We start from the raw sequence: 121,896 nt of genomic DNA on the forward strand, positions 1-121,896 counted from the left end.
CGATTAGCATTCTGCATCAGTAGAGATAACAACTGTGTTTGCATCTGTTCAAAGTTTCCAAATAGGATTCATCGTGTCTATAAAAGGAGAACTTACTCAAAGTTTACATTTACGGTTGCAGTCAATGTGACAGTGAAATTTGTGTCAAACACAAAACTCAATTTGAATAAAATCTTTGGATCTATTCATTTATATGTCAACGAAACAATCAATGCAGGAGCTGAAATATAATGTTTAACATGCCATGGGTTATATTAGCCATAATTATTTACAGTTCCATAGGGAATTATATAAGGCCCTGCAGTATCTCGCCTTGCTTTGTAACGAGGGAATATGTGCCGGAACTGGTGCCTTTTTCGTCTATAAAAAGAGGATGGAAAGGTCAAGTTGTTTCCCTCAAGAGCTAGTGGGTGTTCTTCTGAACTTCTTTCACTCGCATGACGCTTAAAAGCCATCGTATGAGTATGTTGCGGTTCTTTCACGGCAAAAAGCACACATTTTATGTCGCGAACTGTATGTGGCAAAGGTGGCAATTAAGTAAGTGCTAGTCGCAAGTGAGTGTGTTTTTTAGAGAAGAAAAGGTCGATTTTAACCAGAGAAATAAATGATCAACAAAAAGTGGCAATACTACAAGAATAGAATCACACTTTTTTTGCCTAGAAAAAAAGTAATGTTCAATGTTTTTTTTTTTAGATTACAAGGAGGGCTATATATCCACATTAGCATGTTTGTTTACACAGTTCAAAGCTAGCATTTTGAGAAAAAGGTCATATATTGTCAAGAATCATCGTTTCATCAAGAAAAAAAAAAAGCATTTTAGTTTTAAAAATGCATTTTGTGAAGAAAACTGTCACCTTTTTTATTTAGTAAGAATATGAGACGAGAGGTTCCCCCCATCAAAAAGTTGCAGTCTTCCAGAAGCACATTAAACGAGCAGGCTTCATTTGTGCAACTGCACACATTCCAAGTGATGCTGACCAAAGTAGCGGCGTCACACCGCTGCTACTCCCGCCACATTTCGTACGTGTTAAGTTTCTTAGTCGATGCCGAAATTGAGTTTCTCTAAATTGATTGAGTCGTCCGAGTCCGTGCTCATAACTGAATGGAGAGCCCAATTTCCAAAAGTTGCAAGGCAAGCTAGTGTGACAAGAATCAAGCGACATGTCAATAAGACAGCTCTCGCACAAGTAATGGCTGTCTGTGCTCATTTTGAAGGTGACTTTGTTTTACTAATGGCCGTCACACGGCCCTGTATTGAAACTTGAATTGATTTGCAGTCACATTTTCTCCCTCCTGCTCTTAAGAGCCATGCATCAGTTAGTGGCTAGCGTATACGTACGCCCATGCCAAGGTCATTTTCAACATAAGAATGATAGAGTCTGACATTAAACCCTTTGCCTGCAAATGGGCAGATGCTTCGCTCTGGAAAGTGGCTTGCCAAGTGTCTGCTTTTATCACCTTGCGGGGTTCGGCTGAGAGGAGTTGGCAGACTGGTACGGGGGGGAAATTCCCTCCGCATTTAGCCAGTGCGCTCGCACTCTTCTGCATGATCATTAAGGGCACAATGGACACTTAGCTTGCGACAAGTCGTGCTCAAACGTGGACTGCACAATGCACATCTGTATTTTTTTTTTCTTTCTCATGATTAGTATTTCTGAACACAATACTTTTGTAATTTCGATAATTCCGGCCTCAGAACTTTTGAATAGTTCCTCCTGTCTGGTGTTCCAAATTGCTGGAAAAAAAGCAAAAAGAGACATCAATAAAAAGTCAATGGAGGTCAATATGTATAGCTAAGTGATCATCAAGGCTTCAGAGTGTGACCGCTGGCGCACCATTTGCAATCATTACACGATGCAATTGGACATCCAAGCACACCGGAGAGACACGCATACTTGTCGTTAGTTGTTCTTCAATCATCCTTTCATGCATGTCAAACATCAACAGGAAGAGAAATTTTGAATCTGCATCCCCTTTAGAAATGGACCTTCCTGCTTCCCGCCACGTGCAACTCGGGAAACGGGAGTAATTCCCAGCTGTGGTGGCTGCGTGTTGTTGGTGAGCCACAAGCAATTTGCATCCCCGAGCCAGTTATTGCTTTGAGGCTGAACTCTCATTCCAGTCGCCGAGTGCTCTTATGAGTCCCCTGCTACGTTTACCAATCTGGAAAATTGAGCATCGGACATGGAAATGGAAGGAATTGGAGGTGCGGAGTTCGACAAGTGCTGATAAGATCTCTTTCTGTAATGGCTGAAAGTCACAACATAAATGTTGACGTAGTACAGGGACGGGCAATTTGAATCATTACTGTCAAGGGGCCACACTGAACAGCACACCTCCTAACTAGATTCAACATGATAAAAAATGTTTAATTCACACTTTTTTTCCCTCTCATTTTATTTCAACTTTTTGGATAAAAAGAAAGCAAAACTAATAATACTAATGAAATAATAACAAAAAATTAAAGAAAGACAGATAAATAAAATAATAATCCCAAAAATCACTAAAAACATTTTTGACATTTGCGCATTTCAATAATTTTAGTCAGAAATTAATTTAGTTTTCATAAATTAGGACTTTATTCCAATCATGTTTTTTTAATCAAAAATAATAATTCAGGTAACCATTGTAACTATGTTTCAATTGTATTTGATAGAATTTGTCTACATTATTTTTGTACAACTCTTCTCATAGTAATGCCACTTACTCTTGTTCGTTATTTTTTCTTTGCTCGTAACCTAAGAAGTCACTTTTACTTGAAGTGCATTGTGGAATATATGTCGTTAATGATTGAAACTTCTAAATCTCACAACAAACACAAACTTCAATCTTTTGCCAAACAACTTAATCGCAAGAAAAAAAAATCCTATAAATTCTTAATAAAGTAGAAGTGACCTGAGGAGGACTTTTCATATCCACTTGAGATGACCCTACACGTCCTGTCCGGAACAATTTACTATGATTGTGAAGGTTAGAGCAGAGTGGACTGGGGATGGGGAAAAAAAAAAAAAAAAAAACAAGGATGAGGCCGCAAAGACCTGCTCTGCACTCAATAAGTCTCAGGTAAGACTGCTATTTATTAAGGAGGCAGGCCAGTCATACTTGGATTAAGGTGGGCAAAGCCGATCCTAACCAATATCCGCTTCATCCATGTGAGCGTGTGTGTGTGTGTGTGTGTGTGTGTGTTGGGGGGGGCAAAGTGACCGAGGTATTGGTTCCTAACAATGCTCCTTCAAAAATTTTTGAAGTAATTTCTCTAGTTCGAATCATTCATTTATTCTATTTATTTATTATTCCTAAAATTATATTCAAGTTCTCTTTATTTATTGTTCCTAACATTCTGAACATATGACATACAAGGTTGTCATTGACCAGTGGTAATATATTTCCAACAAGTGTCTTTTCTTCGTCAAGTTTAACATAAATCCTTCACCCCTCTGTAGGTGCTTCCTTCAAAGTTGCCCACAAGTCCAATTTGATATTTTACTGCTTGTGGTTGACGGGCAAACGTAAATCTGCTCTTTCTCGCTCACTTTTTCTTTTGTCCCTGAAGCTCTTTTGCCACCTTTTCCGTTTCTCTTCTTCATCTCTCAACACAGCGTTCTGGGCGAGCGAATTTGGCGTGGCTGCTAATTGCCAACTGGGCCCGGAACGATGCAATAATATCAAAGAGACCTTTTTTCCTGGTGTAGAGAATGACAATATAGACTGGTGTAAGAAAGAAAGTCTTTCATATTGTGGTGGTGTGTGTGGAAATGACATTCAAAGCCTTTCTTCCTTTCAAGGCGTAGTAAATTATGGAGAGGTAGTAGCATGTGACGTAGATCCCGCCTTTTGATTGATAAAAAGTGACTTTGACTGTCACCTTGCATGCGGAAGGTGCTGTGGAAACTTCTAAAGGAATTCGTTCAGACATGCCTACATGCAAAAGGAAAGATTTTTTTGGCGTCCATTTTGTTTTCACCAAACAACACTTGCTATTTTTACTGGTAAATCAGACTGCTTATTGGATGGGAGTCGTCACGGTGCGCTGCGCTATACAATTAAACGCATACTTCTTCAACTCCATCAGCCACTCTTGTAAAAAAAATTTTTTTTATCTGTTTTATCTGCTTGTCAATAAAAAGACACTCCTTCAGCAAAAAAAGAACAAAACTGTGTGATTTTCTTTTCACAAAGGTGAAATTGTGGAAGCGAACCACTTACACTAATAAAAATGCACTCATCTGAACTATTAGCTATTTCTTCCAATGAAACCATCACTAATGCATCATCTTGATTTCGCTACTCTCCTGTGTTGAAAGAGGAAACCCACAGCTAAAGAGCAAGCCAGTTCCTCTTCCAATAAACCAGAATTTTAGACATGACTTTGAATTCATGATTTTGATTAATAGAGCTGAGTCACAATGAAAAGATTCTGAGGCCCACTTGTTTTGACTTTGTATGTTCTCCCTGTGGCTTTCTCCCACGTCTATTATTCAAAACAGCATATTTTTCACTGCAAGACAAGTTCACCTCACCTTGTTTCTCCAAATAAAGAAGGACACCTCAACTTTTTGATGGTAATGATATACTACTAGCCACTGATTTTGGGCGGAAGACAAATTGTACCTCTGAGGAAACAAATCGTGGTCTGATGCCGTTATTTCACTCAGGTTACAAAGTTATGAGACTGTTTTTCGTCAGTAGCTAAACAACTTTTGGAATGTAGCTTTCTATGTTTATAGCGGAATGATGACACCCTAACGCCCTCAATTTACTCTTATTCTTGAAGTTGCCGCCCAATTTAATAGAAGCTATGCTTTTCCTCACGGTTGCAATGAAGGCCTATTTGAGCTATTTTACGGGTGAGAAGTGGGTTGCATCCTGAACAACCAATCACAGGGCATATAGACAAAAACTTTCCCACATATGGATTGTTAATACTCATCAATAGGTACCTTGAGCTAGATCAGTTTATCGTCGTGACTTTCTCTTTGCTGACTTTGCATATTTCTATTTATGTCTGAGAGAAAAACAATACACAGCTGTGCACGAGTCTTTTTGGCATCCCACTGACAATATTCTGCAATTCACTCTTAGCACAGTAAGCATTGAAGACTAACGGACCGGACTGGCGGAGGTTCCCTCACTACCTTTCTGACTGGGAATCGGATCCAGGCCACTAAATCCTAACCAGGAGACCACCAGGCTTTGTTGTGGTTCATGCATTAAGAGTTTGAAAAGAATGAATTTCATATAATTTTTTGGAATGTGGGAAGAAACTGAAGTCACCGGAGAAGCATGAGGAGCACATGATCTGAACCCAGATTGTGTAGTATTCTTAGTGCTTGTTTTTTTAGTTACCTTTTAAAAAAGTGCTTCTCAATCTCTCACTTGATCAACGAGTGACTCGTTCTTTCTTCACCTGTCAGTCTCTTTTCCATACACAAAAATCTCCATGTCTCCCTCTCTTTCAATCCCTCACTCCTCCCTTCCTCTGTCGGATTGAGGTTGTCCATCAGTGAGATGAGGGCCAGACACAAAGCTATCCTCGGAGGGTTAGACACTGACAGCTCGGGGCTTGTTATCCAGGCCAGATATAGTGGCGACACGTTCGATTGCAGCTGTGCACCGAGATGGTCAGAGACTCGGCACGGATCATATAAACAGCGTGGGCTCTCATCAGATCTTGGAAGCCTTCATCAGATTGGAACTTTTTGAGACTGGCCTGCTCCTACTCTCTTCTGACGTTTCATCACATTCCCGTACTATTCATTAGTTGAAGGAGTCTATTCAGGATTAATGGAAAAGGTTGCATTTTGTCATAATGTGCTATTTGTTTACTTGGTAACAAACTGAGATTTTAGATTTTAGAATAACAATCATAAATATAGATGGTTTGCATCACAGATGAAAAATAAGACTTATAATAGATGTTGAGTGAAACTGGAGTTTAAACTGAGATGAAGTACTATTATGACTAAATGAATTGGAATTGAGGCAGACGTGGCAGAACTAATAAATCATGTTGTTCCCCAGAGAATAAACACGGATGTGTACACAATATTGTTGAGGAATCGCCTGTCAGAGTCTACCAGAACACTAATCATCTTCAGATCATATTTGATATTGTTGTGGACTCATTTTCAACAATACTCATGACTTTAATTCAACTTAGAGACTCATTTCTAACATTGATAGGTGCTGCTGCTTTGGTTAGCAACAGCCATCTCATATTGCTGGAGCGTTGTAACTGACTTGTGAGCCAAAATTCAAACCCAGAACAACTTAACAGTGATGCAATTTTGGTCAGCTGACTTCAAATATACTCAGCAGTTAATTATGTAATGTATGTGAAGTTGAATGACTACCTATTTAATCTGCTAGAAAAATGGGAAGGATATGTTTATTAACTTGAATCTCTAATTAGTTCATCCCCGGCATCTATATAAATGGATAAAATCCAATAATATTTTGGTTTTATTTTGCCTACTTGGTTGTTATGCTGAGCAAAACTGTTTTGACAGCACGCGCTGCCCTTGAAGGTGCCTTGAAGCAGCTTGGGGAAAAAAAAAGGCTTCTGCTCTCGGAAGGGAGCGGCACGTTGCAACCCAATAAAGAATGGAGAGACTAGAGGAGGGGAAAACAGGACAGAGAGCAATGGCTGCACCATTAAGAAATAGCCTCTAAACTGCATCTGACAATGGCCGGGATTGCATCGGAGCACAATTCAACAAAAGGTAAAGTGGCCATTTGAGAGGATGTGCAGGGGGGAATTTGTGTTCCTCAATTGGGCTGGGGGAATGTCCAGAGATGTAGTCCTGCATACTAGCACCCCGTTTAAGCATGCGAGGGCGAGAAGAGCAGAGAAGAATGGGCTCCAATGCTTAACCTTAGCACTGTGCAGTACTCCATGGAGAGATGTTGTGGTGTAGCTGGAGGGATTTGCTGGGAATATTCAAGTAGGAGCCACGGGTGGATTTCTCCATGTGGAACCATAATCTTGACCCAGTCTGCACATAACTTGATATATAGGATGAAGGAAGGTAAAGGATTTTAGGGTTACTGCATGAGCGTGAGTATAAGTGGGCGGGGCATTTGCATACGGTATGTACCTCTTGCCCAGAGTGCTAAACAAGTGAATGAAAGTTTTTGAGTTTGTGACTAAAGTGCAGTGTAAGGAGAAGTCCCACTAAATGCTTTCATTACTGTTTTTGTGTATTTTAATAAAGAGACTGGGAAATCTTTATTAAAGCAGCATAGTATTACTTAAAAAAACCACACGTAATGGCTTAATATGATTGCACCGTTCCCCCTTTTTTAATCTTTCCACTCAAGCAGTGGTAAAAAAAAAATCACTTGAGTTAAACTAATTTGCACTTGTAATAAACCTTGAAAATGCTTTTACTGATTTGTACGCTCTTCAAGCGCAAATTACTGCCGTGACAAGTGTGCCCGCATTTTGTGCTGTTTTCCCTCCATCCAAGTCCATTGCTCACTCCTACTTTGTAGGCTGCGAGGCATAACAAAGACCAGCGGAGCCGCGATATTGGCAATCACACAAGCGCCTCAATATTTAATGAGCGGAGTAAATTAGCCATACAAAGCAATCTATTGAGCCTTTCCTCTCCACTTTGCTGATACATGCACACGATATTACACACAGAGGTGGGATACACAGCTGAGCCTGAAAATTTTGCAGAATGACTTGCAAGCTGGAACACACGCAGGCACAAATCATAAACTAAAATGACATTTTATCGGAACAAAACTCCTGTTTCCTTCTTTTTACATGGAAAAAAGTCACCAAAGTAAGACAAGCGTCTACCAGGGGAAATTGCTGTTAAATTCTACCTTCACTGTCCAAACAGCAAGACCATTGTAGCCAGCAGTGTAATCCCTGCACTCACTCAACTAAAGCTGATTCACGAGTATCACAAGAGACTTGTCACGCTCCACCAGCCTGCCTTTTTGGGGAAATAATTGGATAAATACGGCCTGTGATTGGCTGACGACCAGTCTAGGGAAGGATAGACTTCAGCTCACCTGTGCCTCAAATGAGGATATGGCCAGATAGATATATAGCTAGCTAGCTAGACAGGTAGATCTACCTAGGTAGGTAGGTAGGTAGGTAGGTAGGTAGGTAGGTAGGTAGGTAGGTAGGTAGGTAGGTAGGTAGGTAGGTAGGTAGATACTAGACTAGTCTCGTCCATTTGTTCCATTTCATTCTCGCAGAACTCTCTTCTCTGCTCGTCTGACAACTTTTCACATCGGGCCGCACACGGTGATTAAATAACGCCAGACAGGAGCCTCTTCAGAGCGCCGCTCGCAGTGATCAACTTCAAGTTGATTTTCAAAAAGCTGCATGTGGCCAAGCTCTACACGCTCTTAGCGGTGTTCCCAAACGATGAGGAACAATTTACATTTAATGTCGCCGCCTCAACGCACGGCACAGATGCTGTATCATAAAACAGATGGTCCTGCTCTATAGACACGTTCTCCTCTAGCATTTTATGGTTTTATTTTCTTCACGGTTGAAACTGTAGGCTCTGAATAGTGCTCATAACCTTTTCTCTGATAACCTTTATGCTTTTGTCAATCGATGAAAGTATTTGTTGATTGAGGCACCGCCAAACCTCCAAAGTGGAACACAACCCATTCCATGATGGACATTCAAGCTTTTGTAAATGTCCAAAACACATTTCAACTTAACAAACAATAGGAATTATACTTCACACAATAAGCAAAATGTGACATTAAAAAAGTAAAAGTAGGAATCTGACATTAAAAAAGTAAAAGTAGGAATCTGCTTTCCTGTAAAGTTTGTTCCAATAACCAATGCACCTTTTTGGGAAGACCCGAGGACATCTGTATTTTTTCCCCCATTTTTCATTAAAGTGTGCAGAACTTTAACCCTGCTGCCTGCAGCAATCCCCCCACGGATGGTCGTGTCTTTTTAGGGACATATCCGTCCCAGCTGAGCAGTGCCACTGTTCCTCATCCTGGAAGGATGTACTGTAATTGGTTGCTCCTGGGAACTGACTATTCTCATACAGTGGCTATAAAGTCTGTACCCCCCTGTTCAAATGTCAAAGGTTTTTTGTTGTATAAAAAGAGATATAATAAATACTTTAAAGTTTCCTTCCATACATGTGACCTATACAACTTGTGAAAATCAATCGAAAAGGGCGAAGCAAATATCTTGTCCACGTGTGCCAAATTTACCAGACTTCTTTTCACTTTCCAGTGATTTTGTGTGTGGATTTTTTTCCGTTGCCTATTTCAAACTTACAAACTGTTGGCCTTGAAGGGGTTAAATGGAAATAAGGCTGTGAATCTAGAAATGACTCCGCTTAGTGATTCTGCAACCAAACTGATAGGCTATTTGAACGCCTCAAAGGCATAACACACCTTGTCTGAAGTGTTCTCTAATAGATAACGACTGATAACATCTGCATTTAATGGACAGGCAAGTCAAGCAACATCTTTGTAGACGTGAGTGTTATTGTGTGTGTTTGCCTGAGATACATATTTATCAGCCCACTCCGATTGCTGAGGCCAATGCAACAGACTGCTCAGAAGGACGCGTGGGGTGTAAGGGCAGCTTGTGACCATGGGGCGATTGTCTGACTTGATTTCTTCATCAGCAGGTGCCAAGGTCCACTGACACATGGGCATGCACATCCACAAACACACACATGCAGCATGCTCATGGAATGAAGCATATGCATAAGCAAAATCGCTGGCCAGTGAGGGTCCGGCACCTTGTGCTCAGGTCACATGCTGGGGTAACACTTGATCCGTCCATATGATCACTTTGGACGGGTATTCCGTCTCATTTTCTGCCCTACTTATTCTGGTGGTAATTAAATACATAAGCCTGCATGTTTCTTCTATTTGCTGCCGATGCTTTTCCTGTTGTGTGATTGATGTCATGGCGTTGGTGAGGACGACATTTGCTTTGACAAGTCAAAAGTAAGATATTTAAAAAAACAATCTAAGCTCCTTAACGGCATCTTGAATCTTTTTTTCTTTACTCCTGTAGCAGAGTACAACATTAAATACTAAATGGTTCAGTGAAGATGTTAATGTTGTGAAGGTAGAGTGTACAGCTAATTCCAGCAAGGCAAGAAATACAAGGCTAAAATTCTTAATCTTTTGGGCAATTCTGATTAAATATGACGACAGAAATGTTACTAAAGGCACATTTTAAGTTCTAAAAAATTTACATGATTGCCTTAGTGTAGAGTGGAATCGATTCTGATCAATGCTCCTACATTGCGATTCATTTCAGGAACCTCCATTTGCCCGCTGCACGACTCGAGCAATAAATAAATGTTAGCAGAGAACGTGAACTAGGCATGAGGTCTGCTTCGTATGCTGCGATTGCACATGCACACGAGTGCGTATTCACAGTTCTTCCCAAGGCGTGTCCTGAGAGTTGGTTATTTTCTCTCTCCTCTGGCCTTGCCGCCACATCATGCCGAGTCAGTTATGAGTGGCAGAGGGAGTCCCTTAAGTAAACGATACAAAGGATGCATTATGGATCCTCACGGAGGTAAACAGGACCCTGTGACCTTTTGGACTACTGGAGCGAGACACAGAGGTAAAAGTCAGCCCCCATTCCTCCAAAAAGCAGACGCCTGGATATATTTTCCATTACAGCAATATGTGGTTGGAGCCCCACGATGAGGGTCTGATCATATTAATGTGCATTGGATATTTTGCTCCCTTTTTTCATGCAGTTTCTCTGCATTTCTATGCAATAGTCAATTTTGTTGACCGAGCATCTCGTGTAGAACCAAGATGTGGTCAGGGGCAAGCAGATTTTCAGGTGTGGTCAGGTAAGCTAGGTTGGCAACAGGAGCCAAAACAGGTCTGAAGCACAACCAGATTACCCAACCAGAAGTGACAGCAATGCAGGGTATAAGTAGCTAGTTAACGAGTTGGGAGCAGGTGTGGAAATGAGCAGCAGGTAGGTAATGAGCAACAGGTAAGTGCTGATCACTATTTAACAGGATGGGAGGGGCAGGAGCAGAGAAAGAACTGTGGAGGTGCTGATGGCGCCTCATAATAAATATAACATTGGTGAAAATAGGTGGACAATACTTTATTTACTTTTATTAATGTGATTATTTAAAAACTTTATAATGTATTCTAAAAGTGCATTAAAAGTCTAGTCTATTTTTAGACTAAATAAAAAAAATTATTTATTTCTAATAGAAAATAAAAATATTATTTCTATATGTATATTGAACTGATTTTTGGTCTTACAAAAATATTATAATGTGACTAAAGTTTCATTCTTATTTGTTTCTCATATTATGAAGAGAGGTGTTAACTGCAGATCTCACAGAAGATTGCCGCTACAATCTTGATTGGATCAAAAGTACAAAAAACAACAAGAAAATGGATTAATGTCACATTTAATCATCTGACACTAGCAGGTTATCTTCCAACCATGTCAGATCACAGATGGTATCCCAGTCAGATTTATTTTCTTTCACACATATTAAACTTAAAAAAAGTCCATTAAGAATTCATTTCACAGTTTATGACCCTGCACCGGCTTCTCCCAACACATTAACTGTCGGCTTTGTGACACAACTTCCTGTGAGGTCTTGGATAAGCTTAATACTACCAAAATAGAAACATAAATTGTGGAAATGCCAATGGTGGTGAGTGAGAAGCAACTGAGTGACGCTCTCCAGACCCAAATTATGTCACTGTCCATATAAACCAAGAGGAAACCTTCATGTGGGAGACCCGGAAGTACCCACAAACCTCATCAAACACTTTTTTCCATCTAACATGACTTAACTGACATCTCTTATATAAGTTCACATGAATGAAGTCCACACGGGCTACTAACCTACTTCCTTAAGAGATATACTTTTCCGAGGTGGCTTTAGAACAATGAGTCCCAGAGTAGAGGCATCAAGAAAAAAATAGCCTGGGGTATTTGTCATTGTCATCTGTGACAAAGTGGGGATTTGTCATTGTTAGGACAGACTCCAGTGGCTACAAATGTTTCTTTCATATGTTGCTAAAAAAAACAAACTACAACCTCTGGAGTAACAGTAAGTGTACATTGGAGGTTTAAGCAACTCTCACTGTGATCCAAGCGCATCTCCCACATATGTTAATGTTATACTGTGACTTTAGAGAATGTTGAAAACTCACAAGAGTTTACTGTGCCTCATTTTCTTCACCACTGCTTTCATTCCAGAAAGACCAGATTGAATGGCGTCTACTTTGGAAGACTAGCTGAGACAAAAAAAAAAATTAAATCAACAGTTTTGATGGAAGTGGGAAAAGAGCCTGCTCATTACCACCGACAGTGTGGCAAGCATATTGTGCCAATGCAAATTTTTTTTTTTTGGTCTAAAGAACCTCATTACAGTTAATCTGTGCTTTTAAATCATGTTACAACAAAAATAACTTGAGAACACGGCTGGCTTTCCCAACACCCGCTTGTCCTATTTAATGGTCTTAGGAAGAAAAACGACCAATATTTTGGAGGGACTAATTAGCAGATTTTTTTTTCAACATAGGAAGATATTTTAGTATGTACAAAGTGCATAATTAATAAGCCAAGAAACTTAAATGGCTTCTGGGGTGTTAAGCATTAATTACATCTGAAAATTAACATATCCGCCCCATCATTTTTTTTCCCCACAGTGAATTGAACACTGCAGAATCGACAGTGAGAAAGAAGGCTTGCTCCAAGGGGGCCTGCCGAGGTCACGAACTCCCAAACTTTACAAGCATGTGTTGTTTTAATGTAATTTATTAACTACTTCAGGCCAGTTTGATCCATGACACAACCTGCCACTGTAACTGTTTTAGAGTCCAAATGATTCTCAATGCTATGCTAACAGCGCTATGCTATTTACTTCTATTTGTTAGGATTTAACCTGACTATGCGGCATAAAACCTAATCCGACCTTTGCCATCATGAAAAGTTTAAATATGATACATGTAATGTTTGAGAACACTATTTCATCATTAATTATGTAAGGGCACATATCTGTAAAGAATTGTACTGTTCTGCCCATTTTTCTTTTCCGTTGCTTCTTGATTAAAGTCGTTGATCATAGCAGCCCATGATCTTCTTGTCTGTGTTTATTACTGTCTGCAGTACACGCCTACACTAAAGCAGAAAATGTTTTAAAGTGATATGAATAGAAATATCCAAAATGATAGAAAAAATTGTCTTGCATCATATTCATTCTCCGGTTTTAAATAAAATATGTTGTTCAAATGTATTCCCAGAATACAAACGGTTCGTAATCCAGCTCATTGTGTGAAACCTCTACCCCCTCATGTCAGGTGACCAGGTTGCGAATCACTGATCTGAGCAAAGCAATCATAGTCCTGTTCATCTTCCAGCAACTTGGGTCTCCATCTGTGTGCTCGCGTGTCTCAGATCCTGTCCGGAGCCCATCGTCGGACCCCAGGTGGCGGCCATCTGGGTCTCGCAGCTTAACACGCAGCATGGCTGCTTGTGTTAGGAAAGCATGCATGTGTTCATATGACGGTGATCGTCGAGGGTGTTCTCATGTGTCAACTCACACATTTCAATGTGGATGATTTTTTTTTTCAGATTTGGCCAACATGCAGAAGAGAGGTGAAGGGGCTTGATGATAGTCAAGTTGGGTCTGGCATGAAAATATTGTGCAGTGGGAGTGAAATGTGCGTGAAATGCATATTAGACTGAGTTTCTCATACTTGCTCACAAGCTTTTCCTCTCTCGTCTCACTCTCAAAGTTATGACACACTGACTGGGTTGACGTTTGCAGTAGTTATTAAATGTTAGGTCAGTTCATAATGTCTTATGGAGAGCCACTTGCTTATCTGGAAGAAGTCTGGAACCTGAGGATGGCTTCCACATCTTCAGCTAAACAGGTTTTGAATTGGTATCGAATCAAATCATCTGGTATTGTCCATGAGTACTATATAATTTGTATTTTAGAAGTAACTTGAGCAACACTGGGTATCATACAAAATAATAAAAGCAAGTTAAATACAGCCAACATTTGTCTTCAGTTCCTCGAGTGTCAGTGTTATGAATGTCCCGTATTCACACGCTTTGGGACACGTGTTGTCAGAGCCCACACAGCTCCTGCTTAGAGTTGATTTACACTCTTGTTGTGGACAAGCCAAGAGCTATTGTTCTCACCTTCTCTGCACAACCTTCTTCACCGCAGCATCAATCACACCATAACGCTAACACACCTCTGCCATTGTGCTCACATATGAGGATCAGCTTTGTGTGCTTGCATGCTTACCTGACTAGCGTCTGTTGTGTCCCCAAAGCCCACCAGAGTACCAGCTATCAAAGTTACACAGGCTGTGCTGTGAAGCAGAAAAGTAAACAAATCGTGAACCGCCCAGAGTCTTTTGGAATAACTCACAGTGGCCATACATCATAGGGAGGTGGCCTGGATAAAAAAAAAACTGACAGATTTGGGTTCATAAACAAGGGTTATTTCACCACTGACTTTGAGAACATGTGGGATTTGGAATGAATTCAGATTAGAATTAAAATTAACATTTTGGAAAGTCGCAGAGACAGCCATGTGTTCCCATTATTCCAAATCGAGAAATGAACCTGGGATTCTAGCAGTGTTATGAAAATGCTGATAGTTTTGTCCAACAATTGCCTGATTTTATTTAAGGCAGCTTGGGTTCAGTGACAGTGTGAATTGTTATCTGTATCTATATTATATGTGCCCGGAGCACCAATACAGGATGTAGACTGCCTTCTGTCCACAATCAACTGGGGTAGGCTCCAGCTCCCCACGGCCAAGAGGAATCAAAAATGGATGGATAGAGGGATACATTCTGAATTCACCTTTAGCTTAACACGGTGGTGCCCATGCATTTTTTTTTGCACTGGATTTTTTTTTTTTTTTTATTTGGGCCAGTTTCAAATGAGTAAAAATCAGCATCAATGGAATAAATCCAGACGTTTTAATTTAACCGTCTCTTTGGTTTGAGTGAATATAAAAAAGGGACACCTGCTCTGCAAAACTGCAGTTCTCCTCATTCCTAAATCTGGATGGAACCCACACGGTCTCCCTATTAAGACACATGCCATCTTCTTATGATGTAAGAAATATCAAATACATTTTGAATATCAAATGCATTTTCATTACTTTCTATTGGAAAAGCACTGAACAAAAGAAAATGAAGTCTCAGAAGTCCAAATCAAAAGGCCTAGCTGTGCTTTGGATGTTTCTGGTTTTCTTCAGTTTGCTAGCTTCTTCTTGGCTAAAAATTAAAAGAAGTCTTTGTTCAGCCACGTGTGTGTGTGTGTGCGTGTGCGTGTGGTGACTAAATGGAGCTCGACCACTGGAAACTTTTGAGTCATCTCTCATGACGGGGTCGTCGTCTATGTCATCTTTCCTCCCTCTTCATTTGTCAAGCTTGGACGGGAAGTCGGCGGATTGGTTCGCCGCGGTTATCGTCGAAGCTCAGCTGTTGCCGCTAAGACGTCCTGTCATCTTTATTGTGCTTGGGATCATTTTAACTTGGCTGCCTGTTTCACGATGTCTGAACGTAACCACGGCAACCTTTCCACAGAGGCTGTAAAAAATGTATAAAATTAAAAGATTATGAGTCACCCGACTCCAAATGGACCTTACCTCATAAACTCAAAATGAGTTTAATCCTTCACCCAAATATTCCAAAAGTTAATCGATAAAATAATGTCAAAATAAGATACATAAAAATCAAACTATGGTAATTATCTCATAATGATTACAATCATTCTAATGTACGCATTGGGCGAAAATCAGCATTTTTATATCATTTCTCTAAATCTGGACTTGCACTTCATCAGTCACAGGTACCGCTGCAGTCTATCATGCTGGAATAGTTGCTAAGCAAAGATCAATGGCTTTTCATTTCATGCCTCATTGATCAGCGCGTGTGTATTCTGCTAATATAAAACTTGGGATGCTGTTTCGTCATCCTCTTTAATTACTCTCCCGATAGCAAGCGTGTTAACTACTTTATCATCCCTTCCACACAAAAAGAAATCTGTTCTTAAAATCATTATTTGGAGTTCATCCAAATTTGAGGCATCTTCCTTCTTCCCAGGACGCTGCATTTGAAATGACTAAACTAATAAAAACAGTTTATGCGTGTTTAGCATGCAATATCAATAGATTCAACTCTGTTTCCAGTGACTGGCTAGATTCAGTCAATTCAGTGAATTTGGTTTATGTATTACAGGCCGGGTACTTCATTTAAGGTTCATTCATTCATGTTTTTAAGGAATTTTCATGAATAGTGATTCACTGTTTTTTTAGAAGTCTGTTGATCTGATATCCATTTTTTGGTCACACATAAAACCACACCGGTAATTTAAATGCTATTAGTTTCCTTAATTACGTGATATTATCAAAAATATATTTCATATTTGTGGTATTCTATTCTACACGTATGCACACCATAACCATTAAAAATCTTTTAGTTGTTGCAGTAACATGATTGAAAAAGTAGAGACAAGCAAAACCACAGTCAGTGGTTATTTTAAGACCTTTCAAGGTACGTCAGTGTCAAATACATCTTGCTTAATCTGACTTCATCACTGTGCCACTGAAGCGAATAGCTAATAGGTCTGAGCCTGAGCTGTACATCATCACAAATCCATACTAACATAAAAAGTAGTTAGGGGCATGAGGGAGAAAGTAAAATATATTTAAATGCATACAAATACAAATCCCTGACACTTTCTCTGCTACTTTCTTTTTTTATATGCAATTTCTCAGCCCTGGACTTTAATGGGAGAGATCTAGGGAAGTAAATATTGCAAGTAAATTAAACTTTTCAAAACACCAGTCTACCATTTATTTTGCTAATAAAACCAGACACGGGTCTTATATTATCGGCAAAAATATCAGTTTCAATGTCAAACAATCACCATCATAAGATTTTTTTGTATCATAAAAACACTATTTTAATTATTTGAGGAAACATGACAATACTTCTCCGACATGGGCAAACAAAAGTGAGATTTTGTTGAAGGATGGCCAATGAGTTTACACGGGGCAGACAAAATCATGACACACGAGATTACGTTGAAGTAAACGATTGCTGCAAACACTAGGAATAAAAAGTGTAAATCATTGTCAAAACAAGCTTTTGATGGTGTTGTCTCCCTGTAGTGCGGCCACTTTGAGATTTCTTGCTGGAAGAAAGCAAGGATTTCACAGAGAGCCGGGCGGAATGGTGATTTTGTGATTTTTAATTAAGGCCGTTGGTTATGTCTTTGGCTTGAACACAGTAGCAGCGTGGCACGCCGCTGTTTGCGATGGAGGAAAGCAGCACGTTGCGTCTCATTAGAGACACTCGCGGGGCCTCATCAAAGATCTTGCCTTCCTTCTCGCTGCCACTTCCCTCCCTCAATTCAAGCCCACCTCCCCTTCCCGTCCTTTTTTCATAATGTACCGTTTTCCCAGTGCACCGCTCCCAAAAGCTCCAGGACATGCTCAACAAAGACTCCAGCAAAACACTCCTCAGGATGCTAAGTTTTGCTATGATACAAAACCACACTGAGTCCACATTTTTTTTCATGCAACTGTGGCGCTACGTGAATTAATGTTCCTTTGGCTCGTGTCTCCCCGTTGATGGCATAGAAAACATGCAGGACACCGGCCTCTGAGGACCGGAGTTGCCTCACCGTGCTTTATATTCTGTTGCGCAATACAAATAAATTACAGGACTGATATAAACAAGCCAAATGTTCGAGTGAATTTTTGGGCAATTATTGTAAAGCAGATTTGGGAACTCTTGTTGAAAACGTGTCCTTGTTTGATGTAGCTACGCAAATAATAGAATTAATTCTCAGGCTATATCTCCAAAGTCATCGTTTTTATTTTGATTTAAAACCTGTTCTAAAACTTTATCTCGACGTATATTCGAGTGTACCAGCAACGTTTCTCATCTTATCCACAGGTTTGACAACAATTTATGGAAAGGTGCCTATTAGAGCGACACGATTGCAAAGCAGCAATTACTCGAAGAAGCAAAGCTGAAGTTGTGTGCAAATAAACGATCTAAAACCAAGTAAAGTGATCTCGCCCTCTCCGTGTCACACTCCGTTTGGTATTCCTCTCGACATTCTTGAGCAAATTGCTGTGAGACTTATAAAGGCAGCTTCCCGCAATAGAGCTATCACCTGGGAACTGCTCCGGGTCTACGATCTATGCCTCGTGCACTTCTAACTTGGAATGTGATTCCATCAGTCCGCCTGGCCAATTAAGCTCTAGCAGCACATATTGGAAATGTAAATACAGCCAAAGGTTTTGCTCTTTGTCTTTCTTGATAGTAGAAGCCGGTATTCTTAAGAACACCAATTGTCTCCAGCTATCACAGGTGGTAATTAAAGCTGCGAGTACTCATGAGTGGGCTTTTGAACCCGAAAGCTGTTGCCGTGTGGAAAGTTCTGGAAGAGTATGAGGGAAAGCAGTTAGTTTCATTGTAGGGATTATGTTTAACAATCCGCTGCAATAGACAAAAAACATGAAATCCTAACCATATTGTTGGGTTTTGTGATGCTCCAACCTTGTCGAAAAGTTTGTTGCAACCACGTTCCAAAATCTCTCGGAGGAGATTGAAGGGTTCTGAAATTACCCTGAAATGTCACTCTCAACATAAAATGGCTGACTTCCTACATCTTTTGAGATTTTTATGTGAGTGACTGCGAGCCTGCAGAACTTCTTGAGTTTGTAAGACATGGGAAGCCCTCAAAGTAATGTTTGATTTGTCCCAAGACTAACGCTAACAAAGACACAAGCCCTAATTATGTTCAAGCCAAGGTCAAGCTTAAAGACAAAAATATTACCCAACCCTGCTGTCAACCTTTGAGCACCCCTCCTCCCTCAAGTAAATCGTAGTCAAGTGCTGTAGGTCCTCTGAGTGCACAGCCAGTATATTAAACCCGGGCATCTTAATGGTCCCTATTTGTCCACAGTGGCCCTTTGCAACTTCAGCTCATTGGAAATATATCTGAAAAAACACAGCAGTGCACGGGCAAATAGAATATGCATCTTTCATTGATCTGTTCGCCTCCAAAGAACTGTTGACTCAGCCAGAGGAGAGCAAGTTGGCGATATTGAAAATCAGCTCCTCTGAGGGTTAAATGTACCGCTTGCCTTTATTCATTGGATGTCTGCCCACACCTGTCTTATTGTTACCTATAGCAGATACGGCTTCTTATACGAGCCGGGAGAACTCAATCGCTCATGTGAAACTCCCATCTAAGTTTTTGCTGCCTGAAGCTTCCGCTTGTCCTCATTTGCCCGTTTTATTCCCATGCACATATATATTTAATGAGCTAATAAAATATGGTGGCAAGATCTCATAAAGTGATTTACGGATACATACGCAGCACTATTGGAAGTAGGTTTAACAACGACTATAAACTGTCATTGAATTAATTGAATTTACCAAGATGAGCCATAATGCATACGAGTGACAGGATTCTTAGTGAGTAGGTGTGGGGATCCCCATCATAACTCAACACCACATTACAGTCATGTGATAATCGATATATTGGCGAGAAGACATCGCAATATCGGTGTAAAGAAGCCAAAAAATAATCGAGTAAAAGTAAAACAACACAAAGCTAGACAATGCCGGGAATGAGTATCAGTGTTAAGATATGAGTTTGTATTTCACGCGCTATCCATTCATTCCCCCAGGGCACGGCCCACCATCCTCCTCCAGCCTCATTTGCGCCCTGTAATTAACTCTGAATATCTTTCTCAATGTGGAAATAAAGCACAATTTAGCTCAGACGGCAATCTAGTGTGCATATGTGCGCGTGCCCTTGTGTGTGTACGCATGTGTGTGGAGGCTAATTGTAAAACAAGCACAAGGTTAATAGCAGCAGAATTAAAACTGAGATTAGATACTGATTAGCTCCAAGCGAATGGATGCGGGAGGCGACGCAGAACAAGGAAAATGGACTGGAGCAAGAGGGAAAGCGGAGACAAAAGGAGCAAAAGAGGAAGATGGAAGTGTCTAGCCATTAAAATCTTTCTTTCTTTCCTTTCAGGGCTAACTTGACCAAGCTTGTGTGGGGGAAAAGAATTCCATTTTTTAAACGATAGGAAAAATAAAAGACGCAGGCCTTCAGCATTTTTTAAAGATATTTTGTTTGGCCGATCCGACGCTCATTCAAAGAGTCGTCTGCAAAACATACAGGAGTCCGAGTCCTCCTCTTTGTCTGCCTCGTCCTAATAGAAAACACTTTCTCCTGCTCATGTCCTCCACTGAGATGCAGACGGAGGTCAAATCCACTCATCGTTTTTCTAACTCAAGGACTGAGATATTTGTCAGCATGAGCTCAAATCTTCATTTGAGGAGACCAGCTCATTCTGCGGAATTGAAAGTGAGTGACAGACTTCACAGCTTGAGGGAAGGTGGACTGTGAAGGTGTTTGATTCTGCTATCATAACTCTAAGTGGAAAGCCGTGAGCTCACAAGAACTCACCAAACTAGTATAGAGGTGTCAAAGCTCACAAATAAAGCAAATAAAGTCACGTGATTGTCCAGAATCAGTGTGGCAAAATCGGCATCATTGGACAATCGACTTTTTGGGTACCACGTAAGTCAAGTTAAAGTTAAGTTAAAGTCCCAATGATCGTCACACACACATCTGGGTGTGGTGAAATTTGTCCTCTGCATTTAACCCATCCCCGTGTGATTTTGATCCATCCCCTGTGGGAGAGGGGAGCAGTGAGCAGCAGCGGTGCCGCGCTCGGGAATCATTTGGTGATCTAACCTCCCAATTCCAACCCTTAATTCTGAGTGCCAAGCAAGGAGGCAATGGGTCCCATTTTTATAGTCTTTGGTATGACCCGGGCGGGGTTTGAACCCACAACCTTCCAGTCTCAGGGCGGACACTCTACCGCTAGGCCACTGAGCTGGAGTACTCAGAATTCAATCGCCTATGAAACAGGTTGACATCAAGAACAAGTACAAGCTAAAAATTCTCATTAACTTATGTGGCGTATATTACCAATTTTTGTATTTTTCTTCTTCTATGCAGAACCATTGGAACATAATTACACCCACACACAGGTTTCCTCATTTTGTTTTTTGTATTCACCCTACTTGTTTGTTTTGCTTGTTATTTGTTGATAGGCGTTCACTTTTGTTTTACCAGAACAAAATTCATTTGAGCTGGAGGAATACAAATCAGTGTTCACCTGACAAATGCTATTTGGTCTCCCATAATGAAGGAGTGTGCGGGAGGAAGGAACGAATTACAAATGTGCTTTCGAGGGTTATATTGGAATTTACTTTAGGAATGGATTCACATTCATTTTGCCAATTAATTCATTTTGCACTCCTGCTTTTAATGATGGTGGGTAAGTCAGTGGCATGATCAAAGAATGCAAAGAATCGCTTTGGTTCAGGTTATTTGTCCGTCCGTCCGTCCGTCCATCCATCCATCCATCATCCATCCATCCATCCATCCAGCCAGCCAGCCAGCCAGCCAGCCAGCCAGCCAGCCATCCATCGTACCTTTGCACAAGACTGATGTACAAAGTGATACAGTATGTACTCAGCATATGTCAAACTTTAAGACAAACTGGAATTACCCTAAATGGAAAATGGATTGGTATTGTCTTGTAAATCCAAATGAAATCAAAGAGCAGCTTCCTGTTCTGTTCTTTTTTTCTTTTGTCCGAGAGTTACTGCATGACCTTGTCTATATGCGGCATGCACCAATCGATATCTGTGATCATTACAGCGATAGGACTTGAATTCCAGCTGCCTGCCAAGGAACGTCGGACCTCAACATTTACTTAAAACTGAAAAGATGCACATTCTTCCATGAGCATAGCCTTAAAATATTCCAAGTCAAGGCACCTTGCCCAATTGCAGGTGTATATGAGTGTGTTTGTTTGTGTGTGAGAATTATTATAAATGTAATAATTAATCTCTACATTTATATTTATATAATCATTTCAAAAGGCAATGAAAGGCAATATGCCACACATTTGATTTGCTTGTGGGCATGGAGAGACTGATAAAGGTCCGTTTTTGTCCAAACGTGTACATGATGGAGATGCCATTTGGCATGCAAGCACAAAAGTACGTCTTGGAAGAGAAAAGATCAGAAAGAGCTGACCTTTACCACACATTCAGGTCATTTGCACTCTTTTAACGCTCTCATGAGAGCGTGAAACATTTATCGGAACAATTCCACCTTTTACCTTTGCGGTGGCCCTCTTTTTTTGAACTGAGGAAACATTTAAAGACAGCAGAGCAGCAGAGCTGTGATTGATGAATAATGTAAAGAGGACAGTCGTAAGGATGTTCAATTGTTCTTCCTGCACACTCGTGGCCAACACATAAGGGATGCGCGTGGCCGAATATCAAACCAATGGAAACAACTCTTCAAATGTAAACGTTATATTATATTATATTATCAGTGTTGTTATAAGTGACGTACGTACATACATACATACATACATACATATGCAAGATCAAACATGAGCCATGCTGGCACACAAACTAGATGATGATTCAATAAATAAATAAGTGAAATAAATGAACAATACATGGTGAGCGATAATGTTTGTGTGACAAGGCAGAGCGCTGCAGTGTAATCGATGGTGTGGTATTTGTTTTGACGGAAAGACCTTGTGGTGACACGGCGAAAGATGATATGTGTGATTCATTAGACGTTACGCACAAATTAGCCTTGCGCATCTTTGGATATAAAACTCGTTAGCAAGCCAATGCTGATTTTTTTTCTCATTGCGGTGGGTGTGTGGGGTGCGTGTGCGTAATTTATTTCCTCCTTAGAAATCTCATTAAATGTCACGTGTGTTGTTCAATCAATCATATCCACAGAGAGAGCCAGAAAGATGATTCACTAAAGAGGCAACATTGATAGTGAACAATATAAAATCTTCACTTCATTTAAAAGTTTAATCATATCCAAGTGAATTGCCATTTCGCATGTATCATTTGTCTACCATATTAGACTGTGAGGTGTTGTTTAAAAACGCTTTGGATTAGAATTGATTCAAATTAAATCAGATTCTTCCGTTACAAATGGATATTCGACCCACAACTGTAAAAAAAAAGTTAGTATTCAATCAGTCATGCCATTTGTTGGCAAACAAGTGACTGCCATATTTCTATTTACTTGAGTTGGATGATCCGCCAAAGCACCTCAAACTCAAAGCAACAGGACCGATATTACACTGTAGTGCTTCTCACATGCCAAATTCAAACTATTCAAGAGAGTACACAAAGTATATAATAGGTGGAATGCTAAGCATCAGCGTTTTGTGGACTTGTGCCCAGTGATGATAATCTGCACTTCACTGACTAGCAACGATGTCGTGAAAAAATATAGTAATGTTATTAAATGGGTTGTTGCTCAAGGAGTCAAAAGTCCGGCAACACCATCTGGACGTGCTGCAGGATTTGTTCAAAAGGGTTCAGATTAATTGCATTACAGATGCCCTCCAGCTACTGTTTTCTAATATGACTTTTCTAGTACATTCTCATGATAAGAGAGCTTCATAATAGTAAAACATGTTTATTTTGTTTTGCTTTGATGTTCGTATTGTGGGTGTTTTTATTTGTGGTGTTGGTGATAAAGGTAATTATGACATTTCATTAATTCTTTTCCTGAGGGTCTCAATTTGAAGCAGGGCATTTATTTGCTCAAATGGACAGCACGCCAGCGATAAAAATGATTGAAGGCCACCGTTTTAAGGAATCTGCGAGATTCACAGAAGGTATACTATGGAATAAAGCTTTATGTTTCTTTGATAAACACAAAGTAGATTAGCAACCGGGTGGTGTTTATGAAAGAAATATTTTGAGCTTGGTTCTTACCCAAACAAAAGTGTTTATAAAATGATATAAAACTGAAGAGTTTTTTCTTCATACAAAAACAGATCAGCACCCTTTCAGCCTTGTAGTGTTCATAAACATGATCCAGTTAGATTCTAGTTAGTTGGTAAAAGGTTGTTTCAATGTGCTGTACCGGAAAATGTTTCTTCTGTCACCGCTGGCAGTTGAAAGAAAATGCGCACAAATGTTTTGCGTACATGTTTTTTTTAAAATAGCTACTACATTAAGGAAATGTAACAAAAGCATCAGTTCACCGTGAGGCACAAAAAAGATCAAAACGGGACACGTTGAAAAGCGCAGGTCTGCTTTGCTTTGCTTGATTTAATTCATCCATCTGTAGCGCTTTGTCCAGCGTGAGCGACATACGTGGGAACCAAAAGTGACATTGACATACACTAGAATGTACACTTCAGCAATAGCATGTGGTCAAGGCAAAATGAGATTAAAAAATAACAAATAAACAATAAAAATGTGAGGTGACACAGGCGAAATACAGAAAACACTGGAAAACACCCCGTAATCGACGTAGAGAATTTTTGTTGAGATACAGAACATAATGAATGATTAAACAGGCTACAGTTGTACTCACAGTTTAGACCTGTAGGAATAAACACATAATTATACATTACAACTCATTATTGATGTCATTTGGACAAGAAGATCAAATGTGATTATAAATGTAATGGTAAACTATGGGTTATAGAGCTATAGATATGAGTATTGCTTGATTTTAACAATCATATCCATACCACGCAATGTAAAGCATGTAACCCCAAAGGTTTGTGACGTATCAAGAAACATCACTCTTATGTCAATAAAAATGAACGGTTATGTGGCGATACACGCTTTCATTGCACAGCGAGAATATTTGTGTGACTGTTCACAAGACAGACATTCAAGCGCTAAACAATGTAGGCAGATTTCCTCCATAATTCACCTTTCGCCAAGACCCGCCCACCTCAGCGAGCAGTCCTTCGAAGGTCACATCCAACTTTCAATGTGATGAAATGAAATCCTGCAAAATAAAAGTGAATTGCTGCATTGCCTAATGACCGAGATGATGGACAATGACATTAAGGCGCGACACGTTGCGGCTAAAGCTAGCAAACGCTCTGTTTACTGATACAATCATTCAGGTGGTTAGCTTAGCTTGCTAGGGCCTCATGTTATTAATGTAACGTTAGCAATTTGGTTACTGTGCTACATTACATTGCCAAACTGAGGTCATGACCTTTGACAGACTGCATTGACAGTCGCATAACTTTATCCAATTGCCTTTTGCAAATTATCTTCATTCGAGTTGTGCGTTCTGTCCTGCACTCTGATAAGATAGTCTGCATTTCTGGGGCGGGATTTAGCGAAAAGGTGAATTGTACACGTAATCTGCTCTCCACAGCAGCTACATACACATCTCCAGCTTCTTCTTCCGGGACATTCAATGACTTGCACTTTTCAGCTCTTAATGTAACACACACACACGCACACACTCACTATGCTCGGTACGGTTACCGCCTGACACCTGTGTCACAACACTCACATCACCCATTGCCCATAGCGGCATAAACAAATCCAAAAATATCAAAAACAGGCAAATCGTAACGTCACATAAGTTCAATAAAACCCAAAGGAACAACAGAGGACGTATAAATGTTGTGCTTCTTTAATTTTGTTACATAGAGTCCTTCAGCATCCCCGCTTATGATTAAACTTTGCTTATATTTAATATATAATGATGAATGTACACGTACATATAATCCACGCTGAGCTTACTTTCCCTATGGTGAGCAAAGAGGCTACCACGAACGGCCTCTTCCTCCACCTTTCTTTCTGTCAGTTCATTCATTCGTTTTTCACTTAGTATAAGCCGTCCCTGTCGCTCAGCAGCTCGGCCGGTGACGAAGGTCAGCAGAAGGAAAAATTCACCCACATTATCTGTCTCGTTCGCCAGCTCGGCGGAATCCCTCGTGCTTTTCCCTCAGGTAATCTTTGGTAAGAGTGTTCGACACTTTGGTGTGTCTCGGGGAGAGAGAAAGGGGATGTGGAGGAGGGAAGAAGGGGGTCATAAATGTAGGCTAACTATAAAGACGAGGAGACACTTGACATGAATATTATGAAATCTAATGGGCTAATAGAGGAGGTGTTTGGCTTAAATACATGATAATATGTTATAGTGTGTCATTGGAGCAAAGTGTTTAAATAAAGTAAAAAGCTGCGTTTGCACGGATCATGGATGCAAGGAGGACAAAAGGCGAGTGGGGGGAAGAAGTCTGGGAGTCGGGTCGAGAGAAGAAGTAAGAGCGCGAGTCAGGGCAGTGTCTGTCAGCACAGACAGAAGGTGGCGCTGTGGTCAACCGCTCATCATCTGCAGAACAGGGCGACGACGCAAGAGAGGATGATGGTCATCCATCTGGCTAATGGAAGCGCCTGTGAGCCGCCGATCAGAACTAAGAAAGAGAAGAGCCATTGAATGAGGTCATATTTACGAACAAAACGATGAACGCAAATCTATTTACTTCTTTGTGGATAAGAAGACCAATGTTCGAGCAAGAAAATGGACCGCTGTGACAAAGTAGTCAGAGTAAGCTAATTCAGTTATACCTTCACCACCTATTTTGTAGGAAAGATATGTTTTAGTGTATAAGTGTACAAAATATTATTTTTAGTCTATGTCATTGCTGGCTCATTTGTGAAAAGATCGGAACCACCAAGATGATTCCAACAAAAAGACGATCAAAAATGATCTTGTTGGACTATACATTACTCCGTTGTCTTGATTAATCCATTCGATAGACACTATGTTATGTACGTCTTGAAGATTACTAAAAAGTTCTTCTCACTTTTCTGAACACTTTGTTATTCCTTGTGTTTAGCTCACGGAGTGCATTACATTGGCAGACAGACGAGTTTTTGTCTTACAGCGAACGCTCAGCCGCCCGCCCGCCTGCCTGATAATTACCCATCTGCCTGCACGGAGTGTTCCCACTCGCGCACAACCTGCAGGACAACCTCATACAAGTCTGAAGTGCTCAAGAGCTTTCCCCTTCCTGTTTACACCATCATCCATTATTCAAAGCATCCGCCAGTGTCTTTACCCACACATATGTGCCACATCTCACATTAGCGAGCAGGCACACATGGCAAGCTGTGGGTTTGAGGAGCTAAATAAAAAGCAGAGTGTTAATAATTCACTTTCTCGGTTTTGTTGCTTTTCCTGGGCTTTCATGTTACGGGCCAAGCTGGCTGTGAACGTGTTCTCGCACATTATATGCTTTCACAATGACCTTGCAGCCAAATAACAAATTGTCATGAGTCACCATTACATTTATCTGTCACTCCATAAATAAAACATGACTCAATATTGGCAGACAATCAATGTGAATAGCCAGGTATGGACTTTTATTATGCTCCATCATTATTATTATTATTATTATTATTATTATTATTATTATTATCATTAATTCATTCATTTACATGGCATGTTAGAAGTTCTCATATATTTTGTTTAGAAAAATTTTTTTTTTTAGTTACTCATGATTGTGTTCTTATTTTAATTATTGTCATTTATGTTCTGTAGTTTGTACATAGTAATGCTATATAAATGACGTTGATTCGAGTTGTTAAGTAATTTTCTTCAAACTGTAACAAGCTGCTCTTGCATGATTTTTCATGTAATTCATGTTTACCTCTGAAAAACAGTCCCAATCTATCTTACCTGTCTTACCTGCGCTGGCCATAGTGTTTTGCTGTTTGCATTTGCCGATTGTGATAGACACGTCATCGATAGCAATGTCACCCTCGAAGCTCTTCCCTCTAATTCCTTCAAAAACAATCTGGAAAAGACAAAATGAGACAAGGAAACACAGTATGAAACGCAACGTTTAAGTAAGTTAACTCTGATCGAATGGCTATGACTGGTGGGGTCCCTCAAGGGTCAGTCCTTAGACCCTAACGACAACAGTTCAATGAAGGTGTGTCACTATCAAAAACAAATTAATTACAGTAGGAACCAACATTTTGGAATTTGGGAATCGAATTATAAATCCAACAATCTCCCAATGTATAGGAGCGATCTTCTTTTATGCAACCACAACAACAAACACAAATACAACAAAGAGACTCATTTACAAACTTTCAGGCGACTTTCCCATTTCAGGCAAAAGCCATCTGGTTTTGACTGACAGTCTAATTACTGTGGCGTGCAGAGGCTCCAAAAGCCCATCGCACCCAGCTAATCAAAAGCGGAGCATATTCTGCCTGGAATATACCGGGGGAGCACAAACAAACAAGGAATCTACTTTGCTGGGGTACAGTAACAATAATGGCACAACTATAGCAGATACTGCCAAATGTTTGCTTGTATAAAACATGACAAGTAATCTTGTCCGGGGAAAAATAGTGATGTAATGGCATGTCATAGGTGTGGATTGGCGCCACATTGAGGTGTGCTGATTTACATTCCTTATTGCAACTAACTCGTGAGCTAAGAACAGAAAAAAAGTTGGCTAAATTAGATAATTAATAATAAAGTTAATACATCAAAAACTGCAGCCAAAATGTTTCACATATAAAGAAAAAAACACGCAGTGAAAATCTTCCTTGTCAAAATATTGCATTTTTTCTACTAATTGCGGGGCATGATAAAGTAAATTACCATGATGGCAGGCTTTTTTTTTTTTATATAATTGGCAGGCTCTAAAATTAAAAGTACTCTATTATGCCTCTTCCGTAACGGCCAATGCTAAGTCTATGCATTATCTATGAACGACCTTCATTTGCTGTGTAAATGCATGTTCTTATGACAACATGGCTGCATGCATCAGTGCACTTGCAAACTTGTTTGCTCAAAACACGTCAAAGTTGAGCTTGTTGCATAATTAAAGGCACAGCAAAAATAATTGGGCGATGCAAATCCAGAGATTAACAAGTGACCTTGACAAACAAGCACAGTTTCTTGAGCCTGTATGGAACACAAATAAGATGCATAGCAAATTGCATAAAAGATAAAAGAACAGTATGAAACATAATTCATGCTGCTTTATCTGAGGAGTCTTTGTCACTTTGTTTGCAAAGTCAATTTTTGAATTCAGGTTTTTGACTCTTCCACAAAGAATTTTGTTTGGTTTTTGAGCAATCCAAAGAATGCAAGATAAATACACAGTAAACTTCTTATTATAAAATGCCACTTTCCATTAAGTTGTAGTCAGGCATCTTCAAAATGTGAGAAGCTTCATTAGTATTTATTTAATTTATATTCCCTTTACACTTCTGTGACAGTTAAGAATGTTATTTCAGCCTGGACCATTAGGTTTTATGATAGTTTGTATTTCCTATTGGGAAATTTGTCACCCAGCAACACAGAATGGATTGTGTTCCACTTCCCCCCCTTTTCTGGAATAATAACGAAGAGTGAAAAAAAGAGAAAATATAGACAGGTAAATGTGAATAGCAATCCTTAATGTAACAATCTATTGACTCTGTTTTTCTTCAAAAGACGACGATTAAAAAGTAAACTTTGTCAGCTATGTCAGGTCAAACTGTAAATAGATCTAAAAATGGGGTTACGGGTCACAGAAGGTTGCCGCTGTCCTTACTATGCCTGATATATAACGCTGACATTCACCAGTAATTACGTACCCTACTTTGTGACACGTGTAAGATGCACTCACTTTTAAGTTCTTGTCGAAGAAGCGTGTCGGCGAGGGACCCGACTGCGTGTTTGAGTGTGTAACTCCGGGATCAAAGCGGCTCCAGTAAAGCTTCCAAGCCGGCACTACCAATGTGTCGCTTTGTAACCTTTACCGCTGCCATTGATGTGCGGTTCGCATACAAGAGAGGACGCGGCCCCAAGGGACGCTACTGCAGGAGAGTGTGACTTGAGATAAAAAAAATAAATAAATAACAACTACCCAGGTAGCAAACTCTGCACGGAACACAAGATGGCCCCTGGGTAGTCTACGCTGGAGCAAGTCGGGACACGCTCTTATTATACAATACAATACAATACAATACAATGGAGATGTGTACGTAGAAGTTCTTGACCTGAATAAACAACTGGCATGAAGGCCAGTAGCTTGAACTAAATCAATTTCAGACAGGATGCTGATTGGCAAGCTTGTAGGCGCGAGACAGATGGCGCTTTGCTGGAACAATAACAAGCCATTGCCGCAGATCTGCTGACTGACAATGCGAGGCAATTTTGAAATGTGCACGCCAAGCTAAAAACAAAATAAGAAAACATTATTTCGGTTACACGCCTCCCCTGAAGGTGCAATAAAGACAAAATTAAGAACAGAAAAAAAAAATGCTCATAAAATGGCTATTTCCATTTTATGAATTTACATCATGTTTCTGTTCGCAGCAGTGAACAATTTGAATATTTTCACAGCAGTTGCGTTTGGCCGAGCTCTTGTTTTGGAGGGACAGGAAGCGAGGCAGGCCCTCAAAGACATTCACTTTTGTTGGCAGTGGCAACAAAGCGAGGGAGAGCTGCTGAGACGAGTGGCAGCACCTCAAAGGCCTCGGGCGTTTGCAGTCAGTACGCTGCACACAGGACGGAAAAAGTTTGCCATCTCTGCGGAGACGCTTTTGACATGAAACAAACATCCATGGGAGGCCGCATGTGCTGACACAGAAAACATTTGCTTAAAACTCACAACTCTTAGGAGGATTCAGAGATAGATTTGACAATTGTTCTGACATTTAAGAAAGGTGATAAAGTGAAAAAAGGTAAAACCAGAAAAAATAGATATTTTTGAGACTTTTCTAAACTCTAAAAAGTTATGATGTCACTACATGGTCTTCCAAGCCATGAGTGACTCAAAATCTGGCGACAAATGCCATTTTCACAGGTAAAGATCATGTGATCACTTCAACAAGAACAGGTTAACACGGGTCACTCGCGGTGCCTGAACTCAACACTACTGACATTTAACATTTACCTGACTTCCCAAAAAGATCAAGCGAGCAGTCGCACACACACGCGTGCGGAAACTTAAAAGGGCAACTTCTCGAAGTTTATATGTTAATGTCAGTGTACTTGTCACGGTGAGCAAGAAAAGCCGGTGTTGTCTTTTCGGTCGTGTCCCCGGGCGTACCTCAACTACACTACAGGCAGGGGCTTGTTATTTTTCAACTTCTCATTCTAATATATGCAAAGTGGCTGGACTGGCATTTGCTAAAAAAAAAAAAACAACAACACAATACAAGCATTTTTTTGAAAGTTGAAAACAAATCCAACATTCAATTAATGAAGTGTATTGTGTCATCGTGAAGCAATAACGGCATTGAGGACCCGATTTTGGAAAACTGCAGAGAATAACTGCAATAAAACCAATTCAGATATGTAGGAAATTACATTTTGAGTCGACAAAGGCAAAAGGGCAAAACAGACTTTACAAAGCAATCCTTTACTATATCAAAACCAAAATGAAACAACAACCAGTTCATTCGTGTATTTCCCTTTGTCAACCTCAGACAGATTAATCATTATCGATTGGAACAGAACAAACGCTCACCGCCAACAGGGTGGGAAGGAGCGACAATGTAGGAGGAAGACACGGAGCTACCGGAGGCGCTCTTAATCAGGGCAAAAAATCCAGAACAGAGCAAGAGAGAGAGAGAGAGAGAGAAAACGATGGAGGAATGAAACGGTCAGAGAGAGAAATGGGATTCGCCCTGCGGCCGCTGATACATAACAAAGTTTTAAGAAGGAGGGAGAAAGTGTGACAGGGAGGGCTAACGTGAAAAAAAGTCATTTATCAGCTCACCTCAGATGGCCTGTGCCACATTCACGGCACTCACCGTACTTTGTGTCCGTATATGTTCAACAGCTTAAAAGTATTTCGATATCTTGGGGCGTTGCTTTAAAAAAATGGCATAAAAAATTCATGACGCTATAAGAAATAACTCGATTAATTCCGCAAGAGTCAAATGTCAAGTGTTATTTGTTTGCGCGTGTAGTTTGGGGCGCATTAATAATTTATCACTCCATATTTGAATATCTTTAAGGAAATATCAATAGAGGGTCATTAGTCTTATAGATGACATTTAGGAGGAAGTTTAGCACATTATCAGCTTCTGGAGTTTTTTTTTTTACATCTTGAGGTGACCATGACTGATTTGTATTCTTCCTTTCAGTTGAGCTCAAACATTGAACGTCACGGACTCTGACAATAAGTGGACGAGTTGCTTGCATGAAGAAGTGAATGTTTTATTGCAGTTCATTAAGAACCACGTTGTGTTTGCTTGCCCCTTGGCCTGCTACCGCTCCACCTTCATTATAAGACAAGCTTTGCACATGAGCCGAATGCCTAATGCAGCCGGTCAGTTGTTCCGCTCAATAAGACATTCCAATTGGGTTTTCCAATTTTGATATTATACAAATGTGAGCAGTGTCGTAACGGCATCAAAGTAAAGATTTTTAGCCCAATAGCATGATTAGGAATGTTATGCTAAGAAATCACCGGGTTACAATAATGATAAATGGTCAGTGCATTTATATCTGGGTTCGTTGTATATTATTCAAGATCCACGTTTACAATGCTCCATTATTGCCATGAGAGCTGGAAATCACGTATCGGTTGCCAAGGCGACAACACTTCTTTCGCACGCATCTCTCTCATCCATCTTACTTTACGAGTCTCGATATGATGAATATTTTAAAATGCAGTAATCACTTTATTGAAGCTGCAAATATATGTGCCACATGTTTTTTTTTCCCCCTTCTTTGTCACACACGCTTTCTCATATTACAGACTGCTGTCAGTTTTACTGTGAGCAGGAAATTGTGTAGTTTGTCCAAACCAGCATGTGCTGCTCTCGTAAATTTTCAACCACTATTTTAAAATTTTACAAGCCGACTCGTGGACATACATGATACCACAATCAACACTACACGGTTTTTACTGCACCTGAGTCCGACTTGGAAGACGCATCCTGTGGGGAAGGTGGAGCGATTTGATATTAAAGCACAGGCATTGCCTTATGAATATTCATCATCAGGTTGGCCATATGTGACAGTAATGATATGATATGAAAAGGCTATCAAAACTGTCTAAAAAAACGTTGAAAAAAATGCATTAGAAATGAACTTGTGTGTGCGCTGTGTTTACTGAAGGTGCTCATTACATTGCTCAATCAATACACCGCCGAGACTGCCTAACATCCCCAAGGAGTGTACCTCTGCCCGTTCACTCTTTTACACGTATCCCAATGTACCCCATCTAAGTGAAAGGAGCACATTGCTGCAGAAACAAAGTTAATGAAGGGCTCACGCACCCCCCAGCGTAGGTCTTCAGTCTACATTCATCATGGTTTCGATTTCCCCCATGCATGCGCACACAGAGAGACTCAGGAATCATTACAGCACAACTTGCAGGCATCCCCGGCACATAAATAAACATGTTAATTGACCTGTCATTGCTAATTGCTGCGGGGGATAGGAGACTGCTGCTGCTATGTGTGTGTGTATGTGTGTGTGTGTGTGTGTGTATGCAAATGTCAATGGATCTAACGTGGTACTTAAGCAGGTGGATGTGTTTTATTCAAAGACAGATGTTTGATTAAACAATGTGTGTGATTATTGTTTTCCTTTTTTAGTAAGGACTAAGTACCCAAACAGTCAGCACTGTGTTGCACCGCAGAACCAGACAGAGGGAAAGACAAAAAAAAAAGTAGACTGATACAAAGAAGGAGAGAAAAAAAAACCCGAATTGGTTTGCTGTCTCTACCTCTCACACCAATGAGTTGGAAACTTACTCGGCCTGACGCAAAGAAGCAAAGAGTGATCTTGCTGGATGGATTCAAAAGGTTTTCTGTCCTGACTTGTTAAAGTCATCACACCAAAATGTGTGGATGTGTTTATGTGTGTTTCAAATTCAGGGGAATATACAGTACTTTATATTCATAAGTTGAATCTTTGTTGTATTATATTATTGAAAAATAATATGATCAGTCAAGCTGTTGTGTACATCCCATTTTGATCTGCGAAACAAGCGTTAAAACCATGTCGTCCGCCCGGAGAACAGCACATCCTCGATGAGGCAACTAATTCTTTGGCAGCCGTGTAGACGAAGCTTGTTGCTGACATTCAGCAGAAAAAGCAGCTGAATGTTCGCTCAAAAGGTCCTCGCTGATCAATACGGACCTCTATCCAAAAATATCAAACTGCTTGAAAACAATTCACTGGCAATATCAAATCTTAAAGTGAATGTAGACGTGTGACATCATTTGAATTGCTCTCATTAGTTCTGATCAAAATTGGTTTAACAAACTTTACGGATTGGGCAAAGAAAATTCATTTCAAAAGCTACACTTCTGGCACAGGCACCAACAGGACAGATGCTTTGAGATTTATTTTTACCACATTGGAATAAACGAATTCAATAACCTTGTCTGCAATTAGCTACTTCCCGACATTTATTTGCATTTACAAGAAAGACTAAACTAGTAGAATTGCGTCAACTGCATGCGCAAGTAGGCTTCCGTGAGCTCATAATTACAGTTTTAAAAATTTTATTCACCCCTTTCTCTGCACCACAATTCCCTATGAAAAATGGATCAAATTCCAAACAAAGTCTGAGGCTCAATTCTTCGCTGGATTCCTTTATTCCAAGCAGCCCCCAGAGTGTCCCCCCCCCGCCTCTTTTCTATCCGACTTCCCTCTTGGGAAATATGCAAATGAGAGGAATCCTTCAGTAGATGAAATCTCCCAAAGATAAGAGAGTTGACAAGAAAAGCAAGAAATACCATGTAATACCATGGAAATAAAAGCCTCATGAACTCTTTATTTTTGTTGTCTTCTTCTTAGACCAGCAAACTCACAGCAGAGTTGAAACATGCCGTGGGCCTGATCCAGTTTCAACAAATAGTATTGAGGTCTCTACTACAGGACTGGGTCACAAATTCAGGTCAAGTCATGGCTTTGCATGCAACATACGTAGGTGTAATAATAACAATAAAAATAATATTAATAATAAATAAACAAAAATATTGTTTTCAGCAAATGATCCATGACCCTGACGTGCATGATTTTTCTTTTGTATATTTCCTCTTCTTCCAACACAGTAATTTTTTTATGATCCTTATAGCTGTGCTGTTGTTGTTTTTTTTGTAACGATAAAACACACACTGTAGGATATTGTTCTCATTGCGCTCTTACCTGAAATGGTCCACTGGGACTGATGTCAAAGTACGCTTTCTTCCAGTCTGGGCCCTGATGACCTGATTTGGTCCACAACATGGAATCCACTGAGGCAATGCTCCTCACTTTCAAAAGAACATTGAGAGTGCCTGTAAAACGGAATTGCAGATTTAGAAAAACTGATTAAATACATTCATTGGACATAGCGCATAATACCATGACATTCAATTCAAGAGCCGTACCTCCAGTTACAATGATCTCAATAGATTGTGATTGTTTATGTTACATATTCTCCCTGTGCTTTTTATTTTTACATTTATTTATTTTTCATATTTATTTATTTATTTATTTACTTACTGGTACTCTGTCTTATATCCACATTCCCAAAAATAAATATAATTGAAAATTCCTTAGTGTTCATAGGTGTGAATATGTTGTTTGTCCCTTCTCTATGTGCCTTGTGATTGGCTATGATGAGTCAAGAGAGCAAAAGCGCCTCTGATCCAAAACTGCCTGTGGGCTCCAGCTCACGCATGACCCAAGTGAGGACAAGGATGGCACATCAGATTGTAATCTTGTGGCTTTGACATCGAACTCCAAAGACTTGGAACCTTTTAAGATTTTGAACCATGGCTGATTTGCGCCCACTTATTGAACCCATCTCATTGTAATGTGTGCTGGCCATTTCACTGAGCCTATTTAAATCATATCGTAAAAGATTCCATCACATAAACAAAACATTAGTAGAACATTAGTGGCTTTCAAGCAACTCTACTGGAGTACAAGTTATCGTACTTTAGCTTTAAACATTTTTTGCCAGACATGAATTTGAGTATACTGCCAACTGTGTTTAATATTATGCCACAAATATTGAGCGATTGACCGGCCATCCCACCTAACTTTCAAAATCGCAAAAGTTATTCACTTGCGATATAAAACAACCTCCCTGAGGTCCTATACACAAGCTCGGAGCACAGCTCCTCGAACTCTCTTAGGTCTCAAAGTTGAAAGAACTATTCATCTTCTTAAGCATTCTCAGACTGCTCTCAAGTGGAATATTAACCAACATCTAGTCTCTTAACACATGCCTAGGCAGCACTGCTAAGGTATTTTATGTGTTTCAATTTGGTAGGAGTTCTTTTTTGTTGCCAGAAAATTCATCACTCCATATGCCCACAAAATGTTCAACTGACTCTCATGGGTGATATTTGTTTTGGAGGTAATGTGACTCGAGACTTGAAATAATTAAGCTAGTAAGTAATTAACATTTTAGTCTGTCGCAGGGGATGAGCGCCAAGGGTAAGTGTACTGTAAATGACATCGAAATCTTTTTGGATTACGACTGGAAGATTTAAAAAAAAAAAAATCTTTTAAAACACACTGGAATGCTTTTAATTAAAAACCTCAACAGAGGATCATTTAAATAACTGTTCATTTGTTTTCCATCGCCGTGCACTCAAAACAATCCAACCGTTCCAAATCAGCTTGCCAGTGGCTTGGTCCAAGAAACAGCCAAACTAAACCTTGAGTACAGAAACATGAGCAAATGGTGTTTACGTGCTGCTAAGAGTGAAGAGTTGCATTAGGTGACCTAAACTATTCATGGCACCCTCACCTAGCCTAATACGGACTTTTATGTTCCACATTTTGCAACGCAAAACACAGAATATACGCTATAAGTGCCTTTTTCAATAACCTCCATGTACTTCCTCTTGAAAACGGGTCGAGTGCGTACGTATCGGTGCTTTTGTGTCGTCTGACTGCGTGCGAACATCAATGTGCTGATGGCCTTTCCGGCAGCTCATTCTACTCAAGCCTTTTTACACCACCTTGCATCTCGAACAAAGCCTTTCATGCTCTTTTGAAAGCTTTGTAACATTTTTCTGAAACACTGCTTCACTCATGCTTCCTCATTTTGCTAACATCCAGCTCTACTCTTTTTGTTGTAGTAGCACCTTGCCTCCTTCTTTATTATGGCCAAGGAAAACACGTTGCGACAAGACGGTTGCAGCGTGAGCTCGGCCGGTGGAAGGCAATTAAAGTTAACAAATTGTAAGCGAATGGGAGAACAACAGCATGGATGAAAGGGGATCTTGTAGAGAAGCTTGGCGTGAACTGCTAACAGATTGTTGTAATTGTAAGCAAGCACCAGGTGACAGATGTTGCCTTGCTGCAAAGCACTACCATCGGGGATGAGAACTTTGAGCCTTAGAGAAAATTGCCCTGTTTCTCGGAGAATTTACTACCTTTGTAAACAGTCCCTTTTTGTGTTTCGGTCATCAATCCTAAAGTATTCCTATATACTCTCGCTCAGCATTCTGTGCTTGGTGGAGGTAAGATCCCATAAAAAAGTGATGAACTTGATTTATTGATATTTTACAGATATATAACTGGAAATGTCAAAAAAAGGTTTCTGAGAAAAGCAAAACAAAAACAAAATGTTAAAAATGTTTTTTTAATGCTAAATATTTCTCATAATTAACATTTACAACTATTGGCTATGACTATTTACCAACTCAAATCATCTAAATAACACAAATAGCAAAAGCAAGCGGTTTTTAAATTAACAAGTGGCGTGTGCGTGTGTGTGTGTGTGTGTGTGTGCGTCTTAGGTTGTTCAGGCTCTGATGCCTTGTAGCTGTGTGACAGAGCATATTATGATGAACAGCTTGGCCAAGTGACTGAGTCTATGGCGCCATTGCCATAAATCACACACCCACTGCCCACTTCAAAAACAAACACAAAGGCACAAGTGGAAACATACAAAGACCTGCCACCCCAGGGTTTGTCTACACGTCAAGCTCCATGGCTCAGGAACAGAAATCAAGAGTCGGACAGAAGCGAGAAGATCTGAGAACCTTCGCTTCTGAACCCTCGCAATGGAAAGAAGTCCAAAAAGTAAAAACTCAAGCGCATGTCAAATGCTGAAATTTGAGTGTGATCTTAGTTGAAAGTGAAAACTGAATGTCCTAACGGAAAAGTATCTACAGACTTCTTAAGAGCTTTTTTAAAGGCCATTTTGATTCAATTTAAGACCTCGCATTCACTAAATGTGACTGTTTGGAACGAGTCTTATGAGAGTGAATTTAAAAACTCTACAGACCCTTTTCAAAAATGTTGGAATATTAAAAAAAACAATAAGAGCAGAGCAAGAGCTGTTTTTTTTTTTTTTTTACCATTAATGCACCTTAATATTATTTGTCGAGAATAAAAAAATCTGCATCACGGACCTTGAGGTGTGCATGTATTATTCTCCTCTCATTCACTCACCAATGTGTTTGCCCTTCATGTGGTAGAAGAAGGAGACACAATAAGGGACTCTGCCGGATCCCTTGGGGCCCCTGACCGTGGTCACGTTAAAAAGTGGAGAGAGCAGACGAGCCTTGTCCCCCAGAACTCGTGGCCGTGATGCTTCGATGTACATGTAGTAGCCTGAAAAAAAAAAAAAAAAAGCGACATTCAGAGATCCGCACAGCTGCGTGGAACTGCAAATTAAATTCATTCCCCTTTCCTCACCCTCTTTGGTTCCGCTGCGATCCGTCTCCGGGCCTGTATTGGCAGACCTCTTGGGATTCTGGGTCAGGTGATTCTGTCGCGTCCAGTCAAAAACGTCGCTTCGGTCTTGTGAAAAACCACAAATCCTCTCATCCTCAAAGCCACACACGTGGTCTGGTGCGTGAAAGTGGAAAAGCAACTGTGTTAGATTGGGGATACATTTCTGATAATCCTACATCTATTTTTTTTTTTACAGATAATGTGGGAAGTCTGAAGTGGTTCAATATGTAAAAATTTCAACAAAATATGATATTATTTCTACAACTATCAAAAGTTCCTTTATCATATAATTTTCTCTGGTGGTTTTTACTTTTAAATAAATAAGTAAACAAACAAACAAACAAACAAACAAACAAACAAACAAACAAATAAATAAATAAATAAATAAATAAATAAATAAATAAATAAATAAATAAATAAATAAATAAATACAAAACAGCCAAGTTGGCATTTTGCAACCTGGCAACTGCCCTGCTTGAATCCGTCTGACATATTGGATGGGTTTATGAAAAGAACTTCAACCTCCAAGTGACTTAACTAGAAGGCGAGTTAAATGAAAAAGCCGACAGTTTTGTATCTTGGGATGTTCATGGGCTAAAAATCAATATTTTCTAGCAGTCAGCCAAGAAAAAGAATCAGTGTCTGACCTGGATTACCATCAAATAATGTTGCCTTTTTTTTTTTTGGTCGCTGTTTCTAATTCAAACCGCTGACCCAACTCCCACCCCGGCTCATGGACATGTGTGCGCTGACACATCCTCCCAAAGAGCACCGTGTGACTTTTCGGGTTTTTCTTTGTGAAGTTGGACTGGAGCCAAGTGCAGTTTATCAACTGATCTGGACAGGGAATGCTCCTAGAATGCCACTACATAGATCACTTCAGGAAATGTTCCTGTGCTTGTTTGCAAGGGGCGTACGGTACTTTAAAAAAAGAAGGCTAACATGTTTGGAACTGAAAGCCTTTGCATACGTCGGACATCATGGAATTTTAACTTTTCAAAAAATTTGGTTCAAAAGCCGAGAATCTACAAAAAAAAAGAGAATTGTTATCCCTCGCTATGCTGATATAAATATTTTTTTGAGGGAGTCCTATAAATATTACTTTGATTTCATAATTGTATTCACAACTGTTTTCAAGATAAGATCTATTGTAAATGACATTACCGGGTAAGATTTACTTAAGTAAACCTGACAACCTCAGTCAAATGCCAAAGAATACTGAAGTGGAAACTTTGCAAAGCTGGAGGATCTCTCTGCACTTGTCTGTAAGGTACGTATTAAAATTCAGAAGTTACAAATTACTTTAAAAAAACAAGAATTCAACAGGCAATTTCAATGACCAAATCCAAAACTGAGCGCCATGAGTGGATCTCCTTCGCAAAGCTAGATGGCATCTTCATTCTTCTAAAATAATTTTCTTTGGCTTTTTTGCGTTGTATATCCATTCGCAAGGTGTCAACGATGATAACCTGAAGACTGTGCTGTCCGAAGAGATCAAATTATTTCACTCGCCCCGGGCGCCGACCGCCCACCCTGTGGCGCTGTGTTTTAGATGTTAACAACCAAGGAATCTCTCTCACTTTCAGCTGTCCATTGACACTCTGGCATAACCTGAAACTCCCCACACACCAGAAATGTAATTTAAATTCTGTATATTTACCCATGTTTAAATAATGACATCACAAAAAGGGAGCTTAACATCTTCACATTCAAATGCGAGCCAAGTGTAATATGATTAATGAATAATGAGTCAGCCCAGCCTATTGATATTTGGCCAATTAATTGTACCCTATATTTGCTAATTAGAGTCTTCGTGTGCATGTGGGATCCGTTGTTGATCACTTTAATCAAATTCTACATAATCAACAATATATTAAATCAATAAAACCACTCATTCATCAGACTCGTGTTTACTATATCTGCTACTCTGCATAAGCGAATGGCATCCGTGTTAGAATTTGTTTCGAGGGGGTAATTTATTACTATTCACACCCTGCTCCGCGACATCCACACGTTTCAATTTGCACCATTGTTCTCACAGTCTGTTTGTTCCAATGTGCAGTTGTATTTTCATTTCATCGTCCTGGCAGAGCTGAGTGACACGAGTGCCAGACAAATGCTGCATGTCGCTTACTGAAGAGGACAGAGAACATTTGGCGGACTGATAAAGACGAATGACTGAAAACTTTTTACAAAAAGAAAGGTTTGAGACGCACAACCTTAAAAGAGATGTAGGTTGAATGCTGCGTTAAAATAAAACGGGGGAGAGGACAGATTGGATGAGTTTATGAGGTTCGACCACAGGAGAAAAGTATGGAACGTAAACAAAAAATATGGCTGACAAATGCAATAAGATTTTGTTTGTTTGTGGAGAGACAATCTGGCTCTCAGCAGTCTGGGAAAACAAACTTTTTCTTTTTTGCCAATTAGTTGAAGGCTGTGGGATTATCTTAAGACAAATAAACACCTCCTTACATTGGTTACTTTCATTTTCATCTGCAATATTCAATACTTGGACCAAATCAAGCTAATGATGCGAACGATACTTTTGTCAGATTTTTCTAAACAGTTGATCCAAATGACAGCCAGCATAATTTTCAAGCAATCGATCATTAGAGTAAAACTAGTTCTCTTTTTCAACCTCTCAATAATAACAGTATTATTTTTTAATTAAAAAAATCGTTCCAAATTATTACGCACAACAGTTTCAACAGTTTATAGATTTATGAAGATCTAAAAATAGCCTTTCATTGAATGTGTTCATGTTTACTGAAATCAAAACCTATTTTAATTTAAAAAAACATCTTAATAGGTCTAGTTACACTTTATCATAGGACCCTTTGGCTATCATCTGTTCCAGACATTTATCAAAAATATAGACAGTGTGTAATTTTCACATGCTTCTCATAACACACACTCTTCCCTAAAGCAACCAAATTTGATCATCACAAGACTTTACAAATCACTGTTGACAGTTCTGGGGGCCATAAAACAAATTGGCTTTTCGGTGTAAAAGTAAAAGAAAAAATCAAAATGCGCTGCTAATTTTACCACCCTGTCATCAATCATTTGGCAGCAACAAGTTTAGAAGATTAGAAGATGGAAGCTGAGTGAGAGAACTCACCTGTGGATCTTGGGTAGGTGTACGCTGTAAGAAAACGAAGCACTGGTTAACATGATCCACAGCAATTAAGGAAGTAAAACCTTTAGTCAAACAATTGTGTTTTTGGTCAAATTATGCACTGATGTTTTGTTAATTGTGAATCCATGAAAAAACCTTGTGTTCAATAATTTCAGTATCCATTGAATCTATTTATAGATCACTCACGTTCTGAGTACTGGATGATGCGACTGACGTATTCCCCCTTGCTCCACATGGTGATGGCGGCCAATCGGACCTCATAGGAAAGAGGTATTCTTAAGTCAGGAATGGCATAGGACAACAGCACCCCATTCTCAGGCTCCTTGTCCTTTAGTTCGATGTGGTCCGACATCAATTTTTGCTTGTTCTGAATCAAACACAAGTGTAGAAAGAGAAAAGTGGAACTCAGATATAATGCACGAGAAATAAGTTACTAGGGAGTACAAATAAATTCCCAAAGTGCACAAATTCAACAAATAGGATCACAAATACAACAAATGTGCTTGGGACGCAGCTATAATGAAAGATACACTCGAAAGATTGCGACTGCACTACAGCCGGAATAACTTCTTTCCCAAACTCAATTCCCTTCTCTGCTACCTTTGGGCATATTTTGCTGTCTTCTCAATTCCTTTCCTTCCAAATATTATAATTTCAAGATTTGTACCAGAGCACCCAGATATGATAACAGACCCATCATCGGTTGTGGTATCTTCCAGCCATGCTGACGGCTCCTTGCGGATAAAACTGATCAGTTAATGAGGATACAAGGTTAAGCAGGACATTTGTTCTGAATCTACACCATTCCGATATAATTAGATTAGAGCAACACTGATTGGAGCACTACAGATATTGTGCAGTGGATAACCGCTAATGGTATCGTATTGATCTGCATATCCTCAAATGATTTCACGAGGGTGCGCGCCCTTCATATTTCCTTTAACGACCAAGTATGATTCAACTCTAAGCGTTTTACCAGCATGCTTAGAGATTTTAATGAGCTCATGTTTAATAATAGGAAACTGACACAATTTGCTGCTACATTTAAAAAAAAAATATATATATATATGAGGTATTTAAAAAGATTAAAATATTTAAGATAAATATTTTATTTATTTTGATGATGAGGAATAAAAAAATAAAGATATGAAATTATTATAATTTATTTGCATTTTGGTACAAAAATGAACTGCTGTAATGGTTGGATATTGTGCTTCATTCATCTCTTGACTTCTCAAACCTCACTCGATACGGCACTAAAACACAGCCAAGTGGAACAAATGCTAATTTAGTGCAGTTGTAATCTTGTAATATTTAACCCAAAAAATTCTGTGTATTTTGTTGACACTATTTTAAATTGACAACGCTTTAGCTGTGTTAGTCCACCCCTGCAGCGAAGGCTCCATTAGCTGTGTATCTGCCGCTGATCCGAGCTACTTAAAGACCTGACAGCACGCTACCTCTAATGTATTAGGTCAGCCACTCGACCATGACACGCTGCTACACCTACAGCATGCAATTATCAGATAATGCATGCAACAGAGGTGCGTGTATGTGCGTCCGTGTGTGTGTCTCAAACATCTGACAGTGACTTAACACAGTGGCCAACAGACACGGACAAATACAGATGGTGCATACTGGTACGCAATAAATGTTTGATCATGTTCGTTTTCTGTCAACAACCTGCTATAATGAAATATACAGAAGAGCCTGTCCTTCACATATATACTGTGCTCACATGCCAGAAACTGCATACGCCCACACTGTCATACAGTATTTATATCAATTTACTACCAGCTAACACTCATTAATCAACATTTAGGTTCCCACATTATTGCAAGAGTTACGCCCCATGTAAACATTCAAGCATCACATAAACACAGTGTGCATAATGATGCGCAACATAAGAGAAAAGCGGAGCTGTGCGCATGTAATATGCATTAAGGATGTGGTAAGTGGGAGAGATGAGTCACTGATGCAATGAGCCTCAGAAATGTGTGTCTGTTTGTATGCATATTGTTTTCAGCCATGAAAACAGACATAAAAGATTGTATATGTCATGAAATGGATGCGGCTTTCTTGAGTCAGCAACTGTTTCCATCCGGAACTCCACTCTCTATTATGGAACTTCTCTGAGCTCTGAAAGCATTTTAATGGCTTCTTCTGCTCCAATTTGAACCATCTACCAGCAAGGATAACGTCAAAGTGTTCTCTACAGACTTCTTGCCTCACTAGATACATACCTGCATATTTCAATAAAAAAAAATCCACAAGAGTATTTTCTTTTGTAAAGATACGCCAAGTGATGAGCAAAAGAGTGTGAGATGGTGGAGGCATTCGCACAATGGAAAAAGTCAATTATGCATGTGAACTAACTACGGATTGAGAACATGAGAGGAGGCGGCCACTTCAAATAATAATGAGTGTGAGGTTAATTATTCTCTTATGCTCTATTCATGGATCTTTTTCAAGACTTGATCCAGCAGTCCGCTGCTATAAGCCGTGTGGACGTAAAGTCATTGTTGGTGTGTGCTGTAGGCTGATTACTTTTAATTCACCAAGATTTATTTTGCTTTTTTGGTCATTTCTCATATATATGATAATGGAAGGTGTCGTGACACAATCTGGGTATGATTTTTGAGCCCGGTGCAAGTCTAGCAAAAAAGTTTTCGAAACTCACTAAAAAAGCGATCAGAGAACGAACATGACCTAAACAAATACACTTTTTGTTCAACTTTTATTAACACTTCAGACAAGAAGAAGCTAACACGTGACGTTCAAAAGTAAATCAATTCTCCAGTAAAGACATCTGCTCCACGTCTGATATGGGCACTTGTGTGTTACCGTCTCAACGTGTCCCCCGGGAGCCCCACATCTTCGGGCATGTGCTAAAAAGATGGAGTGCTGAGGCGTTAAGAGGTTGAGCCGGAGAAAGTGTAGCCGGAATAGATGGCTTGTGAAATGGATATGGTATTACTTTTCAATGTTCTGCCCCTCGAGTTAATAGTTGAAGGGACCGTTGAGATATCATGTTTTTCTTGTCATTTCCATTTTATTTTTCCCCTTTCAATACTCTCCACGTTTTTTCTGTTTTTTGCTTCTGTCTTCATTTGCACTCAACATATCCGCCGTTCATTGTAAAAAAAAAAAAATATTCCGAAGAAAGTGCCATTGAAGCTATTGCATCATAGCAAGTTATTCCAACGTAACAGTATTTTACTCAACTATAGGTTTTGACTACTAATTCAATTCTATGAACATCTGAACACAATATAACAGCTAGAAGAGCTGCAGGCATAGAAGTGGGCAATGAAATGAATAAAAAGGATTCTTGTGTGCGTGGTTTATCATTTTTTTCCTAATCAGAGCACAAAGCGTCGCGATCGAGTGGAAAGGTCTGAGGCATACAATGAAATTGAAATCTCAAGGAAGGACACAGCTAATTCTCCTCCTCTTTAGAGCCGTACTTCATTTGGCTAGCAACCCGGTATAAAAAGAGAAGAACTAACTATTCAGCTGCACAAAAGCAAGCTGGCATTGTCTGCATTCTGGTTTGCACAAACGCATACACACACACACACACATACTCTGAAAAAAGCAGTCTAGCATTGAGGGGCTAAGTTGAGACGAAAAAGAAAATAATTTTTCCAATGTAGCCACTTTTTTTTACATATTATGTCGCAATATTGGTGCTGTTCACTCACTTCTCATGATCTGCTCCGACTTTATTTATATTTAGTCATCCTGTGTTTTGTACTTCACGTAATGTTACATGCTGGACCTTGGTGTGAAATGAGCTGTCAGGTGAAAATAAAGTCACTGACAGTTGAGAGCTTCAGAAGAGAGGCCATCAAAAAGAAGAGGTGCATGGTACCATTATTCATTCAGTCTCAGTCCCCAATTGATTAACTACACATTTACTCACCCTCCCACAGCTCTTCAAGGCTCACGGTTACTTTGCACGAACACCCCGCCACATACAGATGCGTGTTCCCGTGCTTCACAAAACAAGCAGATCTCGGAGTGTGTTTGTGTGTGTGTATTTGGATTACAGTGTATCGCGGGTACCTCCACCCAAAGTCTTTGTATACTGATTTTGGACCAAGACATGGCACATTGGCCAATCACAACTATGGACAAAATTCCAACCCAGAACTGTGAGATAAACCACAAGCTCCAACTTTCAACTCATTCCGCAGGTTCCTTCAGTGCATACTTGGGCTTGACTTTACCTTAAGGACATGAATCGAGTAGCCGATGATACGATCTGTGGCCTCTGGGTTTTTCTGGGTCCACTGCAGGTTGTAAGAGTAGTTGTTCCCTTTCAGAATTTTCACCGGGTTGGGCGTGTCAAAGTAGAATTCAACCTCGTAAGGTTGTGCTGGGGAGCATTGAAAGGAAAGAAACCAACAATTCCATCATTTCTTCATTTTATTTGAGTGTTTGCTGCCACATCATCGTGAATTTGTTTTGTTTACTCACCAGAAACCTGGAATCTACATGTAGATGTTCCTGCACTATTGCTGACTCTACACTCATAAGATCCATTATTGGTCGGCTCCAGTTTGAATCTCAGCTGAGGGGTCTCCTTCAAGTCCGGCATGGGCATCCGGACAAATTCGCCGTTGCGGTACCAGCGGAAGTCCGTGATACGTGGCGGGTTGGCGCGTAGGACCGAACACCTGAGGTTCACCATCTGAGAGTTCTTTGCACGTGTGTCCTGAAACACTGGGTCCAGAATGGGAGGATCTGTGAAGACAATTTTGGTAAATTAACCTTTCCTCATGTATTAAGAGATATAAATTCTTGATAATACCCAATATTACCAAGATATTCAGAATTTCCAGAAAGGGCATACCCGTCTCTCTTGCTAACTTATGCTAACAAGTCACAATTAACCTACCTGCAGCCATGCCTGCCTTTGTGGCTAATGACTGACTAGCCGCTGTTGCCCCGAGGTTAACGAAGACACAACGCAGATAAATTAGTCCACCCCGAATCACCAGGCAGGTCTTTCACCCTCGGTTAATCATGTGCATCGTAGACATGCCTGCTAATGATGGTATTGCCCTATTAACGGCAATGAGATTGCGTGTTCGGGGTCCCAAAGGCGAGGCAGCGTGGCTATAGTACATTATGAGTCGCGTTTATCAGATGCAGGTGTAATTATAGTCTAATCTACGTAATGAGCAGAACAGTCTGATGGGAGATGCAAAGACAGTAAAAACAAAGAAATACAAGACAACTTTTTGCTGTTGGACATTTTATAATGGCCACTTGTTCAAAGCGGCACACATGTACTTAATGTAGTGTGAAGCTGAAGGTTGGCTGAGCGGTGAAGGGTCGTCTTGTAATGCCGTGCGCTGATTAGTGTACGGTCACATAACCTGATGCCGTTTATAGGCACATACAGTATGCATGCTGATGTCTGACTTTGGTAACACGAGTCAAGGACGCAGAGCAGGTAAACTGTGAAGAGAAGACCCTTATGTGATCCATTTTTAGTTCTTAACAGCATAACAAAGGTGTCTATGCCCTTTTGGGCAATTAAGCATGACCCTTTGGTCACAGGTGGCATTTTAAATCACTTCTCTCAGGATATCATTAAATATAGTACCCTAGATACATCCTCTTTTTGAAAACATGGACGATATGTGCTTGGATATTTCTTAGTCTTCCAGTCCACTATAGCTTGTGTTACACTTCGGTCCTTTCTACGTTAAAGGTATTTGAGATCTTTGGAAATTTTGCCATCATCGGACTTTTGCATCTCTTAAAAAGCTAAATATGTCCGTGACATCTCACTAACTCCTTCAAAAGCTCTCAGGCATCTCCATTTTGGTTTGTTTGCCACCCGTCTTTGTGACACACCGCAATGTTTCGTCTCATCAGAAGAACGCAACGAATGTAAACAAAGGTTTCGTTGAATGCAAATAGATTCCTCTGCGGTGACAGCAAAACTGATCAAGCCTAACATTTACAATAAACAAAGTAGAAATCAATTTAGAGAAGGAGGTGGTGTGCAGATACAGCAAGGAGGAATGACAGGTAGGTCGAAAGCAACAATGAGGAAGACGAATGACGTGGAAAGTGCGGCGTGAAAGTGAGCGAGGTCGATGATTGAATAGGAGCGAAAGGATGGGGAGACGGAAAGACCGGACCAGACAGAGGGTGAGAGAGGGAGAGGCTCCTCCCTTCGTCATCTGATTGATGATGATGAGAATGGCAATGAGGAAGAACAGCCAAGTGGGATGGAAAGAAGAAGAATAGCATGCAAAGAAAATAGAGTAGAGGGGGGACGAGTGTGCCAAGACTGCATAGCGTCTGCCGTAAAAATAATGTCATCGTTCCCTCACATCAATTAACAATGCTAAATGGACAAACAAAAAAGCCCGCATTTAATGAAGAACAAATTAAGTATGGTGTGAAATGTAGACCCATCTGTTTTCCAACACGTTCCCGAGTTGTTGCTGTGTTATCTACCCTCCTGTTCCATTGCCATAACCTGACAATAACACTTTTCTTTTTTAAACTTAGCACATCACCATCCATCTCGTCACCTTCCCAAATGCCACTTTTCCATTTCATCCTCGCTCTTGAACCTGTTTTTGGTCCACACACTCTATCCGTGTGTCTCATCTCTGTGTTTCTCTCTGCACCCAGAGTGGGGCGGCCACCTGGTCCATTAATCAGACTTGGCCGGTGTGGACAGCGCGGCTCACACAGTGTTGTTGCCCTTCCGCCCGGCTTGCATTAGCAAGCCCTGTAAATCCTTGCGGAGGAAAGGAGCACAATGGAATCCGGTAATTTAAACTGCTTCATTCTGCTTCGGGTATATCATATAGTAAATTATATCTTGGCCTTTGGGTGCCTCAAAGAGAATAATAATATTTGATCTTTCTTTTTATGCCGGGTACATTTAACTATACTCTAGACTACTTCAGTTACAGCACCTCAAGGATTTAGCCGATTTAAATAATTAAAGGACAATAAAACAGACGGGAGGAATGATAAAGGCAGCCTCAAACCAAAGGGATGGGGATTCTCTTCTTCAGTGGGTGTTAAGTCAAAGGGGTGCCAAATAGATTTGGAAATAATTCTATACTGACAATAAACTGTTGTTTTAATTCTGGCACAAGTTTTATTTCTCCAAGGGAATTTTTGATTGGAAAGTATACTCACTTATAAGGCAATATCACCAAAAATGCCATTACTATATTATGGGACCAAACATTGCCCAGGGCTCAACAAGTTGAACAGGCCCAAGGTGCTCCTGTTATGGAGCTAAAAAACGTATTTCTTGTGTGAAAATATTCACTTTAACACTCACATTGCACATTGAGCTGGACCTGCAGCTCTCGCCTTTTGATGTTGAGACCGTTGTAAGGAGCAGTCTGGCAGCGGTAAGCCCCCATCATGTCGCGGCTTATGTTTCTCAGCCTCAAGCGGCCATCGGGCGTCTCTACCACAGCCTTCCCAGAAGGCATCAGCAGGTCCTTTTCTACGCGGGACCATAAGATTGGTGGTCGTGGTTTGCCATCCACTAAGCACACCAGCTCAGCTGTCCCGCCTTCTCGTGCGCTAACCATCTGACCGCTCGGAAGGACCATCAGAATTGGGGGCGATACTAGAAGGAGAGAAAATGCAAAAGATTGAACATTCATTAATCGACATTTTATAGTGGCTTAGGGCTTAGTATGCAAGGCAGTGGTTAGGTTAGGAGCTGTGAGGCTAAGAGGTGAACGTTGTAAAACCCACAGATGGTGTCTGACAGTTAAACTTGAAAACAGAGGCAGATGGCGAATAAAAAAGGTACAAAAGAAAGTGACGTTAACAAGGCACATTTTATTGAACAATCACACCGCTTTAATGCAACATGGGAACCGTGAAAAGCAACGGCCGCTCAGTGTTCGGCGCTAACATTGTGGCTAACTACGCAAGGAGGAACTAGATACATGTTGGCATGAAATTTTGTCAAACAGAACAGGGGCCAAATTGAAAGGTGTTGAAGTTATTGAACTGTATTAATAAGAGAGAAGAAAAACAAAATGGGAAATGATCTAATGTGCTAAATCAGCACATTTCAAAACCTGCTTGACATTTAGTCTTTTAACTGACACACTTTGGAAGTCATGCCAATATGTCAGATATGTAATAAAAAGACCTTACCACTGTTCTGGGAGATGTTGACATCCACTCGGAGCTCTGGCACGCTGCTGCCCGGGAAGTTTGCCACGCAGCTGTAGGTTGCCAAGTCTCGGAATTTCAAGTCCACAATCTCCAAGCTGCTGGTACCCGGCGCCATATCGGGGTCGCTGCGCAGCAAGATCAGACTGTCCGTGTTGAAGACCAAGGCGCCGTTCTTGTACCAGGTGTAGTTGACCTTGTCCTGAGGGTTGGCATCGACATGACACGACAGCTTGAGGTCTCGACCCATCTGGATGCTTTCGCTGTCCTTGTTGGAGTCTGGAGTAATCTGGAAGGTCAGGTTGCTCATAGCTGGGCCAACAGAAGACGAGAGCTGGTTAACTGCAAGCTGATTAAGCCAGAAACATTTCTCAAAATAAAAAGGAAACTGAAAGTTTCGTTGCGGCAATGTGAAATAAAAATATTTTGTAAGCGATCCTATCTCATTTTAAATTGAGTTCCTGACATTTCCTTTTTTTTGCATTTTTGACAGTGCAAGAATTACGACTGGCACTTATGATATAAATGTGTGGGTCAGCGATTTTTTTATTTTTATTTTTTTAAAAAGACATGAATAATCATCCCTTCCCAACGTGATGCAAAATGTCTCAAAGTTCCAAAAAGAGAAGCAAAAAAGTTGATTAAAGAAGGAAGCGTGAGGGGGTTTGGGGGGGAAGCAAGCGTGTGACATAAAAGGAGCCTTGCACAGAATAAAACTGAACGTCGCTACAAGAGAGGAGCAAAATCAAGGACAGACTAACTCTTGCAGTGTCACATTTCATTTTCACTTTCAAAAGCTACACATTCCCCAGAAGATTTCAACGCTGAATACAAAACAGTTGTGTGTTTCTCTCGTTACAGGCAGCGAGCAGTTTAGGCCGGGGATTTCACTTCAACATCTTCTCAGAGATGCCGGGTAATGTCACGCATGAGGTACTGACCATATGTTTCACATGCATTGTGTGTGTGTGTGTGTGTGTGTTCAGATTGACATTGTCCTTACTCTGTTCACGCTCACACACACAAGCACGCACTGAATGTGTTTCATTTGCTGCCTTGTCACCTGTGTTGGTGCGATGATGCGTTCAGGCCCATTAGGTTTACAGGAAAAAGCCATCCAGCATACATTGTCAACGGTGTTAGCTAACGGGCGAGACTCTCGCTAATTGCTTCCATTCCGCTCCAACTAATTGGAGTGAATAAAGATGATTAAAGGGACTAAAAATAGCTGCAAGGGAGAAGCGATGGAAGGCTTTCTGTATCAACGGTGGGGGGGGGTGAACAAAAGAGGAATACTTAACCCGCACGTTCTGACATGATTCTCACCAGTTTGTCATAATGAGGGATCAACTGCTTACATTAAAAATACACATTCTAATGTAGGTGGGTGTTGCAGCCAATGAGTTCACCTTAGTTCACTGCCACCATACTATGCTTAAATGTCAAAGCGGTAAAAAAAAAAAAGCCCAATGATGGCTCACACCTTGTTTTTTTAAAGCTTTTTTTTTTCGTCAATATATTCTATTTTTTATTCTCTTATCTGCTTGCTGACTGCTCTTTATGTTGATTCTGCACAGCACTTTAACTGAGCTCAATTAGCGTGAGTGGAAATAATTTGGCTACTTACTCCTGACAACAACGTTGATGTTCTTACGAGCGGGGTTGCCCACGTTGTTGACAGCCGTGCAGTTGTAGAAGCCCGCATCTGTTGGTGTGACGCCCCTCAGAATCAGCTGGGGACCGCGAACCTTGGCGTTGAGGGGGAGCGGTCCCGGGTAACGCGACCAGGTGACAGTAGGCGGAGGGAAACCTGCGGTCACTTCGCATGTGATGACAACATCCTGGCCGGGATCCGCCACCACCGTGTCGTTGACGGACAGCCGGATCATCGGCGGAGCTGGGAAGTGATGCGATCATAGATTATTAGTTTGGACTTTTACTCCACGTATAATGAGTTGATGATGCAACCTGAAGAAATTAAAATTCTAATGAGGTTACCTTGAAAACTTCAATATGTTTCTCACTGAGGCTGCAAAAATGACTTTACGTTTTTTCTAGCACATCAGGTTTTTGAGGCATTTTCATTTTTTGTTTTAAATTTGACCTATAAAAGCTTGCTTAATACCCATTTATGGCCATGACATTTCAGGGAAAGAAAATCCACCTGTTGCTGAACCGAACCATGAATTCATAAATATTACTAAATATATTATCGTCTATATATTATTATGAAAACCTGACGTGCTACAGAAAAAAAAACACTGATTACAAAAATAATAAAAATGAGTTGACCAATGTATGTGTATTAATTTAAATATACTTGGGCTTTACAATGATTACAAAGTAATATTTGAGCTGACAGGAGGACACTACAGCAAGGATTTAAAGCAGATTTCGCTCTTTTTTTTTTTATCAAACTGCGATAAATGTAATCCTCCGCATAGTACTGAAGCCTTCCATTCCTCTAATTTTTTTTCAGGACATCCACTCAATCAATAATTTTCAACAGACTGCAATCGCCTAAATTGAAGAGGTGCACATTACACAGAGACCTAAAAAAAATCTGCCCGTCTCTGCTAAAAGCAAGAACACATGCCTCTATGCACACAATGAATGGATACGAATGAACACTACGAGCTACAGAGGATAATAAACATTTGGATGCCGAGTAGGACACAATGTAGTCAACTATAATATAATGATGCATTTTCGGAAGAAAGATTATGAAAGTCAGCACCCAGTGTGGTTCAACTTTTGCAAATTACCAGCCACCCCTGCTGATATGAGTAAAAATATTTTATCGGCAGCTTTGAAGCTCTGACCTTAAAAAGTCCCAGCCAAAAGTAAACAAAAAAACATGGCTGACAGCCCACGATAAGCTACAATTTGCTTTGTTTGTGAATCGATAATTTGACTTTCAGCAGCGGTCCGGACAACAAACAAAATCTATTTGTCGGAAGAACATTTTACCGAATTACTCATCTCCAAACTATTTGTGTATACACACTAATTTCCATACAAAACAGAGTGTCTTTGCTATAAAAAAAAAAGTGCTACGATACTAATAGATTAGATTCTACTGTTTCTTGTCAGAGGTAAAAAAACTCACATCCCTGTTTTTAGTAATTAAGCATATAGCATGTACTAGCTGCTTAGAAACATTGTTTATATTTATTTACAGCGCATTGCAATTTCTCCTAAAGAAGGATACATCTGTGGAAACATACACACACGCCACTCAACACAACACACACGCTGTCGAGCGTGCAGCCCCTTTACAGCTTTTGACGGAATTTGAGCAGTCGCCGCCAGTAAATCCAAAGAGCGGGAGAGTTTATTCAGCCCCTCATTGATTAGCGCAACTCCCTCACCACTATAGCTCCTCGGTAATGTGCCGTTTCGACAAGTGTGCAATAAATATGATTCAATCAATGGCTGGTAAAGTTTATTGTGTGTATGCTGTGAAAACTGAACACCGATGGGCAATTTCGAGTAAGAGCGCGGAAAATGCTCTGGTAGGAAATTGTTTGGCATTAATGGAATTGAGTGAAGTAATTGCTGAACACTGGAACAAATCCTGTCAAGCAATGTTGTCCCTTAGGATACAGTGGGGAGTCCTTGTAAAGGTCATGGCTCAAAATTATATATATTAATTATAACAAAATGATGTTAAGTATCAGGTAATTCTTTCCAGAGCTAGTTCCCTTCCTTTGATCCTGATCAGTTATTTACTATATCTATGTATATATTTAAAGAATTATTTTATTGGTGAAAGGAACTAAGCAATCACAGCATACAAAAATAGAGCAAAACTGCAGCTGTTTGTTGCTGATTTTGATCATTATCCAGCACATCTTGCAGACCAAAACACTGCACTTCAAAAGCATGACTCCAGCACACGATCCTCAATCGAACACATGGGTAATAAAAACAAGGCAGAAAATACTGGATGCAGGTGATATTTGCAAATCAAAGACATGGCGGTTGAGAGACTAATCTGTTTACATACCGCCTGTAGTTTTGTCAACATAATGATTTTAGAGTGACTGTGGTGGAAGCAGATCAATAACTCCGAGCTTTATTCACTTGGTTGATCTGGTTATCGCTATTGGTGTTGCTGTAATCAATTGCATACTAATTTTTGTTTAAAAAATAAGTTGAGAGTCAATCATTAGAATTCTATTTTATTTTATCAGTAGTGTCAGCACTGTCAAAAAATTAATAAATGCTGATCACTGGAACCATTTAATCACTTTACCCTTATTTTGTACTTATCAGTTTGAATTCAGACGCCACAATGTCAGGGGAAACAGTCGCTCCACCAATTTTTGGATGGATCACCACAAATTTAAAGTTAAAGTCAAAAGTTAAAGTCCCAATGATCGTCACACACACATCTGGGCGTGGTGAAATTTGTCCTCTGCATTTAACCCATCCCCATGTGATTTTGATCCATCCCCTGGGGGAGAGGGGAGCAGTGAGCAGCAGCGTTGCCGCGCTCGGGAATCATTTGGTGATCTAACCCCCCAATTCCAACCCTTAATGCTGAGTGCCAAGCAGGGAGGCAATGGGTCCCATTTTTATAGTCTTTGGTATGACCCGGCCGGCCGGGGTTTGAACCCACAACCTTCCAGTCTCAGGGCGGACACTCTACCTCTAGGCCACTGAGCTTAAGGAGGTAAAAGCTCTATATGTTGATGTACAGAAAACAAAAGACCAGTAATTTTTTTATATAAATCTAATTTGGTAGACTACAGATTATTGGATTCCATTGGAGTCACCACATGCTCATTGGCCAAACCTAGCATGGTCATTTCAAAATAGAAAAGATAAAATATAAGGTGTGTTTTGTGAAGAGAAAACCAAATATGTGACTGAGGAGATAAGTGACCCGAGGAGGGGAAGTGAGGATCTGAGAATTATAGCTTCAATTTCCTCGGGATGTGTGGCAACAGCGGGATCAGCCGCCACTCGTCGCCAAACTAATGGGATTTGTGCGCAGCGCCGCGCTTTACAAGCAGCTAACAAATGTTTCCCTCCTTAACACACGTTCTTTTTTACTCCACTCTTCATTTTGCCTTTGTCACGCTGTCAACATTTTACATAGTTGTTCTCTGCGCGACAGGCTCTCCAGTCTCATACTCACTGGCCGTAACATTCGGTACACCTGCACAGCACGATAACGTCCAATACCAGCACAGCACAAAAGTAAGAGTCTGCCTTTAAAGATAACCCCGCTCAGTGTTTATTGACATTATCAGAGTGATATTCATTTAACAGGCCAGATAAAGCACTTACAATGCTCATAAAGAAAAAGGGAATTGCTCATAATGTTGGCACTTAAAACAACTCGGGATGATTTTCGAGACTGCTGTGTAATTGTTTTCTTTTGACACCGACTTTGCGTAAAAAAATAAATAGACGGTAGGTCGTAGGAATGTATCGGCGGCTTTTCTCCACTTCCACTCCACTCCTGTTTCATTTTTAAAGAGTGTCTTAACCCTTCTTCAGCAACTCAGTATTCAAACGGCACCCCAAATCACCTCTGAGAAGTCACATGACCTCTTCGAGCCAATCTGCACAGACATGTCTTGATAATAATGAAACATTTATGGAGGCATCAGTAGCTTGGTCCACAAGGACTTGGCTTTGTGTCAGCAAGGTCTAAGGTCCAAATCCCACAGAGGGTTTTCAAACAGATTGTAGGAACTGGAGAGATTCTTGCCAGCTTCTTTGGTTAGCACTGTTGATGTTACAATTCAATGTGTTTATCTTACTTAATGTTAGTCAAGTCCAAACATTTACACAAGTGCTCTATAAAGTGATATAAGAGCAAGAATTACTCTTCTGCAGTGGTGCCAACCTAATATTTAGTTGTATCACGCAAAATCTTTCCAATCTTGTTCTCAGAACTTCTAATAGCACTTTGCCTACCACAACATGAGCTCACCTCCCTCCACCGTTGTCCCTGTGTTCCTATTAGGCACGAAGAGGATTTGGCAGCTGCCGTCAGTAAGTGGTAGGACTGGGATTATGATCCCAAAAATCAATCAATCCCCTTGTCCCACCGCAGTGAAGCAGCAGTGATGGCGTGACCCAGTTGGGGCAATCCAATCTAAGCGGTGAGTGACGGACGCCACAAGGACACACGGAAGCTCAGCGGAGAATAAATACAACTAAATATCACGGAGGATGGAAAACAACTGTCTTTGTCTTACTTTACTTTACTTACTCTCTCTTGTCGTCATTTTTTCTTTTTTTAACAATGACGATGGGATTTTGCACCAGTCTGATAAGGGACTGCTATAATGTTGCTAGAATTCATGACCCCATTTTACTACATTCGTCACTTTATAGCCCGTTAAAAGTCTCCCGAGTGCTGAGACTCATTTTATCTTAAATATGATGTGCCTATATATAAAATAAGTTTTGGGGGAATGAAGATACTCGTTTAATATAATTTAAAAATGAGTACAGTTTTACAGGCTGTGCACTTTAGTATAATTTTAGGTTGGTGTAAAAATTGAATTGCTTTTCATTCCACTGGATTGCAGTCATTGAAAATAAAGTTGATTACCGTACATTTTATTTAAATTCTTTGCATATTGCAAAACTACAGGCATACAAGACATTTTTATAATACACACACGCGCGCGCACACACACAGAGCAGTGGATTTCGTGTCACTATTAAACTATGAAGTTCAGACACATTGGTTGTTTTGGTAACTCAGTGAGCTTTTATGCCAGCACACGTGTGTGCGTGCGCGCGTGTGTGCGTGCATGCATGCGTGAGTGCGCGCGCGTGCGTGTGTGTGTGCGTGCGTGCATGCGTGTGTGTGTGACTGCCATAAGCACTGTAATCATTTTTTTTTAATAATTAAGTGGAGAAACCTCAAACTTTGAACACAATGTGTTCCACAGGGCTGGTTGACTTCTGAGCAACAGCTCAGTGTTGCCTTTTCCAAAATATTCTCAAATAAAATGTAAAGTTAATTTACCGTTTCCGGGGTCACAGCAGCAAAATTTTGAAAAATTTTAACTGTGTCACAAAATACATTAAAGCAAATAAAACTAGAATAAAGCCAGCCAGACAGACCGCCATAGGCTGTGGATATTATGCAAAGAATTCTCTTGAAAAGTTCCCGTGGATAAACTCGTATAGTTGGTATCAGAAAGAGAGGCATAGAAAAAGCAGAAAACAGCACGCAAAAACAACAAGCCAGCCTCAAGAATAAAAAAACAAACAAAGCCAGTGCATCAGTTTGACCATAACGAGGCTGACAGAGCTGTCAATGGCAATGTTGTTGCTGGGCGGCGGCGGTGTGGAGATGGATCGAGCGCTGCGGACTGAATTGGAGATAACAGGCAACGTGACAACTGAATTGCAGATGACGGCCCTGTGATGCCTTTTCAACAAGACGGCTTGGCAATTGGGCGCTCCGGGAGGCAGGCGAGAGGAGAGACCCAGTAAATTTGAGGGGAAAGTGAAAAGGCGGAAGAACAAACACTGAATGAGGTGGAGTTAGAAGAGGAGGTGGTTGAAAAATAAAGAGGTCAGATGTGATCATCTGGATGGTGAGCAGTAACAAATGTGTTTTTACTTACATGTGCTGTTTGTGAGCCTGAAGGTGACTGACTTGTCTTCAATGTTACACACATTTCGAACAGACACCTGGCAGGTATAATCGGCAAAATCCTTTGTTCTCAGATTTTTCAGCTTCAGGACTTTGGTTTCACCCTGAAGTGCAAAAAAAACAAACACGTTTTAAAGTGAACCACTGTTGCTGTTGACGCTAGACATAATCTGATGACAAACAAATCGGTTGACTTCATTTTAAATGTTTCGCATATTGAAATCTTGTCTGAAAGATCTTTTTCCTTTTTATGAGCCGTACAAACTCAATCACATGCGCCAATCGTGCGATGGCAGATCCGTGTTCCGGACTGTTTCGTTACCCGCTGTGTTTGTTCGATACCATATAGGCGATGACTGGGCTGATCGATTTGTAGCCAGTCTTGACGAGTACCATACTCTGCTGCCGGGACAATTGAACTCCAGGGAATCTGCTTTGTGCGTGACTGATACGCTAAGAAACTGAGTAAAAAGGAACTGTTGTTTTTGTCCTTTCAGACATGCTTGAAAACTTTTGTTTCCCGTAACCTATTGATCAGTAAGTGAGAGTACGGCTTTTCTTAAACAAATAGAAAGTTGGTTGAAATGTCTGGTGAGGAGCAGGTTGTGCTGATAATCACAAATAGATTAGAGATTAGAAGACAGGAGGATACGTTGGCAGGTCAAGGTAAAGGAGGTTGGTCAGATGAGCAGGAGAAAGTTTGGAAGTTGGGTTGCTTGAATGGTCAGTGAATTCTTTGGAGTTCAAAGATGGCGGCCTGCTAATTTTACACTTACACTTTATATTGTTGTATGTCTTGTAAACCCAGTGTGCATTCTTTTCATTGTTTTTGGCCATGACGGTCATTGAAGAAGAATATTGGTACTGGATGGTTGCATCATTTCGGGCCTGCATTATCGTCGTTTCTATAGAGGGGAATGCTGGCGCTATTCGATCGTTGCTGCTTTATACGGCCACGGGGCAGTATTTTTGCAATCGTGTTGTTCAGTCGAAATGTCAGTGCAGGGGGACTAGATGGATGGATGGAATCAGGAGCGTCATTAAGGTGGAGCCCGGAGGAGATGCGGATGGTCGTCGGCATTTGAGATGTAAAATGAAGGAGTCTAATTGATTGCTCATCGCTTCTTGGTTTAGCTACTTTGGTTGACTGAAAGTATTGCGATGTAGAGCAAATCAGGAGAACATTTGGTACCTGAGTGTAAAGTGGCTCGTAGATATCCACACCGTTGTCTTTGCTTTGTTCGATGAGCACGTTTGCACGCTTCCAGATGAAGCGAGCGGGCGGGTTGGAGTTGACGGTGCAGCGAAGGAACACGGTCTTCTCCTGGTAGTAACTGCCGCGCACGTCACTGATGGTCTGGTGAACGGTCAGAACTGGTGTGTCCAGGTCTGAAAAAAATACAATACCAAGTAAGATCTCGCCACTCATCAAGACGTTAAAAATTTCATTCGATTTACTCTCCACAGTTTCTTTTCGCCATGTGCCTCTGTTGCTTTGAATTTCTTCTATTATTATTTTTTGTGGTCATATACATCCAATCTGACACTTTGCACTGCTCCCATGTTCACTTCCTCAATGTTAGTGTCATCTCCTTTTCCCATGGTGGATGCAATTTCACTTGCTGTCACAAGCATGTTGCTCTCCCTCTGTATCTGCCATTTCTCCAAATTTCACTGTCACTTCCAATTCTCATCAGCATCCGTCCTTCCCAATCCCTTTCCCCTTGCTCCATGCAGAAGTTGTGTATTTTATGCGTCCAAAATGAAATAATATGCTCATGATGAAAACACGTCATCATTACTGCATTCCATCTCGAAGGAATGGGCTGACTTGTCCGTGTCACTGCCGTGTTCCTCGATTCCATCATGTGAGTATGGCAAAGTAACAAGGGAAGTGGTGTACATGTACTGATCTGATTGCATTCTTAATCTGACATATTCGGGCGGAACCGTGTGTAGTAGATTAAGCGTGCTAGATCTTGTGCGATGCTGGAAAGGGCAATTTCGTCACGAATGGGTTGCGTTATACATGCAAATCTGGATTCCGTGCCCTTGGTTACTGGAGATGGCCAGAACAGATGGCACGTAAACAAAGCAGCAATTAAAACCAGTGATAAATAATTAGATGTTTCAAAAACAACATCAGGAGCATGTAGGACGAAGGAAGACTACCTCATTTTCATGATTTATTCCTTTTTTTTTATCCGTAAAAAGTGTTTGGGGACAAAACTGAAACTTTGGAAATACATGCTCAACAAATCAGCTAAAAAAAATACAATTTTATTTTTAGGTTAAATACAAAAATATAGCTATATGCTTAACTTTATATATTCATCCCAAAACTTATCTAAAAAAATAAAAAATACTATTTTGCCCAAAAGAGAAAAACTCAAATTTTCCGTCTTCCCTTTGCTCAGCAGGAAAGCTGTGAGCATCTGCTTCATGGTGCAAGATTTCATCATACTTAAATTTCGCTGACAAACTATAAAGTTAGCAAAGATACAGACGCAGCACCTCCAACAATGTCCCAACAGCCAATATTAGCACATAAAAATGTTCAAATATTGTTGCATAGCAGATACTCCTCCACTGAAGTCATCTAAAAAGTTCAAACTCAAGTAAAACCTGAGCACGGCGTACCCTGACTGACCTAGCTAAGCTGCTTACTCTAATACATCTCTCATTTTAACGTTGCTCTCGATCTGTTTGGCTGAGATTTTCCTCAACACTCTCTGAAGTGTTCACCTGTTTTCCCCCAGCTTTCATCTCAGTGCGGACGCCCTGGTTCTGATAACGACAACACGCCGCTCGCGACAAAAGGCCCAGCAGGAGGCGTGACAGCGTAGCAACAGCGAGCGGCGTGAGAGGCGATGCCAGCAACAGGGCCTTCAAAAGCTGGGCGCTTGTCAAAAAATTCTGCATGCCTCGTCTTGGCACTGCCAGCGTGTGCCTGCGTTTGAAGGAGATTGGGTAAAAAGAACACAATCAACTTTGTTTACTTGATTTTGGGGATTGTGTTCAGGCAGATTTGTGTCCTTGCCTGGTAGATTATTTGCAGTGTGGCGGTAGAGCTGAATATGTAATGCAAGGTTGTGTGTGACAGAAGGCAAAAGAGTGCTGTCATTCTGTCTGTACACGATTGACACATACACAAATAAAGAGAGACAGCGGATTGATTCCTTCGGAAATGACTTCATAGTCACTAAGGATTGTGTTATTTGAGCGACTGAGGTGTGAGTGCTATATAAATGTGTGTCTAGCCATGTACAATAAACATGTGACTTATTTTGGATACAAAAGCACATGTTGCCAGAAGGACTTATAGAAGAGAAGAGAATTACGTCTTTAGTCAACATTTTAACTTTTGATTCCAAGGAACTACTTAGAAGTGAGTTGAAGCGCTTCGTTTAGACAAAAGTAGTGCTTGTGGCATCTTGATGCCAAAGAACTACTTAGAAGTGAGTTGCGGTGTTCCATTTCGATAAAAATAATGTTTTTATGCCATCTTGTGGCAGCTACTGGCAAGAATAAATCTTTTTGAGGCAAGTCAATTACCAGCGGATTTTCACTAATGGCGGCAGGGCTTAGTTCCGATACACTGTTCCCCAATTAAAATTTGCATCAAAGGCAACATATTGGCTGGATGAGATACTTTCATTAAGTAGCTTATACAAGAGGAACCATGGCAGTGATCTCCTTAGAAATAATCCATTGTAACAGCCATGGCTGAGCAAGTGTGCCTTTGTAACAAGTCAACTGTGTTTTTATAACAAGTTGACCTCTGCTCGCCAATCACCCCCAACCGCCCCCGTAAGAGGACGGACGGCGCCCGCGAGCTTCCAAATCCTCTTTGATTTCCAATATCATGCTCTATTCCCTAATAGCACTCAGGGAGTAGACACCCATTAAGGCAGCAAAGAGAAGATGACAGGCTCAATTGAGTGAGAGCGTGTCATGGACGAGAATTAGACGTAGTGTGTGCCGAGGTGTGATTATGTGACTGAGATATTTGCTAGCTATCGCCCAACATAGAGCAGCAAATGTACTTGTGTGAGTCAACACATGATTGTGTGGCAATTTCAATGAGTTTACCTCCTAATAAACCAGATTTAAAAATTGCTTTCATGATAGGAAGATGTATTTGTGCTTAACGAGGAGATATTTTCTCTTCAGTTAAGAAAGAATGAGTGCTCATCGGGATCATTTAATGTGCATTACAAGATAAATATTGATTGTGGCCATCTGTTTCTTTTTAGCAGCTCAGTACATACAAAAGTGTGTGTTAAATTATTATGGTTTGTTCGAGGGTTGTGCTTTCGCTGACACTCGATTTAGTTCGTAGTTCAACAAGTTTTATTGTTTTATGAAATTAACAAAATACTAGGTAATTCGCTTCCTCTGCAGGATTTGCTTTCTCAGCAATGGATTAAAAAGCTTTATTGTATTACCGAATTCACGAGTATCCCTAAGACTGACATTCCACTAATGAAATGACAAGAAATAAGAAAGACAGTGATTAGATCTTTAAAAGTTTTATGTTGATTATAGGCATGAGTCAAATTAATGTCATCATAAAAGTTAACACTGCCCAATCCGTTTTCTATAGCGCTTGCTCTCAGCATATCTGACGAGAACTAAATTTAATGAGTACCAATGGAACAACTCTGCATGTGCATGAAGTTTCAGTGTCCGATTTTTTTTTTCTGTCTGTATTAACGGTAGTTCATTCAAAACTCATAACTTGCAAATGAAAAAAATGAAAAAAAAGTCTGAAACTGGGATGAAATTTCCACGGCTACAACCCATATGTGTGATGTTTAAACACACGTGTCTGTGGATTTTTCCAATTCTTACTTTTTTCAATCAAAATACATTAATGAGCATTACTGACCACACACGCACGCACACACAGACACACAAATATCATCATAAATGCACACACACGCAAATGTACATGCAACCAAACGCAAAAAATAAAAAGATGCAAAAGACTGCGCCTGCAGGGAGGCAGACTTGCCATTTGATCCAGCTTCGCGTCTCGTCAATTATTCAGCATCCTTCGCATAGACATAACGCTAAAGAGGCCATGAAACATGCACAAGACCCCCGTTTGGAAATTACAAGAGCCTGTATTTAAAAGGCAAAGGCAAGGAGTCAAGATTGATTTATTGATATGGGATTATTGTCTAGCACACTCTCCTTTTTTCATTAAAAACAAAAGTCTTTGGATCTTTTGTATTCGCTAATGCCATAAATATTAAGGTAGATATTTACATTTACTGGACTCGTCTTTTTAAATAACTTGAAATAACAGGGACCAATCGATCCACAGCATTTCCATGGTGAAACAGATTCTCTATCGTGCTGCAAAGGTGCAATATGAAATTCTAAAAGTGAAGGCTCGACAGCTCTTGAATGTAAATTCCATGCATTATCTTAATAATGCATATCTGCCACGGGGTAACCTGTATATTGCAAAACTGAGCTATGCCGTTTAATAATGACATCATTAATTATGTGAAAAAACAAAATACTGTTTTAGTCAATTGCATCACTATGGCGTGACTGCATAAAAGTCTTGAGTTTACTTCACTCGTAGGCACAAACATTCTTATGCTACTGTGATAATAAGACATTGCATCATGTAGCAGATGGCTTGTGTTCACCAAAAAATATTTCTAAAGGATAGTCAGGGGGGCTACATAAATGGAGGAGCACAGTTGCTCAACTTAAAGGGAGAGCTCGCAGGGTTCTTTAATTGTCGTGCCTGACAAAGAACCACTTATAGGAGTTTGAAAGCAAAACCGTCAAGGTGAACCAGTTTTGCGTGTAGTTAATGGGCAAGCTTATGGTTAGCTTAGCTCCTATTTCATTTCACTCTACTACTCTTTCGTCTTCTCTGTGGACATCTACTTTGCTAGATGTTGAAGCTAAGATAAGATGTTGAAAAGCTGAAAAAGGTGAAACGTACTATATTTAGGGCTTTGTTTACAGGAAACAAATCAAATGTTCATCCCGAACTTACACAATTTACTGAGCCAACGTGTTATGTACAAGACATAATTATGCGGCGAGCCTGCACAATGCCATTAAACATTCATGGCGGGATGACGTCTTATCTCGGGCAATAAGACACTCATTTTGGCTTTGTTGTTTACAGTGCGTGTTGTGGTGTCGGAGCACAGAGTCAGGAGGGTGTTGCCAAATAAGAGTTCACCTTCTGAGCCATCAGGTGCAAGTCATGCAAACTATATGCACGGTGGGGACCGGTATTCAAACATTTGCACTCACGCACATCGTGAATGAATTTTTGATTTTTACTTTTGCATTCATTTATATCTAACTGCAAGTAGCCTATGTTTTGATTTACAAATCAGTTGAAAAAAAAAACATGTTCTTTGCATAAAATACAAACACTTTGGTCGTGCAATGCCTGCATGAAATTAAAAACACTAAAGTCTTTTGTGATCTGCCTGTTTGTCTTTAAATGTGTGTTTGTATGCTAAATTCAAAAAGGCGTGCCGCTACACTTTTTCTCCACACAGATAAAACCACAAATGAATCTCAGTTTTGTGGGTTCAGCCCCCAGGAGTATAAAAGCAGAAAATCCAGGCATGTGCCAATAAATCCTTTCTGAAGTTATCAGGGAGAGGAGCTTAGAAGATAGAAAATACCCTTCTAACGCTGTCTCTGGACGTAATGACTTCTGGGTCAAGGTGTAACATAACAGCCTGCATTGTTACACTGCATCAATATCGTTGTATCTAGTGCGTGCATAGTATTAAAAAAGGGATATGTGCATAATCTGCAACACACACAAAATTTGGAAAAGAAATCTGCTACAAATTTGTCTTTTACAAAAATAATATTAAAAAAAAAATCACGAATTTTAGCTGGTGCGGTTTATAGTCCGGTGCGGCTTATAGCCCGAAATTTACGGTACTCAGTTTTGATTGAATTCCTTTCATTACAGCTGTGAGTGTTTGCTGTAAGTTATGGCGAAAGCCGGAAATATTAGAACTATGTATGGTAGCTCCACACTTGACAAAGAAAAAACAAAGAAGTTCCACGCTTGAAGGAGTTACAGAGCCCCAAGATAGATCTGCTCCAGACCGGAATCCAGGTTATCACACGCCCAACAGAAGTTGCTTATCTCATCATTGTGCTTATCAGGCAGTCTTTTGAAAATAAATAACAACACCTGCAATTGTTAGCCTGTTTCTCCAAACTGATTTATGTGAGGGTGGGGGCAGGCCGCCAAACAGCCACCAGAATCTTTGCTTGCACGATCGAGAAACTGCTGAGCCAAGCTAGACCACACTTAAGAAAATGTAACTCTATGTTACTTCCTAGATTTGTAGTCTTGCAAGCACCCGACACGTTTCACTTTTCTTCGACTATTTTGTGTCTGTGTGTGAAGAAGAGGCTATGAACTAAGATAATTACACTTACTACCTGTTTTTCCTTGACAGGACATATATTAGAGGGAGCCATTTATTTGTCCTAAGTAGATGATACTAACGACTACACGGGGCCATGAGAGGGATGGCTGTGATTTGAATATTTCTCATTAAATATTTGTTTGTATCCTGGGAAGGTTTTATTTCTCTATTTACTTCTTTCAGAGATTATTCTACAGGCTGATTTAAAGTCAGTTGATTATATTTGTTATTGCCTTTGCGCACCATAATATATTTTGCACTAGAACGCAACTAAAGCTTGTTGAATTGTTATACTCTGGAATCAGGAAACATGTTTTTTAAATAAGGAAGAAATTGTGGATTTGTTGTGCCTATATTACCGGTATATGTGTGGCTAGTGGCAAGGAATCATCTTGTTAGCACTAAGGTCTTATGTAACACTGCATAATTATTGTTTCATAATTGGGCTAATAATTTTGATTGGTAAATTCTATTATCAATCCCGTTTAGTTGTCATTTAGTACCATTGGTTCAAATTTAATGACTTACACAGTTGCATATCAGTTCCTGTTTGTATTGTTCGGATTTCATGAGGGTCAGAATAGTTACTTCAAACTTCCGAGCATCGTTTGTCATTGTCCAAGCCAGAATACGACTCATTTTGATTCGTATCGAAGATGACCTGGCAGATCAACCCTTATTGGTCCAAAATCACCACAATGTAAACAATTGCTTTTCATCTTGTATGTATCGTTTGTATCAAAGAAAAAAATGCTAGCAATTTTAAATGACATATGGCTGTAATTACTGAAGATGCTTGAGGTTACTGCAAGGTCAGAGCGGTCGTTATCTTTGTCTCACTGGGAGAACACACTATCACCTCATGGCAAAGTAGGGGAAATCGTTATAAAGAACCAAAAATGGTAGCAGTTTTATTTGACAGGAGTTTAAAACAAACACCACTTTTAAATCTAATTTATTCTATTTCAAGAATATTCTAAAATATTAGTTAAAAGTATATTGCCGCCATTTTTGACATTATCACTATTGTTCGCGGCACAAAATTGGACATGAGACATCAGTATCTCATCCAAGAGATTATAAGCAATATTCATATTTTGCCTCGGCACTATTCTACAACTACACAACATCTCATTGAGAACTGTTTCTAACATTTTGGTGTAACAAAAGCAGGACAAAATATTGGAGTGCGATCTCGCTGTAAACTGACTGAATAGGAATGGCAGACGCATTCCCACCAGGACGACATCATTCATACATCATCCTCGACTTTGTTTCTGGTGTATTCCACTACATTCTCAACATTTTTTGTGCGTCTCATAACTTAATCCTCCGATCTCTGCCCCCCCCCATCTCCATTCTCGTCCTATTTCAATTTTTCTATCTGTGAGAATGCCCCGAGGCACCGTCCATACTTTATAACGCTGCCTTCATTACCCAGCCCCGCTGCAGCTGGCCATAAACGGAACACTGAAGATGTGGTAGGAGGGAAGCTTGCACAAGAGAAAGGATAGAATTAGGGGGAAAGGAGTGGGAAGGGTCAAAATGCATACAATGAGTCAATTGTGGAGGCAATAGTAAGGATTGATATAGAGCTTGAAACTGAGTGTGAGTGTAAGAGATGCGAGGGCAAAGGCATAAAAACCTTAGTTGGAAGTTATTGGCGACAGATGGGATGAAAAATGTCATTGCCGTAAAATAATATTAAGATTGTCTTGGCTTTATGGCACTGATGAATACAGATGCCGTGAGGGGGGGTTGCCCAGTTTGAAGTCGGCTACAAATACTCAAGAAATCAAAGATCCTTTTGCTTAATTTCCATTTCATAAAAGGTGTTGTGTCAGATATTGAAGGATAGATGATTTTAGCACATTGTTACTTTTGGGATGTTTTTTTCTTTTAAATCTTGGGAAAAAATCCAGATCAAAAATCTTTCCCTAATGTTCATTTTCCCAAAAGCAACAGTTTCCGTTGATCGAGCCCTATTCTTCCAATCTTATCATTCTACACACCTCTCTGCGACCAAATGCATTTTGTTCTCTCTTGAATAGAAATGTTTCTCCAACCCTGAATAAAAAATGTTATATGGTCCTGATGCCTGAAGTGGTGCTAAAATAATAGCGGAAAAAAATGACCAATTCCTATTTTTTTTTTTGCAATGACTTCAGAAGAGGTCTCAATTCCACAGAGACCCATTTCAGTCCTTGCGGTATTCATTAATAGCGTTGGCCATTGTTTGAATTTGAATGATTTGATCAAACATCAAAACTACGTACGGAAATGTTTTACATTTTAGGAGAAGCCAAATGTTTCAGTCATTTCTTGATACTCTTTGCCCTACACTAAAAATCTGTCATCTGCGCCTACATGAATGATGACCTCGCCCTTGGCACCCACTTCCAAAAAGTTTTTGCTTCTATCTTTTCAATAACATTTTGATTTATTCTGATACAAAAAAACACAACTTCACTAGCTTTCCATTCTAATAACGTGGTAACTGTAACAAATAGCGAATGACAAGACAAGAATGAAAGCAAAGCTTCACCTTGCCCACTTGAAATTGGAGCTCATTTTGCGCTCATTGCACTCCAACACATCATCATCATCAATAATTGTACCAGTGGGTGCATAAATTTCAGTAAATTGACCTCAAAAGACTGCCCTGAAATGTGATCACGAATACCCACTAAAAGGACGGGGCTGTGTTATTTGCTGCCACGTCATGGGGATGCTAATTTAACAAATTCCTTTAATTAAATGTTAATTCAAATTAAATTCTGCGTAATGCTTCTCAGCAAAGCTGTTCTTATTCACATTGTTAAAAACAACTTTTAATAATTATTTAGAATTCCAAATGCTTTGATGTGACCTCGGAAATGTGCTCAAAATAAAACTGTTTTACATACAAATCTAAAAGTGGCAATTGGAGATGGTATGATTGATGTTATATTTTATAAACGCAGAGCAAAATGTTTTGCCATGTGTTGTCTGTGATGTAATCACCACAGGAAACCAACCAGAAAAAATTGATGTATTTCTTATTTCCTTTACCTCGAATATGGCAGCGTGCGTCAATAATGGGTAAAAATAACAAATAAATGAATAACTGGATTGAACAGGTGGTCTCAACTTCCACTTCTTTGGCTTGCGCAAATTATAGTTCACCGTGTTCAATTACAGTACTCAGCATCGCGCGCTTCCTGGAAAGCTCAAAAGAAAAAAAACATAATATACCTCATATAAAAATATCACAAAAGTAACTTTGCAGCATCTCACAAAGTTTCTTCAACCGTTTTTTTTCTTCACATGTCACATTATGGACTTTGCAGAAAATGGATGTATATATTAGTCTACACAATTATAAACATTGCACTTCAGCATAGTTTTACATAATAGAATAAAATGCTGATTATTCTGGTCAACTGCTATTAATTCAGAACCCATGGCATACATTTTTCACTGAGTGCTGGCCTAATATATTTGTTAAGCACTGTATATCACATACATTTTTTTTCTTTCTAGACATTTGGTGTGAACATCAAGCCTGCATTTAAATATGCATGAGACACAGATAAACTGCCATCTGAAAGAAATCCACATACTGTAACTCTTGGCCATAAAAAATATTGAAAAATTGAGGGGTGGTATAGGTAACCTCACATAAGAACGGTGATCATTTTTCAACCAGCCTTCAAGGTGGTTCTATTCAGGGATCTCGTTTACCTGTCGGTTGAGGAGAAGCGCCTCTGGCTAAAGCCAAACTCTGGCAGGATTTTTACTTTCTTTACCTAGATTTGCCACCTCTGATAATCAATATCATTGCACTGCTTTTCATATTACACGACGTACTGTGAAAATCTTATGTAATTGTTGTTAACGTCTGACCTGGTGATTTTGGGCATCATAATTTGCAGAATTTTGCAGATTTCTATGCAGGACGTTTTTTCTCTTGTCATAGCCCATCATTATGAAATTATTTATATAATTCTTAAATACATGTAATATATTACTCTCTGTGATATTGTAAAGCACTCTCTCTCTCTTCCAAGTGTGGTAGCTTCTCGTGCTAATATATTAACATGCACATCCACAAAATGTCATGTAAACCGATGTCACATGTTATCAGCACATACAATCATGGCGCATGAACACTCAAGATTCTAGTGACAGGAACATAGTTGTAGACTCTACCATATGTGCGGGCATGCATACGTAAAAGACATTTAAAGCCATCCTATCAAAAGCGTCATTATTGTAAAATTCTGTGTAGGGATGCACAGTAGTGAGACAGTAGTGAGAATAGGTCATGATGGTTTTGTTCAACTCAAACTGTCACATCGCATCATTTCTACTTCTGTTAATTGTTTCTTAACAAATAATAGTGATAAATTTTTTTGGAGGGTTTTCACTCCATTTCGAAATGACCTGACTCTGTGACTTTTAAAGGTGACATCCCTCTAGGTTTACCTCTAGGGCCCTTTGTATTTCCTCACTTAGATAAGTGTTTGGTCTGTCTTCTTGCGTCGCTATTGCTCTTATTTGTCACTGCACTGACATTAAGTCATCTTCTTCTATTTTTAACTGTTATCTGTTTTTTGTGTACTGTTGCTCATGACTTAATTGTGTTGTATGAATGTCATATGAATGGTTTGTTTACTGAACATTTTTTCAGATCTTCATCATCAGATTGCCATTAACTGAACACTCAAAATAATCCCTAAGGGACCAATATACGAAATCAATTTTTTTTCTTCCAAATCCTATTTTTCTATAAATTAAGTGGCATGAAAGAGCAACTTCCACATAATATGATTCTGACGCCTCCAGTTTTTTAATTGCATCTATTTGATATAACTACTGCCTGAAATGTTGATATATGGCACCAAATTGTAAAAGCGTACATATTAATTGTCATATTAAGCATATGCCTGGGACGCAATGGCACACTGATTGTGATTTATGCTCTTCATCGCCATCTGTTCATCCATCTGTCTGTCTGACAACACAAACTATGAAACTTCTCCACGTGCATATAATGTCTAGACCATTCAAATTTGTTTTTAATATGCAAGACTACCACCTAAGTAAAAATCTTTTGTATTTTTTTTTATATTTATTTTGAAAGTATAAAACACTTATTACAATCCATAGAGCACATACCGCCCAACATTTTCACCCATGAGTTAATTCAACTTTGCAAATGAATATACCTAATAGACGGAGGTGTTTACCTTTAGCACCTTATGTCACGCTCTATTGAGGAAATGACACCGAGCTAATTACAAGTGTGACTGCAAAAGCTGTTAAAACGCTGCTCACACACAGCCTGTCAGGCATTAATCACCACTGTTCAATATACAAAGGTGATGTACCGCAGGCTTCGCTTAATACGTACATGCGGTCTGTCAATGTTGTCAGAAAATAGACGGGGGGGTTCGTTTAAATGGTGGAAAAGCATTGTGTCATATCAAATTAGTTCTTTCGGGTTCAGTGTAAATTGTGGCTCATTTGGTCAATGTTGCGCTCTTCTTAGTACCGGAAATACGAAATATGGCGGTGCTAAAGTTGACTCATTATGGATATTGTGGCATGGCTTGCACCTCTTGGCAAGTTACCAATGTGAAGAAGAAAAAGCAGTTAGAGAGGCCAAAAGTGGAGTAGGCACATATAAATGGCCAGTTCCCACTAAAGTGCTTTTAGTATTGGTTGCTAAGGTATTTTCATGTTGGTTGCTATTGACAATATCGAGAAAGAAAAAGAAAAAAATAGGATGTTATTTAAGTAAAAACCTGCCCAATGAGGACAGGGGGAAAAAAAAAAATGCAAGGCCAGTGGGATTTCCAGCACAATATAATCAGTGTCTGAAATAAGTGAGATTATTTGTTTCTTTTGGATGTATGAAAAGCACTGGTGAGCATTTTTATTTGATTTCAAAATCAGACCCTGATTTAACATCTTTATGACGACAAGAAGTCATGCTGAAGGCAAAAATAAATCGATAATGCATTCTTGTCAAACTGCCAGAAATTCCTGGGAGGAAAGTTTCCAGCGCACTCTGAAGGACACAAACTAAACTAATAAAGCAAAGTCATTTCTTTAGTAAATAAATATGTGCCTTAGCTGAACAATTAAAAATAAAACAAAAATACCGCAACCATTTACTTCTCCTTCCAACAGTATTTCAAAAGTAGCATCCCACAAAGGTTTGTATTTGACCTGAGGTGCTTTTATACGTCAACTATTTTGACAGGCGCCCTTACGGAACGCAGGCCACTAAAAAGAAAAACCACAGAGGCTCGAGGACAGAAGGCCACCTCCGAAGAAAGCACTCACATCTATTCGATAAGACAAAGTGCAGAGAGCTCAGGTAAAGAAAAGCACGATAAGCCCGTGATCATTACACAGATGCATTCCGACAGCCGGTTCATTAAAAGACCATTTGAGTCCAGACAATTGTTTCTGCATGCGTGCTCCATTTACAGTGCTACACATCATGAGTGCTTTTATACCAGCTATTTTTCACATCCTGCAATTTCCTTTAAGGCTTTTAATACGCTTCATCCAATCTCTGGCTAGGTTCCATTTAATCTTTGCGCTCAGTATAAACACTTTAAATCGAATACATTTGTTTATTACCATTGTTCGGAATAATTGCAACAAAATCAAGTTAACGCAAATGTGAGGTGTCCCTTTGTCCGGAGCAACAATTTAAACGAAAAAGAAGCAAATATGTTCAAAAGTAAGTGAGCCCTGGTGTTTTTTACTTTTAAGCAAAACACAAAATATGTGTAGACAAGCCGAAGAAGCGTTATTAAAACTCAAGAAAACATAATATAGTCCTTTGGAATAAATGTAGTGATTTTAACACAGTACGCACGTTTATTCATATTCTCATGAAGCAGATAAAGCAACGAGACATTAAAGATGAATGTCACGCGAGAAGGAAATGCCCCGCCAGACGTTTCATCCGACTGAGCTTAAATATCAAAGATGAACTTAATCAAAAACAGATGTATTCATGAGGAAAAGGACAATAGCTGGCGTACCTTTTCATATCGAGCGCCTAGCCATATCTATGGAATACATTTTTGCTTGCTTAAGTTAGAAAAACCAGGACGAAAAGTGACAATACAGGACCAAATTAAACTTGATAGAAAGAGTGACATATTCCCTCCTTACAATATCTTTCTTTGACGGCAGGTCCATATTGATGAACTGATATAACCATGTCAGTCTAAACTGAGCTGTAAAATCCTCTTTCTTAATTGAAACTTAAGCAAGTCTATAAACAAAATGCGGTCATCCAATATAAGTGATTGCAAATTAAATCCACGTTAGTGTTCTGTCACGTTAATTTCCAACAGAGTTGACAATGGCATGATAATCTGTCAGCCATGAAGGTGAAAATTACCACAGTTCTGCTCATCTTCTACCCACTCCCCAGTTATAATAGCATTTGCGAGTATGTCGTGTATTTTCCATTCAGTCTGATCATTTAATTAGCATATTTGAGCAGGGGTGAAACGAATGCTGTCAGGAGTGATGAAAAAATGACAATACAATGGAGAGATGGAGAAAACAAAGAACCTGGCTAATTTACGACTTCAGCTACATATATATATATATATATATATATATATCCATACATATGTATATATTACATACATACATATGTATATATATTACATGCATAAATACATATATCTATATATATCTATATATATATACTTATATATAATTTACAAAATCTTTGAGAAACAAAAATAGGGTAGGACTTGTTGAATAAACGACAGTCTCCAGATTTGTACGCATGAGCTACTTTAGCAATGTTATGCCCTTTTTCCAGCTTTTGTGATTTTGTAAAAATGTAAGTCAGTGGCTTGATCGTTAATCTAAACTATCTCGCTCGAAGTTCATCATGACAGGCAGCTGAATCTCTCAACCGAACATAACATTAATACAGTACCTCGGACGTTATGTTTTTTAAAGGCCAGACATAATGCGCTGTATATAGAAATTCGTCCTCAACATGAGTTTTTTGTTGTTGTTGTTGTTGTTCCCTTATGTTGACGCAAGTCACGTTTGGAACATTGATTCCCCTTTATGTCGATATTACAAACCATAAAACAGGGGTTTTGCTGTCCTTGGCAATAGCTGTGCGGTTGTTTATTCACACTTTGTGATGCTGCACACCTTCTGGCCAAAACACAGCAGTGCGTGCTAGTGTGAAAAGCCCCGGGACGTTTGCACATTACCAACAGTATCGCACCCAATGTAGCATCAAGACATTTTCCCCTGATGGAGAAAACAGTGACATGGGAATGAATTTACATTTTGGTCACACACTTGAACTCGAATCTGTCTTTTGAATAGGCCATCCTTGTCACGCTTGTATGCCGTTTCATCAGTACAACCAAAGACGAAGAATAGTTATAAAATACACAAGTTCCAAATCAGCACCACGGTTGCTACACTAAGGTACACTATTGGGTTAATTCCTTAATTAAGAATACAAACGCATTATGTTTGAAGATAGTGGCCCTGTGGCAATTATTTCCAAGCCTAAAAAGTATTTTTGTAAACTAATCTTTACTTTTGCATGTGTATATACAGTATGACCTCTCCTATATGACAAATAGGTAGACAGCAGCCGCCATCAGAATCAAGCCAATCCTAAACAGACTCATCCCAGGAAGAAAATTTAAATGGAGACATGAGTAATGATTTAAAATGACAAAATATACAAATAAACAAAGCACACTGCAACAATTGCACAATAATCTGTTAAAACGCAAAGCAGGGGCACTGAACAGGGAGTCTGTAAGTATTTAATCCTTAACAAGACACAGATGAGCCTCAATATTAAAAAGTTAAAACTGGCACAGAAGTGTCCAACAAAGTACCATTAAAAAGATGAAAAACAGAGGAAAGTAGAGGAGATAGATCCCAACGAGACAAGGCATTTTGCAACGCACACAAATCACTTTGTAAAGTGCAAACTGAGGAAAATCAATCGAACCTCGAATAAAACATTGCACAAAGAGCAAGAGGACGATTCACCGCTTCAAAGAACAAGTTAAAAAACAAATCAGAAAACATGACTGAGATGAAGAGCAATGGGAAGTGAGCTTCCGTGCGTCTTGGAACAATGAATCACCTTTTTAACTTCTAATCTGTCAAAAGGTCACGCTATCTTTCCAGAGGTTCTTCCTTTTTTCACACAAAAAAGTTTTCCTGCTTCGTGTCAGTTTGTGTTCTTCATGCTCCAGCTAGGGCATGTCCAAAAGCCCGGCGGAGAAGATACTAACGTCACAAGCTAGCCCTCGTGGGTTTCAGCCTCCTTGCATGCGTCCTCTCAAGCATACGTGTTGTGAGGACGAGCCAGGTGTGGAGTCATGCCAAGGTTACACAAACTCACTGAAGTATGTTTACACAATCATGTGGAAGGTTAGCGGGTTTTGTTCTTTTGTTATTTTACAGCGCTACCTTGACTTTGATTTTTTTCGTTCCGTGACAAAGATAGTCGATTTACCCATATAGTCTAACAATGTTTCTCATTAAAATAAATTCAAAAACCATTAATCTGTTGCAACCCAACCCCCCCCACAAAAAAATAACTACTATTTGTTGTTTTTAGGTGGGCGTGACCTAGTGAGTGACCTCAGGAGACTCCAGCTCCAGTTGGCCATTTTCAATGTGTTTTGCTTTTCCACATATTCAAAAAAAAAAAAAAAAAAACACCGATGACTCAAAATTCCACAATTGGGGGCATTTGTAAATCAAGGTTACCACTCAGCTAAAAAAAATAAAACGGGAAAGGCAAAATGTCTCTTCAATAAGACGACAAGAGAAAGAAATGCAAAATCTGTCTCAGACCTTTTTCTTTTTGTACCACAAAAGGAGTACATCAGGTCCCACTTGAATAAGCATCATCAAGTTTAATGACCGCATGGGAACAACCAAGACTGCACAAATGAAAATTGTGCATGATAATTAATGTCAAAGATCGGCTTCATGAATAAAAAAAAAACATTTTATCTAATCCTGACCAATGAATCACCATGATAAAAGCGAGCGACCATACTGATTGTTACCATCCAATTTCCCAGTGAATTATCGACAGGTTGCTAAGAACCACAAGCTGTTATTCTACATGACAATCACCATCCAGCAAGTTCTGACACAAATCATTAAGTTTGTGTCAAAATTGTCAATTTTCCCACTAGCGGATGCACTTCGATCAACACCTTATAGCCTCGCTCCTAATCGTTTACTCAAGCATCGTATGTCGTATTTCATCGTTGAGTGAGCTGTCGTCATATTCAATGTCATGCAGATGATATTCAATTAAAACTCTCTACATGACTAAATAACATGTCTGGATTGACGGCAATAAATAGAAGCTCGCTAAGGAGGCATTTGGGACATATCATCAGCTTCATCAACGCTGTCATAAGTCAGTCATGCGACATAATGGGAATCCATTTTGTCATCATCACTATTAATGATGTATTCAAAAGCATTGACCCGTGGAGACTGCCACTTACCTGGTGCTGTCCGGAGCAGAATAGCCAGCGGAGAACATCGAACCTTTCTTCTGCCACCCCCCCATATAATTACATAATATTTCTCTTTTCAGACTAAATATGTATGTATCATCGGTTGGGTTTCTGAACCAAGTCCATCCCATCAGTAGAGGCTACTTGTAGTTAACCCTCGCCTGAACACTGCCCCACTGTCTCAGTCGTTAGGGTTCCAGGTCATCGGTCATCTGGTTGATAAGGGTGAGTCTATGTGATGGGGATCTAAAGAGAACTAGGGAGAGTGTTTGCAGTTGGGGGTTGAAGTGAGGTGACGGAAGTTTTTATGCATGGATTTTGTGACAGGCAGACGAAATACGATTGATCTCATTTTTTTGGACTAAACTAGTGATTGAGCATAGCGTGAAATTAATAAATGTTAGGTTGGTGACAAAAAGGACAGATGTGACAAGCCTTCTGAAAACAACTGATTATTTTAGCTTTGAGTATGTTCCCTCTCGGACGACTGCACTCAGGCAGTATTTTTTTCCAGTCTTGAATTTCTCGGCTCATTTTTCCTCTTCTTTTGTAGTTCCATCTGCCATTCAGTCTGCTTCCAACCTTTCAAAATCCAAGTGCATTTTTCATCTTGTGTGAAGGCTATAAAAATATTAACTGAGTGTGTGAAATTGTGTTGTAGCTCAGTTCCTTGGAAAAAAACGTGACATTGGAAGGAGTTGACAATATGACGTCTATTTTATTTGTAGATGACAATTTCCATAATTTGCCCTCCACCTGTTTTTTTTTTCTCCATTAACTGCTCTTAATGCCATTGAAAGTGTCTTTTATGTGCCTTCTCCGAATCACTGGCAGCAGTCTCTTCTGATATCTCTACTATTAACCTGGCAGCCATTGCTAATTGTTACATCGCTTTAGCTCCACCGCCAAGTAGGAAATGGCTCGCTAGAATTGCTTCTGACCCCTGCGTTTGGGGGATGGGTAATTGAACAAGCTTTGGCCGTCAGAGCTAGTTAGCCTCACAGAAGTCCCGTTGCTTCTACGCCGACGATACAAGCCGGCCGACACCCCAGCAATTACCAGCTCCCCAGTTGAGGGGTGCCATGGGGAGAGGCACGGAAGGAGGGGGCCCTCATTAAGGTAAGGGGAGTGGATGAACGATAAATCTGTGTGTGTGTGTGACTGGGTGAGAGTGTGAAGGTTAAATTGTTTGGTTTAAGAGGTTTGATGGTAAGGGTCTGTGAAATGCTATTGAGGACTGCGCACACAACAGGACTGAAGGCAAGATGAATTTAGTAAATGTACTACACGGAATTGATTTTTTTTTTTGTCTTATAAGCCCTTGGAAAATCAGGCTTTAAAATGGCCATTTAAAGGATTGGATCAATGATGGAAGGAACTGTTTGGGGCAACGTATGCCTGGAGTGAATTAATAAGGATTTTAAGCCTGCTGGGAAATAAGCATGCAAGTGGAGATACGAGTGTGTGGGACTGCTCGTTGTTGTGTGTGAAAGGGTGTACGGCAAATGACCATGACCTGGCTCCTGGCTCACGGGGACAGTGGGGCAGTGACACAAGCAACAGCAGCACGGGGCCCCTATGACACGACAAGGCTTCTCAGTGGTCACATGTTAGCATGAATTTAGAATGTTCTCGTTTTGCCATTTGATGGGTTTAATGACCATCACCAGAGAACATAGCTTAGAACATAGATGTCAAACTCAAGGTACGGGGGCCAGATACGGCCCGCCACATCATTTTATGTAGCCCCCAAAAGAAATATTTTGTATCAACTTTGTCATTATTACAATTACACATTTTCTTCACTTTTTAAACATAGATATTGCTAGCAATTTCAAAATACCGTTCATCTTTTTAAACTGTTTGAACAGTTTTAACTAGTCTCTGATTTCAAAACTAGTTATTAATCAGTTTGTTGGGTAGCCTATACTGTATTGACAGTCTTAATGCCCCTACGAGGGAAATTATGACTACAAAGCGGCCCGTGACAAAAACAAGTTTGACACCCCTGGTCTATAAGAACATATTTGTGGTGATTTTATCACATATTACAGTAATATGACCTCATGTTATCGAACCACTTATGATCTAAGAGAGATGTCGGAACTTAAAAATGAGCTTGTCCACTAAAGACACACAATGAATATAAAAAAAAAAGTCCCGAGCCTATTAAAGCTCAGCCAAACCATTTGGTACATACAGTACAGTATTGCCCTCAAATTGTATTGAAATAATTCTCACTATAAGTCTTTCTTCTTTCTTTCTCCCCCATTTGTTAGCACTACGTCTACAACCAGGATGTGGCTAGTGTCACTCTGGGAAATTACTCGTCTCGTAATTATTAGTGTCTGGGCAGAAGGAGATGTTTTATTGTAAAAGATTGCACCTTTCAAACAATAAAAGTCTGACTTACTGTAATAGACTACAGTTCAAATTACTTTTCAAAGAAGAACTTTCTTTTCAATAAGAATTGACTGCAGCAGGTACTTTCAAGTCTAATGGCTTGGAACATTTTGAGTGATGAGTGACCAGAGAAGCATTGGGTTAGGGAGCCCGTACTACTCGGACTAACTGTTGTAAAGCTTTCAGAAAGTCCAGCTGACTTCACTTTTCACCCAGGAGCATCTGAGACTTTTTTCCAAAGGGGATTAAATCTAATTGAAGGACCACACACCTGCATTATCTCTGCACTTTACTAGCAAGTATATATATTTTTTTATACTTTGTTGCATCTTCTTATCTTCACTCCCAGATACCAAAGTTCTACTTACTCGATGAATCTGCCCTTCAATGCACCAGCTGTGCTTTTCATCCCCTCCACCGTAAATCATCAGATACTCCTGGAAGCCATTCCCACCTGAAATCTCCTCAATCTGTCTTTCATCTCTCGCTTCCCTCAATCGCCCCATATCGTCCCTGGCTTCCTTCGTCCGTGGGAATGGCTCGAGTGAGAGTCAGCTACATGTGGAAGGAGTGCTGCTCCTCCTCATTTACTTACACTGCACATCTACACGGATGGACTTGATGGCAGCCACCCCCACCCCGTTGTCGGCTTTGCAGTAGTAGCGACCCCCCTGCACCCTCTGGATGCCTTCGATGCGCAACGTCTCATTGTAGATGGACGTCTCCTGGAATTTATCGGAGGCGCTGCCGGCTGTCTTCGTCCATCGTACCTGAGGAGAAGAATAGAAGACCTGTTTAGGCATTGTCACTCCAACCTGGACGAGATGAGCAGAAAGTCATGTGAACACAATCTAGTGATACAAAAACAGGCGGGATCAATATGAAATTATTAGTTTGTGTGACTTGTAGAGAGGAAATCATGGACACAGTGAGTGACACTAGGCACTGCAGCACTTGTGGCGTCCATGACGCTCATCTAGGACCATTCAGCATTGGAGACCAACTCTAAAAGGCTTTTCACGCTCGAATTACGCCATGAGGAGAAACAAAGCATTCCTTCCACTAATCCACTGCACAAACATCCACTCAGATACACGACAGCCTGTAAACTCAGCCTGGGTGACTTTTATTCTTACTGTGTGTTTGTGTGTGCATCCCATTAATCCCTATTAACCCCTCTATCAGTTATCAACCTCCGTGGCTATCAGTCATGTTCTGTTGAGGAGGTCAAAGAGGATAATGGGTAAAAGTCACTGCATGTACAGTGTGTGTGTGTGTGTGTGTGTGTGTGTGTATGGGTGTGTGTGTTAAAAAACTTGTGCCATATGGATTAGTGGATTATCAGGGGCCCATGCAAAAGCTGTGTGTCTGTTTATTCAGCTCTGTTTGTAGGAGGGATTTAGATCAGGCACTCTGCCATTGATCAAACTGGTCAAGGTGAGCAATGACCCAAACTCTGCTTGGCCATGCTTTGCTGACTCCACTTGTCATTTACCCTGAGTGTGCATGTGTGTCCCTTTGTGAAAGGCAAAGTGTTAAAGTAAAAAATGACAATTTTAAATTTGACACACAAAGTGAGGAGTGGTGTTAACAAGCCGGATGTAAATGAATGAATGGGGAAAAAAATCAACAAGGATTAAAAAATAAAGGACATGGTAGATGTAGACAATGAGCCCAACATGTAGTGGAGGTCTTTTGAGTTAAAGGGCCTGTGTGTATGTGTGTGTATAAGATCTTTTGTGTGTGTATGTGCAAGAAAGAGCAGGAATCAAAAAGCGTGCTCGACTGTAGTATCTAAAAAACGCGGCTGTCAGCTGTGTGACGGGCAGAGAAAAAGGTGCTGCGAGTTCCTTCACTGGGGAGGTGGATGAAGTGAAAATACAGCCGAGTGGTAAGGTGATAATGTGAATAAAAGAGATCTTGAATGTGATGCAGATGACAGGCAGCCGAGAGGGGAGATTTTGTCAGCCTGTGACACCGGCAGCTGAATGCCATCACCTGCATGTGCGCTCCTTACTTGCTTGCTTCAGTGTGTGTGTGTGTGTGTGTGTAAGTCTCTTGAGGATGGAGCCGTGTGGATATCTTCCAATGCTCCCCCCCTTCATCTCTTCAATGACTGGCAGCTTCTTTCTTCCAAAGTCTTCTTTTACAGCAAAGTCCAACTCTCACTTCGTATTAGATCTTGACTTGAAATACATTTCATTTGAATGCCGCACATCCCGATAGACAACCACATTTACATTTGTTGAGAGCCCCCCCTCCCCTTTTTTTCTTTTAGGGTGTCATGTGCAGTTCCCCTGGGAAATGACTTGACATAAAATGCGGTTTGAGTTCAGCTGTGTCATGCTGTCACTTGTAGATATGTTTCAATTTCAAAATGTCAGAAGAACATCAGAAGCTGCGGAAATGAGGGAATACTTTGTGTATGACAACATTTGGATGCCAGTCTGAATTAATACATCCTTGCTTCATTCTGTTCATCTTGGCAGGATAACTCTCATCTACTTTACCACAACAACCCACGTCCTCAGAAAAGCCTCCACTTCCAGGCCCAGAAGAACCTCACTCTGCTGGAGCAACATCCTGACACACCCAACCTGGCTCTGTGTGATTATTTTCTATTTTCCCCTAATTCAAGGCAAAGATAAAGATAGTGTGAGGAATCCATTCTGGACTTCTGAGAAAACAGTAGTGTCAGTATTAGATTTATTTGTGAGGGTTTGAATGTTTTTAAGAGAAGGTGGCTCCATTATGGCCACAATCAGAGTGCTCTGAAAAGAAATACATTAAAGCAGCAGGCATGTAAAATTCCCATTAGCGGTCATATTTTGTGCGGTCATTACTGGCAGTACGTTGAATAATGTACATTTGAAGAGCAACCATAATATTTCACATGATGCATAGTGGGCTGACTTTATATGCGCTATTATTTTAACTGACAATATAGCTTGTAAGATATGAAATCAATATTTTTCTTCTTCACTTTATTGTCAAGGTCTGATAGGTGAACATATCATGATTTATCACGGTCCTCGAGTAAACACAGCTTTAAAGATGTCCGTTTATTCTGGGTAGCTCTTATAAACTATGGATTATAATTGCTTGATGTTGAACAAAGAATGTCACAGTGGCCCTTACATCTTTCATTTTTTCTGTATGTGGCCTTTGGAGGAAAAGTTTGGACACCCCTAGTCTGCGCATAAGTATGGCTTCTCATATTTCATTTTATTCGTCTGTATTAGCCTCTGAAACGTACCTTTTATCATCTTTAGATGTCTGTCTCAATCTCTGAATCCCTGTGACATTCTGTCCTTACATGTAAAAATATCTTTCTGGCCATGCTCCGAAAAACACACACACACACGCACAGCTTCTTGCCTGCTGATCTGTCTGAGAGCCGCTCGCTTCTCTCATCAGAGTGACACATCACAACAGGATCCAGCAGATTTCACCCAGCTGCTGTCAGACTTCTTTGGCCCGCTGTCTAAAGTGTAAGCTGTCAGCACAACTAAACAACACCAGAGGCCTAAGCAATGAACTGCATTGACTGGAGTGCAGAAAAGGAAAGCAAACATGGCTTTGACATCACTTGCTAGCTGTCTCAATGACTTGGAAATTCTCACGCAAAAAGAAGTCGAAAGGACTATTGATGTTTGCTGCAGTGTAGCTTTCACGCTTTCTCGTACAAGTGCTTGTTCAGCTCATTCACCGCCGTGAATGTTTATATTTGTCCGATGGAATCCAAATTTTTACTGCCATCAACGAATATATTCGTCAAGTATGATTTTCAAAGGGTCGATGTGGAAGAGGGTATTTTATGTAAAACATTTTAAACCACTAATTACCACTAACGAACCCTTGCAACAGATCCATCACTTTTGGATTTGAGTAGAAGGTAAAATTTTGGAGAATCTCGGATTGTCGGCCATAAGGGATAAAAAATGCCAACAATTTTAGTCTAACATAGTTTGTTGTGTAAACAGAGGGTGTGTCACAATCAGTGTCACAAAAATTGTCAACATTATTTCAAGCCACACTCGAGTCATCCAGTGATTCAGCAATGGGGTCATCACGGGTTTCTTAGTTGTAGCGCTATAATTAAATTTTTATCTGACCTTCAAAAGGCCTTTCTCAGTCATGTTTTTTTTTTTACAGTTTGAGGCATCACAAAACAAAAAAAGATACTGAAATACTGAAATGTTTTTTCCCATTAAAAGGTTGTTACAAAAAAGTGTATTTTGGAACATAACATTGTTAAGGCTCAAAGTTACAAAACAGCCATCAGTCCATCAGACAGGAAATTTCCCTGACACGTCAACTAAAAAAACTCTTATTTGCTCCATTACAATGCTGACATGGTCCTTGCTTCTATGCAAGGTATTATAAAAGTCCAGGATATATCCACAAAGTCAAAGGGGTCCACAGGGGTCGAAAGGCTTGATCATCATTTAATCCGATTAGATACTTTAATTACATATCTGACAGCGTAATTAAAAGTCGTTAATCTAGCAAATAATTGCTATCCAGAACAAATAATGGATCAAAACCAGGATCAAAAAGCAAATCCACAGCTGACCAGTCGATTCCTTATCTTAATGTGCATCCAATTTCCAGTTTGTCTGTATTTTTTTTGGAATGATCCCTGTCGACTTTTCATGCATATGTTCAGTGTTATGAAACATTTGAAATTAAGCAATGTGAGACTTGAATCTGTTCCTTCTCTGACATCTTTCAAAGTACCAGTCGACTTTTCATGCATATGTTCAGTGTTATGTAACATTTGAAATTAAGCAATGTGAGACTTGAATCTGTTCCTTGTCTGACATCTTTCAAAGCACCAGCCCTCAGTAGCACTGTGGTTTCTTTGTGTGTTAAAAAGTTTGTAATCCTTTCTCCTCCCCCTCACTAACCCATGATGAGCTTTGCTATGCTCGTTGTCTACTCCTTCTTTTTATGCATTTGTTGATGTAACGCCAGCGGTGTCAACGATACACTGCTTTATCCATCCAGCTGGCTCACTCACCGTGAATAGGCTTAAGATGGTAATCCTGTTATCAGGGAATACTACTTGGCGCCAGCGCACTACCACACACAGATACAGAAACACACACACAGAGCCTCAGAAATGCACAGACCGTATAAAAGCACAGAGGCTGCATAATCTTCTCTGAGTGAAGTATGAGAGCGGCAAATGAACACAATCGCAAGTAGTCGAAGATATACTGCAATAAATTGCATTGAATGAATGAAGAGTTGTGGATTCAGCGGATACACGTTCAGGTGGTTGTTGATGAAGATGAGTGACAAAGGAGGGTTCAATTCTCCATGGAAATTCTCAGTGGCGGCGGGTTAGAGTTGAGCGTGGGGTCAGGAGATCTACAAGAGGGAGGTGTGCACCACTGTGGGAGTGGCCAAACTGGACTTCAATCAAGGCCAGTGAAAGTATCTATCTATCTATCTATCTATCTATCTATCCACCTGTGTTTCTAGAGGATGCTGATTGGTCCAAGATCAGCTTGAACCTTACCAAGGGGGGGATTTATGAAATGATAAATCGATATACTCTCAAATCCATCTTTTAAAGAGAGTAATACAACTTTGCCATGTAGGAGTAGAGGTGGGGCTGCACAGCGCTCAATAAAACTGACTCATTGATATTGAACACGCCTTCCTTCTCTTTAACCTTGTCATACGATATGAATGACTGCATTGGTCATTTCGCCAGAGTAATATGATTCCCAAGCTGTGATAACATTACAGGAAGCAGTGGAATCATCAGGTTTTAAGGATGGTGGAATGTCTTTACAGCAGATTGCCAACTTGAATTAAATTGCAATTATTACGATTTATTCTTACAATTTAATTTTCTTTGTATTTGTAAGTATGCCCGATATTTGGATGGATGGATGGATGGATGGATGGATGGATGGATGGATGGATGGATGGATGGATGGATGGATGGATGGATGGATGGATGGATGGATGGATGGATGGATGGATGGATGGATGGATGGATGGATGGATGGATGGATGGATGGATGGATGGATGGGCAGACAAAGTTGACAGCTGGTGAATGCACTTTTTCGACAATGGAGACTTTCTGTAATTTTAAAATGCCGTTCATGTTTGGCCTCAATATACCTCCTACAAAAAAGCCTTTTTTTTTTTTTTTTTTAACTTTGAAGCATCAACGTTCATACCGCATCTTTATTTTAACCTTAGAGAGCCCTGGTAGCCGACTTTCTTGCATTTGTGGTGATGTTTTTTCACTTAATCATTTATTTTTATTGCTTCAAAATCAACTTGATTTTGTTTTTGCCTCTCTGTGTATCAAGCAGTTAGCGATGGAGTTGCAACTCATTCTTTAACACCTTCACCAACACATTTTAAGAAGTTGTGCTCGCTATCTGTCAATTCAACATGAAGTGTGACATTTAAAAAAAAAAAAAAGTATATTTATAAAGTAGATGCAGTGCAAATTTTGTCTTTTAAAATCCCCCTATAATAATAATAATACAGAGACTGGAAGCTTGAGGAAAATAAATAATAACTGCATCTCGGCGTTAGAGATCAAAATTGATGGGAAAAAATATATCTATCTGTGTGGAGATTTTGAAGTCGGAATAGTAGAGTTCACAAGGTCTATCGACTAGAATGGCAGCTGGTGTCATACTTTTAACGAATATATTTAATGATCATACTTGGAACAAAGCACATAGGAACAGCATTGGTCACCGAGTTGAAAGACATTATTATCTAAACTCCAAGCAAATGTAACGTTCCTAAAAGACAAACAAGAGGCAGAATTTGTGTAATTGACTGAGGAAAAAAGACTTTGTCCACAAACCTAAATGGGTCCATTTAAGCTCAATAATGGTGAACTCTCACAAATAAATCCCGAGCAATTGTGAACAAGCTTTTTGTGTCCAAAACATGCAGCAGATGTTCCACCTTAGCCAGCTCTTGGAAGCACAGAACCCTGGCAGACCTTTTTTTTCCATTGACGTCACAAATGTATGTTTCCCAGTTCACGAGTTTGAAATAAATCCTCTGAGGTCGAACACGCAATGGTGAACATATTTGGAATTTTCTTTTGCCAGCCCACCTTCTCAACTTGGCTCCTTCCCCCGGCTTATTAGTCCTTTACACTGCGCATGATTCATCACAAGCACTTAAGTCTTTTAAAACTTGTTAATTATAGCTTTGCGTCTGCATAGCCGCTAAGGAGTCTGGTTCAGTTAGGTTCAGATCAATGAATTCTGACCAGGCTTGCATTTCCACTCTGGCCTGGTGATAGCTTCCTTTGCTACAAAAATAGCGTGACATCATTGTAAAACATCAGCAGGTCATTCACCATTTAATTAAACTAATAGGATAAATGCGACACAATGATGACGGTTTTTTTCTAGAAACATGAGAGATGGGGCACAACTTCCTCTCACCAACATAACCCACAGGAGTCTGAAATCACAGAAAAATATGCATTGTGCCAAATAAGAAGAACGTATTGACTGGTAAAAGCTTTTGTGATTTTATTTGGATATCATTAAGTAAAACATTAATCACTCTATCGTATTTTTCCCTCAGCTCAATGGACATAGTGCTGCTCCTCTTTGTGTTTGAGCCTTGGCCAACAGGGGGCAGTATAATACATGGAGCGGGTCGGAATTCGTCAATATTAGCACTTAGTTCCAAAACTTTATGCCTCAGTCTTGTGAAAGCCTCTTTAATGTCAACTATTATTATCTCCATGCCTCATCATCTCTTTGTCCGCCCCAGCATCCAGTCAAAGGTCAAGCTTATGACCTTGTCTGTGTCCAAGTCATGTGGCCACTCAGCAGCCGCGCAGCCTCACGCTGCCACCCAATCAGCCCGCCCTCGTCCTCGCCATCGATCGCCCTCCACTCACCCCTCAAGGACGGAAATCCAAACCCACATTCCAAACCTCCTCTGCCTCGCCACTTCACTCTTTTATGGTTAGCGCCACAGCTCAAGGTTGCAGTGACCAGCAGACCCATGAATAAATAATAAAGTGGCTAGGAATCACTTTCAGAAAAGCCATTTACTGTCCTATTGTGTTCTTCAAGAGGTGATGTGAGTGAGTGTCTCAGTGTGTGTGTGTGTGCATGTGTGTGTATAACAAGAGGTTGCTGAGTGCGACTAGAACGTTTAGTTAACTAAAAGCCTCGCAGGCCAGAGAGTTGACTTTAGTGATGCAAAAATCACCTCTGTGTTGACCTTGGGTGTTTTTCCTCTTTTTTTTCCACCTACTACAGCATTTCTTCTTTCCTACATGGTTTGTTTTTTCATCACTCTTTCTGGCCATGACCTCTTCGGCAGCTCCGTCTTCCCGTCCTCCATCCATCTCTTTCCACCTCCTGAGATTCATTGGAGCCTGCTTCTTTTCTTTCCCTCTTTTCATCTCCCATCTTTCTTTTCCTCCATTCTACCTTACCTTCCGTTGCTTTTCCCCTTGTTTGCTTTTTCTTTGGTTACTTTAGCATCATCAAGTAAGCTTTGTTGCGCCCTTTCAGTCATCAATCTTTCTTGTCTGCCTTTTAACTAATCCGTCATGTCTTTGTTTTTTCCCTTTTCATCGTGTCATTCTTTTTTCTTTCCTTTTTTGCATTTCACCATCCCTGACATTCTCTTTTTTTTGTTTCTTTTTTGCCGTCAATGACACTTAAGTGAGCAGTGATGTCATGACTTGATGTATTGACTGTTGCAGTTTGCCTCAAGTGAAGCACAGAGAGAGAAGTGACAGGAACTCTTCTAAAAGAACAAAAGTGGTCCAAAATGTTAAAAAAATCCCTCAACATAATATGAGGAGAGACAGAGAAGAGCATGAGGCAATCAACCAAAGTTTAAAGTAAGATAATATGTGAAACAAAAAGATGTGAGACCAAAAGGAGAAATGATCAGATTGCTCTGTGGGTGAGTTCTCTTTTCAATCCCATCCAGCTCGGGCAAAGGTAAACAATCGGCCCTGATAAAGGACTGGACAAATCCTCAATCAGCCTCATTCTGACCCAAGCGGCCTCACCTGCCTAAATGGGAGCCTCCCTCTGAGGGAAGAGTAAAAGCAAATAGAAATAGGCATTGATTGAAAAAGCACAAAAAAAAGACTCTTAATCAGGACATCTTATGATGGTAAATGAAGCCATTACACAAGGCAATTTGCTATTCTAAAGCCCAAGGATATGGATAAAAGATTCTGGAATGAAATGAAACCACTTATCTAATAAATTAACTACAACGCATGGCCTCTCATCAATAAATGCATTTCAATGTTGTCGGCACAAATTTGTTGGTGTATTGTCTCTCTGATGGCTGCATACAGAGAGAATTATGAGGACGCTCTTGATAAACTGGAATGCAGTCATAAATAATAAAGCAGCCAGAGTAGACTTTGAGCAGCCACAGGCAAATCCAAACTTCTGCTAAAAGGAGGAGAAAAAGACATCACAAGCTCAACTTTATGTAACTTTTGTGCTTGTTGACTGCAAAAATAGTTTTATTCTTTTTCATTTGATGCATCCTTTCATTGTATTATTTATACAATTTTTGTAAGGTTTCAATGGTTTTAAGATCAATGTTTTTTTCCCATTCTCATATTCAAGTCAACTAGCTAGTACACCATTACAAATGATTTGGAAATTGTTTATTAAGTAGATTAACACAATTTAATGATAGAATAAAGTGCTATTAGTCATCGCACTTTTATCAACTGTTTCACCTTATCATATTGATGAAGTTGATCAGCACTAGACTCATTCAGTATTTACGGAAAATCCCGTCTTTGGCCAATCAAAGACTGGAACAAGACCAAAATCTAACAATAATTACTAATTTCTAAACACTTATGTATTTTTATACTTAGGTGTTGTGTTGCAAGTTATTTCACATCTTCAGCTAAAAATATTTAAAAAATAAAAATAACATTTAATACATGCACTATTGAGAGCAAGTATGAATTGTTTATTTGGGAAAATATTCCATAAGCGACTGTAGCCAGAAGAAGAAAAAGGAAAAGAAGAAGAAGTAAGAAGGCAGGGGCTCAGGTGACACGGATCACATGATCAATACAGCTGATGGAGTGCAATGGAAAGGCAGTATGCCCAAAGGGAGACAACGGAGAACGCCGCAGTATGCTTATCCTACACACAACACTGGCACAGAGGTCAGCACAACTACTCATCACTTCTATTTTATAAGTTTCTTCTCTATAGGCCTTACGCACGATTCTATGTGGTGTAAAATGGATAAAAGTTGTCTTGTGGGTGTCAAGGTGCAACACACTGTATAATGCAAGAGATGGTAATGATCCGTCAAATACTCACTGGAAAAAATGACTATAGAAAAAGTTATATTTACTGCTGATGTGTGTGGAGTCAACTCAAGACTGTGAATTCTGCCATGACCTTTTTAGTTCTACTCCAAAAGTTATGTATATTTGTAAAATTTCAAAAATATTTGGTCTACTGGCTCCACAAAAGAATTAAAAACTGAATTAAAAATATATTACACAACTTGAATATTATTTGATTAACAAAAATAGCATTCAAAATATTTTTGAAAAATGTCAGAATATTTAAAAAATTAATTTGCTTTATTTCATTTTTTTGTACATTTTCTGTACCCTGTGCCAAAGTGATCAAGTGAAGATGTCATGTTTTCTGGTTCTATATATTCTACAGCAAGTATTAAAAAATATATACTATCTAGCTTTGCTTCCCCTCATCACATTTATGACTCCTTTTTGCTCCTTTCCTTGTTCCTCCTGTAATCTTGCATCATTCAATTTCAGCTATATTGCCCCAACCGTCTAATCTTTCCCAATCGTACGCTTTTTCATCCACGCGTGTGCTTGTTTTCACATTATTATCAAGTATCAGCAATTGCTCGTCCTGACACACGTGTGAAATTAACAAGCTGTTTGCACCTTACTTGGCTTCACGCTGGATTTTACACATTGTGAGAACAAGAAACTAAATGCAGTTATAAAAGCAATAATAAAAATGTCTATTTTTCTCCCCTGTGGTTACCTACAGTACATTATCTCCCGATATTGTTTTATCAGCTTATATGTGGAAAATTTAATCATCCGGTTTCATTTTCGCTACCCCCAAGGTTTCCCTGTCTGGAAACATATCCGTGCATGCATAAACAATGTAAGGCTTGTAGTGATGCGCATATATACCAAAATAAAAAGCTGTCATGATGATGTAGAGCAGTTCTGCACGATTGCAAACAACAACGACAATAATGGTCATATTGTTCAATTCATCCATCATCAAAATTGAGCATTTTCTTTGTAAAGGCAGATTTTTAGTGTGGTGTGAAACTGCAAAATTTATAGTGGCTTACGTATGTACTAAAAAACCCAAAAATAAAGTAGAAAAGTATTAACTGGTTTAAAATACCTTAAGAAGGGAGCAAGATCTTTTTTTCTTTTTCAAGCTAGAGTGATATTATATCTTGCAAAGGCCATTGTTGTGTGTTGTATAAAATTGTGGTCAGATTTATTTTTATGTGTTTGAAATCTCATTCAATGAATTGTCCTTATTCATATTTTCCAGAGCGGCCAGATTTCTATCTATGCAGTGACTTCCTGTTCTATGGTTAGCATCACATTTTTGTTTAAGTCGGAAGGATTTTTTATTATTTTTTTTTACTTATGAGACATATTTGCTCCAAATCATATAAAATGGATCTTTTTGAGTTCCCCCGTAATGTAAAGCATTACCAAAACCACACTACAACTCTACACAACTGACAGCAAATTTCCTTCCATCTCTCGACACCTCCAAGGAAATAAACCCGTGTTTTTCCTTTTTGTTTTCACAATAGTTATTATTCCCGCGCTTCGAAAAGCGAAATAAATCTTACGAAATTGAAGAAGGCAAGAGGGCCTGTAGTGCACGCACTTTGTACATATAAACACAAACAGAAGAAGAACAAGGAGTAAACACACAAGCACTGTTTTATTCATGTTGATGTGATGCTAGTGGACATGCACCCGTGAGGAACACTGCTTTTCTCACCTAACACACACCCACACAAAGCACACAATCCTTCTGTAAGCTCCACTCACACGCGCACACACACACACACACACACACACACACCCTTACAGCCCAGAGTTCAGCACAGGACACCAGATGTTTCCAACATCTATTTGCTCTTGGTCCTAATTTGGCCCCCAGAAAAGCAGGTTGTTATTGTTTTCTTCCCCTTTTAACACCAGTGGTTTGTTTGTCACGAGGCGATTTTCACAGATTCTTCACTAAACTTAGTCGACGTGTGTAGCACGCACCGTGGCAGGAAGCGTTTAAACCTGAGGGCAGTTTCTAAAAAAATAAATAAATCTGACACACTAACATTTTGAAGTCGGTTTGCTCCAGAGAGGGAACACCAAACAATTTTTTTCCAATTAGAATTCCCTCAGGAAAGAAAAGGCTGTGACAAAAATCGGCATTCAAGCAACACTTTTGGGATGGATTAGAAAGTCATCTGTTGCCGGGGGCAGTGTGTCTGAGGGTGTTAATTGTTGTGTTGCTGAGTCATATATGTGTGAAAGAGTTTCCTGCTTCATCAGAGGATGTTAGTATGACGTACTTTAAAGAGGTCGAGAACATCGCGTTGTTTCCGACAAAAAATTCCATCTAGTATTTTTCTTATGTTCAGAATCACATGTGAGATGACGATAGATGAATGTAGGCAAAGAAGGAAACCATAAAGTTTTTCTTTTGCCTTGGCTTTTTTATCTTTCATAACTGTGAAAACTTCACAGTGAACATCAATCCATGTGGATTCTGTGCTTCTCCACTTTTTCTCCAGAGTCTAACACCTTGATTTCCAAATCAAATGCAAACTTTAAAGTGGTTTCCAGACCTTCATGCTTCTGTCTGCTTTAAAGTTGACTTGATCTGATCTTAATTTTGTTATAGAACTTGATCACAGATTCCAAAGGCGGCTTCAATGGGCGTTACAGTGCTTGATTGGCCAAGAAACTGCTGACCTGAGCCCCAAGAAAAATCTATGAGGTGCTGTCAAGAGGAAGATGAGAGACACTGCGTCGACCCAACAATGCAGACGACCCGAAGGCCGCTAACAAAGCAACCTGGGTTTCCACTACACCTGCAACGTCGCAGGCTGGTTGCCTCTATGCCACATTGATCGTTTTTGATTGGCCTTACGTGATATTCAAATTTTCTGAGGTTCTTGATTTTAGGTTTGGGTCTATTTTCCACTTTCCGAATCATGCAAGTCGTCAAAAGAATCACATTTTTGTATTCCATTAATCCATATAAAGAATACGAATCCCAAAGGCGTACAAGAACGAGGGAAACTATAAGTGGGTGTTTTGTTGTGCTTGTAACGTTTACTACAGTCTCTACTGAGAGCCATCCTGGGAAAGAAGCCAGCATGTGCGACCCATAAAGCCGCTGCGTAAATTCATTTGTTCTTCTTCACTTCTCGCCAGATTGGCTTTAAAAAGTGCAGGGCACGTTTTAAGTCAAGCGACAAAGTGAATGGAAAGAATCTTGTCGGAAGGATTTGCTTTTGTCTCAACTGCTTTTGGTTGTGTACAAACACAGAGGATGACGAATGGAAATGCTTTGTGGTTGCATTGAAACCAAAAGAGATGGAAAAGGGAGCTAGGGATGCGCCGATAAATTCAAAATAAATATGAGAATTCCATCCAGACTGGGGCATTAATGTTTCCGCAACATATCTCATATGCTCATATCTCCGAGGTGATGTTTGTCCCTAAAGCTACACAAGGTGCTAATGCATCCTAACAAAAGCAAAGTCCTCATCGGTCCTCAAGCATTACTGTAATTCCTAATGGAAAACATTTGCCAAAATTTGAAACCCTTACTTATTATTAGAAGGCTTCCCAAGAAGACAGGCAATGTGTGTAACCATCCCAAACAAGAAGCAGATGCAAAATCTCACCTGCGGTCTTGGGTGTCCTTTCACGATGCATTGAAGCACAAGAGTGTCTCCCTCTTTGATGGTGTAGATCCTCTCACTGATGTTATCGTCCTTGACGTTGCACGCGGCACCCGAGTGCACAATCTGGGCGTTGGCAGGAGCTTTGGTGCGTGCACAGGTGGCGAGACAGACAGACCATAAGAAGAAGGGGGGAGAAAAAGCAGATTATGTAATCAGTCAAATCTCGGAAACGCGATAAAGGTCAGGAACTTTATTTGAACATGGATACTTTATCAATACATGTAGAAAACACCCAAAAATGGACTAAAATTTTCAAGGCAAGATGATTTTTAAAGTCTAAATAAGTAACTAGTTGTATTTTTATGCACTGCTCTGATTACTACCATTAGGACGATCAGTGCTAGCTGTGTAGGCAGTGTGAGGTAATTAGAACACCAAAGGAGATGAATTGGCATCACCATGGTAATGGCAGAGACATGCAAAGAAAATGATTTGTAATAATACATTTGTTGTCAGACATAAATATCACAAACATTCAAACAGATCCAAAATCGTTTTTTTTTTCTCAGCTATGCAACACGTACATTCCTGTGCATGGTGATTTTTAAATGGAATTCATGACTAATGTATCCCCCAAAGGCTCGCAGTGACCTATGAAGAGCCTTGGCTTGTGAGCAATTAGCATAAACTGTCCTCACTCCCCCTGTGACGATGGGAGACAGAAGAGCGGAGTGGGTAGCAAACCAGCGGGCGAGGAGGGAAAAAGGCCAGAGAGGAGCGTTAAACCCTCGGGAGAGTCGCGGGAGTCGGGACAGCACAATGATGTGATTAGAATCGATTCACGCGGAGAACAAATCCACACAGTGTTCAACAATTGTTAGCACTGAACAGACAGCGTGTGAGTGGGCGGCCTGTTCACCTCAAGTTCAAATCATGTCAGGTAATGTCACAGCTCATCTCAAGTTCAACATTTGAGTTCATGCTTCTGCTTTTCTAACTGGGAAACAGTCGAAACACAAAAACCAAGAAAAAAACCTCTTTAATCGACAAGTGGGTCTTGTTTTGTTTTTTTATAAGTGGCTGTTTGGTTCAAGGACTTCCCTGATGATTACACAGCAGAACCCAGAGGTTGGATTCCTTGTTAGAAGGGCAGTTTAGTAGAAGTTAGTGTAGGAGGGAGGGTAAAGCTTAGCATGCCCTGTGTACACATGATCATGCTCATAGAATTTAGAGTCTCAGCATCCAAAGGATCCCACAATTGAAATTGTGTGCTTGATCTAGGAGGAGTGTGTGGGAATAGGTTCAGAAGACAGGGAGCTGATATAAATGGTGAATAATTGTCTGCTTATCGCTGATTGGCGTGTCTGCATTAGTTTGCCTCTCCGGAGAGGCGAGGTCGGAGAGAGCAGCTTCTCTGTCTGCTACCGCCTCTGGCAGCTTGGCAGTTTCGGCTGTCTGATCGGAGAAAGGCGTGACGGCAGAGAGGCGGATATGCGGGAGATGGAGAGAAATGTGAGACAGAGGAGTGATGGAGAAAGAGGAATGGGTAGGGGGGATTACTACACTGCTTTGGTGAGTTCTGTCTGAAAGGCGCAAACAACTGAAGGGAACCGAGTCTAACACCTCTCATTGACATGGAAGACAATCTAATTATTGAATGGACCAGTGATGAAAAAAAAAAAACAGCTAGTGAGGGTAGTGTCAGACCACTCAGAAAGAAACAGGACACTCAACATGTCTTGGAAAAAAGAATTTCTGGTCACCCTGCCCGATGAAGAGCAGTCGGTAAGATAGCATCCAAGCTGGCTGACCTTGCGCAAAATGCAATTTACACCTTCACCCTTCACCTTATCCAAAACTGTAAAAACAATCGGGGTAAAAGTAACTTACTTTGTGTCAACCAGAAGAGCTTGAACATTTAAGTACTCAAAGAACAATCACGCCTCACTGAAGAGTCTAAGCTTCCACCTGTAGAGCTCTAAAAACATCATTTGAAAACAACCAAGCGCTACAGAAAATGGATGAGCGGATGAGAAATGTGTCTGACAGTGTGAACTGGGACCAAATCTTATGTCGTGCTGTCACATTGTGAGGACTACATTAAGCAAGGTCCCTCTTGTGAAAATCTCTTCCTACTAACACTGGCGCCGTGTTCCGTGCTGCTCAGACACGCATCAATTGAGTTAGCGTGAAAGACGAACATCAATCTTTTGAATCTGCTGCTGCTCTACCAGGAATCCTTCCAACGATGTTGATCCATCAATCAAAATAAAAAAAAGTACATGAAGACACTGATTGAATGTGTTGTCTCCACATGCTTGGAAACATTCAATGTACATTAGTCACATGTGGAACATTGCAAGTAGCCGCTCTGATTAATTGAGTCCTCATGTTTGTTTTTTTATCTCGGCGACAGGACATCTCTCTCAAAAACAAACAACGCCATTGGAGGGCTGCTTAAAAAGTGTTTGACAGAGCGCCGGTTGCAATGTGTGTGCGTCAGAGCGCCTGGTGTATCGTGTTTGTGTGTCGTGTCTATCCGAATGTTTCCGCGAAGGGATTCCCGCCGAGGCTCATGAATTCCCACTGAGGCTCATGAATCCGTTGGAAGGCGGAGCCACGCAGGAAAGTGATTGATATGCGTAGTTACTTTATGGGGCCGCTCATGCATGCAGATGAGCTCCGTTTCAATTCCCTTCGTTCACAGGAGGCCGCTGAGATGCTTTGGCACTTCCTCTGCTATCATGGCGGGAAAGGAAAGGCTAACATCGGAAAGGAAGAAGCATCACTGGTGTTCATGCCACCAAGTGATTCCTTCACACCAGCATACAGACAACAACAAGAAAATACTCTTAGCTCACAGAGTGACGAGATCTAAACAGTTGATGCCATGACCCTCATCCAACTCCCATGAGTTCTCTTTCATCATAGCTCAAGTGGGCCTATGGATATCAAAATACGGCTGCTGCATTGATTTAACATTTGACCTGACCGGTAAATGGCCGCCGTACATGAAAGTACTACCCAAAGTAACCTTAGTGGTGCTTTCAATCAAGTACAAGTTGCTGATTATGTGCTTACCCATACAGTTGAAACACTCAAGCATGTGCATTCACACTACACAGGTCAGAGAGTTTGAATATTAGACATGAGTAATGAGCGAAAAACACCCTACAAGCCAACAAATAAACAGACTTGGTTGTTGAATAGCCTCCAAAAGAGACATAATGGCAACCAAGAAAAGCCTATGCTGACGTGACCATGGAGAAAAGAAGGTTGCAGCAATCACGGTCACATTTTGATTAAGGGTTGGAACAAACGTTTATTGAACAAAGATTTATAGATTTGACACAGGTGTGAAATCCTACGTCCTTTTGTTGAAATTAATTTGCAGATCGGGCCATGGTTATCACAGTCCATTTCTAAAACATCAGACAAACAAGAAGCTATAGCATTGAAGGCCATATCATGTTGTCTCTTTCAAAAAACTTTTCTTTTTTCAAATTAAGCTTGTCAGAGCCGTTTGAATGAAGTTTGACTTAGACTTCAACAGCAACTCCACAGTTTCTTCTCAAAAGAATCAAAGAGATAAAAATGACTTAGATCTTTTTGGAAGATGGATGGAAGTGATGAGATTAGAAGGGTTCGGTGTGTTGAAGTGAAACAAAAATGTCTAATGGAAAAAGTATCAGTTCACAGAAATTGCTGCCTTGGATTATGAATACATGTAAGATTACAATAAGAATACCTTGTACACAGCAAACACTGTCGATTAGCTAACATTGACACCAGTTTAACCGTTAGCATTAGCCTTGTGAATAAAAAACATCAAAAGGAGTTTAATGAGTCAGGCAACAGATTGTGTATGATACAGTAAACGGTTGACAAGCTACTTAAAACAGATCTTAATGTCACCGTTGATCTCTGTGTGCCATATTTATTATGTGCTCAAGATCTACCCTAAAAAACGGATCACTATGACAAGATAAGCTACGTCCCCAAAGACAGCATTTTTTTTCTCTCTGTACAACGGCATGAAAACGGGAATTCAAAGACAGTTTCTCTTAAATAGGATCATCTACTTCCTTGATAGTAATTATAACTTCACCTGATTAAAACACATTTTGAGACAAAAAACGCACAAGAAGGCTCTCATCGAGGATCTGAGCTCACAGGCTGGCTCATAAAGGTTTAAAAATTTGGCACTGTAGCAAGGAGCTCCATCCATGCACGTACTGTGCTTTAAAAGTGTTCGGTAAAATGTTAAAATTATGTCTAAAAGGAACTGGAAGATGTTCAAATTAGGGGGATATTGTCTATTCAAGTCAGTCGCGTTGGGAATCTGCTGGAGGCAGGGGTTTTTTTTTCCCATTAAAATCCAAAAGATACTTGAAATAGAAGGGGCTTTTGGTTGGAAACAGTAATCAGATCTTGCATGAGGTTGTTGTTTTTCAACAGGGTGAATCAATGAAATGACTTGTCTCTGTCTACTGTGTGTCTAATATATGTGACTTTCAATTCTTTTATTATTAAGTCCCATGAAATCCTCCTTCTTTTTGGCATTTGGTATCATTATCAAGATTCAAAATTGAGAATTGAAAGGACACTGGAGAGACGGGTAACAAACAACTCATTCTAAGACTAAGGTTTCTGATTTGTTCCTCGGCTTTCCCCACATCTTTCCCACCAACCTCTGGGTGTCTCGGAGCATCTGTTAAGGCAAGAACCAATGATGTGAGCGAAAGACAGGGGATGGTAACATCTGGTGAGGGGACCAAAAAAAAACTTCAGCTTCCTTTGAGTATGTGAGCGTGGCACCATCCATATGCCACCTAAACCTCCTTAGGTGTAACATATGGTGATTCTGGTCAAGCTAGCTAGAATAGCACGAGTGTGATGACGAGAGGCATGGAATAATACTTCCATCTTCTACGAGTGTGCCGTGATAGAGAGGAGAGCGGAGGCAGCGCAGGCCAACGAGAATATAACCTCAGGATGACGGGGAGGGAAGAGGAGAGAGCAGCTTTATATTTCCAAGGCGATGAGGTCGTCTGCCTGACTGTCGACATGACCTAATTCGACTCAACCGTATTACGCCAACTCCTTTTTAATGACACATACGGAAGCGGATAACGAGAAGAAGAATTCCTTGTGCGTGCGGGAGGAGTAGTCGGAAAAGCAGCGGCGGGCAAGCCAGGTGAAGTGGGCGGAAGGAAGGAGGTAGGAAGAAAGGATTCGGAGGAAGCGGAGAGCGGGAGTTAAAGGCTGGACTGGATAGGGGAAAAGGTGGAGGGAGGGTTGGATGTAAAGTTTGAAAGTCTGTTTCTGAATGCTGCGGAACAGAAATACTAAATGAACTCATCTATAATCTCAGATTTTAATACAGTGGATGGGCAGAAAGTAATTTGTTCCAGGACGCTGGTCAACTCTAATTTGTTTGGATTGAAAATAAAAACAACTTCCACAACCCTCAGCCATCTTTTAATTAAAAAAAAAAAAATCATTAGCAGCTAATTTCTGAAATTTGACAGATTCATTAAAAAAAAAAAAAAGTCTGTTGAAAAGACACAAGAAATACCAAAAGACACCCAAGGCAAGGAACATCTTTTTGGCAGTGAATGAAATGAATGAAAAAGCAATGAAATTTAAAAACATAAAAAAAAGCACAAGAGTGGGTCTGTCAAAGTGAAAGAAACACAAGGTCTCAATTCAATAAAGCTAAAGACAATTACAAGGAGACGTCAATGCACAATGGCCTATATGAGCCTGTCAACTTTGGATATTAATATTAGTTTCACACAAACCCACCGGAGTCGCTTCACTAATTGATCAACGACGCATTGTTAATGAGTCATCTCGCTTTTAGCTGCCATCAAGTCCTAATGAGGAGTTCGAGGTGGGATTTAAACATTGTGACACATTTCCTGTGCTTGCACGTGACACAAAGCACACCTGTTAAGTGACTAGTTGACATCTAAGGCGCATATCAAATTTTTCCCGCAGCATCTGATGATGGCGGAAGTGTTTTTTAAGATCTCATTTCTTGCTGGCAAGACGATGCAAGGTTTTACCAAACAAACAGTGGAATGCACTTTGTGGCTGTATAGATTACAAAGGCAGTGATTCTTTGACAATGTGTTATTTAACAACGGATTAAAAATTCACCAGATACAAAAGCCCAGATCTGATGGTGGTGGCTTGTATAATGACAGGAATTCAGAAACAAGAAAAAACATGGGGGGCAAGTTACAATTTAATGGAGCACGTTCAATAGAACAATTTGTCAATTGACTGCAATGTTCTCGTCCGTTGTCTGGAATGCAGACGAACTTAAATGAAGCATAATCTTGTGGCCGGCCAATGACAGGATCTCATCAATCTGTCAACTGAGTCCCGCGTGAATTTATCCATTCCGATACGATCTCCAAACCATTTTTACAAGACTGGGATGAAATTGAGAAAATAATGGATTTCTGCCAAAGACTAAAATATCACTCGATGATGGATTGCGTCTGGGCAATTTCATTGATTAGGGCAATTTTTTTTACTTTTATGGACTAACTCCAACTAAACACTCATTTTGAAAGTGCAAGTGTCAATCACACCCTGATTGTTTTAAATTAGGTCCACTTGTTCAACATCCAATACCAAAAGCTTTTGACTGCCGTGATTGGAGAGGTAATTATGTTTCCATAAAGGTGTAATTTGTAGTAGTGTAGAATCCTGACTAATAAAACCTCAGTGATGGTGAAGTTGGCACATTTTTAGGCCACCACAGGAAATACTGAGACATTATTAATTATCCCTCTGGATGTTGTTTTCGTACACAAATCTAAAAGCATTAGGCCCTTTGAGCTCTCATCTTGTCATCTGGGTACCTTTGTAGTTTCACTCTGCCTCTTGGTAAAAGCTGCATGAGTGCCTGCGTAACACAACTGGCTCTTTTGAAGTCTTCTCTCTCCTGTTGTCGTCAAACAACTGCAAGTGGAGGAAGATTGTTGAAAGTGAGAAAAATGTCTCCTAATTGGCAGCGTGCAGAAGAAGATGGGACCAAAGAGGTGTTCTGATTGAATTAAAAGTGATGCGGCAGGCAGGCAGGCACAACAAGGAGGAGGTAGTCCATACCAACCGACCATTTCTTTAGGTACGCCTGCATAATATGATGAGGCTCGCGACAAGGATTGCCCTTTTTTTATTCCTTGACAAAAGAATAATGCTCACTTTTGACCTACACAGTTAAACACAGTTACCAGAATATTATATATGAAGTGAAAGTGGAGTTTAAAAAAAAACATGACTCCACATGTGAGCTCACCTAAGAAAGTTTTATCGTGCTTTGGTGCTGCTTTTTTGGTTAAATTGGTCTCAGATGGGTTAGATTGGGGCCTTAGAAATGACAAAATTATACACGAAAGATATTTTGTTTTTCTAATAGCCATGCATCTTGGGATCCGTTGTATCACAAAAACAACCGGAGTATTGAATACACTCTTCTACGCTCAGGGGTATTGTGTCAAGGTTAGAATAGATTGCATTGTAACATCACTGTGCGGCATAACCGTGGCAACGCTGCAGATCGACAACGAGAGAATGTGTAGAATGGAAACATATTCCATAACATTGCCACACGTATATCAGAGTTCAGTGAGCAGAAAATTCGGCAGCCAGGTAGAACCAACACAGAAAAGGTGCGGTAAGACAAACAAACTAAATAGAAGGTGAAAGAAGGGAGTGAAGTAAACACAGAGAGAGAGAGAAAAAAAACATGAGCAAGAGGTAGAAAGAGAGAGCGATGTACTGTCAGTCAGTAAAATGCCACCCAGCCTGTCACATATCTCTACAATATTAATTAGCCCGTGCCACACTTGTGAATAATGGAAGAGTCCTATTTAACCAAACTGAATTATTTAGCAGCTGCTTGGCCTCGTGTATATAACGGGATCAATAAGCTGCGAGCGCAGGTAATAAAATTCCAAAGAAAGCCAGAAAGAAGGAGGTGAGGCTCACCTGCATTTCCATCCAAAGTATGTGTGTGTCATGATATGAGCGTTAAAAAAATGATCATATTGAATTGATTAGCATTACAAATGTGATTAAATGTCAGCATGTGCCTAAAATGGAGCAGATATACAGTAGTGTATTTGTAATGCTTGTTTTATGGCCTCCCCAAACATACCGAGGCATGAAGTCATAAAAATGGTTATAATCAATTGATCCCAGCTGACTTTCCTATCCCCGGATTGGTCATCAGTCACTCCAAGCAGCCAATTCTTTCAGACTCCCATTTACACCATGACCAAGATGGAACTGAATTCACCAAAAAAGTCCGGCGAGCAAACCATCAATGTCTCTCACGTTTAAAATCAATGGTCTTAATGTTGGTCGAGAATTACAAACGACTTGAGCGCCGGTGAGAATTGGCTGCTGCATATTGTCAGCACAAATGTACACAAACTTGAGAGGTTAGCCCACCACAAAAGGATCTTTGCAATTCTAGGTCAACACTAAATAACTCCATTAGCAAAACTGTTTAGCTGGGGAAGAAAAAGCTTGACCTTGTCCTTCAACTAAGTGCATGATTCCAGCGAACATTGTGTGAGCATCTTTGTGTACGCTCGGTACCAAAGCCAAATTGTGTGTGTTTGTGGGTGTTTGTCTTGGCTACACACTGCAATTCTTTCTACGATAGATCAGAACTGCCATTTTCACCTCTCTGGGAAACGGATGCAAGCAGAAATTTAGAAGATCTATTTTGGAAATCGAGCACATAGTAAATAAGAGTTTTTGCGGCTCAAGAGGTTTGCTTGCGAAAAAAATGACTCTTCGGTGCCACAAATGGCCAAAAAGGAAGGCGCTTTCAAGGCCGTAGGGCAAACTTATGATTGTATTTGATTGCAAATTGATCATCAGTCCCGGCTTTGAAACTTGTCTTGACAACGGCAATTGAAAACACATTTGTAGGGTTATCAAGTCTGTATTACCAACACAAAATAAAATAGAAACAACAGCAAACAAGATGATGCCATGCAAATTTATGACACAACTCGAACTTCAGACTTATTTTGTCCATCTCGTCAGATATATTCGCAATCGTGGACAGTGTACTGATTTTCCAAATGAGGAGAACTTAATAAAACAATTGGAAAGTTGTAAGAAATTTGTGAAAATTGGTGTTATTAGTATACCCAGGTTCAAAACAGGAAACACGGTAAGTGTAAAAAAATAAATAAAAGTATCTCTTGGCAGAAGAGAGAATGTGATGAGGGGAACATAAAAAGAAGGAGGAAATGAGTTGCCGGACTGAAAGTGAAGCAGCAGCAGCTCAGACAAGGATGAAAAATGGGCAAGACAACATAGAAGAGGAAGATTTATAGTTTCGGTTGAAGTGAATGATGAAATCATGGAGAAAACACTGTCAGCTGTGGTGAGGTATTAGTTGTAGCAGGATTTTTTTTTTTTTTATAATAAGAGCCCAATCCGAAATCTACAGATGTTGAAGTAGATTGCAGCTAACAAGAAAGCGTGGGAAAAAAAAAATACTCGGGTTACCCTGCGATTCTTGTTTGCACTTAAAATGGACTTAATGGAGGCAAACGAGATACAGAAAAATATTCACACACTTTTGCATGCTTACTCAAGCATAAAACTGTGTAATGTACATCAGCGCCTATGGAAAAAGTATGGAGTCGTTAAGTTCTCGCTCGCCTTGGGAGAAGCGAGCCTTCACCAAGATGTTTTTCTCAGTGAGCGGCCGTTAATTTAGGAATAAAAATGTAGTTCAGAGCCACGCTCTGAGCCACAACAAATTTTCCGCATATGGCTGCGTGTCTTGGGGGCCGTGTAAATTGATCAAAGCTGAGCTCAAGTGCGGCGTGCTAATGCTTAATGTACCGAAGGCAAGAAGCCATCTACCAGCCTTCATTAAATGCTCGCACGCGCCAAATGATGCTCTACTATTTCCGTAGGTCACAGCGTTGTCCAATATACATGTGATACTCTTCCAGTAATATGGTTAATTAGCTTATTAAATCCTCTGATGAAACTGCGTCAGCCGTAGAACATTAACTGGGCTTTTTGAGGGATTTTTCGCAAAATCCATAAAGATGAGAGTCCTGTACTCTTGATTTTTTGATTGTTTTAATTTTAATTTCTTTTTTTTTTCCAGTAAGATGGCACTGCAGTGGGGGTCAATCTTGTGAATAAAAATATGTTTTTCCGTGAATGGTATGGAAAAGGACAGGTGCTAAAAATATTGATAGTGGTGATAAACTGTGTTTAACTTGAAAAATAAGCCCTAATAATCAGATTTTTTTTTACAGTTGTCATGTGAGGGCATTCAAAGATTGTGTTTGGAGTCAGTTTATTTTTATGACGTACTAGATGGTGGCTCAACTTTTTTACCCTTGGTTAAAGTGCGATAAAATGTGACGTGTGAGTTGTATCTGACACAATTTACCATCGCATTAAACTATTAAAGTTACGACCGTGACTCTTAGTTTTAGCACGTTCTAAAATGAACAGTGGTGTGGAAACACGGTGTATCCGTGGCTGGCACGTCGGCAGCCACATCGCCAATATTCCTTGCGTTGCCATGGCAATTAACCAGGCTTGGGAATATCATAGTCACTGGCACTAGAGGCATATGACTCTCACATTTGGGGCTCACTCGGCTGACAAACGAATAAAATAAAGCCCAGCTTAGGTCCGCGCTTAAAGCCCCGGTTGTGTTATTTGCAGGGATTCAAGGCAATTAGTGACTAACTGCCAAGCACAGGCTCCTAACGTCTCTCTAAATATTACCAAAGACCTCATAAAACGGCCATTTCTTGCCTTATTGGTAAATATATTTATACTGCAATCTGCCTCATAATGGTGGAAACACAGTAAAGGTCAATTTCCTTTTTGAATCTGCAGTCTTGTCTTGTGGTAATTTTAGGTTGGCTAAAAGCTAGAACATAATAGTCATTGATACCGTTATCAAAATACGCAAACGCTAAGGCCATTCGTTTTTAATTGTGAAAAGTACATGAGTCTAATCTAAATAAATGGCCAGATATGTTTATGACGATACAAATTTATGTTCATCTAAATACTACTCTAAATAACTTTTTTTAATATATAAAAACATTATCTGTTACTAATATTGACTTACCTATTCGGAAATTTTCAGTGAATTTTTAAAATAATTTACCAATAAACAAAGAGTGACTACAAAAAAAAATTCTCACCTCACCAAATAAACTTCACACAAATATCACAGTCTGTGTCTGGAGATAAAAATCTTCCTTGTATACTTTTATCTGTGTCGTATGTTATGGTTCTCATGTTTAGACCAACGCTCCCAGTTAAAGTATAACTTGGTCACGTTGCAAGCCTCACACTCAATAACCTAAATTATTCACATTCAATCCAGTTCCCTCATCAAACGATCAATAAATAAGCAAGTCCGCACATTTAAGGAGTGTTTGAGTTTGGGCTTGTATTTCGATGAACATGGTGATTTTTATTGAGTAATTTAAAAAGAAATATATGTCTTTATAAATAAATGCAAGTGTGTATGTAGTAGTGGCTCAAATAGCTTCTCTTCTACCTCGCCGTACCTTTGCTGGCGGTTTAGGCACAAGGCAGAGATGAATAATGAGGCTATTATAACCACAGCGGACCACAGAGCATCGTCTGCTTCTGTTCGATTGTATGCGTTAGCGTGTTTAGATGGAAGTGTGTTTGTGTGTACTTGTGTGAGACTTTGTACCGTAAGCCTGTGTGTGTCCTCGTCGTCAATAAGGCTGATGGATCCTCGCTCTACATTTTCCACACTCGTGCTGCTACAATGGGTGCGATTCATTATTCAGTTTATGGAATAAGTCCTGTTATTCAGTTTGTGCGGGTGCATCTGTATCTAGACAAAGAAATTTTGCTGCCCATTGAAATGTTTTTTGCTGTGGATGTCTTTCTCAGGTGCTTTTTTCATCATCATCCTTATTTGTCGTGTCCACTTTGGCAGCTGGGATTGGCTCACCTGTGGCCCTATTGCAGCCTAACACGATAGAAAATGGATGGATGGATACAATTTTCTACTCCAACAATATTGTTATCATTATTTCCAAAAGTGAGTCAAGGGTCAGGCTGGGAGAACCTCCGATGACTTGTCCAGGGTATTCTCCAAAGACTCGTCTCACATCACAGAACCGGTTGAGCCTTTGAGCGACCCGTGAAATCAGCATCGACTTCACTTCAAGGACACATCGGCGGATATCGTATACACACTCCTGTCAAGCCTGCTGACATAAAACACCAACTATCTGGTAGAACGGGGGAAAATGCAATTCACGATTAACATGTCTAATTTATAAGAAGAGATTTATTGAACTTGTGCAGCACCCCTCGCTTACAATTATTCTCCGACGGGCATTATCGTTAATAAAAGAGATAAATTAAAGATGTCTTGTCAAGCTCAAGGACAGCAACAGAGAACAACAGAGAAGCTTCCGCAAAATAACCGAAAGGTAGTCACGGCGCTTTTAAAAGCCGCGCATGAATCAACAACTTGGCAGACAGCCGACACTCCGGTGAACAACATTTATATTGCGTCAACAAGTTTCAAATCAATTTGGCGCCAATAAAAGAACATATTTTCTTGGGCTTGTGTTCAAAGCTGTCAGTGCCAAGCTGAAAATGCAGCAATTCCACAAGTGGGATGAAGATGAAAGTGCACAAAATCCCCAAACATGCACATAGCAACAAATAACACATCCCTCTGGTGGACTATTTATAACTCATACAGTTTTATCTTTTTCTATCAACTATGTCGTGTGTTTTGCGTAATGTGAAATCATTTTAACTCTTTGTCAAGCGCTATAATTCTGTCCGGCCATTGCAACACAGATGTTGGCGCCTCTTAATGAGATGCGCGCTTAAACAACAAGGCAAATGCATGGTCATATGCAATTTTAATGTGTTCTCTGTCAATAAGATTTAATTACTATGTTGCATGCTTAGCTATGAATGTTTTATGACAAAGTGGCCATTAATGTAAACAAGTTGGTCATTGTGTCCTTTGTTTTCCCTTGAATTATGTCCGCATTCAACCGACAAACCAAAAAGGTCAAGTCGTGTGAATATGCTCGAAATCGAGCAGGAGTTTGAAAATGTTTCATTAAACAACAAGCAGAGCCACAGAAAATTGTGATGAAGACACCTGAGAACTGTCCGACATTGTGTAAAAAAAAAAAAATGCATATGATCTCTCCTTTCACGTAAAATGTCATGATTAATATTCTTTACACTTATCAAACATGAAAGGTAGGCAGTGAAGCGCAGTCCTCCAGCCAGGTGGAAAGACTGTGCGGTCTGCATTTCAATACCAAAAGACTCCTCAGTTTGTATTCACGTTGCTACCTGGATAAAAGTAAAAGTGTACCCACTAAGAAAAATGATATTAAGGCGCTCTGTCAAGTCTACAGAGGGGGGTAGGTGGGGGCAGTTATAAAATAAATTATTCACAACAAAACTCAAAGCAAAACAAAAAGGTGCTTTTGTGAAACGTCCAGCAACACACCCATGTTATATTTCCAGTCGAGATGTTCCACCGATATTCGCTCCGTGAGTACTGACTGATACTGAGAACTGGTACTCGTAATCTTTCTGATGTCTAAAATTTCAGTGTTTTGTTTTCAGGTCAAAGAAATAAAACCACCATTTTGTTAAAGTAAGCGAAAAAGCGTCATTTAGACAAAAGTAGTGCTTGTCTGGATTCTTATGGCATCTATTATATGAAGGGTTCCATCCCTATTCCCTGAAAATTGTACGCAAACACCAAATCGGTATTTAATTACATATAACCTTAACGATGAAAAATCATTTCAAAATATCTGTTAATTATTTCCATCTTCTATAAAATCCTACTAAATTCTCACTCAGGCAGACTTCCATGTGAGGCAGCTGAATGGATAATGGATGACTTAGTCATGAGCCAACTTCCTCAAGTGAACTTTACAGAAATGTTCGGCTTATCTGGGCCAGTTTGCCTTGTTCACATCGATTAATACAAACAGACGTCAGCTCCTCCATATCGCAGCATGTAAACACAATTACGTCCTGTCGATTAACCTTACAATTCCCTTGTCTTTACAAATCTCTCCATTCTTCGCTTCCAGCACTATTCTCTCCTCCTCTGCTGACTTTCTCTCCATAGCCCACTTCTGAACCCGGCGAACAACGGCGGCGCCTTCAATAATTCACTTTCCACCCCCTGAACAGGTTGTTTGCATTGCAGGGTGCTGCGGGCAGTAATAGTGAAGCAGAGGAAGAAAGAACAAAAAGACGATACAATGAACAATAAAGCAGAAGATACTAGATGAGGGCTTTTGATAGTTGAACCCAAAGAAAAAAAAACAAGCGGGAATTGGTTGGAGGGTGGCAAAGTGGGCCCCCGTCTGTGTCACCTCAAAGGAGCCACGTTGTCCAAAGAGGCAAAGCGTCGAGGAATGGCAGCAGGCCATCCAATTAGACAACACATTGAGAGAAGGCTCCCCGGGCACAGCGGGGATCAGGAAAAAGATGCGGACAGCCGGCTCGTGATGTGCCAAAGTCACTGAATGCTGAAACTTGATATTCTGCTCACTGTCACTCCAAACGCGTCGCTTGCAGATTTCACACTGCGATGGGTTTTGTAAATAATAACAAACTTGATTTGCCGTCTTTCCCTGTCCGTAATGTAAATTGCGGACAGGGAAAGACACATTGAGATTTTATCACAGATTGAATTTTAATGATCTGGCATGCGAGAATGAAATTCCTACCAGCAACAAGTAATGACGATGCAACAAGAACAGAATTCCTTGCAAATTTAATTGAATTGTAATTCGGTTATGAAGTCTCACAATGATTTATGTAAATGAAATGTCTGAATGGTTCAGTAAATCAAAATAGTTGAGTCATTTTAAGTCACTCTTTGTATTTTGTTATTGACACTGCTGTGCTGCGCAAACAATCGGGAGCCAAAACGATATTCCCGAAACGGAAGTAGCCTCTGTTTCTTTCATCGCACTGATTCATTGCTCCTGTTTCTTTTTCATTTAGGGAGCCGATGTGTCTCGCTGTCTCCAGAGAAGTATTTCTTCCTTTTGGCTTCTCCGGATGCCCTTTGCAATGTCGCCCTCACTGCGCCTTTGTCTGCTTTTAATTTGAACCTTTTCGCCCCGCTGAGCACCTTTTCTCCACAATGTCATAAGCTAGATCCCTATCACAGGAACTGAATGGCACTTTGCTTGTAAAAGGTGGAAAGGTGGTGCGGCGGATATAAACTCGCTGGCTTTTATTTTTACTCTTCTGACGTCAGGCGCGAGTGTTCCCTTTTTTGTTTTGCACCTGCTTGTAAAGGTCAGCACTCTTTATGCCTTTTTTTCTCTTTGAATAATCAGTGCCCACATTACATACAATGTTCGGACAACATGAAGTACAAATAGACTATTATGGATATGTTTTAAAGTCAGAAGTTAAAATTGCCACAAAGCACCCCCTAGTGGCCAAGCAACCAAATTGTGTAGTCTGATTCAAGCGCTCATCCTCATTATTTAACTTTGCCACCCACTCTTTTTTTTTTTTTGACCGGCTGCTCGCTGTTGTTGCCTCGCTTGTTTTCCCGTGTCAGCCTTCCAGTTTCAGCTTCCCAACAGCTGTCTGCAGATTTCAGCCACAATTGGGGCCCCTCGTATATACGAACTAAGTGGAGAGGTGGGCGGATGCTCGCCGCTGAATCAATCGGCGAGGACCTGACAGCGAGGAGAGAGATAGCGGCTGTTGAAAAAAAGTCAAACAGAGAGGAGGGATCATACTGAGAAGATGAGATTGGACAACATTTAAGTGGAACACTAAGGAAAAGGAAAGTTGTTTGTAGAGGAGTTGAAAGAAGACGGAAATGATGGGGAAACGCTTTCTTAAGGGTTCACGCACCAAATTTAAGCACATTTCAACTCAAGTGAAACCTCTCGAGTGAAGAGCCCCTGAAGTTGTACGAACCGGAATCTGCGGGAGGAAGTGCTTCGAAACTGGAAAATGTCAGAGTTCGGCATGGATTGAGTGAGGCAAGAGCAATCAAAAGATTGGTTTTCTCTGTGGCTACAAATTGCCATGAAAAGAGAATGAAGTGATGATTGGGCTTGAAGGCACGTAAATTCTGCTCATCAACAAGTAATGTATTTCGACCTGTCAAAGCAAATTTCAAGCCCGCCTTAAAACAAGCACAAAAAGATTCCAGGATTTTCAAGCATGTCAAGCACCAGTTGTAAGCCTCTTTCTTGACCTGTGAAAGTTGTCCTAGTTTCTGTAAACTAAAGGAGAGCAGGATGAGAAGAGAAACTTCACTCAAACATTGCCGACAAACAGCATCTCGATGTGAGTGAGATGTGAGATGCATGGCACTGGAAGAAGAAAAAAAAAAAAAACATGGCCAAGTGTGAGCTCAGAGAGCTAAAAATCTCTGAGAGAAAGATTTTCTTTTTCACTAAAAGCGTCATGGGTGAGGAAAGGGTGCGCGGTGGAGGGAAAGTGAGAAAGGCTGAATTATTGAGGCCAGACGTGTCTAGGCACATGAGGTACTTTTACAGCGATGATGCCTCCCTGCTGTCACAGAGTTTAGACGGAGCCAGGAGCGCACTGTGGGTGTTTTGTTGCTCAGATTTGTGGTTTGAACAGGCACCTCTAAAGTCACTGTTGGCGAAAATGAACAGGGGCGCCAACACTAAGGTCGATGATATAGCAGCAAAACGCAGATGGGTTGACTTTCTGTTTTTGCTCCATCAGGGGTTGCCACAGCAAGTCACACACGTGAATAAAGAACAGTGGCAAATTTCGAACCCGCTTAATTGATCCGTCATGGATTAAGGTGGCAAGAGGCCGCACCTGGCCGTGAAACACGACCGTCAATCAACAGTCCAATTAGTTCGGAACACAGCAATGGGATGGTTTATTTATAGACCAAAAAAAGTATTGCACTGTCCAATTACTGCTTGACCCGACTGATTCGGTTAGCGCAGAACAGCGGCGTCAAAGTGAAGAGAAGACAAAGCAGAGGCGGAGACTGAACGTGAAGGACATGAAGAAGAGTGAGAGTGACAGTGAGAGCGACGTACGGGAGGAGGTGGGCGCTCTGATGTGAATCGTGTTCGCGCCGCTGTTCACAAGCATCCTGTCATCTTCATGAATAAGTCACATGCCAAATGTTCCCCACCCTCTCCGCTTCATGCACGCCACCCACAACACACACACACACAAGTTGCAAGAGCAAAGTCACATTAGATAATTGGAAAAGAAATAGCCCGTCCCGATGTCAAAGTGTCACATCGAAAAAGTCCTCCATAAAAGTTTGTATTGCATGTAGACAGTTGGGTCTATAGCGTGCCTTCCCACCTTTCCCACCTATTTCTGAAAATGAGCACCGTTACATAGCAATGACACTATTTTACATACAAACCACTCCTCCGAGTTTCTCTACCATGACTTGAAGCTCAGCTCGGTGAAGCTCCAGAGTCACTTTCAAGCAAAGGTCAGACTGCACTGTCTAAAACACAATCCTAAAAAGGCACAATCAGGAAGCTCTAAAGGACTTCATTGAGCAAAAGATGATGATAGGTAAGCAGAGCTGCATTTCAAATTCCCTTCACCACTAGTGTTAGCTTCTGGTGAGAGGCACATGCTTGACTATTCAGTGAAGTTGTCAGTGTGATGGGAACGGTGGGACGGTATTTGATGATGTGTCCGCTGCATGCACCACGTATACTGATCCACACAGTAATTAGGTGGTTTGGTGTTGAAGTGCTGCTTCCACAAGGGAAAATATAATTCATGCTTTTTTTTCTGGGCCCTCTTGCCTGCTTCACAGTCGACTTATTTTTAGATATGCAGCTCAATGCATCGCTACCCGGAGCTCTGCGCTTTTTGTCGTCATGGTAACTAAATCTGTACTTATCATTGGCCCATCCGTTAGTGCCACTCCCTCAAAACAGCAGGTGTGTAAAGTCGACTATTATTTTTGATTAAAATTATTTTTTACCTATTTATTGATTATTTATTATATGTAGATTTATTTTTATTAAAACACAGGGGAACTATTTTAAAGTGTGAAAAAAAATCATTGCATTATAAATGTATAATGAAATAAAAAGTAGGCTATGTATGATATAATTTCTGTGCTACTATTTGAACTACCAAAGAGTCTCAGCAGCAGAGCTAATTTTGGGCTCACAATTTGGCAGGCAGGAAGTCACCCTGGCTGTTCTTATCTGATGATTTATAGCAACTAATTAAAGCTTAACGCCGGCATTAATAACATATGTGCAAACCTTTCATAAGTATTCTGTTCTAGTCGCTGTCTACAAGCTACGCCCAAAATCACAAGCAAATAAAAATCTATTCAACCTGTGTAAGTTACCACCAACGATATCCTAAAGCGTGTTTGTGTACGTGTGCGGTGCTGACACAACGAAGTCGGGAGATAAACTCGAAAGTTCATCCAAAGGTGAAAATGCAGAGTGATCTTTGATCATCAACAGTGTAAAAAAGTTGGTCGAAGCAAAGATGGCAACATGAAATAACAATGAAGAGTTGAACAAAAGGGATAATTCTGTTGGCACCACGATGCAAAAGCAAGATCTTCCTTATCAAACTTCAACTTGTGAATTCTGACTTGCTCCAGTCTTAACCCGGAATATACACTTCAATAGGTGTACCACACATGATGTATTCACGCATGCTGTCAGTGGAAGTTTGCTTCACTCAAAAAGAAAACTTCTAAGGTCAAACTAATTTGTTGAGTAGCATCAACATTGTTAACCAGCGACTCATCCGAAAATCTTCACACATTAATGTCTGCCATGTTAAAAACAAGCTCCCATGTGATGACATCAATGAAACAGTACACTTTTTTTTCTCATTTTCGTGTCATTCGATTCACATTAAATTGCTGCGATGGTAACGACCATGCTCGCTTTTGTTGTCTTTGTTTTAAATAGATTGACTTCTTTTTACACTTGCAATAGGCTCATTAAACACATATGGCTGTTATTAGTTAATGGAAAAGCACGCTCTAATTGTGTGAAAATCTGGATTATATTCATACATTTCAACCTCCAAATTGTTGAAAGCGTAAAAGAAAGATCCAGTTTAACATGACATGCAAATTGTAGAGTATTTTTAAAACCTTTGAGAGGTAGATTTGACAGATGGAGAGCTATTTTTAAGAGTAATTACGGGCTTCACTTTGTAAAATGGAATTCAAGGACACTCAGGACACCCTGCAATCAAAATATTCAATTAAAAAAAAAAAAAAGCTACAAAAAGATTGTAACTAATAACAGTTTTGTGTAATTTCCCTAAGAGTAAAAGAAAAAAGTAATTATAAATGTTGCAAACTAAAATGATTAACCATTACATAATTTTAGTAGATGCTATTTTAGCTCATGTTGAGATCGACTTTACACTGAAAGCATTTTATTCCAGTGAAATATCTATTTCGGATTCTCCTATATGCGTAGTCACTTGAATGGAAGGCAGCACCTGCCATATTTGCTAAGAAGATATACTCTTAACTGCTACCCAGTGCCCACCTCGGGCTGACGCCGGTGGACGAGGTGATAAATCACACCTCCCAAGACGCCATCTAAACGCTCTTATCCTTTAACCTCAGGTAGCAAGGCTAGTGTAAACCATGGTCAACATATCACTTCGGCCATAGTCCTCTGGCTGACCTGCGGGTTAATGGAAACGTCGTCAGGCTTTCATATGCGCTCAGCCATACACCAAGGAAAGGAGCAGAGGAAAAAATGGGAAGAATACACAGGGATGATAGTAGCGGACAATGTGCTGAGTAAGTACCCAAAACAGGCAGGCAGAGAGCCATCTCACAGCTTCTACTAACAAAAACACCTTGAGTAAAGAGCTTATTTAAGCATCAGGTGAAGAGACAACATTTGAAACAGGGCGGGGGATGACCGATACATGAGGAGAGGGATAAAGATAAAAAACGCTCTCATGTGCGAGCTCCCATCTAGACCTGATGAATGAAATCATTTCGAGTCAAATAAATTAAAGAAAACAACACGAAATTGCTTTGGCTAACTAGAATCTCCGACCTTGTTTTTCTCTTTTTTTCCATTCCCTTGTATTTGAAGACTGACTATACATTGCAACAGATAACATCTAACCTTGGGGAACGAGTCAAGCCATTTAGTAGAATCATTTTGTGCATAATTATAATGTATGTTTTTCCCGCTTATAAGAAATAATAGAAAAAGCAATAATATATTGACTGGACAGGCAAATGTCTTGCACTGTCTCTGTGGATACTGTTGATTGTTTGAATGGTTGAATGCTTTCGTCCCTTGTGGGCACATACTAAAAACGTCTCTGTCTAGCTAGCTCGCTATTTAGTAATCTAACAGTACTATATAAATCCATCCATCCATCCATCCATATTCTGGACCACTTATCTTCACTTGGGTCACAATGTATATATTTGTGTTTTTTTAAGTGTAGAGCAACAAGCATTCACATCTGTGGACAACTTTAAATGTCGACCTAGTGTGCATATCTTGGTCATATTCTACATACGATTATATATGGTTTGCATTATCTGGTATTTTTAGGACATGCGACTGGCAATAGTATGTGACAATTTTAAGGATAAGAAAGAAGACCTTAATTTCCTCCAGAGGAACGTCTGCTATTCTTCCACTTGCACTTTCTTTTGGCCTTTGAAATATAAAGTGGACATTTGAGAAAACAGAACAGGGTCTGACAATCAGGTAGAGCATACAATTTAAAGAAAAATTACTCAGTCGTGTGTTTAGGTTTGCATGTGTGCTCAAAAGTGTTAAACATGTAGGAGGTAAAAATCTGAATTATCTCAACCTTAATACTCCGGTCGCTTCCTTTTGCCTTCTCCCCTTCCTTCCTCTCCTCCGCCTCAGAGCCGCAGATAAATTATAGATGCTTATTAGAAAAGGGCAATATTCAGCATCCCAAACAAACTGAGCGGCAATGGACATGAAAAGAGGAAGCAACAAAAAAAAGTGCTGATGATGAGATTGTGAAGAGTTAACATTGCAGGAAAACTAGTGAGGAAAACCAAGAAACATTTCTATTTCTAGGTCAACTGCGGAGTAAGGTGCCGTAAGAAGGTGCTACTTAAGTACTGCATGAAAATTACAGGTAACAAGGAGTAAACTGTCAAGAAAATCTATGTTGAAATAGAGTGTGTGTGCGTGTTGTGTTGAATGAGTTGAAGAGTCACTTCGTGTGTGAGAGTTTTGAAGTTCGGCGTATTGCTCCTAATCCTTCACTAAGTTGCGAGTTAGCGCTTGCAAGTGTCAGTTCACGCGTGTAATGCCTACGGATTATGTTCCATCCACATTAAATGGACAGGAAAAAGGCATAAATGCAATATGAAGGCAGGGAAGTGTGGCGGGGACTATGTAGAGATTTAAGGCAACTTTTTTTTTTTACAAATTCAAAAAGTTCCTAGGTGTTTTATTGAAACATTTCTAACATTTCTCTGTCAAAACACACAAAAACTACAGATTCCCCTCTTTAAGATGAACTCATTATTCACTTACAATTTAGGTCGTGATAATGTTTAGTCCAATAGAGAAGACCTTGCTGACCCTGACTGTTTTTGAAAAACCTCAAACTATCATGGCAGAGACAGTCCTGTTCCATATATGTTAGATATGTTACATCATGGCACACGATGTTTGCTAAGCTATTACACGACAGATGCAAGACAAAGCACGCTTTGATGCTTCAGTCCCTGCTGACCCAGCAAACTGTTGCCGTGTAACGTACACACACACGCACACACACACACACACAGTCGCACAAGCCACCTGCATATGTCCGCACGGACCGACAGAGGCACCTCGAGAGAGGACAACAGTAAATGAAGCTCACACTCTGAAATCCATCACGCACGCTTTCACACTTGGCCTCCCGAATGACGCCGTGGTCGCATCTGTCTACCACGGCGAGTGAGAAACAATTACAATGTGAGGAAAAATACGAGTGCTGGCATTTCTGGCTATTTTTCTCCTAAATTTGCCTCTGCTTGTGGTTATTTGACATTGTGGTCATGGTGAAAAGATTAGCCTGGTCCCACATGCGCTGCCAGCGCAGGAACTGTGGTAACCTTCTTATTGGTGATTTATTGTTTTTTTTTAATTGATGCACACACACGGCAATACAGTAGAAACACATGAACTGGCACATTGCTTAACAGAAATCGATGGGCTTTCCATCAATCTTCCAATTTTTGAAAACCCGACACGGATGAAATTGCTCAAATCTGCAAATGACAGTCAACATCCTGGTCGTGCACAAGCCATCAGGGGCAAAAGTCATATTTGTTGCTCTAAGTTTCTTAAAAAAAATGCTTTAATTTTTTTTTTTTCAAATTATTTACAATATATTATTTTAATTATTATGTTACATAATCTTTTATTCATCGTTTTTCTTTCTTTCCCAAAATGACCTTTATGGAATATTATATTTGTACAAATGATCCTAAGCTTTGTTAACTGACTTTAATACAAAACAAAAAATGTACCGGTCTTTGTTTTTTCTGAACAAGCGGGCTGATGAATTTCTAGGTACATAATCAAAGCTGACCTGCACAGTGTGTTCTTAAATGACACTATTTAACAGACAGATGCTGGACGGACAACATGGTGGACACACACAGAGCGAGGGTGTGAAGTATCTTTTTCATCGGTAAGTGGAACACAAAACAACTTATCCAAAATTTGAAGTTATTTCTGTCAATGACCGCAATTCAGCTAAATTTAAAGTTATTTCTGTCAATGACCACAATTCAGCTAAAAGACGCGTTGGCCGTTTTTTCAAAAGTTCATTCTTTAGTGCGTTTCACTTGATCTGAGGAGGTTAAAAAAAAAAAGAGAGAATACGCACAAAATTGAAGTATGAAGAAATTGATAAATACTAATATTTATCACGCAAATTTCTCTGAACGCACGACTAGTCAGGCACAAAGTGTCCTCGTCAGATAGCGGCACAAAGGATCACAAACGGAAGAAATTGTTCATTTCATATTTAAAGGCAAAGTTTTGGGCCAGACCAAATTTCTATCCTAAATACTTTGAGGAATTGACTTTGGACTGTTATAGCAAAGATAGATGAAATTTGCTGGACTGTGCTGTGATCTTATAAATATGGACGGCCTTCTAGCGATAAGACAGAACCCAAATGGCGCGCAATTATATGTGTTGACCACCTACAGTAGAATTGACAGATAATACAAGCGGTGTTTTATTTTGTTTTTTATTTAATGCTGCATACATTTCTTACAGGTCATCCAAAGACGCAGCTATACTTTGATCTCTTGATTCAGCCTGATTTCCAAACCTCAACTTTTAGTCGGGTAACATCCAAGTGGGTGTGAACACAAATCACATCCATTCATGGCATTTCGCAGAAAATTGCAGATTGCAGATGGTTCGAAATCGAAAGGGAGATATCGAAGATCAGGTAATAATGATATTTCCAAACAAATAGTACCTTTAAACACTGCTAATGTTGTATTTGTGACTCAGCAAAGCGGATTGGAGCGGTTGCAGTGTGCCTGGGGCTGGTCGCTCTTCTCCTGCTGGGTGTCATCATAGCCATGCTGGGCCATTGTGAGTACATGATTGTGCTGTACCAACACTTGCATTCTTACACGGTTCTTTGAAGGATTTACAATATGCTTTGTTTTGTCGCAGACATCGGACCGTGCCGTGGGAATGACATGGAACAAGCCAGTGATTTTAGCGCGTGTCCCAATCTGAAATTACAATTTTTCCAATTGCAAGGCAGTTACAACACCTCATTAAAATTGAAAAATCAGCTGGATACCGCGCTGTCTTTTCTAACTGAAGAGAAGATCGCTCGTGAGGTGGAGCGAGACGCCCTCAAAGTTAAGCATGATGCCTTCAAAAGTGACACGGAATACCTGCAGGGTAAACAACAACAACTTAAAACATTGCTGGGAAAACTTGGTAAGTACTACCCCACCCCCCAATAAGAAAAATTCAAAGCTAATCATTAACACTCACCATTTTTCTTTGTGATTCTAATAATGATGGTCTTGTCTGTCTAATTTAAATCAATCATTTTCTTGTGTTGGAACTCAAAAAATAGGGTTACTTTGAATGCATTTTGTTGCATTTAAATGATCAACTTTGTGCTTCTTTTAGGAATGGGATGCCAAAGCGACATGTGGAGCCAAATAGGTGCTAAATGCTACTACATATCTAAGCGGGGCATTAAAAAAAAATGGGACCAGAGTCAAAGTGACTGTGAAAGCCGAGGAGGTCAATTGGCAATTGTCAAGACAGAAAAGCTGTTGATGGAATTGTCCTATAAAATGTCTTTCAAAAGAGGATGGATCGGTTTGTCTGGTCAATATTCCGTGTGGAAGTGGGTGGATCGTACAGATGCGTCCCATCAAAATATGTGGCTACCTGGGTACCCAGAAATGTACAGCTATAAACAAAGCTGTGCGATGCTCACACAGAGTGAAAACAATGTGGGATTTCGTGACCAGCCCTGCGATGAGAGACTCGAGTGGATTTGTGAGAAGGATATCTGATATCACAAATAACATGCAGTGTTAGTGTTTGCTTTGGCACATGTCTGTACCCGCATGTTCAAGGTGCAAAACTAACCTTTGTTCAATACCTGTGCACCAGCAGGGAAATAACTCAAATAATTAAAATTTGTCCCCCAATATAAAATAGTGAAACACCATTGTAAGTTTTGTTTGAAGTAACATTTTTTTAACATTGTTAACTGACACACATATGTATAACAAAGTTATCCACTGTGTTAATAAAAGAGAGAAGAACATTTTCGGATGCTTAACTGTTTCCACATTTCCACAACTGAATCGTTTTTGTCTACAAGTTGTCAAGTTCTCTGTTTTAGCAAGCTTTGTGATGATAGGGACATTTTGATAAGCACCTTTTAAAAATGGGCCAAAAATGAAAAGTCACTTTGCTTTTGTGCACTACCTATGACACCCTTTCCCAAGATGATAGTTTATGGTTACATACAATATATTAGGAGGACTCGAATCTGGCACCTTATGGTCATGGGCCGCGTTCTTCGCTACTTATGAACAAACGAGAGGAGGTGACGTAGGACGTAGATTCAAAACAAGGGCCAGGAGGATGAGAATGGCGGCTAGGAAAAGGGAGTGTGACCACACAAAGTAAAAAGTCTTCACTAAATACTGGCCTACGTTTTCCTGTGATGTTCTCTTCAGCAATGACTGGAGGTTTGCCTTGTGAAGCAGGGATTTTTTTGCATTAGTTTAAAATGTATACGTCATAGTATTCTGTTAGGAACAAAAGTGTTCGTGATCAATGAATTGCAAAATAAAGTAATACAAAGCTACAAAGAATCCAAGGAACACTTATGAAACAAACACAAGAATGTTTCCAAAACTTCATGGACAAAAGTAACTGAGGCTGGCTTTGTGACCCACTCTGTATGTGTGACACAGCCCAGGAGACTCCAACAGTTTTTGTAAACCACAATGAAAAACAGCTCAACTATGCCAGCGAAGGAGTGAGTCTGAAGCATAAGTTAACGGAGCAGTTGCTCGACACCATCTGGCCACTAGGGGAGCCACCGAAATTTTGTTACTTTACGATTTAGTTGCTGCTCAGAATCTGTAACAATTCAGATACTTGAAGCTTTTTGCACACAACTGTAATCTTTGTTGGAGTTTTTAAGATGTGACAAGATTCGAGTTGCATGCAAGATCTAATCCATCCATTTTGTCTAAGGCTTAGCGTGTACAGCGTCACAATTGGCTAGAGTTTTTATTTTCTCGTCTTTCTTTGTCCATTAATTCTAGAAAACAAATGATATTGAAGGCGGTATTGATCGTTCACTGTAACACTGAAAATGATATCAGGATGATTTCCAAGTGTGGTGAAGTAAGATTGGCTCATGACAACGCCGGTCTACGGCACCGTGACGAAACAGACCTTGTTTGCCACGGCTGCCATAACGCCTCGAACATCCCAGTCGGCGTATCCAAGGCGACAGATTGGCTCACGTGCGTTTGCTTTGAGGCGGAACACATGGCTGGGGAAACCAAGACGTACACCAGTTCTGCCCCTCAACGTAGAGTCCATACCTAGATAACTCATGACGTGACTAATGTCCTCTAATGTTGAATGTAAACAATAAAATGAAAAAGAAAATCGAGAAAAGAAATATGCATGCAACGTTATGTAAAGTTACGCGGGCTCCCTATAGTGATATGTAAAGCGCTGAATTAAAAGCTAAAACTTAGTGGTATTAGTGGCTTCAACTTTGTTTTGATTCTGTGATTTAACTACAGTTCAGTTGTATTTAACTTTAAGATGCAATATATTTGCATTTAATCTTTACGTGCGATTTTAATTTAACTCCTATGCAAGATGATTTTTGATATGATGTTGACTCTCACTCTCTCAGCCTCCCCCACACCTCCCACAGACACACACACACACACACACACACAGACACACACACACACACACTCAGTAAGGCAGACAGCTGCCTCACGCTGAGTCTCAGTTTTTCCCTGCTTCTCTTTCTAAGCATTTGCTCATAGGGGCTCAGTTGGTCTCCTACCGCGTAAGGAGCATGTCTCTTGATCTGTATGCAAAGTGCCTTGAGATAACCCCAACTTGTGAATTACCCCAAATATAAAACATTAATTGTGAATACATTTCGTTAGGTTTGAATTTGACCATTGACAGTGCTTAATTCCGGACAATCAAGAAAAAAAAAAGTTACATTAAGTTAGTTAGTTCTGCGTCTGACATCATTGCTTATGTCATGTTGAACAAAACGCATGACAATGGGATTTTTTTTCTCACAAAACCTTGCCATTAGAGTTTTTGGCAATCAATCTTCCACTTGCACAAAAGTGTAACTTTCAATTTAGTTTAACATCAAAACACTCCTATTTCAAAAACATGACTAATCACTTTAAATGTTTATCCATACAGAATCATTTCTACAAATCAATTCTGATCTGAAGAATCTGCCAAAGTAACTTAGAAAAACTTGAGCTCTCCTGAAGCACTCATTTCCACGGCCACAGCTAAAGTTCCAGATAAGCAATATCTTCTATGATTGGAGTTCATTCAGTCCAAATGGATGCAGCAAGAGCATGATTTGTTAAAAAAAAATATATATCTCAATCTTACCGTAAACACCTTGGCAGCGAGCAAAGGGATAGATGGTAGAAAACAACAAAATCCAAAAAAGTTCCATGTTCAGCTGTGCTCCGTCATAACCTAAACAAAGGAAAAGAGAGAACATCTTTTAAAAAGATGAGTGATTGCTGTCATGAACAAGAAAAACAATGAAAGCACTCGTACAGTAAGCCTTTTTGGCCAATTGTTTTTTTTCCTCCCCATTCTAAACCTTTAAGCCGTGAAAGTAATATTCTCGAACAAGCTCCCACTGCATGGCCTACAACATTTCATTCAATTTAAAGGGCGGGTAATTCAATCACAAATGGTGGATTATAGGAAGCTTACAAGCAAGGCATGGTAGAGCATCAACGGGCATGCATTGTATTTGGGAGCAATTTAGCGTGACTGTCCTGGTCCAAGTCAGTACCGGAGCCGGACTGTAGTAATCGGAGGGGATGACCCAAAAACACAGACAGTTGCTATAATCACTCAGTAAAGAAACTAAATACAATGTCACAATATTAGGTACACTTGCACAAAGAGTGCAAATCTCTCAGGGATGTAATCACAAACATAATTGGTGGGCTCTTTCCAATAACAGTTAACCAAAAACAGGAAATATTACTACAAATGTGCTTTCTATTGTTTTGGTACTTTCTTGAAGGTTACTAAAATATTAGGAACATCCCCCTCATATGATGCAGTGCAGTTTGGCAACACAACAATAAACATGGTGTTGAATTAAGTTGGTCTAAAATTAACTTACAGTTTTTGCACTGTGCACGCAATGTTTCGCATCCAGTGATCATCAGGTGACTTTATCCTTGAATTTTCTTACCTAATGTGTTTGCTTATCTATGCCATTAGCGTATATTGAATGGTTGCGCAATCAAATGCAATTCATTCAGCTGTCACCACTCGAACAGGAAGTGTGCAAGTGTCCCTAATATTGTGACCAAACTTTCCGCGTTAGGACACCTCAAAAAAGAAAAAAAAAGGAAATGGCACTCCCTCAACGAAAATGACCCGAGAGTTGTATAAAGCACTATAATATAGAAGTTTTTCCTGTTTTGTTTTAATGACTGTTTCAAAGATAGCGCTGCTCGGCATGACGCCAGTTTATTTTCAAACATGGTGTGTTTGATCATTGAACCATTTTAAATGCATGCAAAAGTGCGTACAGCTGCATCCTGCACATAAATCGTTATGGATACGACTAAATCAACTCACATGTCCACTAGACAGTGCCGTGTGTCCGTCTACCTTATCTCGGTGCGGTTCTGTGGGTCAGCCAGCTCCCCCGCGCAGCGCGCTCTCGTCCGGGCTCCGCTCAGAAAATTCCACCGCTTCTGCACCACGAGAAAAGTTAGAAATCCTCCCGTAAATCACTTGAACGACTCGAGAGAAATCTCCACAGTGCCTTAAACACTTTTACACCAGCTCCAATCCAGACTGCCAAAATTCAAACCAAAACAAAAAAGCCCAAATCAATAAAAGCAATTCTCCTCACACAGTCCTCCAATTGTTGCGCGGATGACGGTGCGACTCTTACAAGGCTTGTGTGTGGCTGAGGGTGGAGCGGCGTGGACCTCCGCTCTGGTGAGGAGGCTCAATCAGAGCCGTGTCTGTGGACTCCAAGTGATGCTGGCCAAGTGCGAGATGTGCGCAGACTGAGAACGAGCGCGCCTGTTTGTGCGCAGAGAGAGAGAGGGAGGAGATGGAGAGAGAGAGAGAGAGAGAGAGAGAGAGAGAGAGAGAGAGAGAGAGAGAGAGAGAGAGAGAGAGAGAGAGAGAGAGAGAGAGAGAGAGAGAGAGAGAGAGAGAGAGAGAGAGAGAGGGAGGAGGAGAGCGAAAGGGAGGACAACAGAGACTCCACAGTGGTGAGGTCGCGAGGAACAGGTTGTCCGAAAAGAACACTAACAGGGAGCTCTCCTCTTGGTTCCGATGGGTCACCATGGGGAGTTGTGCACCATTTGGGAGGCGTTCAACACCAATTAGGAGCTAAGAAAGGTTTTTGGGGGGGGGGGGGGGGGGAGAGGGAGTGAGGGAGGACTACTAACCCCCTTGCCTGCAGACCAATTAAATGTGACAGTCAGAAAAAGATAGACGCACTGATTCCGTCCCTCCCCTCTCGCTGTTACTTCAGAATGGTGTACTTAGTTGTTTGTCCACAAGAGGGCCCACTTTCAGCTCAACACAGCTGTACCTGTACTCAACTGGACGCTTTATTAGGTACCCCACTTGCATTATAAAGAGCTATGTAAAATCAGAGCGGTATTATTGTGACTGGGTACACTAATTTACACTATTTTTAGTCAGAATTTTAAACTCCTTCCATCCGTTGATGCTTGTGTGACATCAAAGTACCAAGTTTAGTTTTTTAAGAATTGTAGCTTCAATTATTTTTCTGTGACATTTATTTAAATGGCCTATTAGAATATTGGGGGGGTCAACCACATGTTTATTAGCATGACAAAGGAGGCATCTAGTTATTCAAATCTCATTTTCAACACTGAGTTTGTGCTTTTATTTATTTCTTAGCTCCTTACTGCATTGTATTGTTGCGAATATTTTTGGTTAACTAATATGGACATTGTGTTAATATTAAGATGTACAGATTAATGCAATCAGGTCATTATTGTTGTTGTCTGCTTGCAACTATAAAGCACAGTACATCTTTAGCTATATGCTTAATGCTTGTAGTCTATTTCAGAGCAATATATTCATCTGTTAATATT

The 121,896-nt window shown here is 40.1% G+C and overlaps 1 protein-coding gene across 5 annotated transcripts; it reads right to left on the reverse strand.

Annotated features, from left to right (window-relative positions):
* Positions 1 to 24,128: 24,128 nt before the first annotated feature.
* Positions 24,129 to 120,847, reverse strand: LOC119120235 (MAM domain-containing glycosylphosphatidylinositol anchor protein 1). 5 transcript variants are annotated; one of them, XM_037246951.1, is made up of 19 exons: positions 120,711 to 120,846; positions 120,422 to 120,507; positions 119,168 to 119,257; positions 91,911 to 92,050; positions 78,543 to 78,717; positions 58,736 to 58,932; positions 57,515 to 57,647; positions 51,535 to 51,804; positions 49,890 to 50,219; positions 49,051 to 49,347; positions 46,203 to 46,469; positions 45,953 to 46,101; positions 41,907 to 42,087; positions 41,703 to 41,726; positions 38,540 to 38,692; positions 38,294 to 38,455; positions 35,042 to 35,172; positions 27,596 to 27,713; positions 24,129 to 26,327 (listed from the first exon to the last, which is right to left on the reverse strand). In XM_037246951.1, exons 3-19 carry the CDS (start codon positions 119,232 to 119,234, stop codon positions 26,242 to 26,244), a joined length of 2,880 nt encoding a protein of 959 aa, XP_037102846.1. In that variant the 5' UTR covers positions 119,235 to 119,257; positions 120,422 to 120,507; positions 120,711 to 120,846; the 3' UTR covers positions 24,129 to 26,241. The 5 variants fall into 5 exon arrangements, with proteins under 5 accessions (XP_037102846.1, XP_037102843.1, XP_037102845.1 ...); XM_037246948.1 differs by having other exon boundaries at positions 120,422 to 120,610; XM_037246950.1 differs by having other exon boundaries at positions 120,669 to 120,846.
* Between the last annotated feature and the right edge of the window lie 1,049 nt (positions 120,848 to 121,896).

This window comes from Syngnathus acus, chromosome 3 (genome assembly GCF_901709675.1).
Source record: "Syngnathus acus chromosome 3, fSynAcu1.2, whole genome shotgun sequence".
In the NCBI taxonomy this organism is placed as follows: domain Eukaryota; kingdom Metazoa; phylum Chordata; class Actinopteri; order Syngnathiformes; family Syngnathidae; genus Syngnathus; species Syngnathus acus.

Bases quoted from the DNA above. Each gene is read 5' to 3' on its own strand.
- LOC119120235 (XM_037246951.1), bottom strand. From the start codon at position 119,234: ATGGAACTTTTTTGGATTTTGTTGTTTTCTACCATCTATCCCTTTGCT. The intron at 58,933-78,542 runs GTAAGTAAATGA...TATTTTTTTCAG, and splicing joins CATCCGTGTAGATGTGCAGT to ACCTGGACACACCAGTTCTG. The intron at 26,328-27,595 runs GTAAGATAGATT...TCTCTTTCTTAG, and splicing joins GGCCAGCGCAGGTAAGACAG to TTCTGATCGGCGGCTCACAG.